Source organism: Heterodontus francisci, unplaced genomic scaffold (assembly GCF_036365525.1).
Source record: "Heterodontus francisci isolate sHetFra1 unplaced genomic scaffold, sHetFra1.hap1 HAP1_SCAFFOLD_743, whole genome shotgun sequence".
NCBI lineage: Eukaryota > Metazoa > Chordata > Chondrichthyes > Heterodontiformes > Heterodontidae > Heterodontus > Heterodontus francisci.
Window position 1 is genome coordinate 179316 of NW_027141819.1, and position 144179 is coordinate 323494.

General features: G+C 50.6%; 1 long non-coding RNA gene across 1 annotated transcript; it reads right to left on the minus strand.

The window, feature by feature from the left end:
* Positions 1 to 45870: 45870 nt before the first annotated feature.
* Positions 45871 to 115753, minus strand: LOC137364734 (uncharacterized). Its single transcript, XR_010973190.1, has 3 exons — positions 115590 to 115753; positions 46154 to 46280; positions 45871 to 45995 (listed from the first exon to the last, which is right to left on the minus strand). It is a non-coding gene; the product is annotated as an uncharacterized lncRNA (long non-coding RNA).
* Between the last annotated feature and the right edge of the window lie 28426 nt (positions 115754 to 144179).

A 144179-nucleotide genomic window follows, 5' to 3' on the forward strand; every position in this document is an offset into this window, starting at 1 on the left:
TATCCAATTATTAAAGGACTGACCGTAAATCACCTACAGAACAATCACTGTCCAATTATTAAAGGACTGACCGTAAATCACCTACAGAACAATCACTGTCCAATTATTAAAGGACTGACCGCAAATCACCTACAGAACAATCACTGTCCAATTATTAAAGGACTGACCGTAAATCACCTACAGAACAATCACTGTCCAATTATTAAAGGACTGACCGTAAATCACCTACAGAACAATCACTGTCCAATTATTAAAGGACTGACCGCAAATCACCTACAGAACAATCACTATCCAATTATTAAAGGACTGACCGTAAATCACCTACAGAACAATCACTGTCCAATTATTAAAGGACTGACTGTAAATCACCTACAGAACAATCACTGTCCAATTATTAAAGGACTGACCGTAAATCACCTACAGAACAATCACTGTCCAATTATTAAAGGACCTACCGTAAATCACCTACAGAACAATCACTGTCCAATTATTAAAGGACTGACTGTAAATCACCAACAGAACAATCACTGTCCAATTATTAAAGGACTGACCGTAAATCACCTACAGAACAATCACTATCCAATTATTAAAGGACTGACCGTAAATCACCTACAGAACAATCACTGTCCAATTATTAAAGGACTGACTGTAAATCACCAACAGAACAATCACTGTCCAATTATTAAAGGACTGACCGTAAATCACCTACAGAACAATCACTGTCCAATTATTAAAGGACTGACTGTAAATCACCAACAGAACAATCACTGTCCAATTATTAAAGGACTGACCGTAAATCACCTACAGAACAATCACTATCCAATTATTAAAGGACTGACCGTAAATCACCTACAGAACAATCACTGTCCAATTATTAAAGGACTGACCATAAATCACCTACAGAACAATCACTGTCCAATTATTAAAGGACTGACCATAAATCACCTACAGAACAAACACTGTCCAATTATTAAAGGACTGACCGTAAATCACCGACAGAACAATCACTGTCCAATTATTAAAGGACTGACCGTAAATCACCGACAGAACAATCACTATCCAATTATTAAAGGACTGACCGTAAATCACCTACAGAACAATCACTGTCCAATTATTAAAGGACTGACCGTAAATCACCTACAGAACAATCACTATCCAATTATTAAAGGACTGACCGTAAATCACCTCCAGAACAATCACTGTCCAATTATTAAAGGACTGACCGTAAATCACCTACAGAACAATCACTGTCCAATTATTAAAGGACTGACCGTAAATCACCTACAGAACAATCACTGTCCAATTATTAAAGGACTGACCGTAAATCACCTACAGAACAATCACTATCCAATTATTAAAGGACTGACCGTAAATCACCGACAGAACAATCACTATCCAATTATTAAAGGACTGACCATAAATCACCTACAGAACAATCACTGTCCAATTATTAAAGGACTGACCGTAAATCACCTACAGAACAATCACTGTCCAATTATTAAAGGACTGACCGTAAATCACCTACAGAACAATCACTGTCCAATTATTAAAGGACTGACCGTAAATCACCTACAGAACAGTCACTATCCAATTATTAAAGGACTGACCGTAAATCACCTACAGAACAATCACTGTCCAATTATTAAAGGACTGACCGTAAATCACCTACAGAACAATCACTGTCCAATTATTAAAGGACTGACCGCAAATCACCTACAGAACAATCACTGTCCAATTATTAAAGGACTGACCGTAAATCACCTACAGAACAATCACTGTCCAATTATTAAAGGACTGACCGTAAATCACCTACAGAACAATCACTGTCCAATTATTAAAGGACTGACCGCAAATCACCTACAGAACAATCACTATCCAATTATTAAAGGACTGACCGTAAATCACCTACAGAACAATCACTGTCCAATTATTAAAGGACTGACTGTAAATCACCTACAGAACAATCACTGTCCAATTATTAAAGGACTGACCGTAAATCACCTACAGAACAATCACTGTCCAATTATTAAAGGACCTACCGTAAATCACCTACAGAACAATCACTGTCCAATTATTAAAGGACTGACTGTAAATCACCAACAGAACAATCACTGTCCAATTATTAAAGGACTGACCGTAAATCACCTACAGAACAATCACTGTCCAATTATTAAAGGACTGACTGTAAATCACCAACAGAACAATCACTGTCCAATTATTAAAGGACTGACCGTAAATCACCTACAGAACAATCACTGTCCAATTATTAAAGGACTGACTGTAAATCACCAACAGAACAATCACTGTCCAATTATTAAAGGACTGACCGTAAATCACCTACAGAACAATCACTATCCAATTATTAAAGGACTGACCGTAAATCACCTACAGAACAATCACTGTCCAATTATTAAAGGACTGACCATAAATCACCTACAGAACAATCACTGTCCAATTATTAAAGGACTGACCATAAATCACCTACAGAACAAACACTGTCCAATTATTAAAGGACTGACCGTAAATCACCGACAGAACAATCACTGTCCAATTATTAAAGGACTGACCGTAAATCACCGACAGAACAATCACTATCCAATTATTAAAGGACTGACCGTAAATCACCTACAGAACAATCACTGTCCAATTATTAAAGGACTGACCGTAAATCACCTACAGAACAATCACTATCCAATTATTAAAGGACTGACCGTAAATCACCTCCAGAACAATCACTGTCCAATTATTAAAGGACTGACCGTAAATCACCTACAGAACAATCACTGTCCAATTATTAAAGGACTGACCGTAAATCACCTACAGAACAATCACTGTCCAATTATTAAAGGACTGACCGTAAATCACCTACAGAACAATCACTGTCCAATTATTAAAGGACTGACCGTAAATCACCTACAGAACAATCACTGTCCAATTATTAAAGGACTGACCGTAAATCACCAACAGAACAATCACTATCCAATTATTAAAGGACTGACCGTAAATCACCTACAGAACAATCACTGTCCAATTATTAAAGGACTGACCGTAAATCACCTACAGAACAATCACTGTGCAATTATTAAAGGACTGACCGTAAATCACCTAGAGAACAATCACTATCCAATTATTAAAGGACTGACTGTAAATCACCAACAGAACAATCACTGTCCAATTATTAAAGGACTGACCGTAAATCACCTACAGAACAATCACTATCCAATTATTAAAGGACTGACCGTAAATCACCTACAGAACAATCACTGTCCAATTATTAAAGGACTGACCGTAAATCACCTAGAGAACAATCACTATCCAATTATTAAAGGACTGACTGTAAATCACCAACAGAACAATCACTGTCCAATTATTAAAGGACTGACCGTAAATCACCTACAGAACAATCACTATCCAATTATTAAAGGACTGACCGTAAATCACCTACAGAACAATCACTGTCCAATTATTAAAGGACTGACCGTAAATCACCTACAGAACAATCACTGTCCAATTATTAAAGGTCTGACCGTAAATCACCTACAGAACAATCACTGTCCAATTATTAAAGGACTGACCGTAAATCACCTACAGAACAATCACTGTCCAATTATTAAAGGACTGACCGTAAATCACCTACAGAACACTGTCCAATTATTAAAGGACTGACTGTAAATCAGCAACAGAACAATCACTGTCCAATTATTAAAGGACTGTCCGTAAATCACCTACAGAACAATCACTGTCCAATTATTAAAGGACTGACCGTAAATCACCTACAGAACAATCACTATCCAATTATTAAAGTTCTGACCATAAATCACCTACAGAACAATCACTGTCCTATTATTAAAGGACTGACCATAAATCACCTACAGAACAATCACTGTCCAATTATTAAAGGACTGACCGTAAATCACCTACAGAACAATCACTGTCCAATTATTAAAGGACTGACCGTAAATCACCTACAGAACAATCACTGTCCAATTATTAAAGGACTGACTGTAAATCACCAACAGAACAATCACTGTCCAATTATTAAAGGACTGACCGTAAATCACCTACAGAACAATCACTGTCCAATTATTAAAGGACTGACCGTAAATCACCGACAGAACAATCACTGTCCAATTATTAAAGGACTGACCGTAAATCACCTACAGAACAATCACAGTCCAATTATTAAAGGACTGACCGTAAATCACCTACAGAACAATCACTGTCAAATTATTAAAGGACTGACCGTAAATCACCTCCAGAACAATCACTGTCCAATTATTAAAGGACTGACCGTAAATCACCTACAGAACAATCACTGTCCAATTATTAAAGGACTGACCGTAAATCACCTACAGAACAAACACTATCCAATTATTAAAGGACTGACCGTAAATCACCTACAGAACAATCACTATCCAATTATTAAAGGACTGACCGTAAATCACCTACAGAACAATCACTATCCAATTATTAAAGGACTGACCGTAAATCACCTACAGAACAATCACTGTCCAATTATTAAAGGACTGACCGTAAATCACCTACAGAACAATCACTATCCAATTATTAAAGGACTGACCGTAAATCACCTACAGAACAATCACTATCCAATTATTAAAGGACTGACCGTAAATCACCTACAGAACAATCACTGTCCAATTATTAAAGGACTGACCGTAAATCACCTACAGAACAATCACTGTCCAATTATTAAAGGACTGACCGTAAATCACCTACAGAACAATCACTGTCCAATTATTAAAGGACTGACCGTAAATCACCTACAGAACAATCACTATCCAATTATTAAAGGACTGACCGTAAATCACCTACAGAACAATCACTATCCAATTATTAAAGGACTGACCGTAAATCACCTACAGAACAATCACTGTCCAATTATTAAAGGACTGACCGTAAATCAACTACAGAACAATCACTGTCCAATTATTAAAGGACTGACCGTAAATCACCTACAGAACAATCACTGTCAATTATTAAAGGACTGACCGTAAATCACCTACAGAACAATCACTGTCCAATTATTAAAGGACTGACCGTAAATCACCTACAGAACAATCACTGTCCAATTATTAAAGGACTGACCGTAAATCACCTACAGAACAATCACTATCCAATTATTAAAGGACTGACCGTAAATCACCTACAGAACAATCACTGTCCAATTATTAAAGGACTGACCGGAAATCACCTACAGAACAATCACTGTCCAATTATTAAAGGACTGACCGTAAATCACCTACATAACAATCACTGTCCAATTATTAAAGGACTGACCGTAAATCACCTACAGAACAATCACTGTCCAATTATTAAAGGACTGACTGTAAATCACCAACAGAACAATCACTGTCCAATTATTAAAGGACTGACCGTAAATCACCTACAGAACAATCACTATCCAATTATTAAAGGACTGAACGTAAATCACCGACAGAACAATCACTGTCCAATTATTAAAGGACTGACCGTAAATCACCTACAGAACAATCACTATCCAATTATTAAAGGACTGACCGTAAATCACCTACAGAACAATCACTGTCCAATTATTAAAGGACTGACCGTAAATCTCCTACAGAACAATCACTGTCCAATTATTAAAGGACTGACCGTAAATCACCTACAGAACAATCACTGTCCAATTATTAAAGGACTGACCGTAAATCACCTACAGAACAATCACTGTCCAATTATTAAAGGACTGACTGTAAATCACCTACAGAACAATCACTGTCCAATTATTAAAGGACTGACCGTAAATCACCTACAGAACAATCACTGTCCAATTATTAAAGGACTGACCGTAAATCACCTACAGAACAATCACTGTCCAATTATTAAAGGACTGACCGTAAATCACCTACAGAACAATCACTGTCCAATTATTAAAGGACTGACCGTAAATCACCTACAGAACAATCACTGTCCAATTATTAAAGGACTGACCGTAAATCACCTACAGAACAATCACTATCCAATTATTAAAGGACTGACCGTAAATCACCTACAGAACAATCACTGCCCAATTATTAAAGGACTGACCGTAAATCACCTACAGAACAATCACTGTCCAATTATTAAAGGACTGACCGTAAATCACCTGCAGAACAATCACTGTCCAATTATTAAAGGACTGACCGTAAATCACCTGCAGAACAATCACTGTCCAATTATTAAAGGAATGACCGTAAATCACCTACAGAACAATCACTGTCCTATTATTAAAGGACTGAACGTAAATCACCTACAGAACAATCACTGTCCAATTATTAAAGGACTGACCGTAAATCACCTGCAGAACAATCACTGTCCAATTATTAAAGGACTGACCGTAAATCACCGACAGAACAATCACTGTCCTATTATTAAAGGACTGACCGTAAATCACCTACAGAACAATCACTGTCCAATTATTAAAGGACTGACCGTAAATCACCTACAGAACAATCACTGTCCAATTATTAAAGGACTGACCGTAAATCACCTACAGAACAATCACTGTCCTATTATTAAAGGACTGAACGTAAATCACCTACAGAACAATCACTGTCCAATTATTAAAGGACTGACCGTAAATCACCTGCAGAACAATCACTGTCCAATTATTAAAGGACTGACCGTAAATCACCGACAGAACAATCACTGTCCTATTATTAAAGGACTGACCGTAAATCACCTACAGAACAATCACTGTCCAATTATTAAAGGACTGACCGTAAATCACCTACAGAACAATCACTGTCCAATTATTAAAGGACTGACCGTAAATCACCTACAGAACAATCACTGTCCAATTATTAAAGGACTGACCGTAAATCACCTACAGAACAATCACTGTCCAATTATTAAAGGACTGACCGTAAATCACCGACAGAACAATCACTGTCCAATTATTAAAGGACTGACCGTGAATCACCTACAGAACAATCACTGTCCAATTATTAAAGGACTGACCGTAAATCACCTACAGAACAATCACTGTCCAATTATTAAAGGACTGACCGTAAATCACCTACAGAACAATCACTATACAATTATTAAAGGACTGACCGTAAATCACCTACAGAACAATCACTATCCAATTATTAAAGGACTGACCGTAAATCACCTACAGAACAATCACTGTCCAATTATTAAAGGACTGACCGTAAATCACCTACAGAACAATCACTGTCCAATTATTAAAGGACTGACCGTAAATCACCTACAGAACAATCACTGTCCAATTATTAAAGGACTGACCGTAAATCACCTACAGAACAATCACTATACAATTATTAAAGGACTGACCGTAAATCACCTACAGAACAATCACTATCCAATTATTAAAGGACTGACCGTAAATCACCTACAGAACAATCACTGTTCAATTATTAAAGGACTGACCGTAAATTACCAACAGAACAATCACTATCCAATTATTAAAGGACTGACCGTAAATCACCTACAGAACAATCACTGTCCAATTATTAAAGGACTGACCGTAAATCACCTACAGAACAATCACTGTCCAATTATTAAAGGACTGACCGTAAATCACCTACAGAACAATCACTATCCAATTATTAAAGGACTGACCGTAAATCACCTACAGAACAATCACTGTCCAATTATTAAAGGACTGACCGTAAATCACCCACAGAACAATCACTGTCAATTATTAAAGGACTGACCGTAAATCACCTACAGAACAATCACTATCCAATTATTAAAGGACTGACCGTAAATCACCTACAGAACAATCACTGTCCAATTATTAAAGGACTGACCGTAAATCACCTACAGAACAATCACTGTCCAATTATTAAAGGACTGACCGTAAATCACCTACAGAACAATCACTGTCCAATTATTAAAGGACTGACCGTAAATCACCTACAGAACAATCACTGTCCAATTATTAAAGGACTGACCGTAAATCACCTACAGAACAATCACTGTCCAATTATTAAAGGACTGACTGTAAATCACCTACAGAACAATCACTGTCCAATTATTAAATGACTGACCGTAAATCACCTACAGAACAATCACTGTCCAATTATTAAAGGACTGACTGTAAATCACCTACAGAACAATCACTGTCCAATTATTAAAGGAATGACCGTAAATCACCTACAGAACAATCACTGTCCAATTATTAAAGGACTGACCGTAAATCACCTACAGAACAATCACTGTCCTATTATTAAAGGAATGACCGTAAATCACCTACAGAACAATCACTATCCAATTATTAAAGGACTGACCGTAAATCACCTACAGAACAATCACTGTCCTATTATTAAAGGAATGACCGTAAATCACCTACAGAACAATCACTATCCAATTATTAAAGGACTGACCGTAAATCACCGACAGAACAATCACTGTCCAATTATTAAAGGTCTGACCGTAAATCACCTACAGAACAATCACTATCCAATTATTAAAGGACTGACCGTAAATCACCTACAGAACAATCACTGTCCAATTATTAAAGGACTGACCGTAAATCACCTACAGAACAATCACTGTCCAATTATTAAAGGACTGACCGTAAATCACCGACAGAACAATCACTGTCCAATTATTTAAGGACTGACCGTAAATCTCCTACAGAACAATCACTGTCCTATTATTAAAGGACTGACCGTAAATCACCTACAGAACAATCACTATCCAATTATTAAAGGACTGACCGTAAATCACCTACAGAACAATCACTGTCCAATTATTAAAGGACTGACCGTAAATCACCGACAGAACAATCACTGTCCAATTATTAAAGGACTGACCGTAAATCACCTACAGAACAATCACTGTCCAATTATTAAAGGACTGACCGTAAATCACCTACAGAACAATCACTATCCTATTATTAAAGGACTGACCGTAAATCTCCGACAGAACAATCACTGTCCAATTATTAAAGGACTGACCGTAAATCACCTACAGAACAATCACTATCCAATTATTAAAGGACTGACCGTAAATCACCTACAGAACAATCACTATCCTATTATTAAATGACTGACCGTAAATCACCTACAGAACAATCACTATCCAATTATTAAAGGACTGACCGTAAATCACCTACAGAACAATCACTATCCAATTATTAAAGGTCTGACCGTAAATCACCTACAGAACAATCACTGTCCAATTATTAAAGGACTGACAGTAAATCACCTACAGAACAATCACTGTCCAATTATTAAAGGACTGACCGTAAATCACCTACAGAACAATCACTGTCCAATTATTAAAGGACTGACCATAAATCACCTACAGAACAATCACTATCCAATTATTAAAGGACTGACCGTAAATCACCTACAGAACAATCACTGTCCAATTATTAAAGGACTGACCATAAATCACCAACAGAACAATCACTATCCAATTATTAAAGGACTGACCGTAAATCACCTACAGAACAATCACTGTCCAATTATTAAAGGACTGACCATAAATCACCTACAGAACAATCACTATCCAATTATTAAAGGACTGACTGTAAATCACCTACAGAACAATCACTGTCCAATTATTAAAGGACTGACTGTAAATCACCTACAGAACAATCACTGTCCAATTATTAAAGGACTGACCATAAATCACCAACAGAACAATCACTATCCAATTATTAAAGGACTGACCGTAAATCACCTACAGAACAATCACTGTCCAATTATTAAAGGACTGACCATAAATCACCTACAGAACAATCACTGTCCAATTATTTAAGGACTGACCGTAAATCACCTACAGAACAATCACTGTCCAATTATTAAAGGACTGACCGTAAATCACCTACAGAACAATCACTGTCCAATTATTAAAGGACTGACCGTAAATCACCTACAGAACAATCACTGTCCAATTATTAAAGGACTGACCGTAAATCACCTACAGAAAAATCACTGTCCAATTATTAAAGGACTGACCGTAAATCACCTACAGAACAATCACTGTCCAATTATTAATGGACTGACCGTAAATCTCCTACAGAACAATCACTATCCAATTATTAAAGGACTGACCGTAAATCACCTACAGAACAATCACTGTCCAATTATTAAAGGACTGACCGTAAATCACCGACAGAACAATCACTGTCCAATTATTAAAGGAATGACCGTAAATCACCTACAGAACAATCACTATCCAATTATTAAAGGACTGACCGTAAATCACCTACAGAACAATCACTGTCCAATTATTAAAGGACTCACCGTAAATCACCTACAGAACAATCACTGTCCAATTATTAAAGGAATGACCGTAAATCACCTACAGAACAATCACTATCCAATTATTAAAGGACTGACCGTAAATCACCTACAGAACAATCACTGTCCAATTATTAAAGGACTGACCCTAAATCACCGACAGAACAATCACTATCCAATTATTAAAGGACTGACCGTAAATCACCTACAGAACAATCACTGTCCAATTATTAAAGGACTGACCGTAAATCACCTACAGAACAATCACTGTCCAATTATTAAAGTACTGACCGTAAATCACCTGCAGAACAATCACTGTCCAATTATTAAAGGACTGACAGTAAATCACCTACAGAACAATCACTGTCCTATTATTAAAGGACTGACCGTAAATCACCTACAGAACAATCACTGTCCAATTATTAAAGGAATGACGGTAAATCACCGACAGAACAATCACTGTCCAATTATTAAAGGACTGACTGTAAATCACCGACAGAACAATCACTATCCAATTATTAAAGGACTGACCGTAAATCACCGACAGAACAATCACTGTCCAATTATTAAAGGACTGACCGTAAATCACCTACAGAACAATCACTGTCCAATTATTAAAGGACTGACCGTAAATCACCTGCAGAACAATCACTGTCCAATTATTAAAGGACTGACCGTAAATCACCTACAGAACAAACACTGTCCTATTATTAAAGGACTGACCGTAAATCACCTACAGAACAATCACTGTCCAATTATTAAAGGACTGACCGTAAATCACCTGCAGAACAATCACTATCCAATTACTAAAGGACTGACTGTAAATCACCTACAGAACAATCACTATCCAATTATTAATGGACTGACCGTAAATCACCGACAGAACAATCACTGTCCAATTATTAAAGGACTGACTGTAAATCACCTACAGAACAATCACTATCCAATTATTAAAGGACTGACCGTAAATCACCGACAGAACAATCACTGTCCAATTATTAAAGGACTGACCGTAAATCACCGACAGAACAATCACTATCCAATTATTAAAGGACTGACCGTAAATCACCTACAGAACAATCACTGTCCTATTATTAAAGGACTGACCGTAAATCACCTACAGAACAATCACTGTCCAATTATTAAAGGACTGACCGTAAATCACCTACAGAACAATCACTATCCAATTATTAAAGGACTGACCGTAAATCACCTACAGAACAATCACTGTCCAATTATTAAAGGACTGACCGTAAATCACCTACAGAACAATCACTGTCCAATTATTAAAGGACTGACCGTAAATCACCGACAGAACAATCACTATCCAATTATTAAAGGACTGACCGTAAATCACCTACAGAACAATCACTGTCCTATTATTAAAGGACTGACCGTAAATCACCTACAGAACAATCACTGTCCAATTATTAAAGGACTGACCGTAAATCACCTACAGAACAATCACTATCCAATTATTAAAGGACTGACCGTAAATCACCTACAGAACAATCACTGTCCAATTATTAAAGGACTGACCGTAAATCACCTACAGAACAATCACTGTCCAATTATTAAAGGACTGACCGTAAATCACCGACAGAACAATCACTATCCAATTATTAAAGGACTGACCGTAAATCACCTACAGAACAATCACTGTCCTATTATTAAAGGACTGACCGTAAATCACCTACAGAACAATCACTGTCCAATTATTAAAGGACTGACCGTAAATCACCTACAGAACAATCACTATCCAATTATTAAAGGACTGACCGTAAATCACCTACAGAACAATCACTGTCCTATTATTTAAGGACTGACCGTAAATCACCTACAGAACAATCACTGTCCAATTATTAAAGGACTGACCGTAAATCACCTGCAGAACAATCACTGTCAATTAATAAAGGACTGACCGTAAATCACCTACAGAACAATCACTGTCCTATTATTTAAGGACTGACCGTAAATCACCTACAGAACAATCACTGTCCAATTATTAAAGGACTGACCGTAAATCACCTGCAGAACAATCACTATCCAATTATTAAAGGACTGACCGTAAATCACCTACAGAACAATCACTATCCAATTATTAAAGGACTGACCGTAAATCACCTACAGAACAATCACTGTCCTATTATTTAAGGACTGACCGTAAATCACCTACAGAACAATCACTGTCCAATTATTAAAGGACTGACCGTAAATCACCTGCAGAACAATCACTATCCAATTATTAAAGGACTGACCGTAAATCACCTACAGAACAATCACTGTCCAATTATTAAAGGACTGACCGTAAATCACCTACAGAACAATCACTGTCCAATTATTAAAGGACTGACCGTAAATCACCTACAGAACAATCACTATCCAATTATTAAAGGACTGACCGTAAATCACCTACAGAACAATCACTGTCCTATTATTTAAGGACTGACCGTAAATCACCTGCAGAACAATCACTGTCCAATTATTAAAGGACTGACCGTAAATCACCTACAGAACAATCACTATCCAATTATTAAAGGACTGACCGTAAATCACCGACAGAACAATCACTGTCCAATTATTAAAGGACTGACCGTAAATCACCTACAGAACAATCACTGTCCAATTATTAAAGGACAGACCGTAAATCACCTACAGAACAATCACTATCCAATTATTAAAGGACTGACCGTAAATCACCGACAGAACAATCACCGTCCAATTATTAAAGGACTGACCGTAAATCACCTACAGAACAATCACTATCCAATTATTAAAGGACTGACCGTAAATCACCTACAGAACAATCACTATCCAATTATTAAAGGACTGACTGTAAATCACCTACAGAACAATCACTATCCAATTATTAAAGGACTGACCGTAAATCACCGACAGAACAATCACCGTCCAATTATTAAAGGACTGACCGTAAATCACCTACAGAACAATCACTATCCAATTATTAAAGGACAGACCGTAAATCACCTACAGAACAATCACTGTCCAATTATTAAAGGACTGACCGTAAATCACCGACAGAACAATCACTATCCAATTATTAAAGGACTGACCGTAAATCACCTACAGAACAATCACTGTCCAATTATTAAAGGACTGACCATAAATCACCTACAGAACAATCACTGTCCAATTATTAAGGACTGACCGTAAATCACCTACAGAACAATCACTGTCCAATTATTAAAGGACTGACCGTAAATCACCTACAGAACAATCACTGTCCAATTATTAAAGGACAGACCATAAATCACCTACAGAACAATCACTGTCCAATTATTAAAGGACTGACCGTAAATCACCGACAGAACAATCACTATCCAATTATTAAAGGACTGACCATAAATCACCTACAGAACAATCACCGTCCAATTATTAAAGGACTGACCGTAAATCACCTACAGAACAATCACTGTCCAATTATTAAAGGACTGACCGTAAATCACCTACAGAACAATCACTGTCCAATTATTAAAGGACTGACCGTAAATCACCTACAGAACAATCACGGTCCAATTATTAAAGGTCTGACCGTAAATCACCTACAGAACAATCACTATCCAATTATTAAAGGACTGACCGTAAATCACCTACAGAACAATCACTATCCAATTATTAAAGGACTGACCGTTAATCACCGACAGAACAATCACTGTCCAATTATTAAAGGACTGACCGTAAATCACCTACAGAACAATCACCGTCCAATTATTAAAGGACTGAACGTAAATCACCTACAGAACAATCACTGTCCAATTATTAAAGGACTGACCGTAAATCACCTACAGAACAATCACTATCCAATTATTAAAGGACTGAACGTAAATCACCTACAGAACAATCACTGTCCAATTATTCAAGGACTGACCGTAAATCACCTACAGAACAATCACTATCCAAATATTAAAGGACTGACCGAAAATCACCTACAGAACAATCAATATCCAATTATTAAAGGACTGACTGTAAATCACCTACAGAACAATCACTATCCAATTATTAAAGGACTGACCGTAAATCACCTACAGAACAATCACTGTCCAATTATTAAAGGACTGACCGTAAATCACCTACAGAACAATCACTGTCCAATTATTGAAGGACTGACCGTAAATCACCTACAGAACAATCACTGTCCAATTATTAAAGGACTGACCGTAAATCACTGACAGAACAATCACTGTCCAATTATTAAAGGACTGACCGTAAATCACTGACAGAACAATCACTGTCCAATTATTAAAGGACTGACCGTAAATCACTGACAGAACAATCACTGTCCAATTATTAAAGGACTGACCGTAAAACACCTACAGAACAATCACTGTCCAATTATTAAAGGACTGACCGTAAATCACCTACAGAACAATCACTGTCCAATTATTAAAGGACTGACCGTAAATCACCTACAGAACAATCACTGTCCAATTATTAAAGGACTGACCGTAAATCACCTACAGAACAATCACTATCCAATTATTAAAGGACTGACCGTAAATCACTGACAGAACAATCACTGTCCAATTATTAAAGGACTGACCATAAATCACCTACTGAACAATCACTGTCCAATTATTAAAGGACTGACCGTAAATCACCTACAGAACAATCACTGTCCAATTATTAAAGGACTGACCGTAAATCACTGACAGAACAATCACTGTCCAATTATTAAAGGACTGACCGTAAATCACTGACAGAACAATCACTGTCCAATTATTAAAGGACTGACCGTAAATCACTGACAGAACAATCACTGTCCAATTATTAAAGGACTGACCATAAATCACCTACTGAACAATCACTGTCCAATTATTAAAGGACTGACCGTAAATCACCTACAGAACAATCACTGTCCAATTATTAAAGGACTGACCGTAAATCACCTACAGAACAATCACTGTCCAATTATTAAAGGACTGACCGTAAATCACCTACAGAACAATCACTGTCCAATTATTAAAGGACTGACCGTAAATCACCTACAGAACAATCACTGTCCAATTATTAAAGGACTGACCGTAAATCACCTACAGAACAATCACTGTCCAATTATTAAAGGACTGACCGTAAATCACCTACAGAACAATCACTGTCCAATTATTAAAGGACTGACCGTAAATCACCTACAGAACAATCACTATCCAATTATTAAAGGACTGACCGTAAATCACCTACAGAACAATCACTGTCCAATTATTAAAGGACTGACCGTAAATCACCTACAGAACAATCACTGTCCTATTATTAAAGGACTGACCGTAAATCACCTACAGAACAATCACTGTCCAATTATTAAAGGACTGACCGTAAATCACCTACAGAACAATCACTATCCAATTATTAAAGGACTGACCGTAAATCACCTACAGAACAATCACTGTCCAATTATTAAAGGACTGACCGTAAATCACCGACAGAACAATCACTATCCAATTATTAAAGGACTGACCGTAAATCACCTACAGAACAATCACTGTCCAATTATTAAAGGACTGACCGTAAATCACCTACAGAACAATCACTGTCCAATTATTAAAGGACTGACCGTAAATCACCTACAGAACAATCACGATCCAATTATTAAAGGACTGACCGTAAATCACCTACAGAACAATCACTGTCCAATTATTAAAGGACTGACCGTAAATCACCTACAGAACAATCACTGTCCAATTATTAAAGGACTGACCGTAAATCACCGACAGAACAATCACTATCCAATTATTAAAGGACTGACCGTAAATCACCTACAGAACAATCACTGTCCAATTATTAAAGGACTGACCGTAAATCACCGACAGAACAATCACTATCCAATTATTAAAGGACTGACCGTAAATCACCTACAGAACAATCACTGTCCAATTATTAAAGGACTGACCGTAAATCACCTACAGAACAATCACTGTCCAATTATTGAAGGACTGACCGTAAATCACCTACAGAACAATCACTGTCCAATTATTCAAGGTCTGACCGTAAATCACCGACAGAACAATCACTATCCAATTATTAAAGGACTGACCGTAAATCACCGACAGAACAATCACTGTCCAATTATTGAAGGACTGACCGTAAATCACCTACAGAACAATCACTGTCCAATTATTAAAGGACTGACCGTAAATCACCTACAGAACAATCATTGTCCAATTATTAAAGGACTGACCGTAAATCACCTACAGAACTATCACTGTCCAATTATTAAAGGACTGACCGTAAATCACCTACAGAACAATCACTGTCCAATTATTAAAGGACTGACCGTAAATCACCTACAGAACAATCATTGTCCAATTATTAAAGGACTGACCGTAAATCACCTACAGAACTATCACTGTACAATTATTAAAGGACTGACCGTAAATCACCTACAGATCAATCTCTATCCAATTATTAAAGGACTGACCGTAAATCACCTACAGAACAATCACTGTCCAATTATTGAAGGACTGACCGTAAATCACCGACAGAACAATCACTGTCCAATTATTAAAGGACTGAACGTAAATCACCTACAGAACAATCACTGTCCAATTATTAAAGGATTGACCGTAAATCACCTACAGAACAATCACTGTCCAATTATTAAAGGACTGACCGTAAATCACCGACAGAACAATCACTATCCAATTATTAAAGGACTGACCGTAAATCACCTACAGAACAATCACTGTCCAATTATTAAAGGATTGACCGTAAATCACCTACAGAACAATCACTGTCCAATTATTAAAGGACTGACCGTAAATCACCGACAGAACAATCACTATCCAATTATTAAAGGACTGACCGTAAATCACCTACAGAACAATCACTGTCCAATTATTAAAGGACTGACCGTAAATCACCGACAGAACAATCACTGTACAATTATTAAAGGCCTGACCGTAAATCACCTACAGAACAATCACTGTCCAATTATTAAAGGACTGACCGTAAATCACCGACAGAACAATCACTATCCAATTATTAAAGGACTGACCGTAAATCACCTACAGAACAATCACTGTCCAATTATTAAAGGACTGACCGTAAATCACCGACAGAACAATCACTGTCCAATTATTAAAGGACTGACCGTAAATCACCGACAGAACAATCAATATCCAATTATTAAAGGACTGACCGTAAATCACCTACAGAACAATCACTGTCCAATTATTAAAGGACTGACCGTAAATCACCGACAGAACAATCACTATCCAATTATTAAAGGACTGACCGTAAATCACCTACAGAACAATCACTGTCCAATTATTAAAGGACTGACCGTAAATCACCTACAGAACAATCACTGTCCAATTATTGAAGGACTGACCGTAAATCACCTACAGAACAATCACTGTCCAATTATTCAAGGACTGACCGTAAATCACCGACAGAACAATCACTATCCAATTATTAAAGGACTGACCGTAAATCACCGACAGAACAATCACTGTCCAATTATTGAAGGACTGACCGTAAATCACCGACAGAACAATCACTATCCAATTATTAAAGGTCTGACCGTAAATAACCTACAGAACAATCACTGTCCAATTATTAAAGGACTGACCGTAAATCACCTACAGAACAATCACTGTCCAATTATTGAAGGACTGACCGTAAATCACCGACAGAACAATCACTATCCAATTATTAAAGGACTGACCGTAAATCACCTACAGAACAATCACTGTCCAATTATTAAAGGACTGACCGTAAATCACCTACAGAACAATCACTATCCAATTATTAAAGGACTGACCGTAAATCACCTACAGAACAATCACTATCCAATTATTAAAGGACTGACCGTAAATCACCGACAGAACAATCACTATCCAATTATTAAAGGTCTGACCGTAAATAACCTACAGAACAATCACTGTCCAATTATTAAAGGACTGACCGTAAATCACCTACAGAACAATCACTGTCCAATTATTAAAGGACTGACCGTAAATCACCGACAGAACAATCACTATCCAATTATTAAAGGTCTGACCGTAAATAACCTACAGAACAATCACTGTCCAATTATTAAAGGACTGACCGTAAATCACCTACAGAACAATCACTGTCCAATTATTGAAGGACTGACCGTAAATCACCGACAGAACAATCACTATCCAATTATTAAAGGACTGACCGTAAATCACCTACAGAACAATCACTGTCCAATTATTAAAGGACTGACCGTAAATCACCGACAGAACAATCACTGTACAATTATTAAAGGCCTGACCGTAAATCACCTACAGAACAATCACTTTCCAATTATTAAAGGACTGACCGTAAATCACCTACAGAACAATCAATGTCCAATTATTAAAGGACTGACTGTAAATCACCTACAGAACAATCACTGTCCAATTATTAAAGGACTGACCGTAAATCACCTACAGAACAATCACTGTCCAATTATTAAAGGACTGACCGTAAATCACCTACAGAACAATCACTGTCAATTATTAAAGGACTGACTGTAAATCACCTACAGAACAATCACTGTCCAATTATTAAAGGACTGACCGTAAATCACCTACAGAACAATCACTGTCCAATTATTAAAGGACTGACCGTAAATCACCTACAGAACAATCACTGTCAATTATTAAAGGACTGACCGTAAATCACCTACAGAACAATCACTTTCCAATTATTAAAGGACTGACCGTAAATCACCTACAGAACAATCAATGTCCAATTATTAAAGGCCTGACCGTAAATCACCTACAGAACAATCACTTTACAATTATTAAAGGACTGACCGTAAATCACCTACAGAACAATCACTGTCCAATTATTAAAGGACTGACCGTAAATCACCTACAGAACAATCACTGTCCAATTATTAAAGGAATGACCGTAAATCACCGACAGAACAATCACTGTCCAATTATTAAAGGACTGACTGTAAATCACCTACAGAACAATCACTGTCCAATTATTAAAGGACTGACCGTAAATCACCTACAGAACAATCACGATCCAATTATTAAAGGACTGACCGTAAATCACCTACAGAACAATCACTGTCCAATTATTGAAGGACTGACCGTAAATCACCTACAGAACAATCACTGTCCAATTATTAAAGGACTGACCGTAAATCACCTACAGAACAATCAATGTCCAATTATTAAAGGACTGACCGTAAATCACCTACAGAACAATCACTGTCCAATTATTAAAGGACTGACCGTAAATCACCGACAGAACAATCACTATCCAATTATTAAAGGACTGACCGTAAATCACCTACAGAACAATCACTGTCCAATTATTAAAGGACTGACCGTAAATCACCGACAGAACAATCACTGTCCAATTATTAAAGGAATGACCGTAAATCACCTACAGAACAATCACTGTCCAATTATTAAAGGACTGACCGTAAATCACCTACAGAACAATCACTGTCCAATTATTAAAGGACTGACCGTAAATCACCTACAGAACAATCACTGTCCAATTATTAAAGGAATGACCGTAAATCACCTACAGAACAATCACTGTCCAATTATTAAAGGACTGACCGTAAATCACCTACAGAACAATCACTGTCCTATTATTAAAGGAATGACTGTAAATCACCTACAGAACAATCACTGTCCAATTATTAAAGGACTGACCGTAAATCACCGACAGAACAATCACTGTCCAATTATTAAAGGTCTGACCGTAAATCTCCTACAGAACAATCACTGTCCTATTATTAAAGGAATGACCGTAAATCACCTACAGAACAATCACTATCCAATTATTAAAGGACTGACCGTAAATCACCGACAGAACAATCACTGTCCAATTATTAAAGGACTGACCGTAAATCACCTACAGAACAATCACTGTCCAATTATTGAAGTACTGACCGTAAATCACCGACAGAACAATCACTGTCCAATTATTAAAGGACTGACCGTAACTCACCTACAGAACAATCACTGTCCAATTATTAAAGGACTGACCGTAAATCACCTACAGAACAATCACTGTCCAATTATTAAAGGACTGACCGTAAATCACCTACAGAACAATCACTGTCCAATTATTGAAGGACTGACCGTAAATCACCTACAGAACAATCACTGTCCAATTATTCAAGGACTGACCGTAAATCACCGACAGAACAATCACTATCCAATTATTAAAGGACTGACCATAAATCACCGACAGAACAATCACTGTCCAATTATTGAAGGACTGACCGTAAATCACCGACAGAACAATCACTATCCAATTATTAAAGGACTGACCGTAAATCACCTACAGAACAATCACTGTCCAATTATTAAAGGACTGACCGTAAATCACCGACAGAACAATCACTGTCCAATTATTAAAGGACTGACTGTAAATCACCGACAGAACAATCACTGTACAATTATTAAAGGCCTGACCGTAAATCACCTACAGAACAATCACTGTCCAATTATTAAAGGACTGACCGTAAATCACCGACAGAACAATCACTGTCCAATTATTAAAGGACTGACCGTAAATCACCTACAGAACAATCACTGTCCAATTATTAAAGGACTGACCGTAAATCACCTACAGAACAATCACTATCCAATTATTAAAGGACTGACCGTAAATCACCGACAGAACAATCACTGTCCAATTATTGAAGGACTGACCGTAAATCACCTACAGAACAATCACTATCCAATTATTAAAGGACTGACCGTAAATCACCTACAGAACAATCACTATCCAATTATTAAAGGACTGATCGTAAATCACCTGCAGAACAATCACTGTCCAATTATTAAAGGACTGACCGTAAATCACCTACAGAACAATCACTGTCCAATTATTAAAGGACTGACCGTAAATCACCTACAGAACAATCAATGTCCAATTATTAAAGGACTGACCGTAAATCACCTACAGAACAATCACTGTCCAATTATTAAAGGAATGACCGTAAATCACCGACAGAACAATCACTGTCCAATTATTAAAGGACTGACTGTAAATCACCGACAGAACAATCACTGTACAATTATTAAAGGCCTGACCGTAAATCACCTACAGAACAATCACTGTCCAATTATTAAAGGACTGACCGTAAATCACCTACAGAACAATCACTATCCAATTATTAAAGGACTGATCGTAAATCACCTGCAGAACAATCACTGTCCAATTATTAAAGGACTGACCGTAAATCACCTACAGAACAATCACTGTCCAATTATTAAAGGACTGACCGTAAATCACCTACAGAACAATCAATGTCCAATTATTAAAGGACTGACCGTAAATCACCTACAGAACAATCACTGTCCAATTATTAAAGGAATGACCGTAAATCACCGACAGAACAATCACTGTCCAATTATTAAAGGACTGACTGTAAATCACCGACAGAACAATCACTGTACAATTATTAAAGGCCTGACCGTAAATCACCTACAGAACAATCACTGTCCAATTATTAAAGGACTGACCGTAAATCACCTACAGAACAATCACTGTCCAATTATTAAAGGACTGACCGTAAATCACCTACAGAACAATCACTGTCCAATTATTAAAGGACTGACCGTAAATCACCTACAGAACAATCACTATCCAATTATTAAAGGACTGACCGTAAATCACCGACAGAACAATCACTGTCCAATTATTGAAGGACTGACCGTAAATCACCTACAGAACAATCACTATCCAATTATTAAAGGACTGACCGTAAATCACCTACAGAACAATCACTATCCAATTATTAAAGGACTGATCGTAAATCACCTGCAGAACAATCACTGTCCAATTATTAAAGGACTGACCGTAAATCACCTACAGAACAATCACTGTCCAATTATTAAAGGACTGACCGTAAATCACCTACAGAACAATCAATGTCCAATTATTAAAGGACTGACCGTAAATCACCTACAGAACAATCACTGTCCAATTATTAAAGGACTGATCGTAAATCACCTACAGAACAATCAATGTCCAATTATTAAAGGACTGATCGTAAATCACCTGCAGAACAATCACTGTCCAATTATTAAAGGACTGACCGTAAATCACCTACAGAACAATCACTGTCCAATTATTAAAGGACTGACCGTAAATCACCTACAGAACAATCAATGTCCAATTATTAATGGACTGACCGTAAATCACCTACAGAACAATCACTGTCCAATTATTAAAGGAATGACCGTAAATCACCGACAGAACAATCACTGTCCAATTATTAAAGGACTGACTGTAAATCACCGACAGAACAATCACTGTACAATTATTAAAGGCCTGACCGTAAATCACCTACAGAACAATCACTGTCCAATTATTAAAGGACTGACCGTAAATCACCTACAGAACAATCACTGTCCAATTATTAAAGGACTGACCGTAAATCACCTACAGAACAATCACTGTCCAATTATTAAAGGACTGACCGTAAATCACCTACAGAACAATCACTATCCAATTATTAAAGGACTGACCGTAAATCACCGACAGAACAATCACTGTCCAATTATTGAAGGACTGACCGTAAATCACCTACAGAACAATCACTATCCAATTATTAAAGGACTGACCGTAAATCACCTACAGAACAATCACTATCCAATTATTAAAGGACTGACCGTAAATCACCTACAGAACAACCACTATCCAATTATTAAAGGACTGACCGTAAATCACCTACAGAACAATCACTATCCAATTATTAAAGGACTGACCGTAAATCACCTACAGAACAATCACTGTCCAATTATTAAAGGACTGACCGTAAATCACCTACAGAACAATCACTGTCCAATTATTAAAGGACTGACTGTAAATCACCTACAGAACAATCACTGTCCAATTATTAAAGGACTGACCGTAAATCACCTACAGAACAATCACTGTCCAATTATTAAAGGACTGACCGTAAATCACCTACAGAACAATCACTGTCCAATTATTAAAGGACTGACCGTAAATCACCTGCAGAACAATCACTGTCCAATTATTAAAGGACTGACCGTAAATCACCTACAGAACAATCACTGTCCAATTATTAAAGGACTGACCGTAAATCACCTACAGAACAATCACTATCCAATTATTAAAGGACTGACCGTAAATCACCTACAGAACAATCACTGTCCAATTATTAAAGGACTGACCGTAAATCACCTACAGAACAATCACTGTCCAATTATTAAAGGACTGACCGTAAATCACCTACAGAACAATCACTGTCCAATTATTAAAGGACTGACCTTAAATCACCTACAGAACAATCACTATCCAATTATTAAAGGACTGACCGTAAATCACCTACAGAACAATCACTGTCCAATTATTAAAGGACTGACCGTAAATCACCTACAGAACAATCACTATCCAATTATTAAAGGACTGACCGTAAATCACCTACAGAACAATCACTATCCAATTATTAAAGGACTGATCGTAAATCACCTGCAGAACAATCACTGTCCAATTATTAAAGGACTGACCGTAAATCACCTACAGAACAATCACTGTCCAATTATTAAAGGACTGACCGTAAATCACCTACAGAACAATCACTATCCAATTATTAAAGGACTGACCGTAAATCACCTACAGAACAATCACTGTCCAATTATTAAAGGACTGACCTTAAATCACCTACAGAACAATCACTGTCCAATTATTAAAGGACTGACCGTAAATCACCTACAGAACAATCACTGTCCAATTATTAAAGGACTGACCGTAAATCACCTACAGAACAATCACTGTCCAATTATTAAAGGACTGACCGTAAATCACCTACAGAACAATCACTGTCCAATTATTAAAGGACTGACCGTAAATCACCTACAGAACAATCACTGTCCAATTATTAAAGGACTGACCGTAAATCACCTACAGAACAATCACTGTCCAATTATTAAAGGATTGACCGTAAATCACCTACAGAACAATCACTGTCCAATTATTAAAGGACTGACCGTAAATCACCTACAGAACAATCACTGTCCAATTATTAAAGGACTGACCGTAAATCACCTACAGAACAATCACTGTCCAATTATTAAAGGACTGACCGTAAATCACCAACAGAACAATCACTGTCCAATTATTAAAGGACTGACCGTAAATCACCTACAGAACAATCACTGTCCAATTATTAAAGGACTGACTGTAAATCACCTACAGAACAATCACTGTCCAATTATTAAAGGCCTGACCGTAAATCACCTACAGAACAATCACTGTCCAATTATTAAAGGATTGACCGTAAATCACCTACAGAACAATCACTGTACAATTATTAAAGGCCTGACCGTAAATCACCTACAGAACAATCACTGTCCAATTATTAAAGGATTGACCGTAAATCACCTACAGAACAATCACTGTCCAATTATTAAAGGACTGACCGTAAATCACCTACAGAACAATCACTATCAAATTATTAAAGACCTGACCGTAAATCACCTACAGAACAATCACTGTCCAATTATTAAAGGATTGACCGTAAATCACCGACAGAACAATCACTATCCAATTATTAAAGGACTGACCGTAAATCACCTACAGAACAATCACTGTCCAATTATTAAAGGACTGACCGTCAATCACCTACAGAAAAATCACTGTCCAATTATTAAAGGACTGACCGTAAATCACCGACAGAACAATCACTGTCCAATTATTAAAGGACTGACCGTAAATCACCTACAGAACAATCACTGTCCAATTATTAAAGGACTGACCGTAAATCACCTACAGAACAATCACTATCCAATTATTAAAGGACTGACCGTAAATCACCTACAGAACAATCACTGTCCAATTATTAAAGGACTGACCGTAAATCACCTACAGAACAATCACTGTCCTATTATTAAAGGACTGACCGTAAATCACCTACAGAACAATCACTATCCAATTATTAAAGGACTGACCGTAAATCACCTACAGAACAATCACTGTCCAATTATTAAAGGACTGACCGTAAATCACCTACAGAACAATCACTGTCCAATTATTAAAGGACTGACTGTAAATCATCTACAGAACAATCACTGTCCAATTATTAAAGGACTGACCGTAAATCACCTGCAGAACAATCACTGTCCAATTATTAAAGGTCTGACCGTAAATCACCTACAGAACAATCACTGTTCAATTATTAAAGGACTGACCGTAAATCACCTACAGAACAATCACTATCCAATTATTAAAGGACTGACCGTAAATCACCTACAGAACAATCACTGTCCAATTATTAAAGGTCTGACCGTAAATCACCTACAGAACAATCACTGTCCAATTATTAAAGGACTGACCGTAAATCACCTACAGAACAATCACTATCCAATTATTAAAGGACTGACCGTAAATCACTGACAGAACAATCACTATCCAGTTATTAAAGGACTGACTGTAAATCACCTACAGAACAATCACTGTTCAATTATTAAAGGACTGACCGTAAATCACCTACAGAACAATCACTATCCAATTATTAAAGGACTGACCGTAAATCACCTACAGAACAATCACTGTCCAATTATTAAAGGACTGACCGTAAATCACCTACAGAACAATCACTATCCAATTATTAAAGGACTGACCGTAAATCTCCTACAGAACAATCACTATCCAATTATTAAAGGACTGACCGTAAATCACCTACAGAACAATCACTGTCCAATTATTAAAGGACTGACCGTAAATCACCTACAGAACAATCACTGTCCAATTATTAAAGGACTGACTGTAAATCATCTACAGAACAATCACTGTCCAATTATTAAAGGACTGACCGTAAATCACCTACAGAACAATCACTGTCCAATTATTAAAGGACTGACCGTAAATCACCTACAGAACAATCACTGTCCAATTATTAAAGGACTGACCGTAAATCACCGACAGAACAATCACTGTGCAATTATTAAAGGACTGACCGTGAATCACCTACAGAACAATCACTGTCCAATTATTAAAGGTCTGACCGTAAATCACCGACAGAACAATCACTGTCCAATTATTAAAGGACTGACCGTAAATCACCTACAGAACAATCACTGTCCAATTATTAAAGGTCTGACCGTAAATCACCTACAGAACAATCACTGTTCAATTATTAAAGGACTGACCGTAAATCACCTACAGAACAATCACTATCCAATTATTAAAGGACTGACCGTAAATCACTGACAGAACAATCACTATCCAGTTATTAAAGGACTGACTGTAAATCACCTACAGAACAATCACTGTTCAATTATTAAAGGACTGACCGTAAATCACCTACAGAACAATCACTATCCAATTATTAAAGGACTGACCGTAAATCACCTACAGAACAATCACTGTCCAATTATTAAAGGACTGACCGTAAATCACCTACAGAACAATCACTGTCCAATTATTAAAGGACTGACTGTAAATCACCTACAGAACAATCACTATCCAATTATTAAAGGACTGACCGTAAATCACTGACAGAACAATCACTATCCAATTATTAAAGGACTGACCGTAAATCACCTACAGAACAATCACTGTCTAATTATTAAAGGACTGACCGTAAATCACCTACAGAACAATCACTGTCCAATTATTAAAGGACTGACCGTAAATCACCTACAGAACAATCACTGTCCAATTATTAAAGGACTGACCGTAAATCACCTACAGAACAATCACTGTCCAATTATTAAAGGACTGACCGTAAATCACCTACAGAACAATCACTGTCCAATGATTAAAGGACTGACCGTAAATCACCTACAGAACAATCACTGTCCAATTATTAAAGGACTGACCGTAAATCACCTACAGAACAATCACTATCCAATTATTAAAGGACTGACCGTAAATCACCGACAGAACAATCACTGTCCAATTATTGAAGGACTGACCGTAAATCACCTACAGAACAATCACTATCCAATTATTAAAGGACTGACCGTAAATCACCTACAGAACAATCACTGTCCAATTATTAAAGGACTGACCGTAAATCACCTACAGAACAATCACTGTCCATTTATTAAAGGACTGACCGTAAATCACCTACAGAACAATCACTATCCAATTATTAAAGGACTGACCGTAAATCACCTACAGAACAATCACTATCCAATTATTAAAGGACTGACCGTAAATCACCTACAGAACAATCACTGTTCAATTATTAAAGGACTGACCGTAAATCACCTACAGAACAATCACTATCCAATTATTAAAGGACTGACCGTAAATCACCTACAGAACAATCACTGTCCAATTATTAAAGGACTGACCGTAAATCACCTACAGAACAATCACTGTCCATTTATTAAAGGACTGACCGTAAATCACCTACAGAACAATCACTATCCAATTATTAAAGGACTGACCGTAAATCACCTACAGAACAATCACTGTCCAATTATTAAAGGACTGACCGTAAATCACCTACAGAACAATCACTGTTCAATTATTAAAGGACTGACCGTAAATCACCTACAGAACAATCACTATCCAATTATTAAAGGACTGACCGTAAATCACCTACAGAACAATCACTGTCCAATTATTAAAGGAATGACCGTAAATCACCTACAGAACAATCACTGTCCAATTATTAAAGGACTGACCGTAAATCACCTACAGAACAATCACTATCCAATTATTAAAGGACTCACTGTAAATCACCTACAGAACAATCACTATCCAATTATTAAAGGACTGACCGTAAATCACCTACAGAACAATCACTGTCCAATTATTAAAGGACTGACTGTAAAACACCAACAGAACAATCACTATCCAATTATTAAAGGACTGACCGTAAATCACCTACAGAACAATCACTGTCCAATTATTAAAGGACTGACCGTAAATCACCTACAGAACAATCACTGTCAATTATTAAAGGACTGACCGTAAATCACCTACAGAACAATCACTATCCAATTATTAAAGGACTGACCGTAAATCACCTACAGAACAATCACTATCCAATTATTAAAGGACTGACCGTAAATCACCTACAGAACAATCACTGTCCAATTATTAAAGGATTGACCGTAAATCACCTACAGAACAATCACTGTCCAATTATTAAAGGACTGACCATAAATCACCGACAGAACAATCACTGTCCAATTATTAAAGGACTGACCGTAAATCACCTACAGAACAATCACTGTCCAATTATTAAAGGACTGACCGTAAATCACCTACAGAACAATCACTATCCAATTATTAAAGGACTGACCGTAAATCACCTACAGAACAATCACTGTCCAATTATTAAAGGACTGACCGTAAATCACCGACAGAACAATCACTGTCCAATTATTAAAGGACTGACCGTAAATCACCTACAGAACAATCACTGTCCAATTATTAAAGGACTGACTGTAAATCACCTGCAGAACAATCACTGTCCAATTATTGAAGGACTGACCGTAAATCACCTACAGAACAATCACTGTCCAATTATTAAAGGACTGACTGTAAATCACCGACAGAACAATCACTGTCCAATTATTAAAGGACTGACTGTAAATCACCTACAGAACAATCACTGTCCAATTATTCAAGGACTGACCATAAATCACCTACAGAACAATCACTGTCCAATTATTAAAGGACTGACCGTAAATCACCTACAGAACAATCACTGTCCAATTATTAAAGGACTGACTGTAAATCACCTACAGAACAATCACTATCCAATTATTAAAGGACTGACTGTAAATCACCTACAGAACAATCACTGTCCAATTATTCAAGGACTGACCATAAATCACCTACAGAACAATCACTGTCCAATTATTAAAGGACAGACCGTAAATCACCTACAGAACAATCACTGTCCAATTATTAAAGGACTGACTGTAAATCACCTACAGAACAATCACTGTCCAATTATTAAAGGACTGACCGTAAATCACCTACAGAACAATCACTGTCCAATTATTAAAGGACTGACCGTAAATCACCTACAGAACAATCACTGTCCAATTATTAAAGGACTGACCGTAAATCACCTACAGAACAATCACTGTCCAATTATTAAAGGACTGACCGTAAATCACCTACAGAACAATCACTATCCAATTATTAAAGGACTGACTGTAAATCACCTACAGAACAATCACTGTCCTATTATTAAAGGACTGACCGTAAATCACCTACAGAACAATCACTATCCAATTATTAAAGGACTGACCGTAAATCACCTACAGAACAATCACTATACAATTATAAAAGGACTGACCGTAAATCACCTACAGAACAATCACTGTCCAATTATTGAAGGACTGACCGTAAATCACCTACAGAACAATCACTGTCCAATTATTAAAGGACTGACCGTAAATCACTGACAGAACAATCACTGTCCAATTATTAAAGGACTGACTGTAAATCACCTACAGAACAATCACTGTCCAATTATTGAAGGACTGACCGTAAATCACCTACAGAACAATCACTGTCCAATTATTAAAGGACTGACCGTAAATCACCTACAGAACAATCACTATACAATTATTAAAGGACTGACCGTAAATCACCTACAGAACAATCACTATCCAATTATTAAAGGACTGACTGTAAATCACCTACAGAACAATCACTGTCCAATTATTGAAGGACTGACCGTAAATCACCTACAGAACAATCACTGTCCAATTATTAAAGGACTGACCGTAAATCACTGACAGAACAATCACTGTCCAATTATTAAAGGACTGACCGTAAATCACCTACAGAACAATCACTGTCCAATTATTAAAGGACTGACCGTAAATCACTGACAGAACAATCACTGTCCAATTATTAAAGGACTGACCGTAAATCACTGACAGAACAATCACTGTCCAATTATTAAAGGACTGACCGTAAATCACCTACAGAACAATCACTGTCCAATTATTGAAGGACTGACCGTAAATCACCTACAGAACAATCACTATCCAATTATTAAAGGACTGACCGTAAATCACCTACAGAACAATCACTGTCCAATTATTAAAGGACTGACTGTAAATCACCTACAGAACAATCACTGTCCAATTATTAAAGGACTGACCGTAAATCACCTACAGAACAATCACTGTCCAATTATTGAAGGACTGACCGTAAATCACCTACAGAACAATCACTGTCCAATTATTAAAGGACTGACCGTAAATCACCAACAGAACAATCACTATCCAATTATTAAAGGACTGACCGTAAATCACCTACAGAACAATCACTGTCCAATTATTAAAGGACTGACCGTAAATCACCTACAGAACAATCACTATCCAATTATTAAAGGACTGACCGTAAATCACCTACAGAACAATCACTATACAATTATTAAAGGACTGACCGTAAATCACCTACAGAACAATCACTGTCCAATTATTGAAGGACTGACCGTAAATCACCTACAGAACAATCACTGTCCAATTATTAAAGGACTGACCGTAAATCACTGACAGAACAATCACTGTCCAATTATTAAAGGACTGACTGTAAATCACCTACAGAACAATCACTGTCCAATTATTGAAGGACTGACCGTAAATCACCTACAGAACAATCACTATCCAATTATTAAAGGACTGACTGTAAATCACCTACAGAACAATCACTGTCCAATTATTGAAGGACTGACCGTAAATCACCTACAGAACAATCACTATCCAATTATTAAAGGACTGACCGTAAATCACCGACAGAACAATCACTGTCCAATTATTAAAGGACTGACCATAAATCACCTACAGAACAATCACTGTCCAATTATTGAAGGACTGACCGTAAATCACCTACAGAACAATCACTATCCAATTATTAAAGGACTGACCGTAAATCACCGACAGAACAATCACTGTCCAATTATTGAAGGACTGACCGTAAATCACCTACAGAACAATCACTATCCAATTATTAAAGGACTGACCGTAAATCACCTACAGAACAATCACTATCCAATTATTAAAGGACTGACCGTAAATCACCTACAGAACAATCACTGTCCAATTATTAAAGGACTGACCGTAAATCACCTACAGAACAATCACTATCCAATTATTAAAGGACTGACCGTAAATCACCTACAGAACAATCACTGTCCAATTATTAAAGGACTGACTGTAAATCACCTACAGAACAATCACTGTCCAATTATTAAAGGACTGACCGTAAATCACCTACAGAACAATCACTATCCAATTATTAAAGGACTGACCGTAAATCACCTACAGAACAATCACTGTCCAATTATTAAAGGACTGACCGTAAATCACCTACAGAACAATCACTATCCAATTATTAAAGGACTGACCGTAAATCACCTACAGAACAATCACTGTCCAATTATTGAAGGACTGACCGTAAATCACCTACAGAACAATCACTATCCAATTATTAAAGGACTGACCGTAAATCACCTACAGAACAATCACTGTCCAATTATTAAAGGACTGACCGTAAATCACCTACAGAACAATCACTATCCAATTATTAAAGGACTGACCGTAAATCACCTACAGAACAATCACTGTCCAATTATTAAAGGACTGACTGTAAATCACCTACAGAACAATCACTGTCCAATTATTAAAGGACTGACCGTAAATCACCTACAGAACAATCACTGTCCAATTATTGAAGGACTGACCGTAAATCACCTACAGAACAATCACTGTCCTATTATTAAAGGACTGACCGTAAATCACCGACAGAACAATCACTGTCCAATTATTAAAGGACTGACTGTAAATCACCTACAGAACAATCACTGTCCAATTATTAAAGGACTGACTGTAAATCACCTACAGAACAATCACTGTCCAATTATTAAAGGACTGACCGTAAATCACCTACAGAACAATCACTGTCCAATTATTAAAGGACTGACCGTAAATCACCGACAGAACAATCACTGTCCAATTATTAAAGGACTGACCGTAAATCACCTACAGAACAATCACTATCCAATTATTAAAGGACTGACCGTAAATCACCTACAGAACAATCACTGTCCAATTATTAAAGGACTGACCGTAAATCACCGACAGAACAATCACTGTCCAATTATTAAAGGACTGACTGTAAATCACCTACAGAACAATCACTGTCCAATTATTAAAGGACTGACCGTAAATCACCTACAGAACAATCACTGTCCAATTATTAAAGGACTGACCGTAAATCACCTACAGAACAATCACTGTCCAATTATTAAAGGACTGACCGTAAATCACCGACAGAACAATCACTGTCCAATTATTAAAGGACTGACCGTAAATCACCGACAGAACAATCACTGTCCAATTATTAAAGGACTGACCGTAAATCACCGACAGAACAATCACTGTCCAATTATTAAAGGACTGACCGTAAATCACCTACAGAACAATCACTGTCCAATTATTAAAGGACTGACTGTAAATCACCTACAGAACAATCACTATCCAATTATTAAAGGACTGACCGTAAATCACCGACAGAACAATCACTGTCCAATTATTAAAGGACTGACCGTAAATCACCTACAGAACAATGACTGTCCAATTATTAAAGGACTGACCATAAATCACTACAGAACAATCACTATCCAATTATTAAAGGACTGACCGTAAATCACCTACAGAACAATCACTGTCCAATTATTAAAGGACTGACCGTAAATCACCTACAGAACAATCACTGTCCAATTATTAAAGGACTGACCGTAAATCACCGACAGAACAATCACTATCCAATTATTAAAGGACTGACCGTAAATCACCTACAGAACAATCACTGTCCAATTATTAAAGGACTGACCGTAAATCACCTACAGAACAATCACTGTCCAATTATTAAAGGACTGACCGTAAATCACCTACAGAACAATCACTGTCCAATTATTAAAGGACTGACCGTAAATCACCTACAGAACAATCACTGTCCAATTATTAAAGGACTGACCGTAAATCACCTACAGAACAATCACTGTCCAATTATTAAAGGACTGACCGTAAATCACCTACAGAACAATCACTGTCCAATTATTAAAGGACTGACCGTAAATCACCTACAGAACAATCACTATCCAATTATTAAAGTACTGACCGTAAATCACCTACAGAACAATCACTGTCCAATTATTAAAGGACTGACCGTAAATCACCTACAGAACAATCACTGTCCAATTATTAAAGGACTGACAGTAAATCACCGACAGAACAATCACTGTCCAATTATTAAAGGACTGACCGTAAATCACCTACAGAACAATCACTGTCCAATTATTAAAGGACTGACCGTAAATCACCTACAGAACAATCACTGTCCAATTATTAAAGGACTGACCGTAAATCACCTACAGAACAATCACTGTCCAATTATTAAAGGACTGACCGTAAATCACCTACAGAACAATCACTGTCCAATTATTGAAGGACTGACCGTAAATCACCTACAGAACAATCACTGTCCAATTATTAAAGGACTGACCGTAAATCACCTACAGAACAATCACTATCCAATTATTAAAGGACTGACCGTAAATCACCTACAGAACAATCACTGTCCAATTATTAAAGGACTGACCGTAAATCACCTACAGAACAATCACTGTCCAATTATTAAAGGACTGACAGTAAATCACCTACAGAAAAATAACTATCCAATTATTAAAGGACTGACCGTAAATCACCTACAGAACAATCACTGTCCAATTATTAAAGGACTGACCGTAAATCACCGACAGAACAATCACTGTCCAATTATTAAAGGATTACCGTAAATCACCTACAGAACAATCACTGTCCAATTATTAAAGGACTGACCGTAAATCACCTACAGAACAATCACTGTCCTATTATTAAAGGACTGACCGTAAATCACCTACAGAACAATCACTGTCCAATTATTAAAGGACTGACCGTAAATCACCTACAGAACAATCACTGTCCAATTATTAAAGGACTGACCGTAAATCACCTACAGAACAATCACTATCCAATTATTAAAGGACTGACCGTAAATCACCTACAGAACAATCACTGTCCAATTATTAAAGGACTGACCGTAAATCACCTACAGAACAATCACTGTCCAATTATTAAAGGACTGACCGTAAATCACCTACAGAACAATCACTGTCCAATTATTAAAGGACTGACCGTAAATCACCTACAGAACAATCACTGTCCAATTATTGAAGGACTGACCGTAAATCACCTACAGAACAATCACTGTCCTATTATTAAAGGACTGACCGTAAATCACCTACAGAACAATCACTATCCAATTATTAAAGGACTGACCGTAAATCACCTACAGAACAATCACTGTCCAATTATTAAAGGACTGACCGTAAATCACCTACAGAACAATCACTGTCCAATTATTAAAGGACTGACCGTAAATCACCTACAGAACAATCACTGTCCAATTATTAAAGGACTGACCGTAAATCACCTACAGAACAATCACTGTCAATTAATAAAGGACTGACCGTAAATCACCTACAGAACAATCACTATCCAATTATTAAAGGACTGACCGTAAATCACCTACAGAACAATCACTGTCCAATTATTAAAGGACTGACCGTAAATCACCTACAGAACAATCACTATCCAATTATTAAAGGAATGACCATAAATCACCTACAGAACAATCACTGTCCAATTATTAAAGGACTGACCGTAAATCACCTACAGAACAATCACTATCCAATTATTAAAGGACTGACCATAAATCACCTACAGAACAATCACTGTCCAATTATTAAAGGCCTGACCGTAAATCACCTACAGAACAATCACTGTCCAATTATTAAAGGAATGACCATAAATCACCTACAGAACAATCACTGTCCAATTATTAAAGGACTGACCGTAAATCACCTACAGAACAATCACTGTCCAATTATTAAAGGACTGACCGTAAATCACCGACAGAACAATCACTGTCCAATTATTAAAGGACTGACCGTAAATCACCGACAGAACAATCACTGTCCAATTATTAAAGGACTGACCGTAAATCACCTACAGAACAATCACTGTCCAATTATTAAAGGACTGACCGTAAATCACCTACAGAACAATCACTGTCCAATTATTAAAGGACTGACCGTAAATCACCTACAGAACAATCACTATCCAATTATTAAAGGACTGACCGTAAATCACCGACAGAACAATCACTGTCCAATTATTAAAGGACTGACCGTAAATCACCTACAGAACAATCACTGTCCAATTATTAAAGGACTGACCGTAAATCACCTACAGAACAATCACTTTCCAATTATTAAAGGACTGACCGTAAATCACCGACAGAACAATCACTGTCCAATTATTAAAGGACTGACCGTAAATCACCGACAGAACAATCACTGTCCAATTATTAAAGGACTGACCGTAAATCACCTACAGAACAATCACTGTCCAATTATTAAAGGACTGACCGTAAATCACCTACAGAACAATCACTGTCCAATTATTAAAGGACTGACCGTAAATCACCGACAGAACAATCACTATCCAATTATTAAAGGACTGACCGTAAATCACCTACAGAACAATCACTGTCCAATTATTAAAGGACTGACCGTAAATCACCTACAGAACAATCACTGTCCAATTATTAAAGGACTGACCGTAAATCACCTACAGAACAATCACTGTCCAATTATTAAAGGACTGACCGTAAATCACCTACAGAACAATCACTGTCCAATTATTAAAGGACTGACTGTAAATCACCTACAGAACAATCACTGTCCAATTATTAAAGGACTGACCGTAAATCACCTACAGAACAATCACTGTCCAATTATTAAAGGACTGACCGTAAATCACCTACAGAACAATCACTGTCCAATTATTAAAGGACTGACCGTAAATCACCAACAGAACAATCACTGTCCAATTATTAAAGGACTGACCGTAAATCACCTACAGAACAATCACTATCCAATTATTAAAGGACTGACTGTAAATCACCTACAGAACAATCACTGTCCAATTATTAAAGGAATGACCGTAAATCACCTACAGAACAATCACTATCCAATTATTAAAGGACTGACTGTAAATCACCTACAGAACAATCACTGTCCAATTATTAAAGGACTGACCGTAAATCACCTACAGAACAATCACTGTCCAATTATTAAAGGACTGACCGTAAATCACCTACAGAACAATCACTGTCCAATTATTAAAGGACTGACCGTAAATCACCTACAGAACAATCACTGTCCAATTATTAAAGGACTGACCGTAAATCACCTACAGAACAATCACTGTCCAATTATTAAAGGACTGACTGTAAATCACCTACAGAACAATCACTGTCCAATTATTAAAGGACTGACTGTAAATCACCTACAGAACAATCACTGTCCAATTATTAAAGGACTGACCGTAAATCACCTACAGAACAATCACTGTCCAATTATTAAAGGACTGACCGTAAATCACCTACAGAACAATCACTGTCCAATTATTAAAGGACTGACCGTAAATCACCTACAGAACTATCACTGTCCAATTATTAAAGGACTGACCGCAAATCACCTACAGAACAATCACTGTCCAATTATTAAAGCACTGACCGTAAATCACCTACAGAACAATCACTGTCCAATTATTAAAGCACTGACTGTAAATCACCTACAGAACAATCACTGTCCAATTATTAAAGGACTGACCGTAAATCACCTGCAGAACAATCACTATCCAATTATTAAAGGACTGACCGTAAATCACCTACAGAACAATCACTGTCCAATTATTAAAGGACTGACCGTAAATCACCTACAGAACAATCACTCTCCAATTATTAAAGGACTGACCGTAAATCACCTACAGAACAATCACTATCCAATTATTAAAGGACTGACCGTAAATCACCTACAGAACAATCACTATCCAATTATTAAAGGACTGACCGTAAATCACCTACAGAACAATCACTATCCAATTATTAAAGGACTGACCGTAAATCACCTACAGAACAATCACTGTCCAATTATTAAAGGACTGACCGTAAATCACCTACAGAACAATCACTGTCCAATTATTAAAGGACAGACCGTAAATCACCTACAGAACAATCACTGTCCAATTATTAAAGGACTGACCGTAAATCACCTACAGAACAATCACTGTCCAATTATTAAAGGACTGACCGTAAATCACCTACAGAACAATCACTGTCCAATTATTAAAGGACTGACCGTAAATCACCTACAGAACAATCACTGTCCAATTATTAAAGGACTGACCGTAAATCACCTACAGAACAATCACTGTCCAATTATTAAAGGACTGACCGTAAATCACCTACAGAACAATCACGGTCCAATTATTAAAGGACTGACCGTAAATCACCCACAGAACAATCACGGTCCAATTATTAAAGGACTGACCGTAAATCACCTACAGAACAATCACTGTCCAATTATTAAAGGACTGACCGTAAATCACCTGCAGAACAATCACTATCCAATTATTAAAGGACTGACCGTAAATCACCTACAGAACAATCACTGTCCAATTATTAAAGGACTGACCGTAAATCACCTACAGAACAATCACTCTCCAATTATTAAAGGACTGACCGTAAATCACCTACAGAACAATCACTATCCAATTATTAAAGGACTGACCGTAAATCACCTACAGAACAATCACTATCCAATTATTAAAGGACTGACCGTAAATCACCTACAGAACAATCACAGTCCAATTCTTAAAGGACTGACCGTAAATCACCTACAGAACAATCACTGTCCAATTATTAAAGGACTGACCGTAAATCACCTACAGAACAATCACAGTCCAATTATTAAAGGACTGACCGTAAATCACCTACAGAACAATCACTGTCCAATTATTAAAGGACTGACCGTAAATCACCTACAGAACAATCACGGTCCAATTATTAAAGGACTGACCGTAAATCACCTACAGAACAATCACAGTCCAATTATTAAAGGACTGACCGTAAATCACCTACAGAACAATCACTGTCCAATTATTAAAGGACTGACCGTAAATCACCTACAGAACAATCACTATCCAATTATTAAAGGACTGACCGTAAATCACCTGCAGAACAATCACTATCCAATTATTAAAGGACTGACCGTAAATCACCTACAGAACAATCACTATCCAATTATTAAAGGACTGACCGTAAATCACCTACAGAACAATCACTGTCCAATTATTAAAGGACTGACCGTAAATCACCTACAGAACAATCACTATCCAATTATTAAAGGACTGACCGTAAATCACCTGCAGAACAATCACTATCCAATTATTAAAGGACTGACCGTAAATCACCTACAGAACAATCACTATCCAATTATTAAAGGACTGACCGTAAATCACCTACAGAACAATCACTGTCCAATTATTAAAGGACTGACCGTAAATCACCTACAGAACAATCACTATCCAATTATTAAAGGACTGACCGTAAATCACCTGCAGAACAATCACTATCCAATTATTAAAGGACTGACCGTAAATCACCTACAGAACAATCACAGTCCAATTATTAAAGGACTGACCGTAAATCACCTACAGAACAATCACTGTCCAATTATTAAAGGACTGACCGTAAATCACCTACAGAACAATCACTATCCAATTATTAAAGGACTGACCGTAAATCACCTGCAGAACAATCACTATCCAATTATTAAAGGACTGACCGTAAATCACCTACAGAACAATCACTATCCAATTATTAAAGGACTGACCGTAAATCACCTACAGAACAATCACTGTCCAATTATTAAAGGACTGACCGTAAATCACCTACAGAACAATCACTATCCAATTATTAAAGGACTGACCGTAAATCACCTGCAGAACAATCACTATCCAATTATTAAAGGACTGACCGTAAATCACCTACAGAACAATCACTGTCCAATTATTAAAGGACTGACCGTAAATCACCTACAGAACAATCACTGTCCAATTATTAAAGGACTGACCGTAAATCACCTACAGAACAATCACTATCCAATTATTAAAGGACTGACCGTAAATCACCTGCAGAACAATCACTATCCAATTATTAAAGGACTGACCGTAAATCACCTACAGAACAATCACTATCCAATTATTAAAGGACTGACCGTAAATCACCGACAGAACAATCACAGTCCAATTCTTAAAGGACTGACCGTAAATCACCTACAGAACAATCACTGTCCAATTATTAAAGGACTGACCGTAAATCACCTACAGAACAATCACAGTCCAATTCTTAAAGGACTGACCGTAAATCACCTACAGAACAATCACTGTCCAATTATTAAAGGACTGACCGTAAATCACCTACAGAACAATCACTATCCAATTATTAAAGGACTGACCGTAAATCACCTACAGAACAATCACTGTCCAATTATTAAAGGACTGACCGTAAATCACCTACAGAACAATCACTGTCCAATTATTAAAGGACTGACCGTAAATCACCTACAGAACAATCACTGTCCAATTATTAAAGGACTGACCGTAAATCACCTGCAGAACAATCACTATCCAATTATTAAAGGACTGACCGTAAATCACCTACAGAACAATCACTGTCCAATTATTAAAGGACTGACCGTAAATCACCTACAGAACAATCACTGTCCAATTATTAAAGGACTGACCGTAAATCACCGACAGAACAATCACTGTCCAATTATTAAAGGACTGACCGTAAATCACCTACAGAACAATCACTATCCAATTATTAAAGTACTGACCGTAAATCACCTACAGAACAATCACTGTCCAATTATTAAAGGACTGACCGTAAATCACCTACAGAACAATCACTGTCCAATTATTAAAGGACTGACAGTAAATCACCGACAGAACAATCACTGTCCAATTATTAAAGGACTGACCGTAAATCACCTACAGAACAATCACTGTCCAATTATTAAAGGACTGACCGTAAATCACCTACAGAACAATCACTATCCAATTATTAAAGGACTGACCGTAAATCACCTACAGAACAATCACAGTCCAATTCTTAAAGGACTGACCGTAAATCACCTACAGAACAATCACTGTCCAATTATTAAAGGACTGACCGTAAATCACCTACAGAACAATCACAGTCCAATTATTAAAGGACTGACCGTAAATCACCTACAGAACAATCACTGTCCAATTATTAAAGGACTGACCGTAAATCACCTACAGAACAATCACGGTCCAATTATTAAAGGACTGACCGTAAATCACCTACAGAACAATCACAGTCCAATTATTAAAGGACTGACCGTAAATCACCTACAGAACAATCACTGTCCAATTATTAAAGGACTGACCGTAAATCACCTACAGAACAATCACTATCCAATTATTAAAGGACTGACCGTAAATCACCTGCAGAACAATCACTATCCAATTATTAAAGGACTGACCGTAAATCACCTACAGAACAATCACTATCCAATTATTAAAGGACTGACCGTAAATCACCTACAGAACAATCACTGTCCAATTATTAAAGGACTGACCGTAAATCACCTACAGAACAATCACTATCCAATTATTAAAGGACTGACCGTAAATCACCTGCAGAACAATCACTATCCAATTATTAAAGGACTGACCGTAAATCACCTACAGAACAATCACTATCCAATTATTAAAGGACTGACCGTAAATCACCTACAGAACAATCACTGTCCAATTATTAAAGGACTGACCGTAAATCACCTACAGAACAATCACTATCCAATTATTAAAGGACTGACCGTAAATCACCTGCAGAACAATCACTATCCAATTATTAAAGGACTGACCGTAAATCACCTACAGAACAATCACAGTCCAATTATTAAAGGACTGACCGTAAATCACCTACAGAACAATCACTGTCCAATTATTAAAGGACTGACCGTAAATCACCTACAGAACAATCACTATCCAATTATTAAAGGACTGACCGTAAATCACCTGCAGAACAATCACTATCCAATTATTAAAGGACTGACCGTAAATCACCTACAGAACAATCACTATCCAATTATTAAAGGACTGACCGTAAATCACCTACAGAACAATCACTGTCCAATTATTAAAGGACTGACCGTAAATCACCTACAGAACAATCACTATCCAATTATTAAAGGACTGACCGTAAATCACCTGCAGAACAATCACTATCCAATTATTAAAGGACTGACCGTAAATCACCTACAGAACAATCACTGTCCAATTATTAAAGGACTGACCGTAAATCACCTACAGAACAATCACTGTCCAATTATTAAAGGACTGACCGTAAATCACCTACAGAACAATCACTATCCAATTATTAAAGGACTGACCGTAAATCACCTGCAGAACAATCACTATCCAATTATTAAAGGACTGACCGTAAATCACCTACAGAACAATCACTATCCAATTATTAAAGGACTGACCGTAAATCACCGACAGAACAATCACAGTCCAATTCTTAAAGGACTGACCGTAAATCACCTACAGAACAATCACTGTCCAATTATTAAAGGACTGACCGTAAATCACCTACAGAACAATCACAGTCCAATTCTTAAAGGACTGACCGTAAATCACCTACAGAACAATCACTGTCCAATTATTAAAGGACTGACCGTAAATCACCTACAGAACAATCACTATCCAATTATTAAAGGACTGACCGTAAATCACCTACAGAACAATCACTGTCCAATTATTAAAGGACTGACCGTAAATCACCTACAGAACAATCACTGTCCAATTATTAAAGGACTGACCGTAAATCACCTACAGAACAATCACTGTCCAATTATTAAAGGACTGACCGTAAATCACCTGCAGAACAATCACTATCCAATTATTAAAGGACTGACCGTAAATCACCTACAGAACAATCACTGTCCAATTATTAAAGGACTGACCGTAAATCACCTACAGAACAATCACTGTCCAATTATTAAAGGACTGACCGTAAATCACCGACAGAACAATCACTGTCCAATTATTAAAGGACTGACCGTAAATCACCTACAGAACAATCACTGTCCAATTATTAAAGGTCTGACCGTGAATCACCTGCTGAACAATCACGGTCCAATTATTAAAGGACTGACCGTAAATCACCTACAGAACAATCACTGTCCAATTATTAAAGGACTGACCGTAAATCACCTACAGAACAATCACTGTCCAATTATTAAAGGACTGACCGTAAATCACCTACAGAACAATCACTGTCCAATTATTAAAGGTCTGACCGTGAATCACCTGCTGAACAATCACGGTCCAATTATTAAAGGACTGACCGTAAATCACCTACTGAACAATCACTGTCCAATTATTAAAGGACTGACCGTAAATCACCTACAGAACAATCACTGTCCTATTATTAAAGGACTGACCGTAAATCACCTACTGAACAATAACTATCCAAATGATAAATGTTCCAAGTTTTAGAAGCTTCAGGCGGGATGGAGGGAGATGTAAAAGGTGTGGGGGAGTTGCATTAATGGTTAAGGAGAATATCACAACTGTAATGCAGGAGGACACCTCAGAGGGGTCGTGCAGCAATGCAATATGGGTGGACCTCAGGAATAGGAAGGGTGCAGTCACGATGTTTGGGGTTTGCGACAGGCCTCCCAACAGCCAGCGGGAGGTAGTGGAGCAGATATGCAGACAGAGTTTGGAAAGACGTAAAGATAACAGGGTTGTAGTGGTGGGTGATTTTAACTTCCCCAATATTGACTGGGACTCACTTAGTGCTAGGGGCTTGTATGGGGAGAATTTGTGAGCAGCATCCAGGAGGGCTTCTTGAAACAGTATGTAGATAGTCCAACTAGGGATGGGCCCATTCTGGACCTGGTATTGGGGAAAGAGTCCGGCCAGGTGGTCTAAGTTTCAATGGGGGAGCATTCCAGGAGTAGTGACCATAAGTAGTGATCAGTGATCATAATTCCATAAGTATTAAGGTACTTGTGAATAAGGATAAGAGTAGTCCTCGGGTGAAGGTGCTAAATTAGGGGAAGGCTAATTACAACAATATTAGGCAGGAACTGAAGAATTTAGATTGGGGGTGGTTGTTTAAGGGTAAATCAACATCTGACATGTGGGAGTCTTTCAAACGTCAGTTGATTAGAATCCAGGGGATATTGTGAGCCTAGTCAAAAAGAAAAAGGAAGCATTTGTAAGGGCTGGAAGGCTCGGAACAGATGAAGCACTTGAGGAATATAAAGACAGTAGGAAGGAACTGAAGCAAGAAGTTAGGAGGGCTAAAAGGGGACATGAAAACTCATTGGCAAACAGGATTAAGGAAAATCCCAAGGGTTTTTATACATATATAAAGAGCAAGAGGGTAACCAGGGAAAGGGTTGGCCCACACAAGGACAGAGATGGGAATCTATGTGTGGAGCCAGAGGACATTGGCGAGGTGCTAAATGAGTACTTTGCATCAGTTCTCACCAAGGAGAAGGACTTGGTGGATGATGAGTCTAGGGAAGGGAGTGCAGATAGCCACAGTCATCTCATTATCAAAACGGAGGAGGTGTTGGGTGTCTTGCAAAGCATTAAGGTAGATAAGTCCCCAGGGCCTGATGGGATCTACCCTAGAATACTGAAGGAGGCAAGGGAAGAAATTGCTGGGGCTTTGACAGAAATCTTTGCATCCTCATTTGCTACAGGTGAGGTCCCAGAGGACTGGAGAATAGCCAATGTTGTTCCTTTGTTTAAGAAGGGTGGCAAGGATAATCCAGGAAAAAGTAAGCCGGTGAGCCTTACGTCAGTGGGAGGGAAACTATTAGAGAGGATTCTTCGGGACAGGATTTACTCCCATTTGGAAACAAATGAACTTATTAGCGAGAGGCAGCATGGTTTTGTGAAGGGGAGGTCGTGTCTTACTAATCTGATTGAGTTTTTTGAGGATGTGACGAAGATGATTGATGAGGGAAGGGTGGTGGATGTTGTCTATATGGACTTTAGTAAAGCCTTTGACAAGGTCCCGCATGGCAGACTGCTGCAAAAGGTGAAGTCACACGGGATCAGAGGTGAGCTGGCAAGATGGATACAGAACTGGCTTGGTCACAGAAGTCAGAGGGTAACAGTGGATGGGTGTTTTTCTGAATGGAGGGATGTGACTAGTGGTGTTCCACAAGATTCACTGCTGAGACCTTTGCTGTTTGTAGTATATATAAATGATTTGGAGGAAAATTTAGCTGGTCTGATTAGTAAGTTTGCGGACGACACAAAGGTTGGCTGAGTTGCGGATAATGATGAGGATTTTCAGAGGATACAGCAGGATATAGATTCAGTTGGAGACTTGGGCGGAGAAATGGCAGATGGAGTTTAATCTGGACAAATGTGAGGTAATACATTTTGGAAGGTCTAATGCAGGTGGGAGGTATGCAGTAAATGACAGAACCCTTAGGAGTATTGACAGGCACAGAGATCTGCGCGTACAGGTCCACATGTCACTGAAAGTGGCAACGCAGGTGGATAAGGTAGTCAAAGCGACATACGGCATGCTTGCCTTCATCGGCCGGGGCATAGAGTATAAAAATTGGCAAGTCATGTTGCAGCTGTACAGAACCTTATTGCGTGCAATTCTGGTCGCCACACTACCAGAAGGACGTGGAGGCTTTGGAGAGGGGACAGAGGAAGTTTACCTGGATGTTGCCTGCTCTGGAGGGCATTAGCTATGAGGAGAGGGTGGAAAACTCGGATTGTTTTCACTGGAACGATGGAGGTGGAGTGGCGACATGATAGAGGTTTACAAAGTTATGAGCGGCATGGACAGAGTGGATAGTCAGAAGCGTTTTCCCAGAGTGGAAGAATCAGTTACTCGGGGACATAGGTTTAAGGTGCAAGGGGCAATGTTTATAGCGGATGTGCGAGGCAAGTTTGTTTACACAGAGGGTGCTGAGTGCCTGGGACTTGCTGCCAGGGGAGGTGGTGGAAGCAGATACGACAGCTACATTTAAGAGACATCTTGACAAATATATGAATAGAAGGGAATAGAGGGATATGGGCCCCAGAAGTGCAGAAGGTGTTAGTTTCGGTAGGCATCAAGACCGGCGCAGGCGTAGAGGGCCGAATGGCCTGTTCCTTTGCTGTCCTGTTCTTTGTTCTTTGTTCAATTAAGAAAGGACTGACTGTAAATCATCAACAGAACAATCACCATCTGAAGAACAGGGAACAGTCTATAAAACTCCTGTGAAACCATTTTGAGTTATATATTAAGAGAATGATCATTAATCTACATTGGAGCAGTCTCTGCACCTGTGATGACTGAGCGGTTCTCACCTGGTATGGTACTGAGACCCACATCGTGATCAGGAAGATCGCAGGCTCAATTCCCAGCCTGTGCTGTGTGAGCTGCTTTTATCTGTTGTGATACTGAGGCCCACATAGTGAACAGGAAGGTCCAGGCTCCAGCTCCAGCCTGTTCTGTGTGAGCTGATTTTTTCTATTGTGATACTGAGGCCCACATAGTGAACAGGAAGGTCCCAGGCTCCATCTCCCTCCTGTGTTGTGTAGTACTGAGCTCTATTCTTTATGTGCTTACAAGCTCCATGACCCACCCCTGACCGATGCTGAGTTGACCCGCTGCTCTATTGTATGTTATCAGGGGGTGATCCTACCTCACTGCAGAGTGTATCAAAGGCTGGACTCCTCAATCTCCTGCATCAAAACAGCTGCTCATCCAACTTGCTGATGCTTCATGTGGGGACAGGAACAGGACATTCTGCTCAGTCAGGAATTTCCAAACTAACTGCAAGACAGAGAGGCAGCAATTAGACCCACACAATGAGAGGTACATAACCAGTGTGATACTGGGTCACACACAGAGCAGGAAGATCCCAGGATCCATCCCCAGCCTGTGCTGTACTACCCCACACTCGACCCTCTGTTCACTGTGGGTGATTTTACCTCACTGTGGTGTATATGAAGACTCGATTTATCCACCTCCTGTATCACTGTCAGTGTGTCGGCCATCTTCAATGTGGGCGATGGAATGGGGCAGAACAATCTGTTCACTCAGGTACACACAGACTGACTGCAAGAGAGAGAGGTGGGAATTAGACAGATATAATTAAAGGTATGTACCCAGTCTGGTACTGAGCTCCAAACAGAGCACAGGAAGATCCCAGGCTCCATCCCCAGCCTGTGCTGTACTACCCCCCACTCGACCCTCTGTTCACGGTGGGTGATTTTACCTCACTGTGGTGTGTATAAATACTCGATTTATCCATCTCCTGTATCACTGTCAGTGTGTCGTCAATGTCATAGAGTCAGAGTTATACAGCACAGAAACAGGCCCTTCGGCCCATCGTGTCTATGTCGGCCATTAGGCACCTATCTATTCTCATCCCATTTTCCAGCATTTGGTCGTAGCCTTGTATTCTATGGCGTTTCAAGTGGTCACCTAAATACTTAAATGTGAGTGTTTCTTCCTGTACCACCTTCTGGCAGTTCGTTGCAGATTCCAACCACCCTCTGGGTGTAAAAATGTTTTCCTCAAATCCCCTTTAAACCTCCTGCCCCTTACCTTAAATCTATGCCACCTGGTTATTGGCCCCTCTAATAAAGGAAAATATTTCTTCCTGTCTAACCTGTCAGTGACTTTCAGAATTTTGTATACCTCAATCATGTTGCCACTCTGTCTTCTGCACACTAAGGTAAACAACCCAAGCCTTTTCAGTCGCTCTTCATAGCTGAAATGCTCCAGCCCAGGCAACCTCCTGGTGAATCTCCTCTGCACCCTCTCCAGTGCCATCACATCCTTCCTGCAGTATAGATTGCATTAGGGAAGGTGCAGATGAGATTCACCACGATGTTGCCTGGCCTGGAGCATTTCAGCGATGTTGACAGACGGGATAAGCTCGGGTTGTTTTCCTTCCAGCAGAGAAGTCTGAGTGGGGATATGATTGAGGTATATGAGGGGCATTGATAGGATAGATAGGAAGAAACATTTTCCCATAGCGGAGGTGTCAATAACCAGGGGATATCGATTTAAGGTTAGGGGCAGGAGATACAGAGGAGATTTGAGGCAAAGTGTTTTCACCCAGAGGGTGGTTGGAATCTGGAACACACTGTGGTCGAGGCCAGAACACTCAACATTTAAGAAGTATTTAGATGAGCACTTGAAATGCCATAGTATACAAGGCTACAGGCCAAGTGCTGGAAAATGGGATTAGAATAGATAGGTGCTTGATGGCCGACACAGACACAATGGGCCGAAAGTCCTGCTTCTGAGCTGAATAACTCCATCACTCTCTGACATTAATAAGGTAGAATTCATTTTCAACCCATATAACTACAAAATCTGACCACATTTTCTGTGAGAAATGATAATTTTAGGTTGTCGTGGAGCAGTCACTGATCGGTTCATTGGACACCTGATTTACAAACAAAGGATTCCTGCTCTGAGACTCTCACCTTACAACATCATATTACTGACAGTCAGATAAACACAACAGTATCAATAGAACACGGTATATTAAAATAGAAATATGAAGGAGGGACAGACAGAACAAACAAATAATGCAATCCCTGTCACTTCAAACATCAAACTGTCTGATTGGACAACCCTGAGACATTGGTGACAATGAGACAGGTAAACTGACCTGTTTAACTGCATGGGTCAGGGTCAATAATGAAAATTCAATTCACTGCAGTGGGAAACAAGTTCCTGCTTCTCAGAAAAACCTGCTTTTTAAAGATAATGTCTCAGAAAATAGAACTTAATCCAACCTCATTCTTTATTATGCTGAATAGTGGATAATAATTTATATCTGAGTTAGTGACTGCAGGGAGAGCCCTTTTTACTGGAACAGTGTCAGCTCAGTGTCAGGTACACACAGATACAGAAATAGATTCTCATCGGTGTACCTGTGGCTCAAAGAGATTCCACAAATCACAGAAATTGAAATCACAACACCACAAATAAGACACTGTCCTCAGAGTAACTCGAGAGAATTCTCCATCATCGGTATCACCTCACATTTCTCTGTATGAAATGTCATCTGTCACGTGTCTGTTCCTCCCACCAGCCTGTCTATATCCTCCTGAAGACTCTCACTATCCTCTTCACAGTTCACAATATTTCCAAGCTTTGTGTCATGTGTGAATATTAACAATATGTCCTGCCTGGATTATTAATAACTGATCCTAACATCAGTACCTGGGGAACTGCACTATATATCTTCCTCCAGTCTAAATAGTAACAGTTCATCACAACACTCTGTTTCCTCTCACTCAGCCCATTTCCTATCCTTTCTGTATCTCTCCTTTTTATTCCATGGGCTGCAGTTTTGCTGGTAATTCTATTACATGTCACTGAACCAAACACCTTTTGGGAATCCAGATACACCACATCAAACACATTCCCCTCAATAACCCTTCCTGAAACGTACAGCTCGAGCTTATCCAGCTGACCACACTTCATGTAAATGTGTTCAAAGACACAAGATGTACGGGAAATCTATACAGAGCGCAGGAAGATCCCAGCATCCATCCGCAGCCTCTGCTGAGTGAGCACAGGAAGATCCCAGGCTCCATCTCCAGCCTGTGCTGTGAACTATTCTGAGAAAGTGTGGCACTGAATACCAGACACAGAACACAGGAAGATCCCGGGCTCCATCCCCAGCCTGACCTAAGTGAGCTGCTCTCACATAATGTGGTACTGATCCCCATTCTTAGAGCACAGAAAGATCCCAGGCCCCATTCCTGGCCTCTGCTGAGCTAACACCTTGTTGTAACAGTTGTTATCAGTGTATGATCGTCCCTCACTGTGGAGTGGATGGAAGTCTGGAGTTCTCCATCTCCTGCATCACCACCAGCAGCTCATCCAACTTGAGTGTGTGTGATGTGGGGAAAGGATCAGGACATTGTGATCAGTCAGGAACTCCCAGACCCACTGCAAGAGAGAGAGTGGCAGCAATTAGAATCACACAATGAGGGTTAACCACATGGTATGGTACTGAGCCCAATACAGAGTACAGGGAGATCCCAGACTCCATCCACAGCCTCTGATGAGTGAGCTGTTCTCAACCAGTCTGGCACTGAGCCCCACCCAACGAGCACAGGAAGATCCCAAGCTCCATCCCCAGCCTGTGCTGTGTTTCTCCCTACTCTACCCTCTGTTCACGGTGGGTGATTTTACCTCACTGTGGTGTGGAGGAAGACTCAATTTATCCTTCTCAAGTATCAACGTCAGTGTGTCTTCAATGTCATAGAGTGAGAGTTATACAGCACAGAAACAGGCCCTTCGGCCCATCATGTCTGTGCTGCCCAACAGCACCTTTCTATTCCAATCCCATTTTTCCAGCACATGGCCTGTAGCCTTGTATACTATGGCGTTTCAAGTGCTCATCTAAATATTTAATTGTTGTCAGGGTTCCTGCCTCTCCTACCCCTTCAGGCAGTGTATACCAGATTCCAACCACCCTCTGGGAGAAAAATATATTCCTCAAACCCCCTTTAAACCTCTGGCCCCTTACCTTAAATCTATGACCCCTGGTTATTGACCCCTCGGAGAAGGGAAAAAGTTTCTGTCTATCTAACCTATCAAAGCCCCTCCTAATTTGGTTTTCCTCAATCATGTCCACTCTCAGAGTTTTCTGCTTCACGGAAAACATCCCAGCCTTTTCAGTCTCTCTTCATCGCTGAAATGTTCCAGCGACGCAAAATCCTGGTGAATCTCCTCTGACCTTCTGCACTTTCTAGGGTCCTACCATCCATTGTATATTCTCTTGCCTTGTTAGTCCTCCCAAAATGCATTACCTCACACTTCTCAAGATTAAATTACATTTCCCACTGCTCCGCCCATCTTACCAGCCCATCTACATAGTCCTTTAATCTAAGGCTTTCCTCCTCACTATTGATGACACCACTAATTTTCGTGTCATCTGCGAACTTACTGATGATACCTCATACAATCACGTCCAAAATATTAATGTGCACTACAAACAGCAAGGGTCCCAGCACCGATCCATGTGGTACACCACTGGTAACAGGCTTCCAATCGCACAAACAACCCTCGCCCATTACCCTCTGCCTCCTGCCACAAAGCCATTTTTGGATTCAATTTGCCAAATTGCCCTGGATCCCATGGGCTCTTACCTTCTTAACCAACCTCCCATGCGGGACCTTATCAAAAGCCTTACTGAAGTCCATGTAGATTACATCAACTGCTTTAACCTCATCTGCACATCTAGTCACCTCCTCGAAAAATTCATATCAAGTTAGTCAGACACGATCTCCCCCTGACAAATCCATAGTGACTATCCCTGATTAATCCCTGCCTCTCCTCGTGGAGATTAATCCTGTCCCTCAGATTCTTTTCCAATCGTTCCCCAACCACTGATGTTAGACTCACTAACCTGTATTTACCTAGTTTATCCCTGCCACCCTTCTTAAATAATGGTACCACATTCGCTGCCCTCTAGTCGTCTGGTACCTCTCCTGTGGCCAAAGAGGGTTTGCAAATTTGTGTCCGAGGCCCTGCAATCTCCTCCCTTGCCTCCGATAATGGCCTGGGATACATTTCATCTGAGCCTGGGGATTTATCCACTTTTAAGCCCGCTAAAACAGCGAATACTTACTTCCTTTCAATGCTAATATGTTCAAGTATATCACAATACCACTCCCTAATCTCTACACCGACATCATTCTTCTCCAAAGTGAACACAGATGAAAAGTAATAATTTAAAACCTCACCCATGTCCTCCGGTTCCACAAACAGATTGCCACTTTGGTTCCCTCATGGGATCTAATATTTTCCTGGTTATCTTCTTGCCCTTGACATACTGATAAAACATCTTAGGATTTTCCTTTATCTTGCCTGCTAGTGTTTTTTCATGTCCCTTCCCCACTCTCCGAATTACTTTTTTGAAGTACCCTCCAGCACTTTCTATACTCCTCTACTGCCTCTGCTGTTATCAGCGCTCTGAATCTGCCTTAAGCCTCCTATTTTTTCCTGATCTAATCCTCTATATCCCTTAACATTCAGGGTTCCCTGGGCCTGTTAGTCCTACCCTTCACCTTAACAGGTACATGTTGACTCTAAACTCTCACTATTTCCTCTTTGAAAGACTCCCACTGATCTGATGTCAACTTTCATAGAACAGTACAGCACAGTACAGGCCCTTTGGCCCACAATGTTGTGGCAAACCTTTAACCTACACTAAGATCAAACTAACTACCGACCCTTCATTCTACTATCATCCATGCACAGATCCAAGAGTCGCTTAAATGTCCCTAATGTATCTGCTTCTACTACCACCGCTGGCAGCACATTCCACACACCCACCAATCTCTGTGTAAAGAACCGACCTCTGACATCTCCCCGAAACCTTCCTCCAATCATCTTAAAATTATGCCCCCTGGTGATAGCCTTTTCCACCCTGGGAAAAAGTCTCTGGCTATCCACTCTATCTATGCCTCTCATCATCTTGTACCCCTCTATCAAGTCACCTCTCATCCTTCTTCGCTCCAATGAGAAAAGCCCTAGCTCCCTCAATCTTTCTTCATAAGACATGCCCTCCAGTCCAGGCAGCATCCTGGTAAATCTCCTCTTCACCCTCTCTAAAGCTTCCATATCCTTCAGATAATGAGGCGACCAGAACTGAACACAATATTCCAAGTGTGGTCGAACCAGGGCCTTATAGAGCTGCAGCATAACCTCCCAGCTCTTAAACTCAATCCCCCTGTTAATGAAAGCCAACACACCATACGCCTTCTTAACAACCCTATCAACTTGGGTGGCAAATTTGAGCGATCTATGGACATGGACCCCAAGATCCCTCTGTTCCTCCACACTACCAAGAATCCTGTCTTTAAGTCTGTATTCCGCATTCAAATTCGACCTTCCAAAATGAATCACTTCACACTTTTCCAGGTTGAACTCCATCTGCCACTTCTCAGCCCAGCTCTGCATCCTGCCAATGTCCCGTTGCAACCTACAACAGCCTTCCACACTATCCACAACTCCAGCAACCTTCGTGTCATCGGCAAACCTGCTAACCCAGCCTTCCACTTCCTCATCCAAGTCATTTATAAAAATCACAAAGAGCAGAGGTCCCAGAACAGATCCTTGTGGAACACCACTGGTCACTGAGCTCCATGCTGAATACTTTCCATCTACTACCACCCTCTGACTTCTATGGGCCAGCCAATTCTGTATCCAGAAAGCCAACCTTCCCTGTATCCCATGCCTCCTCACTTTCTGAATGAGCCTACCATGGGGAACCTTATCAAACACCTTGCTAAAATCCATATACACCACATCCACTGCTCTTCCTTCATCAATGTGTTTTGTCACATCTTCAAAGAATTCAATAAGGCTTGTGAGGCATGACCTGCCCCTCAAAAAGCCATGCTGACTGTCTCTAATCAAACCATGCTTTTCCAAATAATCATAAATCCTGTCTCTCAGAATCCTCTCCAATAATTTGCCCACTACCGATGTAAGACTGACAGGTCTATAATTCCCAGGGTTATCCCTATTCCCTTTCTTGAACAAGGGAACAACATTTGCCACCCTCCAATCATCCAGTACGACTCCAGTGGACAGTGAAGACGCAAAGATCATCGCCAAAGGAGCAGCAATCTCTTCCCTCGCTTCCCGTAATAACCTTGGGTATATCCCGTCTGGCCCCGGGGACTTATCTGTCCTCATATCATTCAAAATTTCCAGCACATCCTCCCTCTTAACCTCAACCTGTTGGAGCATATCAGCCTGTTCCACACTGTCCTCACAAACGACCAGGTCCCTCTCACTAGTGAATACTGAAGCAAAGTATTCATTTAGGACCTCCCCTACATCCTCCGACTCCAGGCACAAGTTCCCTCCACAATCCCTGATCGGCCCTACCCTCACTCTGGCCATCCTCTTGTTCCTCACATAAGTGTAGAACGCCTTGGGATTTTCCTTAATCCTACCCGCCAAGAGTTTTTCATGTCCCCTTCTAGCTCTCCTAAGTCCATTCTTCAGTTCCTTCCTGGCTACCTTGTAACCCTCTAGAGCCCTGTCTGATCCTTGCTTCCTCAACCTTAAGTAAGCTTCCTTCTTCCTCTTGACTAGCTGTTCCACTTCTCTTATCATCCAAGGTTCCTTCACCCTACCATCCCTTCCCTGCCTCATCGGGACAAACCTATCCAGCAGTCGCAGCAAGTGCTCCCTAAACAACCTCCACATTTCTGTCGTGCATTTCCCTGAGAACATCTGTTCCCAGTTTAAGCTCCCCAGTTCCTGCCTAATAGCATTGTAATTCCCCCTCCCCCAATTAAATATTTTCCCATCTCGTCTGCTCCTCTCCCTCTCCAAGACTATTGTAAAGGTCAGGGAGTTGTGATCACTATCACCGAAATGCTCTCCCACCGAGAGATCTGCCACCTGGCCTGGTTCGTTGCCAAGCACCAAATCCAACATAGTCTCCCCTCTAGTCGGCCTATCTACATATTGAGTCAGGAAACCTTCCTGGACACACCTGACAAAATCTGCTCCATCCAAACTATTTGCACTAAGGAGGTTCCAATCAATATTAGGGAAGTTGAAGTCACCCATGACAACAACCCTGTTACTTCTGCACCTTTCCAAAATCTGCCTCCCAATCTGTTCCTCCGTGTCTCTGTTGCTATTGGGGGCTCTATAGAAAACTCCCAATAAAGTGACTGCTCCTTTCCTGTTTCTGACTTCCACCCATAATGACTCAGTAGACAAACCCTCCTCGACGACCTCCCTTTCTGCAGCTGTGATACTATCCCTGACTAACAATGCCACTCCCCCACCTCTTTTACCTCCCTCCCTATTCCTTTTGAAACATCTAATCCCCGGAACATCCAACATCCATTCCTGCCCCTGTGATATCCAAGTCTCCGTAATGGCCACAACATCATAGCTCCAAGTACTGATCCTTTCTCTAAGTTCATCACCCTTATTCCTGACACTTTCTGCGTTAAAATAGACACACTTCAACCCATCATACTGGCTGCAACTTTGCCCTGTCAACTGTCTAACCTTGCTCACAGACACTCTGCACTCGGTCTCTGCCTGTTCAAACAGCTACCCCATCCACTGATCCGTAGCTCCGGTTCCCATCCCCCTGCAAGACAAGTTCAAACCCTTCCGAACAGCTCTCGCAAACCTCCTGCCCAGGATATTGGTGCTCCTCCAGTTCAGATGCAACCCGTTCTTTTTGTACAGGTCCCACCCTCCCCAGAAGATATCCCAATGTCCTACATATCTGAATCCCTCCCTCCTGCAACAGTTCTGTAGCCACGTGCTCAGCTGCCAATTGAATCCAAGCCTCTATTAATACCAGCTGGAGTGGTACTGAGTCCCACTCACACACCAGGAAAGAGCCAATTCAATCCAGGCCTCTATTAATACCAGCTGGAGTGGTACTGAGTCCCACTCACACACCAGGAAAGAGCCAATTCAATCCAGGCCTCTATTAATACCAGCTGGAGTGGTACTGAGCCCCACTCACACACCAGAAAGAGCCAATTCAATCCAGGCCTCTATTAATACCAGCTGGAGTGGTACTGAGTCCCACTCACACACCAGAAAGAGCCAATTCAATCCAGGCCTCCATTAATACCAGCTGGAGTGGTACTGAGCCCCACTCACACACCAGGAGAGTGTCAATTCAATCTAGGCCTCTATTAACACCAGCTGGAGTGGTACTGAGCCCCACTCACACTCCAGGAAAGAGCCAATTCAATCCAGGCCTCTATTCATACCAGCTGGAGTGGTACGGAGTCCCACTCACACACCAGAAAGAGCCAATTCAATCCAGGCCTCTATCAATACCAGCTGGAGTGGCACTGAGCCCCACCCACACACCAGGAAAGTGTCAATTTAAACCAAATTTCTATTAATATCAGCTGGAGTGGTACTGATCCCCACTCACACACCAGGAAAGTGCCAATTCAATCCAGGCCTCTATTAATACCAGCTGGAGTCAGACTGAGCCCCACGCACACACCAGGAAAGAGGCAATTCAAACTAGGCCTCTATTAATACCAGCTGGAGTGGTACTGAGTCCCACTCACGCTCCAGGAAAAGGGTAATTCAATCCTGGTCTCTATTAATACCAGCTGGAGTGGTACTGAGTCCCACTCACACACCTGGAAAGAGCAAAATCAATCCAGGCCAATTTAATTCCAGCTGGAGTGGTACTGAGTCCCACTCACACACCAGGAAAGACCCAATTCAATCAAGACCTCTATTCATACCAGCTGGAGTGGCACTGAGCCCCACTCGCACACCAGGAAAGAGCCAATTCAATCCAGTCCTCTATTAATACCAGCTGGAGTGGTACTGAGCCCCACTCTCACACCAGGAAAGAGCCAATTCAATCCAGGCCTCTATTAATACCAGCTGGAGTGGTACTGAGCCCCACTCGCACACCAGGAAAGAGCCAATTAAATCCAGGCCTCTATTAATACCAGCTGGAGTGGTTGTAAGTCCCACTCACACACCAGGAAAGAGGCAATTCAATCCAGGCCTCTATTAATACCAGCTGGAGTGGTTCTGAGACCCACTCAAACACCAGGAAAGAGGCAATTCAATCCAGGCCTCTATTAATACCAGCTGGAGTGGTACTGAGCCCCACTCACACACCAGGAAAGAGCCAATTCAATCAAGACCTCTATTAATACCAGCTGGAGTGATACTGAGTCCCACTCACACACCAGGAAAGAGGCAATTCAATCCAGGCCTCTATTAATACCAGCTGGAGTGATACTGAGTCCCATACAGACACCAGGAAAGAGGCAATTCAATCCAGGCCTCTATTAATACCAGCTGGAGTGATACTGAGTGCCACTCACACACTGGAAGAGAGGCAATTCAATCCAGGTTTCTATTAATACCAGCTGGAGTGGTACTGAGTCCCACTCACACACCAGGAAAGTTTAAATTCTATCGAGGCCTCTCTTAATACCTGCAGAAGTGGTACTGAGCCCCACTCACACACCAGGAAAGAGCCAATTCAATCAAGACCTCTATTAACACCAGCTGGAGTGGTTCTGAGTCCCACTCACACAGCAGGAAAGAGACAAATCAATACAGACCTCTATCAATACCAGCTGGAGTGGTACTGAGTCCCACTCACACACCAGGAAAGAGCCAATTCAATCCAGGTCTCTATTAATACCAGCAGGAGTGGTACTGAGCCCTACTCACACACCAGGAAAGAGCCAATTCAATCAAGACCTCTATTAATACCAGCTGGAGTGGTACTGAGCCCCACTCACACACCAGGAAAGAGTCAATTCAATCCAGGCCTCTATCAATACCAGCTGGAGTGGTACTAAGACTCACTCACACACCAGGGAAGAGCCAATTCAAACCAGGCCTCTATTAATACCAGCTGGAGTGGTACCGAGTCCCACTCACACACCAGGAAAGAGGCAATACAATCCAGGTCTCTATTAATACCAGCTGGAGTGATACTGAGCCCCACTCACACACCAGGAAAGAGTCAATTCAATCCAGACCTCTATTAATACCAGCTGGAGTGGTACTGAGCCCCACTCACACACCAGGAAAGAGCCAATTCAAACCAGGCCTCTATTAATACCAGCTGGAGTGGTACCGAGTCCCACTCACACACCAGGAAAGAGGCAATTCAATCCAGGCCTCTATTAATACCAGCTGGAGTGGTACTGAGCCCCACTCACACACCAGGAAAGAGCCAATTCAATCCAGGCCTCTATCAATACCAGCTGGAGTGGTACTAAGACTCACTCACACACCAGGAAAGAGCCAATTCAAACCAGGCCTCTATTAATACCAGCTGGAGTGGTACTGAGCCCCACTCACACATCAGGAAAGGGTCAATTTAAACCAGGCCTCTATTAATACCAGCTGGAGTGGTACTGAGCCCCACTCACACACCCGGAAAGAGGCAATTCAATCCAGGCCTCTATTAATACCTGCTGGAGTGGTACTGAGTCCCACTCACACACCATGAAAGAGCCAATTCAATCCAGGCCTCTATTAATACCAGCTGGAGTTGTACAGATCCCCACTCACACACCAGGAAAGAGGCAATTCAATCCAGGTCTCTATTAATACCAGCTGGAGTGCTACTGAGCCCCACTCAAACACCAGGAAAGAGGCAATTCAATCCAGGCCTCTATTAATACCAGCTGGAGTGGTACTGAGCCCCACTCACACACCAGGAAAGAGGCAATTCAATCCAAGCCTCTATTAATACCAGCTGGAGTGGTTCTGAGTCCCACTCAAACACCAGGAAAGAGGCAATTCAATCCAGGCCTCTATTAATACCAGCTGGAGTGGTACTGAGCCCCACTCACACACCAGGAAAGAGGCAATTCAATCCAAGCCTCTATTAATACCAGCTGGAGTGGTACTGAGCCCCACTCACACACCAGGAAAGAGCCAATTCAATCCAGGCCTCTATTAATACCAGCTGGAGTGGTTCTGAGTCCCACTCAAACACCAGGAAAGAGGCAATTCAATCCAGGCCTCTATTAATACCAGCTGGAGTGGTACTGAGTCCCACACTCACACCAGAGAGAACCAATTCAATCCAGGCCTCTATTAATACCAGCTGGAGTGGTTCTGAGTCCCACACTCACACCAGTCAGAACCAATTCAATCCAGGCCTCTATTAATACCAGCTGGATTGGGTCTGAGTCAAACTGAAACACCAGGAAAGAGGCAATTCAATCCAGGCCTCTATTAATACCTGCAGAAGTGGTCCTGAGTCCCTTTGACACAGGAGGAAAGAGACAATTTATTTCTGAACACTATCAATACCAGTTGGAGTTGCACTGAGTCCCACTCACACATCTGGAAAGAGTCAATTTAAACCAGACCTCTATTAATACCAGTTGGAGTGGTTCTGAGTCCCACTCACACAGCAGGAAAGAGCCGATTCAATCCAGGCCTCTATTAATACCAGCTGGAGTCAGACTGAGCCCCATGCACACACCAGGAAAGAGGCAATTCAAACTAGGCCTCTATTAATACCAGCTGGAGTGGTGCTGAGCCCCACTCACACACCAGGAAAGACCCAATTCAATCAAGACCTCTATTCATACCAGCTGGAGTGGCACTGAGCCCCACTCGCACACCAGGAAAGAGCCAATTCAATCCAGTCCTCTATTAATACCAGCTGGAGTGGTACTGAGCCCCACTCTCACACCAGGAAAGAGCCAATTCAATACAGATCTCTATTAATACCATCTGGAGTGGTACTGAGCCCCACTCGCACACCAGGAAAGAGCCAATTAAATCCAGGCCTCTATTAATACCAGCTGGAGTGGTTGTGAGTCCCACTCACACACCAGGAAAGAGGCAATTCAATCCAGGCCTTTATTAATACCAGCTGGAGTGGTACTGAGCCCCACGCACACACCAGGAAAGAGGCAATTCAATCCAGGCCTCTATTAATACCAGCTGGAGTGGTTCTGAGTCCCACTCACAAACCAGGAAAGAGTCAATTCAATCCAGGCCTATATTAATACCAGCTGGAGTGGTACTGAGCCCCACTCACACACCAGGAAAGAGTCAATTCAATCCAGGCCTCTATCAATACCAGCTGGAGTGGTACTGAGACTCACTCACACACCAGGGAAGAGCCAATTCATACCAGGCCTCTATTAATACCAGCTGGAGTGGTTCTGAGTCCCACTCACAAACCAGGAAAGAGTCAATTCAATCCAGGTCTCTATTAATACCAGCTGGAGTGTTACTGAGCCCCACTCACACACCAGGAAAGAGGCAATTCAATCCAGGCCTCTATTAATACCAGCTGGAGTGCTACTGAGCCCCACTCACACACCAGGAAAGAGGCAATTCAATCCAGGTCTCTATTAATACCAGCTGGAGTGGTACTGAGCCCCACTCACACACCCAGAAATAGGCACTTCAATCAAGACCTCTATTAACACCAGCTGGAGTGGTTCTGAGTCCCACTCACACAGCAGGAAAGAGACAAATCAATACAGACCTCTATCAATACCAGCTGGAGTGGTACTGAGTCCCACTCACACACCAGGAAAGAGCCAATTCAATCCAGGTCTCTATTAATACCAGCTGGAGTGCTACTGAGCCCCACTCACACACCATGAAAGAGCCAATTCAATCCAGGCCTCTATTAATACCAGCTGGAGTGGTACTGAGCCCCATTCGCACACCAGGAAAGAGCCAATTGAATCCAGGCCTCTATTAATACCAGCTGGAGTGGCACTGAGCCCCATTCGCACACCAGGAAAGAGCCAATTCAATCCAGGCCTCTATTAATACCAGCTGGAGTGGCACTGAGACCCACTCGCACACCAGGAAAGAGGCAATTCAATCCAGGTCTCTATCTATAGCGACTGGAGTGGGACTGAGAGCCACTCACACACCAGGAAAGAGGCAATTCAATCCAGGCCTCTATGAATACCAGCTGGAGTGGTACTGAGCCCCACTCACACACCAGGAAAGAGCCAATTCAATCCAGACCTCTATTAATACCAGCTGGAGTGGTTCTGAGTCCCACTCAAACACCAGGAAAGAGGCAATTCAATCCAGGCCTCTATTAATACCAGCTGGAGTGGTACTGAGCCCCACTCACACACCAGGAAAGAGCCAATTCAATCCAGACCTCTATTAATACCAGCTGGAGTGGTTCTGAGTCCCACTCAAACACCAGGAAAGAGGCAATTCAATCCAGGCCTCTATTAATACCAGCTGGAGTGGTACTGAGTCCCACACTCACACCAGAAGAACCAATTCAATCCAGGCCTCTATTAATACCAGCTGGATTGGGTCTGAGTCAAACTGAAACACCAGGAAAGAGGCAATTCAATCCAGGCCTCTATTAATACCTGCAGAAGTGGTCCTGAGTCCCTTTGACACAGGAGGAAAGAGACAATTTATTTCTGAACACTATCAATACCAGTTGGAGTTGCACTGAGTCCCACTCACACATCAGGAAAGAGTCAATTTAAACCAGACCTCTATTAATACCAGTAGGAGTGGTTCTGAGTCCCACTCACACATCAGGAAAGAGTCAATTTAAACCAGACCTCTATCAATACCAGCTGGAGTGGTACTGAGTCCCACTCACACAGCAGGAAAGAGTCAATTTAAACCAGACCTCTATTAATACCAGCTGGAGTGGTACTGAGTCCCACTCACACAGCAGGAAAGAGTCAATTTAAACCAGACCTCTATTAATACCAGCTGGAGTGGTGCTGAGTCCCACTCACAGACCAGGAAAGAGTCAATTCAATCCAGGCGTCTATTAATACATGCTGGAGTGGTGCTGAGTCCCACTCACACACCAGGAAGGAGCCAAATCAATCCGGACCTCTATTAATACCAGCTGGATTGGGTCTGAGTCAAACTGAAACAGCAGGAAGGAGCCAATTCTATCCAGGCCTCTAATAATACCAGCTGGAGTGGTACTGAGTCCCACTCACACACCAGGAAAGAGCCAATTCAATCCAGGCCTCAATTAATACCAGCTGGAGTGACACTGAGCCCCACTCACACACCAGGAAAGGGCCAATTCAATCCAGGCCTCAATTAATACCAGCTGGAGTGACACTGAGCCCCACTCACACACCAGGAAAGAGCCAAATCAATCCAGACCTCTATTAATACCAGCTGGAGTGGTACTGAGCCCCTCTCACACACCCATAAAGAGCCAATTCAATCCAGGCCTCTATTAATACCAGCTGGAGAGGTACTGAGTCTCACTCACACACCAGGAAAGAGCCAATTCAATCCAGGCCTCAATTAATACCAGCTGGAGTGACACTGAGCCCCACTCACACACCAGGAAAGGGCCAATTCAATCCAGGCCTCAATTAATACCAGCTGGAGTGACACTGAGCCCCACTCACACACCAGGAAAGGGCCAATTCAATCCAGGCCTCAATTAATACCAGCTGGAGTGACACTGAGCCCCACTCACACACCAGGAAAGAGCCAAATCAATCCAGACCTCTATTAATACCAGCTGGAGTGGTACTGAGCCCCTCTCACACACCCATAAAGAGCCAATTCAATCAAGGCCTCTATTAATACCTGCTGGAGTGGAATTAATTCCCACTCACACACCATGAAAGATGGTGAGGGAGGGTCTGGTAGAGGGGAATGAAGAAGGAGGGAGGGTGTGGTGGAGGGGAATGAAGAGTGGGGGGGAGGGGGTGGTGGAGGGGAATGAAGAGGGTTGAGGGAGTGGGAGGTGGAGGGGAATGAAGAGGGGGAGGTGGATGGGAATGAAGAGGGGAGGGAGGGGTAGGTGGAGGTGAATGAAGAGGGGGATGGAGGAGACGGGGGACGTGAATGAAGAGGGGGAGGGAGGAGACGGGGAGGGGAATGAAGTGGGGGAAGGAGGGGGAGGTGGTGAAGAATGAAGTGGGGGAGGGAGGGGTAGGTGGAGGGCAATGAAGAGGGGGCGGGAGGGGTAGGTGGAGGTGATTGAAGAGGGGTAGGGAGGAATAGGGGGAGTGAGGGGGAGGGAGGGGAAGGGAGGGGGTGGTGGTGAAGAATGAAGTGGCGGATGGAGGGGATGGTGGAGGGGAATGAAGAGGGGGAGGGAGGGGTTGGTGGAGGGCAATGACGAGGGGGAGGGAGGGGAGGTGGAGGGGAATGAAGAGGGGGAGGAAGGGGGAGGTGGATGGGAAATAAGAGGGGATGGAGGGGGAGGTGGTGGGGAATGAAGTGGGTGAGGGAGGGGGAGGTGGATGGGAATGAAGAGGGGGAGGGAGGGGGTGGTGGAGTGGAATAAAGAGGGGGAAAGAGGGGGAGGTGGAGTGGAATGAACAGTGGGAGGGCAGAGGAGGGGAATGAAGAGGGGGAGGGAGGTGGTGGTGGCTGGGAATGAAGAGGGGGCGGGAGGGGGATTGAAGAGGGGGAGGAAGGGGGAGGGGAGGGGAATGAAGAGAGGGAGGGATGGGGAGGGGGAGGCGAATGAGGAGGGGGAAGGAAAGGATGGTGGATGGGCATGAAGAGGGGGAGGGAGGCGTTGGTGGAGTGGAATGAAGAGGGGAGGGAGGGGTTGGTGGAGGGGAATGAAGAGGGGGAGGGAGGGGTAGGTGGAGGTGAATGAAGAGGGGGAGGGAGGAGGAGGGGGAGGGGAATGAAAAGGGGGAGGGAGGGGGAAAGGAATGAAGAGGGGGATGGTGGGGGAGGGGAATGAAGAGGGCGAGGGAGGGGGAGGTGGATGGCAATGAAAAGGGTGAGGGTGGGGGTGTTGGAGGGGAATGAAGAGGTGGAGGGAGGGGGAGGTGGAGTGGAATAAAGAGGGGAAGGGAGGAGGAGGGGGAGGGGAGTGAAGAGGGGAGGGAGGAGGAGGGGAATGAAGAGGGGGAGGGAGGGGGTGGTGGATGGGAATGAAGAGGGGGAGGGAGGGGGTCGGAGGGGTAGGTGGTGAAGTATGAAGTGACGGATGGAGGGGATGGTGGAGGGGAATGAAGAGGGGGAGGGAGGGGTTGGTGGAGGGCAATGACGAGGGGGAGGGTGGGGGTGGTCGAGGGGGAGGGAGGGGGAGGTGGTTGGGAATGAAAAGGGGGAGGGTGGGGGTGTTGGAGGGGAATGAAGAGGGGGAGGCAGGGGGAGGTGGATGGGAATAGAAGGGGAGGGAGGGGGAGGGAGGGGGAGGTCTAGTGGAATGAAGAGTGTGAGGGAAGGGGAGGGGAATGAAGAGGGGGAGGGAGGGAGGGGGATGGGGAGGGGAATGAAGAGTGGGAGGGAGGGGCGGGGAATGAAGAGGGGGAGGGAGGGGGAGGCAAATGAAGAGGGGGAGGAAGCGGGATGGGGAGGGGAATGAAGAGTGGGAGGGAGGGGCGGGGGAGGGAGGGGCGGGGAATGAAGAGGGGGAGGGAGGGGGAGGCGAATGAAGAGGGGGAGGGAAAGGGTGGTGGTTGGGAATTAAGAGGGGGAGGGAGGGGGTGTTGGAGTAGAATGAAGAGGAGGAGGGAGGGGTTGGTGGAGGGGAATGAAGAGGCGGAGGGATGGGGTGGTGGAGTGGAATGAAGAGGAGGAGGGAGGGGTTGGTGGAGGGGAATGAAGAGGCGGAGGGAGGGGGTGGTGGAGTGGAATGAAGAGGGGGAGGGAGGGGTAGGTGGAGGTGAATGAAGAGGGGTGGGAGGAGGAGGGGGAGAGGAATGAAAAGGGGGAGAGAGGCGGAGGGGAATAAAGAGGGGGAGGGAGGGGGATGTAGTGAAGAATGAAGTGGGGGAGGGAGGGGATGGTGGAGGGGAATGAGGAGTGGGAGGGAGGGGGTGGTGGAGTGGAATCAAGAGGGGGAGGGTGCGGTAGGTGGAGGTGAATGAAGAGGGGGAGGGAGGAGGAAGGGGAGGGGAATGAAGTGGGGGAGGCGAATGAAGAGGGGGAGGGAAAGGGTGGTGGATGGGAATGAAGAGGGGGAGGGAGGGGGTGTTGGAGTGGAATGAAGAGGGGGAGGGAGGGGTTGGTGGAGGGGAATGAAGAGGCGGATGGAGGGGGTGGTGGAGTGGAATGAAGAGGGGGAGGGAGGTGTAGGTGGAGGTGAATGAAGAGGGGTGGGAGGTGGAGGGGGAGGGGAATGAAGAGGGGGAGGGAGGGGGAGGTGGTGAAGAATGAAGTGGGGGAGGGAGGGGATGATGGAGGGGAATGAAGAGGGGGAGGGAGGGAGGGGTTGGTGGAGGGCAATGAAGAGGGGGTGGTTCGGGGAGGGGGAGGGGGTGGTGGAGTGGAATGAAGAGGGGGAGGGAGCGGTAGGTGGAGGTGAATGAAGAGGGGGAGGGTGGAGGAGGGGGAGGGGAATGAAGAGGGGGAGGGGAATGAAGAGGGGGAGGGGAATGAAGAGGGGGAGGGGAATGAAGAGGGGGAGGGGAATGAAGAGGGGGAGGGGAATGAAGAGGGGGAGGGTGGGGGTGGTGGATGGGAATGAAGAGGGGGAGGTGGAGGGGAATGAAAAGGGGTAGGGAGGGGTGGTGGAGGAGAATGAAGATGCGGAGGGAGGGGTGGTGGAGTGGAATGAAGAGGGGGAGGGAGGGGGAGGGAGGGGGAGGTGGATGGGAATGAAGAGGGGTGGGAGGGGTAGGTGGAGGTGAATGAAGAGGGGTAGGGAGGAGGCGGGGGAGGGGAATGAAGAGGGGGAGGGAGCGGGTGGTGGAGTGGAATGAAGAGGGGGACGGAGGGGTAGGTGGTGAAGAATGAAGTGGGGGAGGGAGGGGATGGTGGAGGAGAATGAAGAGGGGTAGGGAGGGGAAGGTGGAGGGCAATGAAGCGGGTGGGCTCTGGGGAGGGTGAGGGAGGGGTGGTGGAGTGGAATGAAGAGGGGGAGGGAGGGGTAGGTGGAGGTGAATGAAGAGTGGGAGGGAGGAGGAGGGGGAGGGGAATGAAGATGGGGCGGGAGGTGTAGGTGGAGGTGAATGAAGAGGGGGAGGGAGGGGTAGGTGGAAGTGAATGAAGAGTGGGAGGGAGGAGGAGGGGGAGGGGGATGAAGATGGGGAGGGAGGGGTAGGTGGAGGTGAATGAAGAAGGGGAGGGAGGGGGTGGTGGATGGGAATGAAGAGGGGGAGGGAGGGGGTGTTGGAGTGGAATGAAGAGGGGGAGGGAGCTGTAGGTGGAGGTGAATGAGGAGGGGGAAGGAAAGGATGGTGGATGGGCATGATAAGGGGGAGGGAGGCGTTGGTGGAGTGGAATGAAGAGGGGAGGGAGGGGTTGGTGGAGGGGAATGAAGAGGGGGAGGGAGGGGTAGGTGGAGGTGAGTGAAGAGGGGGAGGAAGGGGGAGGGGGAGGGGAATGAAGAGAGGGAGGGATGGGGAGGGGGAGGCGAATGAGGAGGGGGAAGGAAAGGATGGTGGATGGGCATGAAGAGGGGGAGGGAGGCGTTGGTGGAGTGGAATGAAGAGGGGAGGGAGGGGTTGGTGGAGGGGAATGAAGAGGGGGAGGGAGGGGTAGGTGGAGGTGAATGAAGAGGGGGAGGGAGGAGGAGGGGGAGGGGAATGAAAAGGGGGAGGGAGGGGGAGGGGAATGAAGAGGGGGATGGTGGGGGAGGGGAATGAAGAGGGCGAGGGAGGGGGAGGTGGATGGCAATGAAAAGGGTGAGGGTGGGGGTGTTGGAGGGGAATGAAGAGGTGGAGGGAGGGGGAGGTGGAGTGGAATAAAGAGGGGAAGGGAGGAGGAGAGGGAGGGGAATGAAGAGGGGAGGGAGGAGGAGGGGAATGAAGAGGGGGAGGGAGGGGGTGGTGGATGGGAATGAAGAGGGGGAGGGAGGGGGTCGGAGGGGTAGGTGGTGAAGTATGAAGTGACGGATGGAGGGGATGGTGGAGGGGAATGAAGAGGGGGAGGGAGGGGTTGGTGGAGGGCAATGACGAGGGGGAGGGTGGGGGTGGTCGAGGGGGAGGGAGGGGGAGGTGGTTGGGAATGAAGAGGGGGAGGGAGCGGGATGGGGAGGGGAATGAAGAGGGGGAGGAAGCAGGATGGGGAGGGGAATGAAGAGTGGGAGGGAGGGGCGGGGGAGGGAGGGGAGGGGAATGAAGAGGGGGAGGCAGGGGGAGGTGGATGGGAATAGAGGGGGAGGGAGGGGGAGGTCTAGTGGAATGAAGAGTGTGAGGGAGGGGGAGGGGAATGAAGAGGGGGAGGGAGGGGGTGGTGGATGGGAATGAAGAGGGGGAGGGAGCGGGATGGGGAGGGGAATGAAGAGGGGGAGGAAGCAGGATGGGGAGGGGAATGAAGAGTGGGAGGGAGGGGAGGGGAATGAAGAGGGGGAGGGAGGCGGAGGCGAATGAAGAGGGGGAGGGAAAGGGTGGTGGTTGGGAATTAAGAGGGGGAGGGAGGGGGTGTTGGAGTGGAATGAAGAGGAGGAGGGAGGGGTTGGTGGAGGGGAATGAAGAGGCGGAGGGAGGGGGTGGTGGAGTGGAATGAAGAGGGGGAGGGAGGGGTAGGTGGAGGTGAATGAAGAGGGGTGGGAGGAGGAGGGGGAGAGGAATGAAGAGGGGGAGAGAGGCGGAGGGGAATAAAGAGGGGGAGGGAGGAGGATGTAGTGAAGAATGAAGTGGGGGAGGGAGGGGATGGTGGAGGGGAATGAAGAGGGGGAGGGAGGGGTTGGTGGAGGGCAATGAAGAAGGTGTGGTACGGGGAGGGGGAGGGGAATGAGGAGTGGGAGGGAGGGGGTGGTGGAGTGGAATCAAGAGGGGCAGGGTGCGGTAGGTGGAGGTGAATGAAGAGGGGGAGGGAGGAGGAGGGGGTGGGGAATGAAGTGGGGGAGGCGAATGAAGAGGGGGAGGGAAAGGGTGGTGGATGGGAATGAAGAGGGGGAGGGAGGGGTTGGTGGAGGGGAATGAAGAGGCGGATGGAGGGGGTGGTGGAGTGGAATGAAGAGGGGGAGGGAGGTGTAGGTGGAGGTGAATGAAGAGGGGTGGGAGGTGGAGGGGGAGGGGAATGAAGAGGGGTGAGAGGGGGAGGTGGTGAAGAATGAAGTGGGGGAGGGAGGGGATGATGGAGGGGAATGAAGAGGGGGAGGGAGGGGGAGGTGGTGAAGAATGAAGTGGGGGAGGGAGGGGATGATGGAGGGGAATGAAGAGGGGGAGGGAGGGGGAGGTGATGAAGAATGAAGTGGGGGAGGGAGGGAATGATGGAGGGGAATGAATAGGGGGAGGGAGGGGTTGGTGGAGGGCAATAAAGAGGGGGTGGTTCGGGGAGGGGGAGGGGGAGGGGGTGGTGGAGTGGAATGAAGAGGGGGAGGGAGCGGTAGGTGGAGGTGAATGAAGAGGGGGACGGTGGAGGAGGGGGAGGGGAATGGAGGGGGAGGGGAATGAAGAGGGGGAGGGAGGGGGTTGTGGTTGGGAATTAAGAGGGGGAGGGTGGGGGTGGTGGATGGGAATGAAGAGGGGGAGGGGGAGGTGGAGGGGAATGAAAAGGGGTAGGGAGGGGGTGGTGGAGGAGAATAAAGAGGCGGAGGGAGGGGTGGTGCAGTGGAATGAAGAGGGTTGAGGGAGTGTGAGGTGGAGGGGAATGAAGAGGGGGAGGGAGAGGGAGGGAGGGGGAGGTGGATGGGAATGAAGAGGGGAGGGAGGTGTAGGTGGAGGTGAATGAAGAGGGGTAGGGAGGAGGCGGGGGAGGGGAATGAAGAGGGGGAGGGAGCGGGTGGTGGAGTGGAATGAAGAGGGGGAGGGAGGGGTAGGTGGTGAAGAATGAAGTGGGGGAGGGAGGGGATGGTGGAGGAGAATGAAGAGGGGTAGGGAGGGGAAGGTGGAGGGCAATGAAGCGGGTGGGCTCTGGGGGGGGAGGGAGGAGGAGGGGGAGGGGAATGAAGATGGGGCGGGAGGTGTAGGTGGAGGTGAATGAAGAGGGGGAGGGAGGGGTAGGTGGAGGTGAATGAAGAGTGGGAGGGAGGAGGAGGGGGAGGGGAATGAAGATGGGGAGGGAGGGGTAGGTGGAGGTGAATGAAGAAGGGGAGGGAGGGGGTGGTGGATGGGAATGAAGAGGGGGAGGGAGGGGGTGTTGGAGAGGAATGAAGAGGGGGAGGGAGGTGTAGGTGGAGGTGAATGAAGAGGGGTGGGAGGAGGAGGGGGAGGGGAATGAAGAGGGGGAGAGAGGGGGAGGGGAATGAAGAGGGGGAGGGAGGGGGAGGTGGTGAAGAATGAAGTGGGGGAGGGAGGGGATGGTGGAGGGGAATGAAGAGGGGGAGGGAGGGGTTGGTGGAGGGCAATGAAGAGGGCGAGGGAGAAGGAGGTGGAGGGGAATGAAGAGGGGGAGGGAGAGGATGTGGATGGGAATGAAGAGGGGGAGGGAGGGGTTGGTGGAGTGAAATGAAGAGGGCGAGGGAGAGGGAGGTGGAGGGGAATGAAGAGGGGGAGGGAGAGGAAGTGGATGGGAATGAAGATGGGGAGGGAGGGAGGGGCTGGTAGAGGGGAATGAAGAAGGAGGGAGGGGGTGGTGGAGGGGAATGAAGAGGGGGAGGTGGATGGGAATGAAGAGTGGGGGGGAGGGGGTGGTGGAGGGGAATGAAGAGGGTTGAGGGAGTGGGAGGTGGAGGGGAGTGGGAGGTGGAGGGGAATGAAGAGGGGGAGGGAGGGGGAGGGGGAGGTGGATGGGAATGAAGAGGGGAGGGAGGGGTAGGTGGAGGTGAATGAAGAGGGGGAGGGAGGAGGCGGGGGAGGGGAATGAAGAGGGGGAGGGAGGGGGTGGTGGAGGGGAATGAAGAGGGGTAGGGAGGGGAAGGTGGATGGCAATGAACAGGGTGGGCTCCGGGGAGGGGGAGGGAGGGGTTAGTGGAGTGGAATGAAGAGGGGGAGGGAGGGGTAGGTGGAGGTGAATGAAGAGTGGGAGGGAGCGGGTGGTGGAGTGGAATGAAGAGGGGGAGGGAGGGGTAGGTGGTGAAGAATGAAGTGGGGGAGGGAGGGGATGGTGGAGGAGAATGAAGAGGGGTAGGGAGGGGAAGGTGGAGGGCAATGAAGCGGGTGGGCTCTGGGGGGGGAGGGAGGAGGAGGGGGAGGGGAATGAAGATGGGGCGGGAGGTGTAGGTGGAGGTGAATGAAGAGGGGGAGGGAGGGGTAGGTGGAGGTGAATGAAGAGTGGGAGGGAGGAGGAGGGGGAGGGGAATGAAGATGGGGAGGGAGGGGTAGGTGGAGGTGAATGAAGAAGGGGAGGGAGGGGGTGGTGGATGGGAATGAAGAGGGGGAGGGAGGGGGTGTTGGAGAGGAATGAAGAGGGGGAGGGAGGTGTAGGTGGAGGTGAATGAAGAGGGGTGGGAGGAGGAGGGGGAGGGGAATGAAGAGGGGGAGAGAGGGGGAGGGGAATGAAGAGGGGGAGGGAGGGGGAGGTGGTGAAGAATGAAGTGGGGGAGGGAGGGGATGGTGGAGGGGAATGAAGAGGGGGAGGGAGGGGTTGGTGGAGGGCAATGAAGAGGGCGAGGGAGAAGGAGGTGGAGGGGAATGAAGAGGGGGAGGGAGAGGATGTGGATGGGAATGAAGAGGGGGAGGGAGGGGTTGGTGGAGTGAAATGAAGAGGGCGAGGGAGAGGGAGGTGGAGGGGAATGAAGAGAGGGAGGGAGAGGAGGTGGATGGGAATGAAGATGGGGAGGGAGGGAGGGGCTGGTAGAGGGGAATGAAGAAGGAGGGAGGGGGTGGTGGAGGGGAATGAAGAGGGGGAGGTGGATGGGAATGAAGAGTGGGGGGGAGGGGGTGGTGGAGGGGAATGAAGAGGGTTGAGGGAGTGGGAGGTGGAGGGGAGTGGGAGGTGGAGGGGAATGAAGAGGGGGAGGGAGGGGGAGGGGGAGGTGGATGGGAATGAAGAGGGGAGGGAGGGGTAGGTGGAGGTGAATGAAGAGGGGGAGGGAGGAGGCGGGGGAGGGGAATGAAGAGGGGGAGGGAGGGGGTGGTGGAGGGGAATGAAGAGGGGTAGGGAGGGGAAGGTGGATGGCAATGAACAGGGTGGGCTCCGGGGAGGGGGAGGGAGGGGTTAGTGGAGTGGAATGAAGAGGGGGAGGGAGGGGTAGGTGGAGGTGAATGAAGAGTGGGAGGGAGGAGGGGGAGGGGAATGAAGATGGGGAGGGAGGGGTAGGTGGAGGTGAATGAAGAGGGGGTATGAAGAGGGGGAGGGAGGGGAGGGGAATGAAGAGGGGCAGGGAGGGGGAGGTGGTGAAGAATGAATTGGGGAGGGAGGGGAATGATGAGGGGGAGGGAGGGGTTGGTGGAGGGCAATGAAGAGGGCAAGGTACGGGGAGAGGGAGGGAGGGGGTGGTGGAGTGTAATGAAGAGGGGGAGGGAGGGGTAGGTGGAGGTGAATGAAGAGGGGGAGTGTGGAGGAGGGGGAGGGGAATGAAGAGTGGGAGGGTGGGGGAGGGGAATGAAGAGGGGGAGGGAGGGGGTGGTTGAGTGGAATAAAGAGGGGGAGGGAGGGGGAGGTGTAGTGGAATGAAGAGTGGGAGGGAGGGGGACGGGAATGAAGAGGGGGAGGGAGGGGTTGGTGGAGGGCAACGAAGAGGGGGTGGTTCGGGGAGGGGGAGGGGGTGGTGGAGTGGAATGAAGAGGGGGAGGGAGCGGTAGGTGGAGGTGAATGAAGAGGGGGTGGGAGGAGGAGGGGGTGGGAGGAGGAGGGGGAGGGGAATGAAGAGGGGGAGGGGAATGAAGAGGGGGAGGGGAATGAAGAGGGGGAGGGAGGGGGTTGTGGTTGGGAATTAAGAGGGGGAGGGTGGGGGTGGTGGATGGGAATGAAGAGGGGGAGGGGGAGGGGAAGGAAGAGGGGTGAAGAGGGGGAGGGGGAGGGGAAGGAAGAGGGGTAGGGAGGGGGAGGTGGAGAAGAATGAAAAGGGGTAGGGAGGGGGTGGTGGAGGAGAATGAAGAGGCGGAGGGAGGGGTGGTGGAGTGGAATGAGGAGGGTTGAGGGAGTGTGCGGTGGAGGGGAATGAAGAGGGGGAGGGAGGGGGAGGTGGATGGGAATGAAGAGGGGAGGGAGGGGTAGGTGGAGGTGAATGAAGAGGGGTAGGGAGGAGGCAGGGGAGGGGAATGAAGAGGGGGAGGGAGCGGGTGGTGGAGTGGAATGAAGAGGGGGAGGGAGGGGTAGGTGGTGAAGAATGAAGTGGGGGAGGGAGGGGATGGTGGAGGGCAATGAAGCGGGTGGGCTCCGGGTAGGGGGAGGGAGGGGGTGGTGGAGGTGAATGAAGAGTGGGAGGGAGGAGGAGGGGGAGGGGAATGAAGATGGGGAGGGAGGTGGAGGTGGAGATGAATGAAGAGGGGGAAGGAGGGGTAGGTGGAGGTGAATGAAGAGTGGGAGGGAGGAGGAGGGGGAGGGGAATGAAGATGGGGAGGGAGGGGTAGGTGGGTGGGAATGAAGAGGGGCGGGAGGGGGTGTTGGAGTGGAATGAAGAGGGGGAGGGAGGTGTAGGTGGAGGTGAATGAAGAGGGGTGGGAGGAGGAGGGGGAGGGAGGGGGAGGTGGTGAAGAATGAAGTGGGGGAGGGAGGGGATGGTGGAGGGGAATGAAGAGGGGGAGGGAGGGGTTGGTGGAGGGCAATGAAGAGGGCGAGGGAGAAGGAGGTGGAGGGGAATGAAGAGGGGGAGGGAGAGGAGGTGGATGGGAATGAAGAGGGGGTGGTACGGGGAGGGAGGGGGAATGAGGAGGGGGAGGTAGGGGTTGGTGGAGTGGAATGAAGAGGGGGAGGGAGGGGTAGGTGGAGGTGAATGAAGAGGGGGAGGGCGGACGAGGGGGAGGGAGCGGGAGGGAGGGGGAGGGGGTGAAAAATGAAGTGACGGATGGAGGGGATGGTGGAGGGGAATGAAGAGGGGGAGGGTGGGGTTGGTGGAGGGCAATGACGAGGGGGAGGGAGGGGGTGGTGGAGTGGAATGAAGAGGGGAGGGAGGGGAGGTGGAGGTGAAAGAAGAGGGGAAGGGAGGGGGAGGTGGAGGAGAATGAAGATGGGGTGCGAGGGGGAGGTGGAGGGGAATGAAAAGGGGAGGGAGGGGGAGGTGGAGGGGAATGAAAAGGGGAGGGAGGGGGTGGTTGAGGGGAATGAAGAGGGGGAGGGATGGGGAGGTGGAGGAGAATGAAGAGGGGAAGGGAGGGGGAGGTGGATTGGAATGAAGAGGGGGAGGGAGAGTGAGGTGGATGGGAATGAAGATGGGGAGGAAGGGGCAGGTAGAGGGGAATGATGAGGGGGAGGGAGGGGGTGGTGGAGGGGAATGAAGAGGGGGAGGGAGGGGGTGGTGGAGTGGAATGAAGAGGGGGAGGGAGTGGTAGGTGGAGGTCATTGAAGAGGGGGAGAGAGTGGGCGGGAAATGAATAAGGGGAGGGAGGGGGTGGTGGTGAAGAATGAAGTGGGGGAGGGAGGGGATGGTGGAGGGGAATGAAGAGGGGGAGGGGGGAGGAGGGGGAGGGAGGAGGAGGGGGAGGGAGGGGGAGGGATGGGGAGGTGGTGAAGTATGAAGTGGCGTACGGAGGGGATGGTGGAGGGGAATGACGAGGGGGAGGGAGGGGTTGGTGGAGGGCAATGCTGAGGAGGAGGGAGGGGGTGGTGGAGTGGAATAAATAGGGGAGGGAGGGGTTGGTAGAGGGGAATGAAGAGGGGGAGGGAGGGGGAGGTGGTGAAGAATGAAGAGGGGAGGGAGGGGGTGTTAGAGGGGAATGAGGAGGGGGAGGGAGGGGGATGTGGAGGGGAATGAAGAGGTGGATGGAGGGGTTGGTGGAGGGGAATGAAGAGGGGGAAGGTGGAGGACGGGGAGGGAATGAAGAGGGGGAGGGAGGGGAGGGGAATGAAGAGGGGCAGGGAGGGGGAGGGAAGGGGAGGTGGTGAAGAATGAATTGGGGAGGGAGGGGATGATGGAGGGGAATGATGAGGGGGAGGGAGGGCTTGGTGGAGGGCAATGAAGAGGGCGAGGTACGGGGAGGGGAAGGGAGGGGGTGGTGGAGTGGAATGAAGAGGGAGAGGGAGGGGTAGGTGGAGGTGAATGAAGAGGGGGTGGGAGGAGGAGGGGGAGGGGAATGAAGAGTGGGAGGGTGGGCGAGGGGAATGAAGAGGGGGAGGGAGGGGGTGGTTGAGTGGAATAAAGAGGGGGAGGGAGGGGGAGGTGTAGTGGAATGAAGAGTGGGAGGGAGGGAGGGGGACGGGAATGAAGAGTGGGAGGGAGGGGGATGGGAATAAAGAGTGGGAGGGATGCGGTGGTGGATGGGAATGAAGAGGGGCAGGGAGCGGGATGGGGAGGGGAATGAAGAGGGGGAAGGAGTGGGAGGGGGAGGGAAGGGGTGTTGGCGTGGAATGACGAGGGGGATGGAGGGGTTGGTGGAGGGGAATGAAGAGGGGGTGGGCGGGGGTGGAATGAAGAGGGGGAGGGTGGGGTAGGTGGAGGTGAATGAAGATGGGGAGGGAGGAGGTGGTCTTTGGGAATGAAGAGGGGAGGGAGCGGGATGGGGAGGGGAATGAAGAGGGGGAGGGAGGGGGCGGGCTAGGGAGGGAGAGGGGTGGCAAATGACGAGGGGGAGGGAAAGGGTAGTGGATGGGAATGAAGAGGGGGAGGGAGTGGGTGTTGGAGTGGAATGAAGAGGGGGAGGAAGGGGTAGGTGCAGGAGAATGAAGAGGGGGAGGGAGGAGGAAGGGTCAGGGAATGAAGAGGGGGAGAGAGGGGGAAGGGAATAAAGAGGGGGAGGGAGTGGGAGGTGGTGAAGAATGAAGAGGGGGAGGGTGGGGTTGGTGGAAGGGCAATGAAGACGGGGTGGTACGGGGAGGGGGAGGGAGGGGGTGGTGGAGGTGGTGAAGAATGAAGTGGCGGATGGAGGGGATGGTGGAGGGGAATGAAGAGGGTGAGGGAGGGGTTGGTGGAGGGCAATGACGAGGGGGAGGGAGGGGGTGGGGGAGTGGAATGAAGAGGGGTGGGAGGGGGTGGTAGAGGGAAATGAAGAGGGGGAGGGAGGGGGAGATGGAGAAGAATGAAGAGGGGAGGGAGGGGGTTTTGGAGTGGAATGAGGAGGGGGATGGAGGGGTTGGTGGAGGGGAATGAAGAGGGGGAGGGAGGGGGAGGTGGAGTGGAATGAAGAGGGGTAGGGAGGGGGAGGTGGAGGTGAATGAATAGGGGGAGAGAGGGGGTGGGGAATGAAGAGGGGGAGGGAGGCGGAGGGAGGGGGAGGTGGTGACGTATGAAGGGGCGGATGGTGGGGATGGTGGAGGGGAAACAAGAGGGGGATGGAGGGGGTGGTGGAGCGGAATGAAGAGGGGGAGGGAGGGGGAGGTGGTTAAGAATGAAGAGGGGGAGGGAGGGGATGTTAGAGGGGAAAGAAGAGGGAGAGGGAGGGGGTTGTGGAGGGGGTGGTGGAGTGGAATAAAGTGGGGGAGGGAGGGGGAGGTGCAGTGGAATAAAGAGGGGGAGTGAGGGGGAGGTGGAGGTGAATTAAGAGTGGGAGGGAGGAGGAGGGGGAGGGGAATGAAGATGGGGAGGGAGTGGTAGGAGGAGGTGAATGAAGAGGGGGAGGGAGGGGAGGGGAATGAAGAGGGGCAGGGAGGGGGAGGGAAGGGGAGGTGGTGAAGAATGAATTGGGGAGGGAGGGGAATGATGAGGGGGAGGGAGGGGGTGGTGGATGGGAATGAAGAGGGGGAGGGAGGGGGTGTTGGAGTGGAATGAAGAGGGGGAGGGAGGTGTAGGTGGAGGTGAATGAAGAGGGGTGGGAGGAGGAGGGGGAGGGGAATGAAGAGGGGGAGGGAGGGGTTGGAGGAGGGCAATGAAGAGGGCGAGGGAGAGGGAGGTGGAGGGGAATGAAGAGGGGGAGGGAGGGGTTGGTGGATGGCAATGAAGAGGGCGAGGGAGAGGGAGGTGGAGGGGAATGAAGTGGGGGAGGGAGAGGAGGTGGATGGGAATGAAGATGGGGAGGGAGGGGCTGGTAGAGGGGAATGAAGAAGGAGGGAGGGGGTGGTGGAGGGGAATGAAGAGGGGGAGGTGGAAGGGAATGAAGAGTGGGGGGGAGAGGGTGGTGGAGGGGAATGAAGAGGGGAGGGAGGGGTAGGTGGAGGTGAATGAAGAGGGGGAGGGAGGAGGCGGGGGAGGGGAATGAAGAGGGGGAGGGAGGGGGTGGTGGAGGGGAATGAAGAGGGGTAGGGAGGGGAAAGGGGAGGTGGAGGGGAATGAAGAGGGGAGGGAGGGGTAGGTGGAGGTGAATGAAGAGGGGGAGGGAGGAGGCGGGGGAGGGGAATGAAGAGGGGGAGGGAGGGGGTGATGGAGGGGAATGAAGAGGGGTAGGGAGGGGAAGGTGGAGGGCAATTAAGAGGGTGGGCTCCGGGGAGGGGGAGGGAGGGGGTGGTGGAGTGGAATGAAGAGGGGGAGGGAGGGGTAGGTGGATGTGAATGAAGAGTGGGAGGGAGGAGGAGGGGGAGGGGAATGAAGATGGGGAGGGAGGGGTAGGTGGAGGTGAATGAAGAGGGGGAATGAAGAGGGGGAGGGAGGGGAGGGGAATGAAGAGGGTCAGGGAGGGGGAGGGAAGGGGAGGTGGTGAAGAATGAATTGGGGAGGGAGGGGAATGATGAGGGGGAGGGAGGGGTTGGTGGAGGGCAATGAAGAGGGCAAGGTACGGGGAGGGGGAGGGAGTGGGTGGTGGAGTGGAATGAAGAGGGGGAGGGAGGGGTAGGTGGAGGTGAATGAAGAGGGGGAGGGAGGAGGAGGGGGAGGGGAATGAAGAGGGGGAGGGAAGGGGTGGTTGAGTGGAATAAAGAGGGGGAGGGAGGGGATGGTGGAGGGGAATGAAGAGGGGGAGGGAGGGGTTGGTGGAGGGCAATGAGGAGGGGGTGGTACGGGGAGGGAGGGGGAATGAAGAGGGGGAGGTAGGGGTTGGTGGAGTGGAATGAAGAGGGGGAGGTAGGGGTAGGTGGAGGTGAATGAAGAGGGGGAGGGAGGACGAGGGGGAGGGAGGGTGAGGGAGGGGGAGGGAGGGGGCGGAACGGTGAGGGAGGGGGAGGTGGTGAACAATGAAGATGGGGTGCGAGGGGGAGGTGGAGGGGAATGAAAAGGGGAGGGAGGGGGAGGTGGAGGGGAATGAGAAGGGGAGGGAGGGGGTGGTTGAGGGGAATGAAGAGGGGGCGGGAGAGTGAGGTGGATTGGAATGAAGATGGGGAGGAAGGGGCAGGTAGAGGGGAATGATGAGGGGGAGGGGGGGGTGGTGGAGGGGAATGAAGAGGGGGAGGGAGGGGAGGTGAAGGTGAAAGAAGAGGGGAAGGGAGGGGGAGGTGGAGGACAATTAAGATGGGGTGCGAGGGGGAGGTGGAGGGGAATGAAAAGGGGAGGGAGGGGGAGGTGGAGGGGAATGAGAAGGGGAGGGAGGGGGTGGTTGAGGGGAATGAAGAGGGGGCGGGAGAGTGAGGTGGATTGGAATGAAGATGGGGAGGAAGGGGCAGGTAGAGGGGAATGATGAGGGGGAGGGAGGGGGTGGTGGAGGGGAATGAAGAGGGGGAGGGGGGGTGGTGGAGTGGAATGAAGAGGGGGAGGGAGGGGTAGGTGGAGGTCATTGAAGAGGGGGAGCGAGGGGGCGGGAAATGAATAGGGGGAGGGAGGGGGTGGTGGTGAAGAATGAAGTGGGGGAGGGAGGGGATGGTGGAGGGGAATGAAGAGGGGGAGGGAGGGGTTGGGGGAGTGGAATGAAGAGGGGGAGGGAGGAGGAGGGGGAGGGAGGGGGAGGGATGGGGAGGTGGTGAAGTATGAAGTGGCGTACAGAGGGGATGGTGGAGGGGAATGACGAGGGGGAGGGAGGGGTTGGTGGAGGGCAATGACGAGGAGGAGGGAGGGGGTGGTGGAGTGGAATAAAGAGGGGAGGGAGGGGGTGGTAGAGGGGAATGAAGAGGGGGAGGGAGGGGGAGGTGGTGAAGAATGAAGAGGGGAGGGAGGGGTGTTAGAGGGGAATGAGGAGGGGGAGGGAGGGGGATGTGGAGGGGAATGAAGAGGGGGATGGAGGGGTTGGTGGAGGGGAATGAAGAGGGGGAAGGTGGAGGACGGGGAGGGGAATGAAGAGGGGGAGGGTGGGGAGGGGAATGAAGAGGGGCAGGGAGGGGGAGGGAAGGGGAAGTGGTGAAGAATGAATTGGGGAGGGAGGGGTTGGTGGAGGGCAATGAAGAGGGCGAGGTGCTGGGAGGGGGAGGGAGGGGGTGGTGGAGTGGAATGAAGAGGGGGAGGGAGGGGTAGGTGGAGGTGAATGAAGAGGGGGTGGGAGGAGGAGGGGGAGGGGAATGAAGAGTGGGAGGGTGGGGAAGGAGGGGGTGGTTGAGTGGAATAAAGAGGGGAGGGAGGGGGTGGTAGAGGGGAATGAAGAGGGGGAGGGATGGGGCGTGCTAGGGAGGGGGAGGGGTGGCAAATGACGAGGGGGTGGGAAAGGGTGGTGGATGGGAATGAAGAGGGGGGGCGAGTGGGTGTTGGAGTGGAATGAAGAGGGGGAGGAAGGGGTAGGTGCAGGTGAATGAAGAGGGGGAGGGAGGAGGAGGGGTCGGGGAATGAAGAAGGGGAGAGAGGGGGAAGGGATTGAAGAGGGGGAGGGAGTGGGAGGTGGAGGGGAATGAAGAGGGGTTGGAGGTGGTGGTGGAGTGGAATGAAGAGGGGAGGGAGATGGTGGTAGAGGGGAATGAAGAGGGAGAGGGAGGGGGTTGTGGAGGGGAATGAAGAGGGGGAGGGAAGGGGAGGTGGAGGTGAATGAAGAGGGGGAGGGAGTGGGTGGTGGAGTGGAATGAAGAGGGGGAGGGAGGGGTAGGTGGAGGTGAATGAAGAGTGGGAAGGTGGAGGACGGGGAGGGGAATGAAGAGGGGGAGGGAGGGGGAGGGAATGGGAGGGAAGGGGAGGTGGTGAAGAATGAAGTGGGGGATGGAGGGGATGGTGTAGGGGAATGATGAGGGGGTGGGAGGGGATGGTGTAGGGGAATGATGAGGGGGAGGGGAATGAAGAGGGGGAGGGAGGGGGAGGGGAATGAAGAGGAGGAGGGTGGGGGAGGGGAATGAAGATGGGGAGGGAGGGGGATGTGGATGCGAATGAAAAGGGGGAGGGTGGGGGTGTTGGAGGGGAATGAAGAGGGGGAGGGAGGGGGAGGTGGATGGGAATGAAGAGGGGGAGGGAGGGGGTGGTGGAGTGGAATAAAGAGGGGGAGGGAGGGGGAGGTGTAGTAGAATGAAGAGTGGGAGGGAGGGGGACGGGAAGGAAGAGGGGTAGGGAGGGGGTGGTGGATGGGAATGAAGAGGGGGAGGGAGGGGGTGGGGGAGTGGAATGAAGAGGGGAGGGAGGGGGTGGTAGAGGGGAATGAAGAGGGGGAGGGAGGGGGAGATGGAGAAGAATGAAGAGGGGGAGGGAGGGGGTTTTGGAGTGGAATGAGGAGGGGGATGGATGGGTTGGTGGAGGGGAATGAAGAGGGGGAGGGAGGGGGAGGTGGTGAAGAATGAAGTGGGGGAGGGAGGGGAATGAAGAGGGGGAGGGAGGGGTTGGTGGAGGGCAATGAAGTGGGGGTGGTACGGGGAGGGGGAGGGAGGGGGTGGTGGAGTGGAATGAAGAGGGGTAGGGAGGGGTAGGTGGAGTTGAATGAATAGGGGGAGAGAGGGTGTGGGGAATGAAGAGGGGGAGGGAGGGGGAGGTGGTTAAGAATGAAGAGGGGGAGGGAGGGGGTGTTAGAGGGGAAAGAAGAGGGAGAGGGAGGGGGTTGTGGAGGGGGTGGTGGAGTTGAATAAAGTGGGGGAGGGAGGGGGAGGTGCAGTGGAATAAAGAGGGGGAGCGAGGGGGAGGTGTAGTAGAATGAAGAGAGAGCGGGATGGGGAGGGGAATGAAGAGGGGGAGGGAGGGGCGGGCTTGGGAGGGGGAGGGGGAGGGTTGGGCAGGGGGAGGCAAATGACGAGGGGGAGGGAAGGGGTGGTGGATGGGAAAGAAGAGGGGGAGGGAGTGGGTGTTGGAGTGGAATGAAGAGGGGTAGGAAGGGGTAGGTGCAGGTGAATGAAGAGGGGGAGGGAGGAGGAGGGGTCGGGGAATGAAGAAGGGGAGAGAGGGGGAAGGGATTGAAGAGGGGGAGGGAGTGGGAGGTGGAGGGGAATGAAGAGGGGTTGGAGGGGGTGGTGGAGTGGAATGAAGAGGGGAGGGAGATGGTGGTAGAGGGGAATGAAGAGGGAGAGGGAGGGGGTTGTGGAGGGGAATGAAGAGGGGGAGGGAAGGGGAGGTGGAGGTAAATGAAGAGGGGGAGGGAGTGGGTGGTGGAGTGGAATGAAGAGGGGGAGGGAGGGGTAGGTGGAGGTGAATGAAGAGTGGGAAGGTGGAGGATGGGGAGGGGAATGAAGAGGGGGAGGGAGGGGGAGGGAATGGGAGGGAAGGGGAGGTGGTGAAGAATGAAGTGGGGGAGGGAGGGGATGGTGTAGGGGAATGATGAGGGGGAGGGAGGGGATGGTGTAGGGGAATGATGAGGGGGAGGGGAATGAAGAGGGGGAGGGAGGGGGAGGGGAATGAAGAGGAGGAGGGTGGGGGAGGGGAATGAAGAGGGGGAGGGAGGGGGATGTGGATGCGAACGAAAAGGGGGAGGGTGGGGGTGTTGGAGGGGAATGAAGAGGGGGAGGTGGATGGGAATGAAGAGGGGGAGGGAGGGGGTGGTGGAGTGGAATAAAGAGGGGGAGGGAGGGGGAGGTGTAGTAGAATGAAGAGTGGGAGGGAGGGGGACGGGAAGGAAGAGGGGTAGGGAGGGGGTGGTGGATGGGAATGAAGAGGGGGAGGGAGGGGGAGGGGAATGAAGATGGTGAGTTAGGGGGAGGGGGAGGGGAATGAAGAGGGGGAGGGATGGGGAGGTGTAGTAGAATGAAGAGTGGGAGGGAGGGGGACGGGAATGAAGAGGGGTAGGGAGGGGGTGGTGGATGGGAATGAAGAGCGGGAGGGAGGGGGAGGGGAATGAAGATGGTGAGTTAGGGGGAGGGGGAGGGGAATGAAGAGGGGGAGGGATGGGGAGGGGGAGGCGAATAAAGAGGGGAGTGAAAGGGTGGTGGATGGGAATGAAGAGGGGGAGTGAGGGGGTGTTGGAGTGGAATGAAGAGGGGGAGGGAGGGGCTGGTGGAGGGCAATGAAGAGGGGAGGGAGGAGGAGGGGGAGTGGAATGAAGAGGGGGAGGGAGGGGGTGAGGAATGAAGAGGGGGAGGGAGGGGGAGGGAGGGGGAGGTGGTGAAGAATGAAGTGGCGGATGGAGGGGATGGTGAAGGGGAATGAATAGGGGGAGGGAGGGGTTGGTGGAGGACAATGACGAGGGGGAGGGAGGGGGTGGTGGAGTGGAATGAAGAGGGGAGGGAGGGGGTGGTAGAGGGGAATGAAGAGGGGGAGGGAGGGGGAGGTGGTGAAGAATGAAGAGGGGGAGGGAAGGGGTGTTGGAGTGGAATGAAGAGGGCGAGGGAGGGGTTGGTGGAGGGGAATGAAGAGGGGAAAGGAGGGGGTGGTGGAGAGGAATGAAGAGGGGAAGAGAGGCGTAGGGGAATGAATAGGGGAAGAGAGGGGGAGGGGACTGAAGAGGGGGAGGGAGGGGGAGGTGGTGGAGAATGAAGTGGGGAGGGAGGCGATGGTGGAAGGGAATGAAGAGGGGGAGGGAGGGTTTGGTGGCGGGCAATGAAGAGGGGGTGGTACGGGGAGGGGGAGGGGAATGAAGAGGGGAGGGAGGGGGCAGTGGAGTGGAATGAAGAGGGGAAGGGAGGGGTAGGTGGAGGTGAATTTTAAGGGGGAGGGAGGAGGAGGGGGTGGGGAATGAAGAGGGGCAGGGAGGGGGAGGGAGTGGGAGGGAGGGGGAGGTGGTGAAGAATGAAGTGGCGGATGGAGGGGATGGTGGAGGGGATTGTGGAGGGGAATGAAGAGGGGAATGAAGAGGGCAATGAAGAGGGGGAGGGTGGGGTTGGTGGAGGGCAATGATGAGGGGGAGGGAGAGGGTGGTGGAGTGGAATGAAGAGGGGAGGGAAGGGGTGTTTGAGGGGAATGAAGTGGGGGAGGGAGGGGGAGGTGGTGAAGAATGAAGAGGGGGAGGGAAGGGGTGTTGGAGTGGAATGAAGAGGGGGAGGGAGGGGTTGGTGGAGGGGAATGAAGAGGGGAAAGGAGGGGGTGGTGGAGTGGAATGAAGAGGGGGAGGGAGGGGTAGGTGGAGGGGAATGAAGAGGGGGAGGGAGGAGGTGGGGGAGCGGAATGAGGAGGGGAAGAGAGGCGGAGGGGAATGAATAGGGGAAGAGAGGGGGAGGGGACTGAAGAGGGGGAGGGATTGGGAGGTGGTGGAGAATGAAGAGGGGGAGGGAGGCGATGGTGGAGGGGAATGAAGAGGGGGTGGTACGGGGAGGGGGAGGGGAATGAAGACGGGGAGGGAGGGAGCGGTGGAGTGGAATGAAGAGGGGAGGGGAGGGGTAGGTGGAGGTGAATGATAAGGGGGAGGGAGGAGGAGGGGGTGGGGAATGAAGAGGGGAAGGGAGGGGTTGGTGGAGGGCAATGACGAGGGGGAGGGAGAGGGTGGTGGAGTGGAATGAAGAGGGGAGGGCAGGGGTAGGTGGCGGTGAATGATAAGGGGAGGGAGGAGGAGGGGGTGGGGAATGAAGAGGGGAAGGGAGGGGTTGGTGGAGGGCAATGACGAGGGGGAGGGAGAGGGTGGTGGAGTGGAATGAAGAGGGGAGGGAGGGGGTGGTTGAGGGGAATGAAGTGGGGGTGGTACGGGGAGGGGGAGGGGAATGAAGACGGGGAGGGAGGGAGCGGTGGAGTGGAATGAAGAGGGGAGGGGAGGGGTAGGTGGAGGTGAATGATAAGGGGGAGGGAGGAGGAGGGGGTGGGGAATGAAGAGGGGAAGGGAGGGGTTGGTGGAGGGCAATGACGAGGGGGAGGGAGAGGGTGGTGGAGTGGAATGAAGAGGGGAGGGGAGGGGTAGGTGGAGGTGAATGATAAGGGGGAGGGAGGAGGGGGGGTGGAGAATGAAGAGGGGAAGGGAGGGGTTGGTGGAGGGCAATGACGAGGGGGAGGGAGAGGGTGGTGGAGTGGAATGAAGAGGGGAGGGAGGGGGTGGTTGAGGGGGATGAAGTGGGGGAGGGAGGAGGTTGTGGAGGGGAATGAAGAGGTGGAGGGAGGGGGAGGTGGAGTGGAATGAAGAGGGCAGGGAGGGGGTGGTGGATGGGAATGTAGAGGGGAAGTGAGGGGGTGGTGGAGCGGAATGAAAAGGGGGAGGGAGGGGGTGTTAGAGGGGAATGAAGAGGGGGAGGGAGGGGGTGTTAGAGGGAAATGAAGAGGGGGAGGGAGGGGGTGGTGGAGTGGAATGAAAAGGGGGAGGGAGGGGGTGTTAGAGGGGAATGAAGAGGGGGAGGGAGGGGGTGTTAGAGGGGAATGAAGAGGGGGAGGGAGGGGGTGTTAGAGGGGAATGAAGAGGGGGAGGGATGGGGTGGTGGAGTGGAATGAAGAGGGGAGGGAGGGGGTGGTAGAGGGGAATGAAGAGGGGGAGGGAGGGGGAGGTGGTGAAGAATGAAGAGGGGGAGGGAGGGGGTGTTGGAGTGGAATGAAGAGGGGAAGAGAGGCGGAGGGGACTGAAGAGGGGAAGAGAGGGGGAGGGGACTGAAGAGGGGGAGGGAGGGGAAGTGGTGGAGAATGAAGTGGGGGATGGAGGGGATGGTGGAGGGGATTGTGGGGGGGAATGAAGAGGGGGAGGGAGGGGTTGGTGGAGGGGAATGAAGAGGGGTGGGAGGGGGTGGTGGAGGGGAATGAAGAGGGGGAGGGAGGGGGAGGTGGAGGGGAATGAAGAGGGGGAGGGAGGGGTTGGTGGAGGGCAATGACGAGGGGGAGGGAGAGGGAGGTGGTGAAGAATGAAGAGGGGGAGGGAAGGGGTGTTGGAGTGGAATGAAGAGGGGGAGGGAGTGGTTGGTGGAGGGGAATGAAGAGGGGAAACGAGGGGGTGGTGGAGTGCAATGAAGAGGGGGAGGGAGGGGTAGGTGGAGGTGAATGAAGAGGGGGAGGGAGGAGGAGGGGGAGCGGAATGAAGAGGGGAAGAGAGGCGGAGGGGAATGAATAGGGGAAGAGAGGGGGAGGGGACTGAAGAGGGGGAGGGAGGGGGAGGTGGTGGAGAACTAAGTGGGGGAGGGAGGCGATGGTGGAGGGGAATGAAGAGGGGGTGGTACGGGGAGGGGGAGGGGAATGAAGACGGGGAGGGAGGGAGCGGTGGAGTGGAATGAAGAGGGGAAGGGAGGGGGAGGGAGTGGGAGGGAGGGGGAGGTGGTGAAGAATGAAGTGGCGGATGGAGGGGATGGTGGAGGGGATTGTGGAGGGGAATGAAGGGGTGGAGGGAGGGGGTTGTGGAGGGGAATGAAGAGGTGGAGGGAGGGGGTTGTGGAGGAGAATGAAGAGGTGGAGGGAGGGGGAGGTGGAGTGGAATGAAGAGGGGAGGGAGGGGGTTGTGGAATGGAATGTAGAGGGGAGGTGAGGGGGTGGTAGAGCGGAATTAAAAGGGGGAGGGAGGGGGTGTTAGAGGGGAATGAAGAGGGGGATGGAGGGGGTGTTAGAGGGGAATGAAGAGGGGGATGGAGGGGGTGTTAGAGGGGAATGAAGAGGGGGAGGGAGGGGGTTGTGGAGGGGAATGAAGAGGTGGAGGGAGGGGGAGATGGAGTGGAATGAAGAGGGGAGGGAGGGGGTGGTGGATGGGAATGTAGAGGGGAAGTGAGGGGGTGGTGGAGCGGAATGAAAAATGGGAGGGAGAGGATGTTAGAGGGGAATGAAGAGGGGGAGGGAGGGGGTGTTAGAGGGGAATGAAGAGGGGGATGGAGGGGGTGTTAGAGGGGAATGAAGAGGGGGAGGGCGCGGGTGGTGGAGAGGAAAGAACAGGGGGAGTGAGGGGAGGTGGAGGGGTATGAAAAGTGGAAGGGAGGGGGTGGTGGAGGAGAATGAAGAGGGGGAAGGAGGGGGTGGTTGAGGGAATGAAGAGGGGGAGGGTGGGGGAGGTGGTGAAGAATGAAGACGGGGAGGGAGGGAGCGGAGCAGTGGAATGAAGAGGGGAGGGGAGAGGTAGGTGGAGGTGAATGATAAGGGGGAGGGAGGAGGAGGGGGTGGGGAATGAAGAGGGGAAGGGAGGGGGAGGTGGTGAAGAATGAAGTGGCGGATGGAGGGGATGGTGGAGGGGATTGTGGGGGGGAATGTGGAGGGGATGGTGGAGGGGATTGTGGGGGGGAATGAAGAGGGGGAGGGAGGGGTTGGTGGAGGGCAATGACGAGGGGGAGGGAGAGGGGTGGTGGAGTGGAATGAAGAGGGGAGGGAGGTGGCGGTAGAGGGGAATGAAGTGGGGGAGGGAGGGGGAGGTGGTGAAGAATGAAGAGGGGGAGGGAGGGGGTGTTAGAGGGGAATGAAGAGGTGGAGGGAGGGGGAGGTGGAGTGGAATGAAGAGGGGAGGGAGGGGGTGTTGGATGGGAATGTAGAGGGGAAGTGAGGAGGTGGTGGAGCGGAATGAAAAAGGGGAGGGTGGGGGTGTTGGAGGGGAATGAAGAGGGGGAGGGAGGGGGAGGTGGATGGAATGAAGAGGGGGAGGGAGGGGTGGTGGAGTGGAATAAAGAGGGGGAGGGAGGGGGAGGTGTAGTAGAATGAAGAGTGGGAGGGAGGGGGACGGGAAGGAAGAGGGGTAGGTAGGGGGTGGTGGATGGGAATGAAGAGGGGGAGGGAGGTGGAGGGGTATGAAGATGGTGAGGTGGGGGGAGGGGGAGGGGAATGAAGAGGGGGAGGGATGGGGAGGGGGAGGCGAATGAAGAGGGGAGTGAAAGGGTGGTGGATGGGAATGAAGAGGGGGAGTGAGGGGGTGTTGGAGTGGAATGAAGAGGGGGAGGGAGGGGTTGGTGGAGGGCAATGAAGAGGGGGTGGTACGGGGAGGTGTAGTAGAATGAAGAGTGGGAGGGAGGGGGACGGGAATGAAGAGGGGTAGGGAGGGGGTGGTGGATGGAATGAAGAGCGGGAGGGAGGGGGAGGGGAATGAAGATGGTGAGTTAGGGGGAGGGGGAGGGGAATGAAGAGGGGGAGGGATGGGGAGGGGGAGGCGAATAAAGAGGGGAGTGAAAGGGTGGTGGATGGGAATGAAGAGGGGGAGTGAGGGGTGTTGGAGTGGAATGAAGAGGGGGAGGGAGGGGCTGGTGGAGGGCAATGAAGAGGGGAGGGAGGAGGAGGGGGAGGGGAATGAAGAGGGGGAGGGAGGGGGAGTGGAATGAAGAGGGGGAGGGAGGGGGTGAGGAATGAAGAGGGGGAGGGAGGGGGAGGGAGGGGGAGGTGGTGAAGAATGAAGTGGCGGATGGAGGGGATGGTGAAGGGGAATGAATAGGGGGAGGGAGGGGTTGGTGGAGGGCAATGACGAGGGGGAGGGAGGGGGTGGTGGAGTGGAATGAAGAGGGGAGGGAGGGGGTGGTAGAGGGGAATGAAGAGGGGGAGGGAGGGGGAGGTGGTGAAGAATGAAGAGGGGGAGGGAAGGGGTGTTGGAGTGGAATGAAGAGGGCGAGGGAGGGGTTGGTGGAGGGGAATGAAGAGGGGAAAGGAGGGGGTGGTGGAGTGGAATGAAGAGGGGAAGAGAGGCGGAGGGGAATGAATAGGGGAAGAGAGGGGGAGGGGACTGAAGAGGGGGAGGGAGGGGGAGGTGGTGGAGAATGAAGTGGGGAGGGAGGCGATGGTGGAAGGGAATGAAGAGGGGGAGGGAGGGTTTGGTGGCGGGCAATGAAGAGGGGGTGGTACGGGGAGGGGGAGGGGAATGAAGAGGGGGAGGGAGGGGGCAGTGGAGTGGAATGAAGAGGGGAAGGGAGGGGTAGGTGGAGGTGAATGATAAGGGGAGGGAGGAGGAGGGGGTGGGGAATGAAGAGGGGCAGGGAGGGGGAGGGAGTGGGAGGGAGGGGGAGTTGGTGAAGAATGAAGTGGCAGATGGAGGGGATGGTGGAGGGGATTGTGGAGGGGAATGAAGAGGGGAATGAAGAGGGGGAGGGTGGGGTTGGTGGAGGGCAATGATGAGGGGGAGGGAGAGGGTGGTGGAGTGGAATGAAGAGGGGAGGGAAGGGGTGGTTGAGGGGAATGAAGTGGGGGAGGGAGGGGGAGGTGGTGAAGAATGAAGAGGGGGAGGGAAGGGGTGTTGGAGTGGAATGAAGAGGGGGAGGGAGGGGTTGGTGGAGGGGAATGAAGAGGGGAAAGGAGGGGGTGGTGGAGTGGAATGAAGAGGGGGAGGGAGGGTAGGTGGAGGGGAATGAAGAGGGGGAGGGAGGAGGTGGGGGAGCGGAATGAAGAGGGGAAGAGAGGCGGAGGGGAATGAATAGGGGAAGAGAGGGGGAGGGGACTGAAGAGGGGAGGGATTGGGAGGTGGTGGAGAATGAAGAGGGGGAGGGAGGCGGTGGTGGAGGGGAATGAAGAGGGGGTGGTACGGGGAGGGGGAGGGGAATGAAGACGGGGAGGGAGGGAGCGGTGGAGTAGAATGAAGAGGGGAGGGGAGGGGTAGGTGGAGGTGAATGATAAGGGGGAGGGAGGAGGAGGGGGTGGGGAATGAAGAGGGGAAGGGAGGGGTTGGTGGAGGGCAATGACGAGGGGGAGGAGAGGGTGGTGGAGTGGAATGAAGAGGGGAGGGAGGGGGTGGTTGAGGGGAATGAAGTGGGGGTGGTACGGGGAGGGGGAGGGGAATGAAGACGGGGAGGGAGGGAGCGGTGGAGTGGAATGAAGAGGGGAGGGGAGGGGTAGGTGGAGGTGAATGATAAGGGGGAGGGAGGAGGAGGGGGTGGGGAATGAAGAGGGGAAGGGAGGGGTTGGTAACGAGGGGAGGGAGAGGGTGGTGGAGTGGAATGAAGAGGGGAGGGGAGGGGTAGGTGGAGGTGAATGATAAGGGGAGGGAGGAGGAGGGGGTGGGGAATGAAGAGGGGAAGGGAGGGGGTTGGTGGAGGGCAATGACGAGGGGGAGGGAGAGGGTGGGTGGAGTGGAATGAAGAGGGGAGGGAGGGGGTGGTTGAGGGGGATGAAGTGGGGAGGGAGGAGGTTGTGGAGGGGAATGAAGAGGTGGAGGGAGGTGGAGGGAGGGGGAGGTGGAGTGGAATGAAGAGGGCAGGGAGGGGGTGGTGGATGGGAATGTAGAGGGGAAGTGAGGGGGTGGTGGAGCGGAATGAAAAGGGGGAGGGAGGGGGTGTTAGAGGGGAATGAAGAGGGGGAGGGAGGGGGTGTTAGAGGGAAATGAAGAGGGGGAGGGAGGGGTGGTGGAGTGGAATGAAAAGGGGGAGGGAGGGGGTGTTAGAGGGGAATGAAGAGGGGGAGGGAGGGGGTGTTAGAGGGAATGAAGAGGGGGAGGGATGGGGTGGTGGAGTGGAATGAAGAGGGAAGGGAGGGGGTGGTAGAGGGGAATGAAGAGGGGGAGGGAGGGGGAGGTGGTGAAGAATGAAGAGGAGGAGGGAGGGGGTGTTGGAGTGGAATGAAGAGGGGAAGAGAGGCGGAGGGGACTGAAGAGGGGAAGAGAGGGGGAGGGGACTGAGAGGGGGAGGGAGGGGAAGTGGTGGAGAATGAAGTGGGGGAGGGAGGCGATGGTGGAGGGGAATGAAGAGGAGGTGGTACGGGGTGGTGGAGTGGAATGAAGAGGGGGAGGGAGGGGGCGGTGGAGTGGAATGAAGAGGGGAGGGGAGGGGTAGGTGGAGGTGAATGATAAGGGGGAGGGAAGAGGAGGGGTGAGGAATGAAGAGGGGAAGGGAGTGGTTGGTGGAGGGCAATGACGAGGGGGAGGGAGGCGAATGGTGGAGGGGAATGAAGAGGAGGTGGTACGGGGTGGTGGACTGGAATGAAGAGGGGGAGGGAGGGGGGCGGTGGAGTGGAATGAAGAGGGGAAAGGAGGGGTAGGTGGAGGTGAATGATAAGGGGGAGGGAGGAGGAGGGGGTGGGGAATGAAGAGGGCAGGGAGGGGGAGGGAGTGGGAGGGAGGGGGAGGTGGTGATGAATGAAGTGGTGGATGGAGGGGATGGTGGAGGGGATTGTGGGGGGGAATGAAGAGGGGGAGGAGGGGTTGGTGGAGGGGAATGAAGAGGGGTGGGAGGGGGTGGTGGAGGGGAATGAAGAGGGGGAGGGAGGGGGAGGTGGAGGGGAATGAAGAGGGGGAGGGAGGGGGAGGTGGAGGGGAATGAAGAGTGGGAGGGAGGGGTTGGTGGAGGGCAATGACGAGGGGGAGGGAGAGGGAGGTGGTGAAGAATGAAGAGGGGAGGGAAGGGGTGTTGGAGTGGAATGAAGAGGGGGAGGGAGTGGTTGGTGGAGGGGAATGAACGAGGGGAAACGAGGGGGTGGTGGAGTGCAATGAAGAGGGGAGGGAGGGGTAGGTGGAGGTGAGTGAAGAGGGGGAGGGAGGAGGAGGGGGAGCGGAATGAAGAGGGGAAGAGAGGCGGAGGGGAATGAATAGGGGAAGAGAGGGGGAGGGGACTGAAGAGGGGGAGGGAGGGGGAGGTGGTGGAGAACTAAGTGGGGGAGGGAGGCGATGGTGGAGGGGAATGAAGAGGGGGTGGTACAGGGAGGGGGAGGGGAATGAAGACGGGGAGGGAGGGAGCGGTGGAGTGGAATGAAGAGGGGAAGGGAGGGGGAGGGGGTGGGAGGGAGGGGGAGGTGGTGAAGAATGAAGTGGCGGATGGAGGGGATGGTGGAGGGGATTGTGGAGGGGAATGAAGGGGTGGAGGGAGGGGGTTGTGGAGGGAATGAAGAGGTGGAGGGAGGGGTTGTGGAGGAGAATGAAGAGGTGGAGGGAGGGGGAGGTGGAGTGGAATGAAGAGGGGAGGGAGGGGGTTGTGGAATGGAATGTAGAGGGGAAGTGAGGGGTGGTAGAGCGGAATTAAAAGGGGGAGGGAGGGGGTGTTAGAGGGGAATGAAGAGGGGGATGGAGGGGGTGTTAGAGGGGAATGAAGAGGGGGATGGAGGGGGTGTTAGAGGGGAATGAAGAGGGGGAGGGAGGGGGTTGTGGAGGGGAATGAAGAGGTGGAGGGAGGGGGAGATGGAGTGGAATGAAGAGGGGAGGGAGGGGGTGGTGGATGGGAATGTAGAGGGGAAGTGAGGGGGTGGTGGAGCGGAATGAAAAATGGGAGGGAGGGGATGTTAGAGGGGAATGAAGAGGGGGAGAGAGGGGATGTTAGAGGGAATGAAGAGGGGGATGGAGGGGTGTTAGAGGGGAATGAAGAGGGGGAGGGCGCGGGTGGTGGAGAGGAAAGAACAGGGGGAGTGAGGGGAGGTGGAGGGGTATGAAAAGTGGAAGGGAGGGGGTGGTGGAGGAGAATGAAGAGGGGGAAGGAGGAGGGGGTGGTTGAGGGGAATGAAGAGGGGGAGGGTGGGGGAGGTGGTGAAGAATGAAGACGGGGAGGGAGGGAGCGGAGCAGTGGAATGAAGAGGGGAGGGGAGGGGTAGGTGGAGGTGAATGATATGGGGGAGGGAGGAGGAGGGGGTGGGGAATGAAGAGGGGAAGGGAGGGGGAGGTGGTGAAGAATGAAGTGGCGGATGGAGGGGATGGTGGAGGGGATTGGGGGGGGAATGTGGAGGGGATGGTGGAGGGGATTGTGGGGGGGAATGAAGAGGGGGAGGGAGGGGTTGGTGGAGGGCAATGACGAGGGGGAGGGAGAGGGTGGTGGAGTGGAATGAAGAGGGAGGGAGGTGGCGGTAGAGGGAATGAAGTGGGGGAGGGAGGGGGAGGTGGTGAAGAATGAAGAGGGGGAGGGAGGGGGTGTTAGAGGGTAATGAAGAGGGGGAGGGAAGGGGTTGTGGAGGGGAATGAAGAGGTGGAGGGAGGGGGAGGTGGAGTGGAATGAAGAGGGGAGGGAGGGGGTGTTGGATGGGAATGTAGAGGGGAAGTGAGGAGGTGGTGGAGCGGAATGAAAAGGGGGAGGGAGGGGGTGTTAGAGGGGAATGAAGAGGGGGAGGGCGGGGGTGGTGGAGAGGAAAGAACAGGGGGAGGGAGGGGAGGTGGAGGGGTATGAAAAGTGGAAGGGAGGGGGTGGTGGAGGAGAATGAAGAGGGGGAAGGAGGGGGTGGTTGAGGGGAATGAAGAGGGGGAGGGACGGGGAGGTGGATGGGAATGAAGAGGGGGAGGGAGGGGTTTGTGGAGGGGAATGAAGAGGGGGAGGAGTGGGAGGTGGAGGGGAATGAAGAGGGGCAGGGAGGGGGAGGTGGATGGGATTGAAGATGGGGAGGGAGGGGTAGGTGGAGGGGAATGAAAAGGGGTAGGGAGGGGGTGTTGGAGGGGAAGGATGAGGGGGGAGGAGGGGGTGGTTGAGGGGAATGAAGAGGGGAAGGAGGGGGAGGTGGAGGAGAATGAAGAGGGAGAGGGAGGTGGATGGGAATGAAGATGGGGAGGGAGGGGTTGGTGGAGTGGAATGAAGAGGGGGAGGGATTGGGAGGTGGAGGGGAATGAAGAGGGGAAGGGAGGGCGTGATAGAGGGGAATGAAGAGGGGGAGGGAGCGGGAGGAGGTGAATAATGAAGTGGGGGAGGGAGGGAATGGTGGAGGGGAATGAAGAGGGGGAGGGAGGGGTTGGTGGAGGGCAATGAAGAGGGGGAGGGAGGGGGAGGGGGAGGGGAATGAAGGGGGGAGGGAGGGGGTGGTGGAGTGGAATGAAGAGGGGGAGGGACGGGTAGGCGGAGGTGAATGAAGAGGGGGTGGGAGGGGGAGGGGAATGAAGAGGGGAGGGAGGGAGGGGGAGGGGAATGAAGAGGGCGAGGGCGGCGGAGGTGGATGGGAATGAAAAAGGGGAGGGAGGGGAGGTGGGGTGGAAGAAAGAAGGGGAGGGAGGGGGTGGTGTAGTGGAATGAAGAGTGGGAGGGAGGGGGAGGCGAATGAAGAGGGGGAGGGAAAGGGTGGTGGAGGGGAATAAAGAGGGGGAGGGTGGGGGTGGTGTAGTGGAATGAAGAGGGGGAGGGAGGAGGAGGGGGAGGGGAATGAAGAGTGGGAGGGAGGGGGAGGGGAATGAAGAGGGGGAGGGAGGGGGAGGTGGTGAAGAATGAAGTGGGGGAGGTAGGGATGGTGGAGGGGAATGAAGAGGGGGAGGGAGGGGGTGGTGGAGTGGAAGGAATAGGGGGAGGGAGGGGGAAGGTGGAGGTGAATGAAGAGTGGTAGGGAGGAGGAGTGGGAGGGGAATGAAGAGGGGGAGGGAGAGGCAGGTGGTGAAGAATGAAGTGGGGGAGGGAGGGGATGGTGGAGGGGAATGAAGAGCGGTTGGTACGGGGAATGGGATGGGAATGAAGAGGGGGAGGGAGGGGGTGGTGGAGTGGAATGAAGAGGGTGAGGGAGGGTGAGTTGGAGGTGAATGAAGAGGGGGTGGTACGGGGAAGGGAGGGGAATGAAGAGGGGAGGAAGGGGGTGGTGGAGTGGAATGAAGAGGGGGAGGGAGGGGAATGAAGAGGGGGAGGGAGAGGGAGGGTGGGGGAGGTGGTGAAGAATGAAGTAGGGGAGGGAGTGGATGGTGGAGGGGTATGAAGAGGGGGAGGAGGGGGCTGGTGGAGGGCAATGAAGAGGGGGAGGGAGGGGTAGGTGCAGGTGAATGAAGAGGGGGATGGAGGAGGAGGGCGAGGGGAATGAAGAGGGGAAGGCAGGGGGAGGGGAATGAAGAGGGGAGGGAGGGGGAGGGGAATGATGAGGGCGTGGGAGGGGGAGGTGGATGGGAATGAAAAGGGGGAGGGTGGGGGGTGGTGGAGTGGAATGAAGAGTGGGAGGGAGGGGGAGGTGTAGTGGAATGAAGAGTGGGAGGGAGGGGGAGGGACGGGGTGGTGGATGGGAATGAAGAGGTGGAGGGAGCGGGATGGGGAGGGGAATGAAGAGGGGGAGCGAGGGGTTGGTGGAGGGCAATGACGAGGGGGAGGGAGAGGGAGGTGGTGAAGAATGAAGAGGGGGAGGGAAGGGGGTGTTGGAGTGGAATGAAGAGGGGGAGGGAGTGGTTGGTGGAGGGGAATGAAGAGGGGAAACGAGGGGGTGGTGGAGTGGAATGAAGAGGGGGAGGGAGGGGTAGGTGGAGGTGAATGAAGAGGGGAGGGAGGAGGAGGGGGAGCGGAATGAAGAGGGGAAGAGAGGCGGAGGGGAATGAATAGGGGAAGAGAGGGGGAGGGGACTGAAGAGGGGGAGGGAGGGGGAGGTGGTGGAGAATGAAGTGGGGGAGGGAGGCGATGGTGGAGGGGAATGAAGAGGGGGTGGTACGGGGAGGGGGGGGGAATGAAGACGGGGAGGGAGGGAGCGGTGGAGTGGAATGAAGAGGGGAAGGGAGGGGGAGGGAGTGGGAGGGAGGGGGAGGTGGTGAAGAATGAAGTGGCGGATGGAGGGGATGGTGGAGGGGATTGTGGAAGGGAATGAAGGGGTGGAGGGAGGGGGTTGTGGAGGGGAATGAAGAGGTGGAGGGAGGGGGTTGTGGAGGGGAATGAAGAGGTGGAGGGAGGGGGAGGTGGAGTGGAATGAAGAGGGGAGGGAGGGGGTTGTGGAATGGAATGTAGAGGGGAAGTGAGGGGGTGGTAGAGCGGAATTAAAAGGGGGAGGGAGGGGGTGTTAGAGTGGAATGAAGAGGGGGAGGGAGGGGGTGTTAGAGGGGAATGAAGAGGGGGATGGAGGGGGTGTTAGAGGGGAATGAAGAGGGGGAGGGAGGGGTTGGTGGAGGGCAATGACGAGGGGGAGGGAGAGGGTGGTGGAGTGGAATGAAGAGGGGAGGGAGGTGGCGGTAGAGGGGAGTGATGTGGGGGAGGGAGGGGGAGGTGGTGAAGAATGAAGAGGGGGAGGGAGGGGGTGTTAGAGGGTAATGAAGAGGGGGAGGGAGGGGGTTGTGGAGGGAATGAAGAGGTGGAGGGAGGGGGAGGTGGAGTGGAATGAAGAGGGGAGGGAGGGGGTGTTGGATGGGAATGTAGAGGGGAAGTGAGGAGGTGGTGGAGCGGAATGAAAAGGGGGAGGGAGGGGGTGTTAGAGGGGAATGAAGAGGGGGAGAGTGTGGGGTGGTGGAGAGGAAAGAACAGGGGGAGGGGAGGGGAGGGTGGAGGGGTATGAAAAGTGGAAGGGAGGGGGTGGTGGAGGAGAATGAAGAGGGGAAGGAGGGGGTGTTAGAGGGGAATGAAGAGGGGGATGGAGGGGGTGTTAGAGGGAATGAAGAGGGGGAGGGAGGGGGTTGTGGAGGGGAATGAAGAGGTGGAGGGAAGGGGGAGGTGGAGTGGAATGAAGAGGGGAGGGAGGGGGTGGTGGATGGGAATGTAGAGGGGAAGTGAAAGGGAGGTGGAGCGGAATGAAAAATTGGAGGGAGGGGGTGTTAGAGGGAATGAAGAGGGGGAGGGAGGGGGTGTTAGAGGGGAATGAAGAGGGGGATGGAGGGGGGTGTTAGAGGGGAATGAAGAGGGGGAGGGCGCGGGTGGTGGAGAGGAAAGAACAGGGGGAGGGAGGGGAGGTGGAGGGGTATGAAAAGTGAAGGGAGGGGGTGGTGGAGGAGAATGAAGAGGGGGAAGGAGGGGGGTGGTTGAGGGGAATGAAGAGGGGGAGGGTGGGGGAGGTGTTGAAGAATGAAGACGGGGAGGGAGGGAGCGGTGGAGTGGAATGAAGAGGGGAGGGGAGGGGTAGGTGGAGGTGAATGATAAGTGGGAGGGAGAGGAGGGGGTGGGGAATGAAGAGGGGAAGGGAGGGGGAGGGAGTGGGAGGGGAGGGGAGGTGGTGAAGAATGAAGTGGCGGTTGGAGGGGATGGTGGAGGGGATGGTGGAGGGGATTGTGGGGGGGAATGTGGAGGGATGGTGGAGGGGATTGTGGGGGGGAATGAAGAGGGGGAGGGAGGGGTTGGTGGAGGGCAATGACGAGGGGGAGGAGAGGGTGGTGGAGTGGAATGAAGAGGGGAGGGAGGTGGCGGTAGAGGGGAGTGAAGTGGGGGAGGGAGGGGGAGGTGGTGAAGAATGAAGAGGGGGAGGGAGGGGGTGTTAGAGGGTAATGAAGAGGGGGAGGGAGGGGGTTGTGGAGGGGAATGAAGAGTGGAGGGAGGGGGTGTTGGATGGGAATGTAGAGGGGAAGTGAGGAGGTGGTGGAGCGGAATGAAAAAGGGGGAGGGAGGGGGTGTTAGAGGGGAATGAAGAGGGGGAGAGCGGGGGTGGTGGAGAGGAAAGAACAGGGGGAGGGAGGGGAGGTGGAGGGGTATGAAAAGTGGAAGGGAGGGGGTGGTGGAGGAGAATGAAGAGGGGGAAGGAGGGGGTGGTTGAGGGGAATGAAGAGGGGGAGGGACGGGGAGGTGGATGGGAATGAAGAGGGGGAGGGAGGGGTTTGTGGAGGGGTATGAAAAGTGGAAGGGAGGGGTGGTGGAGGAGAATGAAGAGGGGAAGGGAGGGGGAGGTGGAGGAGAATGAAGAGGGAGAGGGAGGTGGATGGGAATGAAGAGGGGGAAGATGGAGGACCGGGAGGGGAATGAAGAGGGGGAGGGATTGGGAGGTGGAGGGGAATGAAGAGGGGAAGGGAGCGGGAGGTTTTTGGGAATGAAGAGGGGAAGGCTGGGGGTGGTGGAGGAGAATGAAGAGGGGAAGGGAGGGCGTGATAGAGGGGAATGAAGAGGGGGAGGGAGCGGGAGGAGGCGAAGTCTGAAGGGGGAGGGAGGGGATGGTTGAGGGGAATGAAGAGGGGAATGGAGGGGGTGGTGGAGGGGAATGAAGAGGGGAGAAATGTGGAGGTGGAGTGGTATGAAGAGGGGAGGGAGGGGGTGTTGAATGGGAATGAAGAGGGGGAGGGAGAGGGAGGTGGAGGGGAATGAAGAGGGGAAGGGAGGGGTGGTGGAGGGGAAAGAAGAGGGGAATGGAGGGGTGGTGGAGGCGAATGAAGAGGGGAGGGAGTGGGAGGTGGATGGAAAGAAGAGGGGAAGGCAGGGGGTGGTGGAGGAGAATGAAGAGGGGAAGGAAGGGCGTGATAGAGGGGAATGAAGAGGGGGAAGGGAGCGGGAGGAGGTGAAGTCTGAAGGGGGAGGGAGGGGATGGTTGAGGGGAATGAAGAGGGGAATGGAAGGGGTGGTGGAGGGGAATGAAGAGGGGAGAAATGTGGAGGTGGAGTGGTATGAAGAGGGGAGGGAGGGGGTGTTGGATGGGAATGAAGAGGGGGAGGGAGAGGGAGGTGGAGGGGAATGAAGAGGGGGAGGGAGGGGTGGTGGAGGGGAAAGAAGAGGGGAATGGAGGGGTGGTGGATGCGAATGAAGAGGGGAGGGAGTGGGAGGTGGATGGGAATGAAGAGGGGGAGGGAGGGGGAGTGGATGGGAATGACGATGGGGAGAAAAGGGGCATGTGGAGGGAATGAAGAGGGGGAGGGTGGATTGGTGGATGGGAATGAAGAGGGGGATGGAGGGGGAGGTGGAGGTGAATGAAGAGGGGGATTGAGGAGGAGGGGGAGGGGAATGAAGAGGGGAGAGAGGGGGAGGAGAATGAAGAGTGGGAAGGAGGGGGAGGGGAATGAAGAGGTGGAGGGAGGGGGAAGTGGTGAAGAATGAGGTGGGGGAGGAGGGAATGGTGGAGGGGAATGAAGAGGGGGAGGGAGGGGTTGGTGGAGGGCAATGAAGAGGGGAGGGAGGGGGAGGGGGAGGGAGGGGGTGGTGGAGTGGAATGAAGAGGGGGAGGGACGGGTAGGCGGAGGTGAATGAAGAGGGGGTGGGAGGGGGAGGGGAATGAAGAGGGGAGGGAGGGAGGGGGAGGGGAATGAAGAGGGCGAGGGCGGCGGAGGTGGATGGGAATGAAAAAGGGGAGGGAGGGGGAGGTGGGGTGGAAGAAAGAGGGGGAGGGAGGGGGTGGTGTAGTGGCATGAAGAGTGGGAGGCAGGGGGAGGGGGAGGCGAATGAAGAGGGGGAGGGAAAGGGTGGTGGAGGGGAATGAAGAGGGGGAGGGTGGGGGTGGTGTAGTGGAATGAAGAGGGGAGGGAGGAGGAGGGGGAGGGGAATGAAGAGGGGAGAGAGGGGGAGGTGGTGAAGAATGAAGTGGGGGAGGGAGGGGATGGTGGAGGGGAATGAAGAGTGGGAGGGAGGGGGAGGGGAATGAAGAGGGGGAGGGAGGGGGAGGTGGTGAAGAATGAAGTGGGGGAGGGAGGGGATGGTGGAGGGGAATGAAGAGGGGGAGGGAGGGGGTGGTGGAGTGGAATGAAGAGGGGGAGGGAGGGGGAAGGTGGAGGTGAATGAAGAGTGGTAGGGAGGAGGAGTGGGAGGGGAATGAAGAGGGGGGAGGGAGGGGCAGGTGGTGAAGAATGAAGTGGGGGAGGGAGGGGATGGTGGAGGGGAATGAAGAGCGGTTGGTACGGGGAATGGGATGGGAATGAAGAGGGGGAGGGAGGGGGTGGTGGAGTGGAATGAAGAGGGTGAGGGAGGGTGAAGTTGGAGGTGAATGAAGAGGGGGCGGTACGGGGAAGGGGAGGGGAATGAAGAGGGGAGGAAGGGGTGGTGGAGTGGAATGAAGAGGGGGAGGGAGGGGAATGAAGAGGGGGAGGGAGAGGGAGGGGAGGGAGAGGGAGGGTGGGGGAGGTGATGAAGAATGAAGTGGGGGAGGGAGTGGATGGTGGAGGGGTATGAAGAGGGGGAGGGAGGGGCTGGTGGAGGGCAATGAAGAGGGGGAGGGAGGGGTAGGTGCAGGTGAATGAAGAGGGGGATGGAGGAGGAGGGCGAGGGGAATGAAGAGGGGAAGGCAGGGGGAGGGGAATGAAGAGGGGAGGGAGGGGGAGGGGAATGATGAGGGCGTGGGAGGGGGAGGTGGATGGGAATGAAAAGGGGGAGGGTGGGGGGAGTTGGAGGGGAATGAAGAGGGGGAGGTAGGAGAGGTGGCTGGAATGAAGAGGGTGTGGGAGGGGGTGGTGGAGTGGAATGAAGAGTTGGGAGGGAGGGGGAGGTGTCGTGGAATGAAGAGTGGGAGGGAGGGGGAGGGACGGGGTGGTGGATGGGAATGAAGAGGTGGAGGGAGCGGGATGGGGAGGGGAATGAAGAGGGGGAGCGAGGGGGAGGGGAATGAAGAGGGGGAGGGATGGGGAGGGGGAGGCGAATGAAGCGGGGAAGGGAAAGGGTGGTGGATGGGAATGAAGAGGGGGAGGGAGGGGGTGGTGGAGTGGAATAAAGAGGGGGAGGGTGGGGGTGGTGTAGTGGAATGAAGAGGGGGAGGAGGGGGAGGTGGAGGTGAATGAAGAGGGGGAGGGAGGAGGAGGGGGAGGGGAATGAAGAGGGGAAGAGAGGGGGAGGAGAATGAAGAGTCGGAGGGAGGGGGAGGAGAATGAAGAGTGGGAGGGTGGGGGAGGGAATGAAGAGGGGGAGGGAGGGGTTGGTGGAGGGCAATGAAGAGGGGGAGGTACGGGGAGGGGGAGGGGAATGAAGAGGGGAGGGTGGGGGTGGTGGAGTGGAATGAAGAGGGGGAGGGAGGGGTAGGTGGAGGTGAATGAAGAGTGGGAGGGAGGGGGAGGGGAATGAAGAGGGGAAGGAGGGGGGAGGTGGTGAAGAATGAAGTGGGGAGGGAGGGGATGGTGGAGGGGAATGAAGAGGGGGTGGTACGAGGAAGGGGAGGGGAATGAAGAGGGGGAGGGAGGGGGTGGTGGAGTGGAATGAAGAGGGGGAGGGAGGGGGTAGGTGGAGGTGAAAGAAGGGTGGGAGGGAGGAGGAGGGGGAGGGAGGGTGTGGTGGAGGGGAATGAAGAGGGGTTGGGAGGAGGAGAGGAGGTGAATGAAGAGGGGGAGGGAGGGGATGGTGGAGGGGATTGAATAGTGGGAGGGGGGTGGAGTGGAATGAAGAGGGGAGGAGGGGGTGGTGGAGGGGAATGAAGAGGAGTGGGAGGGGGTGGTGGAGGGGATTGAATAGGGGAGGGGGTGGAGTGGAATGAAGAGGGGAGGGAGGGGGGTGGTGGAGGGGAATGAAGAGGGGTGGGAGGGGATGGTGGAGGGGAATGAAGAGGCAGAGGGGAGGGGGAGGTGTCGTGGAATGAAGAGTGGGAGGGAGGGGGAGGGACGGGGTGGTGGATGGGAATGAAGAGGTGGAGGGAGCGGGATGGGGAGGGGAATGAAGAGGGGGAGCGAGGGGGAGGGGAATGAAGAGGGGGAGGGATGGGGAGGGGGAGGCGAATGAAGCGGGGAAGGGAAAGGGTGGTGGATGGGAATGAAGAGGGGGAGGGAGGGGGTGGTGGAGTGGAATAAAGAGGGGGAGGGTGGGGGTGGTGTAGTGGAATGAAGAGGGGGAGGGAGGGGGAGGTGGAGGTGAATGAAGAGGGGGAGGGAGGAGGAGGGGGAGGGGAATGAAGAGGGGAAGAGAGGGGGAGGAGAATGAAGAGTCGGAGGGAGGGGGAGGAGAATGAAGAGTGGGAGGGTGGGGGAGGGGAATGAAGAGGGGGAGGGAGGGGTTGGTGGAGGGCAATGAAGAGGGGGAGGTACGGGGAGGGGGAGGGGAATGAAGAGGGGAGGGTGGGGGTGGTGGAGTGGAATGAAGAGGGGGAGGGAGGGGTAGGTGGAGGTGAATGAAGAGTGGGAGGGAGGGGGAGGGGAATGAAGAGGGGAAGGAGGGGGAGGTGGTGAAGAATGAAGTGGGGAGGGAGGGGATGGTGGAGGGGAATGAAGAGGGGGTGGTACGAGGATAGGGAGGGGAATGAAGAGGGGGAGGGAGGGGGTGGTGGAGTGGAATGAAGAGGGGGAGGGAGGGGGTAGGTGGAGGTGAAAGAAGGGTGGGAGGGAGGAGGAGGGGGAGGGAGGGGGAGGGAGGGGGTGGTGGAGGGGAATGAAGAGGGGTTGGGAGGAGGAGAGGAGGTGAATGAAGAGGGGGAGGGAGGGGATGGTGGAGGGGATTGAATAGTGGGAGGGGGGTGGAGTGGAATGAAGAGGGGGAGGGAGGGGGTGGTGGAGGGGAATGAAGAGGAGTGGGAGGGGGTGGTGGAGGGGATTGAATAGGGGAGGGGGTGGAGTGGAATGAAGAGGGGGAGGGAGGGGGTGGTGGAGGGGAATGAAGAGGGGTGGGAGGGGGTGGTGGAGGGGAATGAAGAGGCAGAGGGAGGGGATGGCGGACGGGAATGATGAGGGGGAGGGATGGGGACGTGGAGGGGAATGAAGTGGGGGAGGGAGGGGCTGGTGGATGGGAATGAAGAGGGGGAAGGATGGGGAGGTGGAGGGGAATTAAGAGGGGAAGGAGGGAGAGGTGGAGGGCACTGAAGAGGGGGAAGGAGGGGGAGGTGGAGGGGAATGAAGAGGGGGAGGTAGGGGATGGTGGAATGGAATGAAGTGGGGGAGGGAGGGGGTGGTGGAGGGGAATGAAGATTGGGAGGTGGATTGGAATGAAGAGTGGGATGGAGGGGGATGTGGAGGGGAATGAAGAGGGAGAGGGAGGGGAAGGGGGAAGCGAATGAAGAGGGGGAGGGAGGGGGTGGTGGCGGGGCTTGAAGAGGGGAAGGTAGGGGTTGGTGGAGTGGAATGCAGAGGGGGAGGGAGGGGGTTGTGGAGGGGAATGAAGAGGGGGAGGGAGGGGGTGGTGGAGTGGAATGAAGAGGGGGTGGGAGGGGGATGTGGAGTGGAATGAATTGTGTGAGGGAGGGAGAGGGAGGGGGTGGTGGATGGGAATGAAGAGGGGGAGGGAGGCGGATGTTTAGGGGAATGAAGAGGGGGAGGGAGGGGGTGGTGGAGTGTAATGAAAAGGGGGAGGGAGAGTTTGTTGGAGGGGAATGAAGAGGGGAGGGAGGGGTAGGTGGAGGGGAATGAAGAGGGGTTGGGAGGAGGAGGGGAGGTGAATGAAGAGGGGGAGGGAGGGGGAGGTGGTGACGAATGAAGAGGGGGAGGGAGGGGATGGTGGAGGGGATTGAATAGGGGGAGGGGGGTGGAGTGGAATGAAGAGGGAAGGGAGGGGGTGGTACAGCGGAATGAAGAGGGGGATGTAGGGGGAGGTGGAGGTGAATGAAGAGGGGGATTGAGGAGGAGGGGGAGGGGAATGAAGAGGGGGAGAGAGGGGGAGGAGAATGAAGAGTGGGAAGGAGGGGGAGGGGAATGAAGAGGTGGAGGGAGGGGGAAGTGGTGAAGAATGAAGTGGGGGAGGGAGGGAATGGTGGAGGGGAATGAAGAGGGGGAGGGAGGGGTTGGTGGAGGGCAATGAAGAGGGGGAGGGAGGGGGAGGGGGAGGGAGGGGGTGGTGGAGTGGAATGAAGAGGGGGAGGGACGGGTAGGCGGAGGTGAATGAAGAGGGGGTGGGAGGGGGAGGGGAATGAAGAGGGGAGGGAGGGAGGGGGAGGGGAATGAAGAGGGCGAGGGCGGCGGAGGTGGATGGGAATGAAAAAGGGGAGGGAGGGGGAGGTGGGGTGGAAGAAAGAGGGGGAGGGAGGGGGTGGTGTAGTGGCATGAAGAGTGGGAGGGAGGGGGAGGGGGAGGCGAATGAAGAGGGGGAGGGAAAGGGTGGTGGAGGGGAATGAAGAGGGGGAGGGTGGGGGTGGTGTAGTGGAATGAAGAGGGGGAGGGAGGAGGAGGGGGAGGGGAATGAAGAGGGGGAGAGAGGGGGAGGGGAATGAAGAGTGGGAGGGAGGGGGAGGGGAATGAAGAGGGGGAGGGAGGGGGAGGTGGTGAAGAATGAAGTGGGGGAGGGAGGGGATGGTGGAGGGGAATGAAGAGGGGGAGGGAGGGGGTGGTGGAGTGGAATGAAGAGGGGGAGGGAGGGGGAAGGTGGAGGTGAATGAAGAGTGGTAGGGAGGAGGAGTGGGAGGGGAATGAAGAGGGGGAGGGAGGGGCAGGTGGTGAAGAATGAAGTGGGGGAGGGAGGGGATGGTGGAGGGGAATGAAGAGCGGTTGGTACGGGGAATGGGATGGGAATGAAGAGGGGGAGGGAGGGGGTGGTGGAGTGGAATGAAGAGGGTGAGGGAGGGTGAAGTTGGAGGTGAATGAAGAGGGGGCGGTACGGGGAAGGGGAGGGGAATGAAGAGGGGAGGAAGGGGGTGGTGGAGTGGAATGAAGAGGGGGAGGGAGGGGAATGAAGAGGGGGAGGGAGAGGGAGGGTGGGGGAGGTGATGAAGAATGAAGTGGGGGAGGGAGTGGATGGTGGAGGGGTATGAAGAGGGGGAGGGAGTGGCTGGTGGAGGGCAATGAAGAGGGGGAGGGAGGGGTAGGTGCAGGTGAATGAAGAGGGGGATGGAGGAGGAGGGCGAGGGGAATGAAGAGGGGAAGGCAGGGGGAGGGGAATGAAGAGGGGAGGGAGGGGGAGGGGAGGGAGGGGGAGGGGAATGATGAGGGCGTGGGAGGGGGAGGTGGATGGGAATGAAAAGGGGGAGGGTGGGGGAGTTGGAGGGGAATGAAGAGGGGGAGGTAGGGAGAGGTGGCTGGGAATGAAGAGGGTGGGGGAGGGGCTGGTGGAGTGGAATGAAGAGTGGGAGGGAGGGGGAGGGACGGGGTGGTGGATGGGAATGAAGAGGTGGAGGGAGCGGGATGGGGAGGGTAATGAAGAGGGGGAGCGAGGGGGAGGGGAATGAAGAGGGGGAGGGATGGGGAGGGGGAGGCGAATGAAGCGGGGAAGGGAGGGGGTGGTGGAGTGGAATAAAGAGGGGGAGGGTGGGGGTGGTGTAGTGGAATGAAGAGGGGGAGGGAGGGGTAGGTGGAGGTGAATGAAGAGGGGGAGGGAGGAGGAGGGGGAGGGGAATGAAGAGGGGAAGAGAGGGGGAGGAGAATGAAGAGTCGGAGGGAGGGGGAGGAGAATGAAGAGTGGGAGGGTGGGGGAGGGGAAAGAAGAGGGGGAGGGAGGGGTTGGTGGAGGGCAATGAAGAGGGGGAGGTACGGGGAGGGGGAGGGGAATGAAGAGGGGAGGGTGGGGGTGGTGGAGTGGAATGAAGAGGGGGAGGGAGGGGTAGGTGGAGGTGAATGAAGAGTGGGAGGGAGGGGGAGGGGAATGAAGAGGGGAAGGAGGGGGAGGTGGTGAAGAATGAAGTGGGGAGGGAGGGGATGGTGGAGGGGAATGAAGAGGGGGTGGTACGAGGAAGGGGAGGGGAATGAAGAGGGGGAGGGAGGGGTGGTGGAGTGGAATGAAGAGGGGGAGGGAGGGGGTAGGTGGAGGTGAAAGAAGGGTGGGAGGGAGGAGGAGGGGGAGGGAGGGGGAGGGAGGGGGTGGTGGAGGGGAATGAAGAGGGGTTGGGAGGAGGAGGGGAGGTGAATGAAGAGGGGGAGGGAGGGGATGGTGGAGGGGATTGAATAGTGGGAGGGGGGTGTTGTGGAATGAAGAGGGGGAGGAAGGGGGTGGTGGAGGGGAATGAAGAGGAGTGGGAGGGGGTGGTGGAGGGGATTGAATAGGGGAGGGGGTGGAGTGGAATGAAGAGGGGGAGGGAGGGGGTGGTGGAGGGGAATGAAGAGGGGTGGGAGGGGGTGGTGGAAGGGAATGAAGAGGCAGAGGGAGGGGATGGCGGACGGGAATGATGAGGGGGAGGGATGGGGACGTGGAGGGGAATGAAGTGGGGGAGGGAGGGGCTGGTGGATGGGAATGAAGAGGGGGAAGGATGGGGAGGTGGAGGGGAATTAAGAGGGGAAGGAGGGAGAGGTGGAGGGCACTGAAGAGGGGGAAGGAGAGGGAGGTGGAGGGGAATGAAGAGGGGGAGGTAGGGGATGGTGGAATGGAATGAAGAGGGGGGGGGAGGGAGGGGGTGGTGGAGGGGAATGAAGATTGGGAGGTGGATTGGAATGAAGAGTGGGATGGAGGGGGATGTGGAGGGGAATGAAGAGGGAGAGGGAGGGGAAGGGGGAAGCGAATGAAGAGGGGGAGGGAGGGGGTGGTGGCGGGGCTTGAAGAGGGGAGGGTAGGGGTTGGTGGAGTGGAATGCAGAGGGGGAGGGAGGGGGTTGTGGAGGGGAATGAAGAGGGGGAGGGAGGGGGTGGTGGAGTGGAATGAAGAGGGGGTGGGAGGGGGATGTGGAGTGGAATGAATTGTGTGAGGGAGGGAGAGGGAGGGGGTGGTGGATGGGAATGAAGAGGGGGAGGGAGGCGGATGTTTAGGGGAATGAAGAGGGGGAGGGAGGGGGTGGTGGAGTGTAATGAAGAGGGGGAGGGAGAGTTTGTTGGAGGGGAATGAAGAGGGGAGGGAGGGGTAGGTGGAGGGGAATGAAGAGGGGTTGGGAGGAGGAGGGGAGGTGAATGAAGAGGGGGAGGGAGGGGGAGGTGGTGACGAATGAAGAGGGGGAGGGAGGGGATGGTGGAGGGGATTGAATAGGGGGAGGGGGGTGGAGTGGAATGAAGAGGGAAGGGAGGGGGTGGTACAGCGGAATGAAGAGGGGGTGGGAGGGGGAGGTGGTGAAGAATGAAGAGGGGGAGGGAGGGGATGGCGGATGGGAATGATGAGGGGGAGGGATGGGGACGTGGAGGGGAATGAAGAGGGGGAGGGAGGGGCTGGTGGAGGGGAATGAAGAGGAGGAGGGAGTGGGTGGTGGAGTGGAATGAAGAGGGGGAGGAAGGTGTTGGTGGAGTGTAATGAAGAGGGGGTGGGAGGGGGATGTGGAGGGGAATGAAGAGGGGGTGGGAGGGTGAGGTGGGGGGGAAATGAAGAGGGGGAGGGAGGGGGAGGTGGAGGGGAATTAAGAGGGGGAGGGAGTGGGATGAGTAGGGGAAAGAGGAGGGAAAATGAGGGGTGGTGGAGGTGCAAGATAATGTGGAGGGAAGGTGTGGTGGATGGGAATGAAGAGGGGGAGGGAGGGGGATGTGGATGGGAATGAAGAGGGGGAGTGAGTGGTTGGTGGAGGGGAATGATGAGGGGAGGGTGGGGTAGGTGGAGGGGAATGAAGAGGGGGAGGGAGGGGGAGGGAGGAGGAGGGGGAGGGTAATGAAGACGGGAGGACGGGGTGGGAGAGGGGAATGAAGAGGGGTGGGAGGGGGAGGTGGTGAAGAATGAAGAGGGGGAGGGAGGGGGTGGTGGAGGGGAATGTAGAGGGGTGGGAGGGGGTGGTGGAGGGGAATGAAGAGGGGGAGGGAGGGGGAGGTGGAGGGGAATGAAGAGGGGGAGGGAGGGGGAGGTGGAGGGGAATGAAGAGGGGGAGGGAGGGGGAGGTGGAGGGGAAAGAAGAGGGGGAGGGAGGGGGAGGTGGTGACGAATGAAGTGGGGGCGGGAGGGGGTGTCAGAGGGGAATGAAGAGGGCGCGGGATGGGGTGGTGGATGGGAATGAAGGGGGGGAGTGAGGGGGTGGTAGAGTGTAATGAAGAGGGGAGGGAGGGGGTGGTGGAGGGGAATGAAAAGGGGGAGGGAGGGGGACGTGGAGGGGAATGAAAAGGGGGAGGGAGGGGGACGTGGAGGGGAATGACGAGGGGGAGGGAGGGGTTGGTGGATGGGAATGAAGATGGGGAGGCAGGAGGTGGTGGATGGGAATGAAGAGGGGGGAGTGGGAGGTGGAGGGGTATGAAGAGGGGGAGGGAGTGGGAGGTGGAAGGGAATGAAGAGGGGGAGGGAGGTGGAGGGGAATGAAGAGGGGGAGGTGGAGGGGAATGAACAGGGGGAGGGTAGGGGAGGTGTATGGGAATGAAGATGTGGTGGGCGGGGGAGGTGGAGGGGAATGAAAAGGGGTAGGGAGTGGAGGTGGAGGAGAATGAAGAGGGGGAGGGTGGGGGTGGTTGAGGGGTATGAAGAGGGGGAGGGAGGGGGATGTGGTGACGAATGAAGAGGGGGAGGGAGGTGGTGTCAGAGGGGAATGAAGAGTGGGAGGTTGGGGCTGGTTGATGGGAATGAAGAGGGGGAGGGAGGGGGTTGTGGATGGGAATGAAGAGGGGGAGGGAGTGGGAGGTGGAGGGGAATGAAGAGGGGAGGGATGGAATGGTGGATGGGAATGAAGAGAGGGAGGGAGGGTGTGGTGGATGGGAATGATGAGGGGGAGGGAGTGGGAGGTGGAGGGGAATGAAGAGGGGGAGGGAGTGGGAGGTGGAGGGGAATGAAGAGGGGGAGGGAGTGGGAGGTGGAGGGGAATGAAGAGGGGGAGGGAGTGGGAGGTGGACGGGAATGAAGAGGGGGAGGGAGTGGGAGGTGGATGGGAATGAAGATGGGGAGGGTGGGGGAGGTGGACGGGAATTAAGAGGGGGACAGAGGGGGAGGTGGAGAGGAATGAAGAGGGGGAGGGAGGGGTTGGTGGAGGGGAATGATGAGGGGAGGGAGGGGTGGTGGAGTGGAATGAAGAGGGGAGGACGGGGTGGGAGAGGGGAATGAAGAGGGGTGGGAGGGGGTGGTGGAGGGAAATGAAGAGGAGGAGGGAGGGGAGGTGGTGAAGAATGAAGAGGGGGAAGGAGGGGGTTGTGGAGGGGAATGAAGAGGAGTGGGAGGGGGTGGTGGAGGGGAATGAAGAGGCGGAGGGATGGGGAGGTGGTGAAGAATGAAGAGGGGGATGGAGGGGGTGGTGGAGGGGAATGAAGAGTGGTGGGATGGGGTGGTGGAGGGGAATGAAGAGGCGGAGGGAGGGGATGGCGGATGGGAATGATGAGGGGGAGGGAGTGGGTGGTGGAGAGGAATGAAGAGGGTGTGGGAAGGGGTGGTGAAGGGGAATGAAGAGTGGGAGGGAGGGGGTGGTGGAGGGGAATGACGAGGGGGAGGGAGGGGTTGGTGGATGGGAATGAAGAGTGGGAGGGTGGGGTTGGTGGATGGGAATGAAGAGGGGGAGGGAGGGGGAGGTGGAGTGGAATGAAGTGGGGGAGGGAGGGGGTTGTGGATGGGAATGAAGAGGGGGAGGGATGGGGTGGTGGATGGGAATGAAGAGGGGGAGGGAGGGGGAGGTGGAGGGGAATGAAAAGGGGGAGGGAGGGGGTTGTGGATGGGAATGAAGAGGGGGAGGGATGGGGTGGTGGATGGGAATGAAGAGGGGGAGGGAGGGGGAGGTGGAGGGGAATGACGAGGGGGAGGGAGGGGTTGGTGGATGGGAATGAAGAGGGGGAGGGAGTGGGAGGTGGAGGGGAATGAAGAGGGGGAGGGAGTGGGAGGTGGAGGGGAATGAAGAGGGAGAGGGAAGGGGAGGTGGAGGGGAATGAAGAGGGGGAGGGAGCGGGAGGTGGAGGGGAATGAACAGGGGGAGGGAGGGGGAGGTGGATGGGAATGAAGATGGGGAGGGTGGGGAATTAAAAGGGGTAGGGAGAGGAGGTGGAGGAGAATGAAGAGGGGAGGGAGGGGGTGGTTGAGGGGAATGAAGAGAGGTAGGGAGCGGGAGGTGGAGGAGAATGAAGAGGGGGAGGGAGGGGGAGGTGGTGACTAATGAAGAGGTGGAGGGAGTGGTTGTCAGAGGGGAATGAAGAGTCGGAGGGTGGGGTTGGTTGATGGGAATGAAGAGGGGAGGAAGGGGAGGTGGAGTGGAATGAAGAGGGGGAGGGAGTGGGTTGTGGAGTGAGGTAGGGCAGTGTCTGAGGGGAGTGGATTGGGGGTGTGTGGTAGGGGAGGCCAGTGAGGAGGTGGAGGGAAGGGGAGTGACGTGGGGAGGGAGAGAGGCGGTGGCGTAGGGGATCTGGGTAGGGGAGGGCAGTGAGGAGCAGAAGGAAGGGGAGTAGGGGAAGGGAGTGGGGGAGGGGAGTGCACTGAGGAGGTGAAGAGAAGGGGAGTGGGGGAGGGTATTTGGTTCGGAGAGTTGGGGAGCAGTAGTTGGGTAGGGGAGTGTGTAATGGATGTGGTCTTGGGGAGTGGGGTAGGGGAGTGTAATAGCGGAGTGGGGTAGGGTAGTAGGGGGGCGAGTGGGGTAGGGGTGTGTGCGAGGCGAGTGGGGTAGGGGAGTGGGGTAGGGGAGTGGGGGAGGGGAGTGGGGGAGGGGAGTGGGGGAGGGGAGTGGGGGAGGGGAGTTGGGGAGGGGAGTTGGGGAGGGGAGTTGGGGAGGGGAGTGAGGGAATGGAGTTGGGGAGGGGAGTTGGGGTAGGGGAGTGAGGGAGGGGTGTTGTGGATGGGAGTTGCGGAGGGGAGTTGGGGAGTGTAGTGGGGTATGGGAGTTGGTGAGGTGAGTGGGTGAGGAAAGTTGGGAAGGGGAGTTGGGGAGGGGTGTGTATTAAGTGAGTGGGGTAGGGGAGTGGGGGAGGGGAGTGAGGTAGGGGAGTGGGTTTCGGGGAGTGGGTTTCGGGGAGTGGGTTTCGGGGAGTGGGTTTAGGGGAGTGGGTTTAGGGGAGTGGGTTTAGGGGAGTGGGGTAGGGGAGTGGGGTAGGGGAGTGGGGGATTGGAGTGAGTTATGGCAGTGGGGAAGGGGAGTGGGGTGGTGGAGGGCAATGATGAGGTGGAATGAAGGGGAGTGGGGTGGTGGAGGGCAATGATGAGGTGGAATGAAGGGGAGTGGCCTAGGGAGTGGGGGAGGGCAGTGCCGTAGGGGAGTTGGGGAGGGCAGTGCCGTAGGGGAGTTGGGGAGGGGAGGGCAGTGAGGAGGAGAAGGGGTGTAGGGGAGGTGAGTGGGGGAGGGAAGTGAGTTAGGGGAGTGGGGTAGGGGAGTGGGATGTAGAGTAGGATAGCGGTGTGGAGTCAGGGAGCGCAGTGAGGATGTGGAGGGAAGGGAAGAGGGGGAGTGGAGTGGTGGAGGTGTGTGATTTAGGGGAGTGGGGCAGGGGAGTGGGACAGGGGAGTTGGGTAGGGGAGTTGGGTAGGGGAGTTGGGTAGGGGACTGCAGTGAGGAGGTGGAGAGTATGTGAGTGGGGCAGGCGAGTGGGGGAGGGGAGTGGGGCAGGGGAGTGTGGTAGAGTAGGGCACTGAGGAGGTGGAGGTAAGCGGAGTGGTGTAGGGGTGTGGGGCAGGGGAGTGGGGCAGGGGAGTGGGGCAGGGGAGTGGGGCAGGGGAGTGGGGCAGTGGAGTGGGGCAGGGGAGTGGGGGAGTGGAGTGGGGCAGGGGAGTGAGGCAGGGGAGTGGGGGAGGGGAGTGGGGGAGGGGAGTGGGGGAGGGGAGTGGGGCAGGGGAGTGGGGCAGGGGAATGGGGCAGGGGAGTGGGGCAGGGGAGTGTGGTAGATTAGGGCACTGAGGAGGTGGAGGTAAGCGGAGTGGAGTAGGGGAGTGGGTCAGGGGAGTGGGTCAGGGGAGTGGGGCAGTGGAGTGGGGCAGGGGAGTGGGGACGCTGAGTGGGGCAGGGGAGTGGGGACGCTGAGTGGGGCAGGGGAGTGGGGCAGGGGAGTGGGGCAGGGGAGTGGGGACGCTGAGTGGGGCAGGGGAGTGGGGCAGGGGAGTGGGGCAGGGGAGTGGGGCAGGGGAGTGGGGCAGGGGAGTGGGGCAGGGGAGTGGGGCAGGGGAGTGGGGCAGGGGAGTGGGGCAGGGGAGTGGGGCAGGGGAGTGGGGCAGGGGAGTGGGGCAGGGGAGTGGGGCAGGGGAGTGGGGACGCTGAGTGGGGCAGGGGAGTGGGGACGCTGAGTGGGGCAGGGGAGTGGGGCAGGGGAGTGGGGCAGGGGAGTGGGGCAGGGGAGTGGGGCAGGGGAGTGGGGCAGGGGAGTGGGGACGCTGAGTGGGGCAGGGGAGTGGGGCAGGGGAGTGGGGCAGGGGAGTGGGGCAGGGGAGTGGGGACGCTGAGCGGGGACGCTGAGCGGGGACGCTGAGCGGGGACGCTGAGCGGGGACGCTGAGCGGGGACGCTGAGCGGGGACGGCGAGCGGGGACGGCGAGCGGGGACGGCGAGCGGGGACGGCGAGCGGGGACGGCGAGCGGGGACGGGGCGCGGGGACGGGGCGCGGGGACGGGGCGCGGGGACGGGGCGCGGTGACGGGGCGCGGGGACGGAGAGCTGGGACGGGGCGCGGGGACGGGGCGCGGGGACGGCGAGCGGGGACGGGGCGCGGGGACGGGGCGCGGGGACGGTGCGCGGGGTCGGCGGGTGGGGACGGGGGTTGGGGGCGGGGGGTGTGGACGGGGGGTGGGGACGGCGGGTGGGGACGGGGGGTGGGGACGGCGGGTGGGGACGGGGAGCGGGAGCGGGGGCGGGGAGCGGGGGCGGGGAGCGGGGGCGGGGAGCGGGGGCGGGGAGCGGGGGCGGGGGGCGGGGAGCGGGGGCGGTGGGCGGGGACGGGAAGCGGTGACAGGGAGCGGGGACGGTGGGCGGGGAGAGGGGACGGGGAGTGGGGGCGGTTAGTGGGGGCGGGGAGTGGGGACAGGGAGTGGGGGCGGTTAGTGGGGGCGGGGAGTGGGGACAGGGAGTGGGGGCGGTTAGTGGGGGCGGTTAGTGGGGGCGGTTAGTGGGGGCGGGGAGCGGGGGCGGGGAGCGGGGGCGGGGAGCGGGGGCGGGGAGCGGGGGCGGGGAGCGGGGGCGGGGGGCGGGGAGCGGGGGCGGGGGGCGGGGAGCGGGGGCGGGGAGCGGGGGCGGGGAGCGGGGGCGGGGAGCGGGGACGGGGAGCGGGGACGGGGAGCGGGGACGGGGAGCGGGGACGGGGAGCGGGGAGCGGGGACGGGGAGCGGGGGCGGGGTGCGGGGTCGCGGCGTGGGGACGGGGCGTGGTGGTGGTGTTGGAGTGGGGTGGTGGTGGTGTTGGAGTGGGGTGGTGGTGGTGTTGGAGTGGGGTGGTGGTGGTGTTGGAGTGGGGTGGTGGTGGTGTTGGAGTGGGGTGCTGGTGGTCTTGGAGTGGGGTGCTGGTGGTGTTGGAGTGGGGTGGTGGTGGTGTTGGAGTGGGGTGGTGGTGGTCTTGGAGTGGGGTGGTGGTGGTGTTGGAGTGGGGTGGTGGTGGTGTTGGAGTGGGGTGGTGGTGGTGTTGGTGTGTGGTGGTGGTGGTGTTGGAGTGGGGTGGTGGTGGTGTTGGAGTGGGGTGGTGGTGGTGTTGGAGTGGGGTGGTGGTGGTGGTGTTGGAGTGGGGTGGTGGTGTTGGAGTGGGGTGGTGGTGGTGTTGGAGTGGGGTGGTGGTGGTGTTGGAGTGGGGTGGTGGTGGAGTGGAGTGGGGTGGTGGTGGAGTGGAGTGGGGTGGTGGTGGAGTGGAGTGGGGTGGTGGTGGAGTGGAGTGGGGTGGTGGTGGAGTGGAGTGGGGTGGTGGTGGAGTGGAGTGGGGTGGTGGTGGAGTGGAGTGGGGTGGTGGTGGAGTGGAGTGGGGTGGTGGTGGAGTGGAGTGGGGTGGTGGTGGAGTGGAGTGGGGTGGTGGTGGAGTGGAGTGGGGTGGTGGTGGAGTGGAGTGGGGTGGTGGTGGAGTGGAGTGGGGTGGTGGTGGAGTGGAGTGGGGTGGTGGTGGAGTGGAGTGGGGTGGTGGTGGAGTGGAGTGGGGTGGTGGTGGAGTGGAGTGGGGTGGTGGTGGAGTGGAGTGGGGTGGTGGTGGAGTGGAGTGGGGTGGTGGTGGAGTGGAGTGTGGTGGTGGTGGAGTGGAGTGGGGTGGTGGTGGAGTGGAGTGGGGTGGTGGTGGTGTTGGAGTGGGGTGGTGGTGGTGTTGGAGTGGGGTGGTGGTGGTGTTGGAGTGGGGTGGTGGTGGTGTTGGAGTGGGGTGGTGGTGGTGTTGGAGTGGGGTGGTGGTGGTGTTGGAGTGGGGTGGTGGTGTTGGAGTGGGGTGGTGGTGTTGGAGTGGGGTGGTGGTGGTGTTGGAGTGGGGTGCTGGTGGTGTTGGAGTGGGGTGGTGGTGGTGTTGGAGTGGGGTGGTGGTGGTGTTGGAGTGGGGTGGTGGTGGTGTTGGAGTGGGGTGGTGGTGGTGTTGGAGTGGGGTGGTGGTGGTGTTGGAGTGGGGTGGTGGTGGTGTTGGTGTGGGGTGGTGGTGGTGTTGGAGTGGGGTGGTGGTGGTGTTGGAGTGGGGTGGTGGTGGTGTTGGAGTGGGGTGGTGGTGGTGTTGGAGTGGGGTGGTGGTGGTGTTGGAATGGGGTGGTGGTGTTGGAGTGGGGTGGTGGTGTTGGAGTTGGGTGGTGGTGTTGTTGGAGTGGGGTGGTGGTGTTGGAGTGGGGTGGTGGTGTTGGAGTGGGGTGGTGGTGTTGGAGTGGGGTGGTGGTGTTGGAGTGGGGTGGTGGTGTTGGAGTGGGGTGGTGGTGTTGGAGTGGGGTGGTGGTGTTGGAGTGGGGTGGTGGTGTTGGAGTGGGGTGGTGGTGTTGGAGTGGGGTGGTGGTGTTGGAGTGGGGTGGTGGTGTTGGAGTGGGGTGGTGGTGTTGGAGTGGGGTGGTGGTGTTGGAGTGGGGAGGTGGTGTTGGAGTGGGGTGGTGGTGTTGGAGTGGGGTGGTGGTGTTGGAGTGGGGTGGTGGTGTTGGAGTGGGGTGGTGGTGTTGGAGTGGGGTGGTGGTGTTGGAGTGGGGTGGTGGTGTTGGAGTGGGGTGGTGGTGTTGGAGTGGGGTGGTCCTGTTGGAGTGGGGTGGTGGTGTTGGAGTGGGGTGGTGGTGTTGGAGTGGGGTGGTGGTGGAGTGGGGTTTTGGTGGAGTGGGGTGGTGGTGGAGTGGGGTGGTGGTGGAGTGGGGTGGTGGTGGAGTGGGGTGGTGGTGGAGTGGGGTGGTGGTGGAGTGGGGTGGTGGTGGAGTGGGGTGGTGGTGGAGTGGGGTGGTGGTGGAATGGGGTGGTGGTGGAATGGGGTGGTGGTGGAATGGGGTGGTGGTGGAGTGGGGTGGTGGTGGAGTGGGGTGGTGGTGGAGTGGGGTGGTGGTGGAGTGGGGTGGTGGTGGAGTGGGGTGGTGGTGGAGTGGGGTGGTGGTGGAGTGGGGTGGTGGAGTGGGGTGGTGGAGTGGGGTGGTGGAGTGGGGTGGTGGAGTGGGGTGGTGGAGTGGAGTGGGGTGGTGGTGGAGTGGAGTGGGGTGGTGGTGGAGTGGAGTGGGGTGGTGGTGGAGTGGAGTGGGGTGGTTGTGGAGTGGAGTGGGGTGGTTGTGGAGTGGAGTGGAGTGGGGTGGTGGTGGAGTGGAGTGGGGTGGTGGTGGAGTGGAGTGGGGTGGTGGTGGAGTGGAGTGGGGTGGTGGTGGAGTGGAGTGGGGTGGTGGTGGAGTGGAGTGGGGTGGTGGTGGAGTGGAGTGGGGTGGTGGTGGAGTGGATTGGGGTGGTGGTGGAGTGGGGTGGTGGTGGTGTTGGAGTGGGGTGGTGGTGGTGTTGGAGTGGGGTGGTGGTGGTGTTGGAGTGGGGTGGTGGTGTTGGTGTGGGGTGGTGGTGGTGTTGGAGTGGGGTGGTGGTGGTGTTGGAGTGGGGTGGTGGTTGTGTTGGAGTGGGGTGGTGGTTGTGTTGGAGTGGGGTGGTGGTGGTGTTGGAGTGGGGTGGTGGTGGTGTTGGAGTGGGGTGGTGGTGGTGTTGGAGTGGGGTGGTGGTGGTGTTGGAGTGGGGTGGTGGTGGTGTTGGAGTGGGGTGGTGGTGGTGTTGGTGTGGGGAGGTGGTGGTGTTGGAGTGGGGTGGTGGTGGTGTTGGAGTGGGGTGGTGGTGGTGTTGGAGTGGGGTGCTGGTGGTGTTGGAGTGGGGTGCTGGTGGTGTTGGAGTGGGGTGCTGGTGGTGTTGGAGTGGGGTGCTGGTGGTGTTGGAGTGGGGTGGTGGTGGTGTTGGAGTGGGGTGGTGGTGGTGTTGGAGTGGGGTGGGGTGGTGTTGGAGTGGCATGGTGGTGGTGTTGGAGTGAGGTGGTGGTGGTGTTGGAGTGGGGTGGTGGTGGTGTTGGAGTGGGGTGGTGGTGGTGTTGGAGTGAGGTGGTGGTGGTGTTGGAGTGGGGTGGTGGTGGTGTTGGAGTGGGGTGGTGGTGGTGTTGGAGTGGGGTGGTGGTGGTGTTGGAGTGGGGTGGTGGTGGTGTTGGAGTGGGGTGGTGGTGGTGTTGGAGTGGGGTGGTTGTGGTGTTGGAGTGGGGTGGTGGTGGTGTTGGAGTGGGGTGGTGGTGGTGTTGGAGTGGGGTGGTGGTGTTGGAGTGGGGTGGTGGTGGTGTTGGAGTGGGGTGGTGGTGGTGTTGGAGTGGGGTGGTGGTGGTGTTGGAGTGGGGTGGTGGTGGTGTTGGAGTGGGGTGGTGGTGGTGTTGGAGTGGGGTGGGGTGGTGTTGGAGTGGGGTGGTGGTGGTGGTGGAGTGGAGTGGGGTGGTGGTGGAGTGGGGTGGTGGTGGTGTTGGAGTGGGGTGGTGGTGGTGTTGGAGTGGGGTGGTGGTGGTGGTGAAGTGGAGTGGGGTGGTGGTGGAGTGGAGTGGGGTGGTGGTGGAGTGGAGTGGGGTGGTGGTGTTGGAGTTGGGTGGTGGTGGTGTTGGAGTGGGGTGGTGGTGGTGTTGGAGTGGGGTGGTGGTGTTGGAGTGGGGTGGTGGTGTTGTTGGAGTGGGGTGGTGGTGTTGGAGTGGGGTGGTGGTGGTGTTGGAGTGGGGTGGTGATGGTGTTGGAGTGGGGTGGTGGTGGTGTTGGAGTGGGGTGGTGGTGGTGTTGGAGTGGGGTGGTGGTGGTGTTGGAGTGGGGGGGTGGTGGTGTTGGAGTGGGGTGGTGGTGGTGTTGGAGTGGGGTGGTGGTGGTGTTGGAGTGGGGTGGTGGTGGTGTTGGAGTGGGGTGGTGGTGGTGTTGGAGTGGGGTGGTGGTGGTGATGGAGTGGGGTGGTGGTGGTGTTGGAGTGGGGTGGTGGTGGTGTTGGAGTGGGGTGGTGGTGGTGTTGGAGTGGGGTGGTGGTGGTGTTGGAGTGGGGTGGTGGTGGTGTTGGAGTGGGGTGGTGGTGTTGGAGTGGGGTGGTGGTGTTGGAGTGGGGTGCTGGTGGTGTTGGAGTGGGGTGCTGGTGGTGTTGGAGTGGGGTGCTGGTGGTGTTGGAGTGGGGTGCTGGTGGTGTTGGAGTGGGGTGCTGGTGGTGTTGGAGTGGGGTGCTGGTGGTGTTGGAGTGGGGTGGTGGTGGTGTTGGAGTGGGGTGGTGGTGGTGTTGGAGTGGGGTGGTGGTGTTGGAGTGGGGTGGTGGTGGTGTTGGAGTGGGGTGGTGGTGGTGTTGGAGTGGGGTGGTGGTGGTGTTGGAGTGGGGTGGTGGTGGTGTTGGAGTGGGGTGGTGGTGGTGTTGGAGTGGGGTGGTGGTGGTGTTGGAGTGGGGTGGTGGTGGTGTTGGAGTGGGGTGGTGGTGGTGGAGTGGGGTGGTGGTGGTGTTGGAGTGGGGTGGTGGTGGTGTTGGAGTGGGGTGGTGGTGGTGTTGGAGTGGGGTGGTGGTGGTGTTGGAGTGGGGTGGTGGTGGTGTTGGAGTGGGGTGGTGGTGGTGTTGGAGTGGGGTGGTGGTGTTGGAGTGGGGTGGTGGTGGTGTTGGAGTGGGGTGGTGGTGGTGTTGGAGTGGGGTGGGGTGGTGTTGCAGTGGGGTGGTGGTGGTGTTGGAGTGGGGTGGTGGTGGTGTTGGAGTGGGGTGGTGGTGGTGTTGGTGTGGGGTGGTGGTGGTGTTGGAGTGGGGTGGTGGTGGTGTTGGAGTGGGGTGGTGGTGGTGTTGGAGTGGGGTGGTGGTGGTGTTGGAGTGGGGTGGTGGTGGTGTTGGAGTGGGGTGGTGGTGGTGTTGGAGTGGGGTGGTGGTGGTGTTGGAGTGGGGTGGTGGTGGTGTTGGAGTGGGGTGGTGGTGTTGGTGTGTGGTGGTGGTGGTGTTGGAGTGGGGTGGTGGTGGTGTTGGAGTGGGGTGGTGGTGGTGTTGGAGTGGGGTGGTGGTGGTGCTGGAGTGGGGTGGTGGTGGTGTTGGAGTGGGGTGGTGGTGGTGTTGGAGTGGGGTGGTGGTGGTGTTGGAGTGGGGTGGTGGTGGTGTTGGAGTGGGGTGGTGGTGGTGTTGGAGTGGGGTGGTGGTGGTGTTGGAGTGGGGTGGTGGTGGTGTTGGAGTGGGGTGGTGGTGGTGTTGGAGTGGGGTGGTGGTGGTGTTGGAGTGGGGTGGTGGTGGTGTTGGAGTGGTGTGGTGGTGGTGTTGGAGTGGGGTGGTGGTGGTGTTGGAGTGGGGTGGTGGTGGTGTTGGAGTGGGGTGGTGGTGGTGTTGGAGTGGGGTGGTGGTGGTGTTGGAGTGGGGTGGTGGTGGTGTTGGAGTGGGGTGGTGGTGGTGTTGGAGTGGGGTGGTGGTGGTGTTGGAGTGGGGTGGTGGTGGTGTTGGAGTGGGGTGGTGGTGGTGTTGGAGTGGGGTGGTGGTGGTGTTGGAGTGGGGTGGTGGTGGTGTTGGAGTGGGGTGGTGGTGGTGTTGAGTGGGGTGGTGGTGTTGGAGTGGGGTGGTGGTGGTGTTGGAGTGGGGTGGTGGTGTTGGTGTGTGGTGGTGGTGGTGTTGGAGTGGGGTGGTGGTGGTGTTGGAGTGGGGTGGTGGTGGTGTTGGAGTGGGGTGGTGGTGGTGTTGGAGTGGGGTGGTGGTGGTGTTGGAGTGGGGTTGTGGTGGTGTTGGAGTGGGGTGGTGGTGGTGTTGGAGTGGGGTGGTGGTGATGTTGGAGTGGGGTGGGGAGGTGGTGGTGGAGTGGGGTGGTGGTGGTGGAGTGGGGTGGTGGTGGTGTTGGAGTGGGGTGGTGGTGGTGTGGAGTGGGGTGGTGGTGGTGTTGGAGTGGGGTGGTGGTGGTGTTGGAGTGGGGTGGTGGTGGTGGTGGAGTGGGGTGGTGGTGGTGGTGGAGTGGGGTGGTGGTGGGTCAGGGAGTGCGGATAGTGAGGGGTCAGTGCGTGGGGTCAGTGAGTGCGGATAGTGACTGGGGTCAGTGAGTGCGGACAGTGAGTGGAGACACTGAGTGGGGACAGTGAGTGTGGACAGTGAGTGGGGACAGTGACTGGGGACAGTGAGTGGGGACAGTGAGTGCGGATAGTGACTGGGGTCAGTGAGTGGGGACACTGAGTGGGGACACTGAGTGGGGACACTGAGTGGGGACACTGAGTGGGGACAGTGAGTGGGGACAGTGAGTGGGGACAGTGAGTGGGGACAGTGAGTGCGGATAGTGACTGGGGTCAGTGAGTGGGGTCAGTGAGTGGGGTCAGTGAGTGGGGTCAGTGAGTGGGGACAGTGAGTGGGGTCAGTGAGTGGGGACACTGAGTGGGGACACTGAGTGGGGACACTGAGTGGGGACACTGAGTGGGGACACTGAGTGGGGTCAGTGCGTGGGGTCAGTGCGTGGGGTCAGTGAGTGAGGTCAGTGAGCACGGGGAGATCCCAGCCTCCATCCCCAGCCTGTGCTGATTTAGCTGTTCTCACATGATGTGTTACTGATTCCCATTCTCAGAGCACAGGAAGATCCCAGGCCCCATTCCCAGCTTCTGCTGTGTTCACACCCTGTTGTGCGAGTTATTATCAGTGTGTGATCTTACCTCACTGTGGAGTGGATGGAAGGCTGGAGTTCTCCATCTCCTGCATCACCACCAGCGGCTCATCCAACTTGAGTGTGTGTGATGTGTGGAAAGGATCAGGACATTGTGATCAGTCAGGAACTCCCAGACCCACTGCAAGAGAGAGAGAGAGAGAGGCAGCAATTAGAACAACACAATGAGGGTTAAACACACAGTACAGTACTGAGCCCAATACAGAGCACAGGTGGATCCCAGACTCCATTCCCAGTCACTGCTGAGTGAGCACAGGAAGATCCCAGCCTCCATCCCCAGCCTGTGCTGAGTGAGCACAGGAAGATCCCAGCCTCCATTCCCAGCCTGTGCTGATTGAGCAAAGGAAGATCCCAGCCTCCATCCCCAGACTGTGCTGAGTGAGCACAGGAAGATCCCAGCCTCCATCCCCAGCCAGTGCTGAGTGAGCACAGGAAGATCCCAGCCTCCATCCCCAGCCTGTGCTGAGTGAGCACAGGAAGATCCCAGCCTCCATCCCCAGCCAGTGCTGAGTGAGCACAGGAAGATCCCAGCCTCCATCCCCAGCCTGTGCTGAGTGAGCACAGGAAGATCCCAGCCTCCATCCCCAGCCTGTGCTGAGTGAGCACAGGAAGATCCCAGCCTCCATCCCCAGCCTGTGCTGAGTGAGCACAGGAAGATCCCAGCCTCCATCCCCAGCCTGTGCTGAGTGAGCACAGGAAGATCCCAGCCTCCATCCCCAGCCTGTGCTGAGTGAGCACAGGAAGATCCCAGCCTCCATCCCCAGCCTGTGCTGAGTGAGCACAGGAAGATCCCAGCCTCCATCCCCAGCCTGTGCTGAGTGAGCACAGGAAGATCCCAGCCTCCATCCCCAGCCTGTGCTGAGTGAGCACAGGAAGATCCCAGCCTCCATCCCCAGCCTGTGCTGAGTGAGCACAGGAAGATCCCAGCCTCCATCCACAGACTGTGCTGAGTGAGCACAGGAAGATCCCAGCCTCCATCCCCAGCCTGTGCTGAGTGAGCACAGGAAGATCCCAGCCTCCATCCCCAGCCTGTGCTGAGTGAGCACAGGAAGATCCCAGCCTCCATCCCCAGCCTGTGCTGAGTGAGCACAGGAAGATCCCAGCCTCCATCCCCAGCCTGTGCTGAGTGAGCACAGGAAGATCCCAGCCTCCATCCACAGCCTGTGCTGAGTGAGCACAGGAAGATCCCAGCCTCCATCCCCAGCCTGTGCTGAGTGAGCACAGGAAGATCCCAGCCTCCATCCACAGCCTGTGCTGAGTGAGCACAGGAAGATCCCAGCCTCCATCCCCAGCCTGTGCTGAATGAGCACAGGAAGATCCCAGCCTCCATCCACAGCCTGTGCTGAGTGAGCACAGGAAGATCCCAGCCTCCATCCCCAGCCTGTGCTGAGTGAGCACAGGAAGATCCCAGCCTCCATCCCCAGCCTGTGCTGAGTGAGCACAGGAAGATCCCAGCCTCCATCCACAGCCTGTGCTGAGTGAGCACAGGAAGATCCCAGCCTCCATCCCCAGCCTGTGCTGAGTGAGCACAGGAAGATCCCAGCCTCCATCCACAGCCTGTGCTGAGTGAGCACAGGAAGATCCCAGCCTCCATCCCCAGCCTGTGCTGAGTGAGCACAGGAAGATCCCAGCCTCCATCCACAGCCTGTGCTGAGTGAGCACAGGAAGATCCCAGCCTCCATCCCCAGCCTGTGCTGTTTCAGCTCCAACTCAACACAGAGGATTCCGAAGCCACGCCCACTCACTGACATCACCAGGATATTGCGCATGCGCTCTATTGCCCCAGCAGCAAAATGGCGGCGATCTGAATATTCCCGCCTCTTTTTCCTTCCCCGGATTCTCTTCGCAGGTGAAAGGAGCCTGAGTTACCAAAGCGGGACATTGACATTCTTATTCGCGTTTGCGGGCTGCACCAAGTCCTTCTGAAGCCTCCTCCCCGCTCGCCGGCTCCATTAGTCTCATGTGCGTCACCGACTTTCACCGCCTTCCACCGCAATGGCCGCCTGTCTCTGGAGCATGCGCAGTGTCTCTGTGCGGCTGGATTTGCGCCTGCGCGGTGGCCTCCTATTGAGTGTGTACGGCATATTCATTCCCGCTTGGAATGCTGGGTACCACGGCCGCCATTGAGGTTTCCTTCAAGAATTTGGAACTAATGTTCTCTGATGTGATTAAGTTTAAATTATTGAATAATTCATGCTGAACCCAGAGTGACTGCACCCTCTGTCATGGTTCAGTCCTGCATTTGATTAATTACAGTTAATTAATTACATTGTGTCGACATCGGCCCAAATTGATGGCAGTGATTAAACTTTATTCTGCACAATTAAGATATGATACCTCACAGTATCTGAACAGTTGTTTACAATGTGTCATTTATATGACCCGGTTTTTCCCTTGGGTAAAATTCATGGTAATAAATATCTGCAGCTGTGGGTGAAATCACTTGTCTTTGTGCCTTTTGAAATCTTCTACACCTTCTGTCTATTTGGACACTCTTTGTGTAACCCTTACAATAATACAAACACACTAAATTACACCAGACCAATCATTGAATAACTACTATCCTCTTATTACAATTGCAGGTATAGACATTCACAAGGCCCTGTTTTACTCAGGTTTCAGTCTAATAACCCCTGAGATCACACTTTTCCTCCCGCTGAAGTTATCAGTCTAGCTGTGACAATGCAAAGAGGCATCTTTTACACTGTAGACATGTAACATTCTTGATGGACCAATGATTCCAAATAGAGGTTCCTCCCAACACCATCCTCTGTCCTGTCTTGAACCAGAACACCAGTGCTCCTTTACTCATTATCACATTCCAAATAAGATGCATAGTCTACATTCCCATGGGAACAAGGCTGCCTCTGTTTGCTGTTCTGTTCTTTTATTTCTGATGTTCTTTTAGTTTAATTGAATGACCCATAATTAACCATTCCCACTATTGAAGTGTCTCACATATCCTGCTTTCAACCCTTTCCTATTGTTATAGCATCTAGAAGGCAGATCATTCCCTGACAGTAATACATACCAGCCACGCATACATATATATTTGACTGTATGATCTGGAGATTACATTGTAGCAGTATTGTAAATTATACGTTTTCCAGTTAAGTACATATACTGATTATGAATTGGAGAATATACTGGAGGACCGACCAAACACCTCAACTCTGGAACAGTTCCAGAAACTGACCAGGTGATCATCACCTAACCCAGGACATGTTCACTGACCCAGCACCTGGAAACTGACCAGGTGATCATCACCTAATCCAGGACATGTTCACTGACACAGCACCTGGAAACTGACCAGGTGATCATCACCTAACCCAGGACATGTTCACTGACCCAGCACCTGGAAACTGACCAGGTGATCATCACCTAACCAAGGACATGTTCACTGACCCAGCACCTGGAAACTCACCAGGTGATCATCACCTAACCCAGGACATGTTCACTGACCCAGCACCTGGAAACTGACGAGGTGATCATCACCTAACCCAGGACATGTTCACTGACCCAGCACCTGGAAACTAACCAGGTGATCATCACCTAACCCAGGACATGTTCACTGACCCAGCACCTGGAAACTAACCAGGTGATCACCACCTAACCCAGGACATGTTCACTGACCCAGCACCTGGAAACTAACCAGGTGATCATCACCTAACCCAGGACATGTTCACTGACCCAGTACCTGGAAACTGACCAGGTGATCATCACCTAACCCAGGACATGTTCACTAACCCAGCACCTGGAAAATCACCAGGTGATCATCACCTAACCCAGGACATGTTCACTGACCCAGCACCTGGAAACTCACCAGGTGATCATCAACTAACCCAGGACATGTTCACTGACCCAGTACCTGGAAACTCACCAGGTGATCATCACCTAACCCAGGACATGTTCACTGACCCAGTACCTGGAAACTGACCAGGTGATCATCACCTAACCCAGGACATGTTCACTGACCTAGCACCTGGAAACTAACCAGGTGATCATCACCTAACCCAGGACATGTTCACTGACCCAGCACCTGGAAACTCACCAGGTGATCATCAACTAACCCAGGACATGTTCACTGACCCAGTACCTGGAAACTCACCAGGTGATCATCACCTAACCCAGGACATGTTCACTGACCCAGCACCTGGAAACTGATCAGGTGATCATCACCTAACCCAGGACATGTTCACTGACCCAGTACCGGGAAACTGACCAGGTGAGCATCACCTAACCCAGGACTTGTTCACTGACACAGCACCTGGAAACTGACCAGGTGATCATCACCTAACCCAGGACATGTTCACTGACCCAGCACCTGGAAACTAACCAGGTGATCATCACCTAACCCAGGACATGTTCACTGACCCAGCACCTGGAAACTGACCAGGTGATCATCGCCTAATCCAGGACATGTTCACTGACCCAGTACCTGGAAACTGACCAGGTGAGTATCACCTAACCCAGGACATGTTCACTGACACAGCACCTGGAAACTGACCAGGTGATCATCACCTAACCCAGGACATGTTCACTGACCCAGCACCTGGAAACTGACCAGGTGAACATCACCTAACCCAGGACATGTTCACTGACCTAGCACCTGGAAACTGACCAGGTGATCATCACCTAACCCAGGACATGTTCACAGACCCAGCACCTGGAAACTGATCAGGTGATCATCACCTAACCCAGGACATGTTCACTGACCCAGTACCTGGAAACTGACCAGGTGAGCATCACCTAACCCAGGACATGTTCACTGACACAGCACCTGGAAACTGACCAGGTGATCATCACCTAACCCAGGACATGTTCACTGACCCAGCACCTGGAAACTCACCAGGTGATCATCACCTAACCCAGGACATGTTCACTGACCCAGCACCTGGAAACTGACCAGGTGATCATCGCCTAATCCAGGACATGTTCACTGACCCAGCACCTGGAAACTGACCAGGTGATCATCACCTAACCCAGGACATGTTCACTGACCTAGCACCTGGAAACTAACCAGGTGATCATCACCTAACCCAGGACATGTTCACTGACCCAGCACCTGGAAACTCACCAGGTGATCATCACCTAACCCAGGACATGTTCACTGACCCAGCACCTGGAAACTGACCAAGCGATCATCACCTAATCCAGGACATGTTCACTGACGCAGTACCTGGAAACTGACCAGGTGAGCATCACCTAACCCAGGACATGTTCACTGACCCAGTACCTGGAAACTGACCAGGTGATCATCGCCTAACCCAGGACATGTTCACTGACCCAGCACCTGGAAACTAACCAGGTGATCATCACCTAACCCAGGACATGTTCACTGACACAGCACCTGGAAGCTGTTCAGGTGATCATCAACTAACCCAGGACATGTTCACTGACCCAGTACCTGGAAACTGACCAGGTGAGCATCACCTAACCTAGGACATGTTCACTGACCCAGTACCTGGAAACTGACCAGGTGATCATCGCCTAATCCAGGACATGTTCACTGACCCAGCACCTGGAATCTAACCAGGTGATCCTCACCTAATCCAGGACATGTTCACTGACCCAGTACCTGGAAACTGACCAGGTGATCATCACCTAACCCAGGACATGTTCACTGACCCAGCACCTGGAAACGTACCAGGCGATCATCACCTAATCCAGGACATGTTCACTGACCCAGTACCTGGAAACTGACCAGGTGAGCATCACCTAACCCAGGACATGTTCACTGACCCAGTACCTGGAAACTGACCAGGTGATCATCGCCTAACCCAGGACATGTTCACTGACCCAGCACCTGGAAACTAACCAGGTGATCATCACCTAACCCAGGACATGTTCACTGACCCAGCACCTGGAAACTAACCAGGTGATCATCACCTAACCCAGGACATGTTCACTGACACAGCACCTGGAAACTGACCAGGTGATCATCACCTAACCCAGGACATGTTCACTGACCCAGCACCTGGAAACTAACCAGGTGATCATCACCTAACCCGGGACATGTTCACTGACCCAGCACCTGGAAACTGACCATGTGAGCATCACCTAACCCGGGACATGTTCACTGACACAGCACCTGGAATCTGACCAGGTGTGCCTCGCCTAATCCAAGACATGTTCACTCACCCAGCACCTGGAAACTGACCAAGTACCCATTTCTGATCTCAACACTCAAACTGTCCCAGCACCCAAAAATGATGTCAATGCACGGCCTGAGTGAAAGATTGTAACTTATGTTGCCGAGCCAAAGAATAATCTCGTCTGGATAAAACTTTCAAATGGATTAAATAGTAAATGTTTAGAGCACGACATTTCAGCACTGACATCACTAAACAGATGCCTGTTTAAGATACAACTCCACACAAAGGGGTTTAATGTTCAGACAGCTGGAGAGGAGCTGTGATACAAGAGGAGATATATTTATATAGTTATACATTGTCCAGAAACACTCACTGACCTGGCTGAAATCATTTTCAATCCACATATCCACAAAACCTCCTCGCATTTTCTGTGAGAAATGCTGTCTTTGTTCCAACTTTTAAAAACAAATAATCAGTTCCCTCCAAGCCGCTTTTACACAAAAGAAAATTGTGTCGAATATCTCAGGTTACATGATCCAATTAGTGCCGGTACGTTGAACTCCGGAGTTCCACCCATAATTACCACTCATTGTTAGAATTGAACAGAACATTTTAAATGGAGATTTGAAGGAGGGACACTCAGGACAATCTAATAATACAATCCCTGTTACTGTCACTTCAATCACCAAACTGCCTGATTGGACAATGAGATGCAGCTCACACAGAGACAGGTAAACTTACCTGTTTAACTGCACGGGTCTGGCTCAATAATGAAGATTCAATTTGCGGCAGTGGACAAGAAATTTTGCTTTTAAAAATATGTTTTTTTAGGAGTAATGTCTGAGGAAATGAGAACTTATTCCAAGCTCAGTCTTTACTGAACTGAACAATGGACAATGATTTATACCTAGGATTGCTGCAGCAGTACCACACACACAAAGAATACAGATTCTCACATGTTTCCCACAGCTTAAAGAGATCCCACAAATCACAGGAATGGAAATCACACCACAACATATAGAACAGAAAATATTGGATATTCTCATCAGGTCAGGCAGTATTTGTGGAGAGAGAAACAGAGTTAATGTTTCAGATCTGTGACCTTTCATCAGAACTGAGAAAAGATAGAAATGTAATAGGTTTTGAGCAAGTGAAAGGGGGGAGGATGGAAAGAAGAACAAAAGGGACAGTCTGTGATAGGGTGGAAGATGTGAAACATCACAATGAATGTGGGACTGTCGATAAACTGCCTCGGGAGAAGTCTCTGCTCTGAATTATGAGGGTATTTCCATAAAACACAGTTAGAAAAAATCACCATTGAACAAAAGGAGAACATCCTTTCAATAGAGAATTATTCATCCATTACAATAATCAGGGACTGTCCACAATTCTTCTTTGTAGAAATCTCCATCCAAATATAGAGTGCTGCCCATAAATCTCCTTTGGAGCAGTAATCATTAAAATAAGGGATAGTTTATAAAGTTCCTTCAGATTAATCTGCATCAAATAAAACAGAACAGTCTATAGAGAGTCTGAGGGAACTTAAATTCAAAGTACTAAGGTACGATCCTTAAACCACCTTCAGGAAATCAATATCCCGAATAATAAGAGACTGTGCATAATGAACCTACAAGGGTCCATTTACAAAATAAAAGACCATCTATAAATAACCTTCAGTGAATTCTCTGGAAATGTAATAAAGTACTATCTGGGAATCACCTTCAGGGAATTCAGCAAACCCCACTCTTACCTTTTAATGGTCTTTTAGCTTTGTCTCTTATTCTCAGACCTCCCATTACTCCCTGTATTTCAACCATCGACTGTGGGTATTCTTGTGGTTAAATATAAATAACATGGAATTTGTAAATTCTCTTAACATATTGTGTTGCATGCTATTAATATCAGAAAGTGAGATTATTTTAACGATCCGTGTGATTCATTTTGATTTTATGTATTTGTACAAATTGAACATCACAAAATCCACACAATAAGCGTTGCTGAGATTTAACACGGAGAACAGGGTCGGAGATTTGAGAAGTTAAACTGCTGGGCAATGCCTTTGTGCAGCTGTGATGACTGAGTGGTTACGGTGTTGGACTGGAAATCCTCCGGGGTTTCTCTGTACAAGTTTGAACCTGGATCAAAGCGGATTCGTCAAGTCTCAGGTTCAATGTTTGTAACAATTTTTATCATCTTCCTCCTCAGAAAGGATGTTAGTCATTTCAATAATGCTTTTAAAGATATTTGGCTCAGAAACCTGGATTACATCCCTACTAAAGTAGATGAGTCTGTTTTAAAGCATCAATTCAGCAAAGGACCTGTTAAACTGACAGTTCATTTTGGAATAAAAACAAGAAATGCTGGAATCACTCAGCAGGTCTGGCAGCATCTGTGGAAAGTGAAGCAGAGTTAACATTTCCGAAACGTTAACTCCGCTTCTCTTTCCACAGATGCTGCCAGACCTGCTGAGTGATTCCAGAATTTCTTGTTTTTATTTGAGATTTCCAGCATCCGCAGTATTTAGCTTTTAGTTCATTTTGGAAGCTTGGATTAATTATACAAGTGTTCTACAGCCTGTCTGGAAAGCTACAGATAATGAGGCCTCCAGAGACTGTGGAAACTGTTGTAAACACCAGCTGCTGTCGGGTAGAATCAGTCTGTATAACCACAGGGCAGAGACAATGGGAATTCACTGGAAGGCTTGTGTTTGGTAGCCATTGAAAACTGCATCAGAGAACACAGTCCACAAGACAGTCCAGGAGACAGAGGAATGGGAAGGGGGCCTCAAAGAGAGTCAAGGAAAATACTGAAGAGAAAATCCACAAATAATGAAATTCTCCATCTCCAGAAACAGAATAATTGACCATTCCGAGTTTCCAGTTACACCACAGACTGAATGTTTGTTTGAATCACCATCTGCATGCTGTAGGTCAGTTGGTAGGACACTCGCCTCTGAGTTAGAAGATTCAAACCCTCGGACAATGTTACTCATTTCAAAGAAATCAACTTTCATTCCACTAAACTCCAGAGAACATAAGCCCATTCTACTCTATGTTGTGGCCATTTCGGAGACATGGGTAGAGCAGGGACAGGAATGGATGTTGCAGGTTCCGGGATTTAGATGTTTCAGTAAGAACAGAGAAGATGGTAAAAGGGGGGGGGGGGGTGTGGCATTTTTAATCAAGGACGGTATTACGGCGGCAGAAAGGACGTTTGAGGACTCGTCTACTGAGGTAGTATGGGCCGAGGTTAGAAACAGGAGAGGAGAGGTCACCCTGTTGGGAGTTTTCTATAGACCTCCGAATAGTTCCAGAGATGTAGAGGAAAGGATAGCGAAGATGATTCTCGACAGGGGCGAGAGTAACAGGGTAGTTGTTATGGGGGACTTTAACTTTCCAAATATTGACTGGAAATACTATAGTTCGAGTACTTTAGATGGGTCAGTTTTTGTCCAGTGTGTGCAGGAGGGTTTTCTGACACAGTATGTAGACAGGCCAACCAGGGGCGATGCCACATTGGATTTGGTACTGGGTAATGAACCCGGCCAGGTGTTAGATTTAGATGTAGGTGAGCACTTTGGTGATAGTGATCACAATTCGGTTAGGTTTACCTTAGCGATGGGCAGGGGCAGGTATATACCGCAGGGCAAGAATTATAGTGGGGGAAAGGAAATTATGATGCGATTAGGCAAGATTTAGGATGCGTAGGATGGGGAAGGAAACTGCAGGGGATGGGAACAATCGAAATGTGGAGCTTATTCAAGGAGCAGCTACTGCGTGTCCTTGATAAGTATGTACCTGTCAGGCAGGGAGGAAGTTGTCGAGCGAGGGAGCCATGGTTTACTAAAGAAGTTGAAGCACTTGTCAAGAGGAAGAAGAAGGGTTATGTTAGGATGAGACGTGAAGGCTCAGTTAGGGCGCTTGAGAGTTACAAGCTAGCCAGGAAGGATCTAAAGGGAGAGCTAAGAAGAGTGAGGAGAGGACACGAGAAGCCATTGGTGGATAGGATCAAGGAAAACCCTAATGTTTTCTCTAGGTATATCAGGAATAAAAGAATGACTAGAGTTAGATTAGGGCCAATCAAGGATAGTAGTGGGAAGTTGTGTGTGGAATCAGAGGAGATAGGGGAAGCGTTAAATGAATATTTTTCGTCAGTGTTTACAGTAGAGAAAGAAAATGTTGTTGAGGGGAATACTGAGATACAGACTACTATGCTAGATGGGATTGAGGTTCACAAGGAGGAGGTATTAACAATTTTGGAAAGTAGGAAAATAGTTAAGTCCCCTGGGCCAGATGGGATTTATCCTAGGATTCTCTGGGAAGCCAGGGAGGAGATTGCAGAGGTTTTGTCCTTGATCTTTATGTCATCATTGTCGACAGGAATAGTACCGGAAGACTGGAGGATAGCAAATGTTGTCCCCTTGTTCAAGAAGAGGAGTAGAGACAGCCCTGGTAATTATAGACCCGTGAGCCTTACTTCGGTTGTGGGTAAAATGTTGGAAAAGGTTATAAGAGATAGGATTTACAATCATCTTGAAAAGAATAAGTTCATTAGCGATAGTCAGCACGGTTTTGTGAAGGGTAGGTCGTGCCTCACAAACCTTATTGAGTTTTTTGAGAAGGTGACCAAACAGGTGGATGAGGGTAAAGCCGTGGATGTGGTGTATATGGATTTCAGTAAGGCGTTTGATAAGGTTCCCCACTGTAGGCGATTGCAGAAAATATGGAAGTTTGGGATTGAAGGTGATTTAGTGCTTTGGATCAGAAATTGGCTAGCTGAAAGAAGACAGAGGGTGGTGGTTGATGGCAAATGTTCATCCTGGAGTTTAGTTACTAGTGGTGTACCGCAAGGATCTGTTTTGGGGCCACTGCTGTTTGTCATTTTTATAAATGACCTGGAAGAGGGTGTAGAAGGGTGGGTTAGTAAATTTGCGGATGAGACTAAGGTCGGTGGAGTTGTGGATAGTGCCGAAGGATGTTGTAGGTTACAGAGGGACATAGATAGGCTGCAGAACTGGGCTGAGAGATGGCAAATGGAGTTTAATGCGGAAAGGTGTGAGGTGATTCACTTTGGAAGGAGTAACAGGAATGCAGAGTACTGGGCTAATGGGAAGATTCTTGGTAGTGTAGATGAGCAGAGAGATCTTGGTGCCCAGGTGCATAAATCCCTGAAAGTTGCCACCCAGGTTAATAGGGCTGTTAAGAAGGCATATGGTGTGTTAGCTTTTATTCGTAGGGGGATCGAGTTTCGGAGCCACGAGGTCATGCTGCAGCTGTACAAAACTCTGGTGCGGCCGCACCTGGAGTATTGCGTGCAGTTCTGGTCACCACATTATAGGAAGGATGTGGAAGCTTTGGAAAGGGTGCAGAGGAGATTTACTAGGATGTTGCCTGGTATGGAGGGAAGGTCTTACGAGGAAAGGCTGAGGGACTTGAGGTTGTTTTCGTTAGAGAGAAGGAGGAGGAGAGGTGACTTAATAGAGACATATAAGATAATCAGAGGGTTAGATAGGGTGGATAGTGAAAGTCTTTTTCCTCAGATGGTGATGACAAACACGAGGGGACATAGCTTTAAGTTGAGGGGTGATAGATATAGGACAGATGTCAGAGGTAGTTTCTTTACTCAGAGAGTAGTAGGGGCGTGGAACGCCCTGCCTGCAACAGTAGTAGACTCGCCAACTTTACGGGCATTTAAGTGGTCATTGGATAGACATATGGATGAAAATGGAATAGTGTAGGTCAGATGGTTTCACAGGTCGGCGCAACATCGAGGGCCGAAGGGCCTGTACTGCGCTGTCATGTTCTATGTTCTATGTTCTATGTCTGCTCAGAGAACAGCCCTGCCATCCCAGGAATCAATCTAATGAACCTTGGTTTCTCTCCCTCGAAGGAAAGTACATCCTTCCATAGGTAAGGAGACCAACACTGTGCACAGTATTTCTGTTGTGGTTTCAGCAAAGGCCTGTACAATTGTAGCAAGACTGCCTCACTCCTATACACAAGTTCTTACAATAATGGTTAACATAACGTCTGTCTTCCTGATTTCTTGCAGTACCTGTCTATCGACATTCTGTGATTCTAATACAAACATCCTCAAATCCCTCTGAATATTAACATTTACAAGTCTCTTACTTTCTTAAAAACACTCTACTTTTCCATTCCTCCTATTAAATTGGATAAGTTCACATTTCCCGACAATATTCTCTATCTGCAAGCTTTTTTCCCCAATCATTTAAACTGTCTAAATCCAATTGCAGGCTCTTTACAACCATCTCACTATTTAAACTCACATCTCACTTTGTATCATCAGTAAACCTGGAGACATGACCCACTGTCCCTTCATTTGTGACATTGAAATAGATTGTTCATAGCTGAGGACCAAGAACTGATCCTTTCAGCTCTCTAGTAGATATACCCTACCATCCTGTTTATGTCTGTATCAATGGGAGTATTTGTTATGATCTTCACTTACTGAGTTCAATGTTGAGTCTGGAATGCTGGACACTTGCTCATTGGATAAATGAGGTGCTGTTCCTCGAGTTTCCATTGATCTTCAGTAGAACAGTGTAAGGTGGCCGAGGGCAGAGAGGAAAGAGTGGGAGTAAAGCAGAGAAATAATCTGACAGTAATTTGAATTCTCTGCTCTTCAGCCTCGCACTGTCATCCCTTCTGTCATTTCATCTCTTCTGCTTTCCACCTTATCACAAACCTTTCATTTTGTTTCTTCTCCTCCCTGTTTCCCCGCCTGTGTCCTGTTACATCTCTAACTTCTCCCAGATCTGATGAAAAGTCATCGACACGAAACATTAACTCTGTTTCTCTCTCCACTGATGCTTTCCGACCTGCTGATATTTCCAGCGGTTTCTGACTGATTTTCAGATTTGCAGCAATTGCAGTAATTCACATTAGCAGCAGTGTCTATGCAGTTTCCGTGGCCAAATGGGAAACGAGTTAAATTCAAAACTCACTTCCGTACATATGTTCGAACCCTGCTCACAGCGGATCAGCTTAGTGTTTCAAAGAACAAAGAACAGTACAGCACAGGAACAGTCCATTCGGCCCTCCAAGCCTGCGCAGATCTTGATGCATGCCTAAACTAACACCTTCTGCACATCCGGGGCCCATATCCCTCTATTCCCTTCCTATTCATATATTTGTCAAGATGTCTCTTAAACGTCGCTATCGTATCTGCTTCCACCATCTCCCCTGGCAGCAAGTTCCAGGCACTCACCACCCTCTGTGTAAAAAACTTGCCTCGCACATCCACTCTAAACTTTGCCCCTAGCACCTTAAACCGATGTCCCCTAGTAACTGACTCTTCCACCCTGGGATAAAGCTGCTGACGATCCACTCTGTCCATGCCGCTCATAACTTTGTAAACCTCTTTCATGTCGCCCCTCCACCTCCGTCGTTCCAGTGAAAACAATCTGCGTTTTTCCAACCTCGCCTCATAGCTAAGTTTCAAGCAGTTAACTTAGGAGATTCCTGTTAGTGTTTCAATTAGTTAACTTTGGAGATCCCTGTTAGTGTTTCAATTAGTTATCTTTGGAGATCCCTGTTAGTGCTTCAATTAGTTATCTTTGGAGATTCCTGTTAGTGTTTCAATTAGTTAACTTTGGAGATTCCTGTTAGTGTTTCAATTAGCTGACTTTGGAGATCCGTGTTAGTGTTTCAAATAGTTAACTTTGGAGATCCCTGTTAGTGTTTCAATTAGTTAATTATGGAGATCCCTGTTAGTGTTTCAATTAGTTAACTTTGGAGATCCCTGTTAGTGTTTCAATTAGTTAATTATGGAGATCCCTGTTAGTGTTTCAATTAGTTAATTATGGAGATCTCTGTTAGTGTTTCAATTAGTTAATTATGGAGATTCCTGTTAGTGTTTCAATTAGTTAACTTTGGAGATCCCTGTTAGTGTTTCAAATAGTTAACTTTGGAGATCCCTGTTAGTGTTTCAATTAGTTAATTATGGAGATTCCTGTTAGTGTTTCAATTAGTTAATTATGGAGATTCCTGTTAGTGTTTCAATTAGTTAATTATGGAGATTCCTGTTAGTGTTTCAATTAGTTAATTATGGAGATCCCTGTTAGTGTTTCAATTAGTTTTCTTTGGAGATCCCTGTTAGTGTTTCAATTAGTTAATTATGGAGATCCCTGTTAGTGTTTCAATTAGTTAATTATGGAGATTCCTGTTAGTGTTTCAATTAGTTAATTATGGAGATTCCTGTTAGTGTTTCAATTAGTTATCTTTGGAGATCCCTGTTAGTGCTTCAATTAGTTATCTTTGGAGATCCCTGTCAGTGCTTCAATTGTTATCTTTGGAGATTCCTGTTAGTGTTTCAATTAGTTAATTATGGAGATTCCTGTTAGTGTTTCAATTAGTTAATTATGGAGATTCCTGTTAGTGTTTCAATTAGTTAATTATGGAGATCCCTGTTAGTGTTTCAATTAGTTAATTATGGAGATCCCTGTTAGTGTTTCAATTAGTTAATTATGGAGATCCCTGTTAGTGTTTCAATTAGTTAATTATGGAGATCTCTGTTAGTGTTTCAATTAGTTAACTTAGGAGATCCCTGTTAGTTTTTCAATTAGTTATCTTTGGAGATCCCTGTTAGTGCTTCAATTAGTTATCTTTGGAGATCCCTGTTAGTGCTTCAATTGTTATCTTTAGAGATTCCTGTTAGTGTTTCAATTCGTTGACTTTGGAAATTCCTGTTAATGTTTCAATGAGTTAACTTTGGAGATTCCTGTTAGTGTTTCAATTAGTTAACTTTGGAGATTCCTGTTAGTGTTTCAATTAGCTGACTTTGGAGATCCCTGTTAGTGTTTCAAATAGTTAACTTTGGAGATCCCTGTTAGTGTTTCAATTAGTTAATTATGGAGATCCCTGTTAGTGTTTCAATTAGTTAACTTTGGAGATCCCTGTTAGTTTTTCAATTAGTTTTCTTTGGAGATCCCTGTTAGTGTTTCAATTAGTTAATTATGGAGATCTCTGTTAGTGTTTCAATTAGTTAATTATGGAGATTCCTGTTAGTGTTTCAATTAGTTAACTTTGGAGATCCCTGTTAGTGTTTCAAATAGTTAACTTTGGAGATCCCTGTTAGTGTTTCAATTAGTTAATTATGGAGATTCCTGTTAGTGTTTCAATTAGTTAATTATGGAGATTCCTGTTAGTGTTTCAATTAGTTAATTATGGAGATTCCTGTTAGTGTTTCAATTAGTTAATTATGGAGATTCCTGTTAGTGTTTCAATTAGTTAATTATGGAGATCCCTGTTAGTGTTTCAATTGGTTTTCTTTGGAGATCCCTGTTAGTGTTTCAATTAGTTAATTATGGAGATCTCTGTTAGTGTTTCAATTAGTTAATTATGGAGATTCCTGTTAGTGTTTCAATTAGTTAATTATGGAGATTCCTGTTAGTGTTTCAATTAGTTATCTTTGGAGATCCCTGTTAGTGCTTCAATTAGTTATCTTTGGAGATCCCTGTTAGTGCTTCAATTGTTATCTTTGGAGATTCCTGTTAGTGTTTCAATTAGTTAATTATGGAGATTCCTGTTAGTGTTTCAATTAGTTAATTATGGAGATTCCTGTTAGTGTTTCAATTAGTTAATTATGGAGATCCCTGTTAGTGTTTCAATTAGTTAATTATGGAGATCCCTGTTAGTGTTTCAATTAGTTAATTATGGAGATCCCTGTTAGTGTTTCAATTAGTTAATTATGGAGATCCCTGTTAGTGTTTCAATTAGTTAATTATGGAGATCTCTGTTAGTGTTTCAATTAGTTAACTTAGGAGATCCCTGTTAGTTTTTCAATTAGTTTTCTTTGGAGATCCCTGTTAGTGTTTCAATTAGTTATCTTTGCAGATCCCTGTTAGTGTTTCAATTAGTTAACTTAGGAGATCCCTGTTCGTGTTTCAATTAGTTGACTTTGGAGATTCTTGTTACTGTTTCAATTGGTTAAATTTGTAGATCCCTGTTAGTGTTTCAGTTAGTTAACTTTAGAGATCCATGTTAGTGTTTCAATTCGATAACTTTGGAGATCCCTGTTAGTGTTTCAATTAGTTAATTATGGAGATCCCTGTTGGTGTTTCAATTAGTTAACTTTGGAGATCCCTGTTAGTGTTTCAATTAGTTAACTTTGGAGATCCCTGTTACTGTTTCAATCAGTTAACTTTGGAGATTCTTGGAATCAAAACTGCTCATAATGCTCTCCACTACTTTGTATTGATTTGTTTCAACTGTGCCTTATAAATGGAGAAACAAATAATTGATCAGGATCAATTAATTAATTATATATTTTCAGTAACTAAACAAAGTATCAAACACAGCGAGAAATGAACCGACAAAACTGCATGAATGAAACATCTTAATCTGGAGCCTTGCAATGTTTGGAAGGACAAACATCATCTCCAGGGAATGAGTGAACACACAGTTTAATATTAATGAATTTGTGTATTTAACACTGTCTGTCACTGTGTGTGAAATAATCATAGGATTCCAAACTGAGGAAAGTAGCAGATTGGATAATAAACTGGTGATAAAACATTAATCAGGGTAAGGGGTAAAGCTGCTTACTCAGACTGGCGGGAGGTGGGTAGTGGTGTTCCACAGGGATTGGTTCTGGGACCACTGTTTATATCAACTATTTGGTTTCAGGAATCGCAAGGTAAAATTTCAAAAAAAAAAACAATGATAGCAAACTGAGAAGTGTAGTTAATACTGAGGAAAACTGTGATAAAATACAGGAAAACACTCATAAACGTGCAAAATGGATGTGTGAGCAGCAAATGATTTAGAATCTTGCTAAGTGTGAGGTGGTGAATTTTGGTGGGAGGAATATTCCTTGGAAAATCCGACTCTAAATTGAATGGAGGAGCAAAAGGATCTCGTGGTAGAAATATGCAAATCATTAAAAGTACCAAAACAGATTAACAAAGAGTAAAATACAAACAAAGTAGGAGGATGATACCAGAACGGAGAGGTTATAACTATGGTGAACATTTGAACAGGCTGGTGTGATTATCTCTATGAAAAGACAAGGCTGAGAGCTGATCTAATAGAAGGACTGAACATTGTGAAGTAATTTGATAAGATAAAGGTGTAGAAGATGTTTCCACTTCTGAGGTTGGGAGGTCTAAAACTAGGTGCAATAAATAAAAGAGGAACATGGATATATCCAATCAGGAATCCAGCAGAAACTTATTTCCCAATATAATAGTTAGAATGTGGAACTTGCTAGCATTCAGTTTAGTGATATTTAGACAACTTGCTATTCAATCTGCTACTTGCCCCTGTTTGGAATATGTGTTGAAGTGAATAACACAGATGGATTTAAAGGGAAGCTGAATAAACACATGATAGAGAAATGAATGCAAAGATATTATGATAGTCACAGAGTCATACAGCATAGAAACAGGCCCTTCGGCCCACCGCTTCCATGGCGACCGTAATGCCAATCTATACTAATCCCACCTGCCTGCATTAATTCCATATCTTACTATGCCTTGCTCATTCAAGTACCTGTCCAGATGCCTCTTAAATGTTGCTACTGTTCCTGCCTCCACCACCTCCTCAGGCAGCTCATTCCAGATACCCACTATTCTTTGTGTGAATAATTTGCCCCTTTGATCCCCTTTAAACCTCCTCTATCTCACCTTAATTCTATGCCCTCTAGTTTTAGTCACCCCTACCATGGGAAACAGACTCAGACTATCTACCCTATTTATGCCTCTCATAATTTTATATACCTCTATCACGTCGCCTCTCAGCCTCCTTCGATCCAGGGAAAACAGACCCAGCCTCTCCAATCTCTCTTTATAACTCAAGTCCTCCAAACCAGGCAACATCCTGGTGAATCTTTTCTGCACCCTCTCTATCTTAATCACATCTTTCCTGCAGTGCGGCGACCAGAACTGCACACAGTACTCCAAATGCAGCCGAACCAACGTTATGTACAACTGTAACATGACGTCCCAACTCTTGTACTCAATGCCTCAGCCGATGAAGGCAAGCATGCCATCCACCTTCTTCACCACCCTGTCTACCTGTGATAGTGCATGATGGAGTAGAGTGTGAGGAGGATCGTGTGCAGCATAAACACTGGCATGAAACACCTGGGCCGAACGGCCTGGTTCTGTACTGTAAATTCTATGCAACATTAAAGGTAGAGCTAGGTTGTTCAGGACTGATGTCAGGAAACACTTCTTCACATAGAGGTTAGTGGAATTGTGAACTTCACAACTCCTAATAAAATGCTGAGGTTATCAGGCAGAGATATTAACGGATATGGAACCAATGCGGGTAAATGAAGTTCAGATTTAGACCAGCCATGATGTAAATGAATGATGGAACAGGTTTGAGGGGCTGAATGGCCTCCTCCTGATCCTGTGTTAACTGAAATTTGCCTGGAGTTCTGTTAGAAATGCAGTAGATCTCCTCCCACTGTCAAATCCTCAAAATCTGTATCACAGATTTTCATCAACATGAGATCCTTTCTGTTTCAAAAGCAAACTACTTTGGATCTTGGAAATATGAAATGGAATCGGAAAATACTGGATACACTCAGCTGGTCAGACAGCATCTGTGGAAAGAGTTCTGATGAAGGGGTTGTGATGAAATGTTATTGACCTGAAGTGTTAACTCTGTTTCTCTCTCCACAGATACTCTCTGACCGACTGAGTGTTCCCAACATTTTCAGTTCCAACTCTTTAACTAGTTCTGGGCATCCACTGTGCTGATCCTTTACTCAACCACATGGTCTGTGGTGGTGAGGATTCACCGCTCTAATCTCCTCGGTACAGGTTCAGTGCTGGTCTGGGAAATATTAAATTAAATCTTAATAAATAAATTACACTAAACTAATCAAACTCTGTGAAAGGTGAATCATTGTAATCTCCATTGGTGTTGGATAACTTTCTGTTTCAGACTGACAGTAACACATGGTAACTGAGTAACACTGAAACTGGAATAAGATTCTGTGTTTTGTATGTGATGATCTTTCAGTCATTCTCATTTTACAGACTGGATTGTAAGTCTCTGATTAATAAATGTTCAGTGTTTATCACACCAGGAATCTGGTTCAGCCGTTGTTAAATTTAACAGGATAGACTGGTTGTTCCCTCCTTTAAACAATAGAGAAGAGATTCGCCCTGGATCCTCATCTGTAACAAGTTCCACAATAATGTTTCCGTCTGGGACTCTTTCATGTGTGAGGTGAATGTGATAACCATTAGACTGTGGAAACCTCTGCTTCCTTCATCGACCACGATTCAGAAGGATGTGTTGAGGGAAAAGCTGAATGGAGAGACTGTCCCCAAGTCCCAGTGAGCCGCAGTGAACCCGAGCTGCAGATTAAATCATATTAACCTCAATCTCTAACAGCGAGATGCTGCAGAGAGATAAGTGTCCCGAATCAGGGGGAGATTTTCTGATACTGCTGGTGAATTTCATTTATATCAAACACTCCTTGTTTCAGAGCTGGGAATCACCAGTCAGTTTGAGTCTATTGGAAAGTCCAGTGAATGTCTTTGTATTGCTGGCTTATCTCTCACTGCTCCAATCAACAAATAACTGATTGTAACACGGAGGTTTAGAGAGTGTCTCACAGTCAACTCTCTGTCCAAACCAATCTCCCACATCCCACATCCCAGCATTAGAATTGCTGCTTCCTGGAGGCGGAGGAATGCCGATTCCCATTGGATTGGATATTAACATTCAGCATCTTATCCTGATAAAGTCACCAGCACAGAAGGAGACCATTGTGTGTTTATTCTCAGGCTGCTGAGATGTCTCCTCTCCTTTTCCAGATCCTGACTGCAGAGATCTCTCCTGTTAAATATGAACAAAATGAAATGCGTGTTTGCAGCTGTTTCTGTTTCAGTTTTATCACAGTCATAGGAACATGAAAATAGCAGGAGGCCATTCTGCCCCTCGAATCTGTTCCACAGTTCAGTTAGACCCTGGTTCATGTCTACGTTAACTCGAGCTACCTGCCATGATTCTACAAACCATCATACCCTGGCTGAATAAAAATCTATCAATCTCAGGTCTGAATTTGTCAATTCACTCTCAGCTGGTGGAGGGCATTGGGGAGGAGGAAGGGAGGGGGAATAGAGTGGTGAAGGGGAGGGGGAAGGGCGGGGTGGGAAGGGCGGGGAGGGAGATGGGGGTGGGGTGGGGAGTGAGGGAGGGGGAGTTGGTGGGGTGGGAATGAGGGAGGGCAGTGGGGTGGGAAGCAGGGGATGGGGAGGGGAGTTAGGGGAGTGGGGGAGGGGAGAGGGAAAGGGATGGGGCGTGGGGGAGGGGAGTTAATGGATTGGGGGTGGGGAGTGCGGAGGGGAGTGGGGCAGGGGAGGGATTGGGGAAGGGGAGTGGAAGGGGAGTGGGGGAGGGGAGTGGAAGGGGCGTGGGGAGCGGTGTGGGAAGGGTGTGGGGGAGGGGAGAATGGGAGCGGAGTGGGGGAGGGGGTTGGGGAGGGGAGTGGGTGTGGAGATAGGGGAGGCGACTGGGGGATGGGAGTGGGAAGGGAACTGGGGGAGGGGAGTGGGGGAGCGGAGTGGGGAAGGGGGTGGGGGAGGGGAGTGGATGAGGCGACTGGAGGGGAGGGGAGTGGGAGAGGCAAAGGGAGAAGGGGAGGGGAGGGGAGTGGGGGAGGGGAGAGGAGGGGAGGGTAGAGTAGGAGAGTGGGGGATGGGAGTGGGAGGGGGACTGCAGGAGGGTAGTGGGGGAATGTAGGGGAATGGGGAGGGTTGTGGGGAGAGAGAGGGGATGTGAGGGGGAGAGGGTGGTGAGTGGAGGCTGTAGGCGAGGGGAGAGAGGAGTGGGGATCAGAGGAAGGGGAGGGGAGTGAGGGAGGCTAGTGGGGGATGGGAGTGGAAGGGAAGTGGGAGCAGCTGTTTGAAGATAAATCCACATTTGATATGTGGGAGGCTTTTAAAGAGAGGTTGATTAGTGTGCAGGAGAGACATGTTCCTGTGAAAATGAGGGATAGAAATGGCAAGATTAGGGAACCATGGATGACAGGTGAAATTGTGAGACTAGCTAAGAGGAAAAAGGAAGCATACATAAGGTCTAGGAGGCTGAAGAAAGACGAAGCTTTGAAAGATTATCGGGAATGTTGGACCAATCTGAAACGAGGAATTAAGAGGGCTAAAAAGGGTCATGAAATATCTTTAGCAAACAGGGTTAAGGAAAATCCCAAAGCCTTTTATTCATATATAATGAGCAAGAGGGTAACTAGAGAAAGGATTGGCCCACTCAAGGACAAAGGAGGAAAGTTATGCTTGGACTCAGAGAAAATGGGTGAGATTCTAAACGAGCACTTTGCTTCGGTATTCACCGAGGAGAGGGACATGACGGATGTTGAGGTTAGGGACAGATGTTTGATTACTCTCGGTCAAGTCGGCATAAGGAGGGAGGAAGTGTTGGGTATTCTCAAAGGCATTAAGGTGGACAAGTCCCCAGGTCCGGATGGGATCTATCCCAGGTTTCTGAGGGAAGTGATAGAGGAAATAGCTGGGGCCTTAACAGATATCTTTGCAACATCCTTAAACACGGGTGAGTTCCCGGAGGACTGGGGAATTGCTAATGCTGTCCCCTTGTTTAAGAAGGGTAGCAGGGATAATCCAGGTAATTATAGACCGGTGAGCCTGACGTCAGTGGTAGGGAAGCTGCTGGGGAAGATACTGAGGGATAGAATCTAATCCCATTTGGAAGCAAATGGGCTTATCAGTGATAGGCAACATGGTTTTGTGCAGGGAAGGTCATGTCTTACCAACTTATAGAATTCTTTGAGGAATTGACAAAGTTGATTGATGAGGGAAGGGCTGTCGATGTCATAAACAAGGACTTCAGTAAGGCGTTTGATAAGGTTCCCCATGGCAGGCTGATGAAGAAAGTGAAGGCGCATGGGGTCCAAGGTGTACTAGCTAGATGGATAAAGAACTGGCTGGGCAACAGGAGACAGAGAGTAGCAGTAGAAGGGAGTTTCTCAAAATGGAGACGTGTGACCAGTGGTGTTCCACAGGGATCCGTGCTGGGACCACTGTTGTTTGTGTTATACATTAATGATTTGGAGGAAAGTATAGGTAGTCTGATTAGCAAGTTTGCAGACGACACTAAGATTGGTTGAGTAGCAGATAGTGAAGGGGACTGTCAGAGAATACAGCAGAATATAGATAGATTGGAGAGTTGAGCAGAGAAATGGCAGATGGAGTGGGAAGGGGAGAGGAGGGGAGGGGAGTGGGAAGGGGAGAGGAGGGGAGGGGAGTGGGAAGGGGAGGGGAGTGGAGAGTGAAGTAGGGGAGGGGAGAGGAGGGGACTACGGGAGGGGAGAGGAGGGGAGTAGAGGAGGCGAGTCGGTTAGGGGAGTGGGAGAGGGTAGTGGGGGAGGGGAATGGGTAGGGGAGTGGGGGAGGGGATGGGAAGGGAGTGGGGTAGGGGAGTGTGGGGGGGGAGTGGGGGAGGGGGGTGCGGGAGGGGAGGTGAGGAGGGGGAGAGGAGGCGAGGAGGGGAGTGGGAGGTTAGTGGGGGAGGGGAGTGGGGAGCAGTGTGTTGGAGGTGAGTGGGAGGGGAGTAGGGGAGGTGACTGTGGGAGCGGAGTGGGGGAGGGGAGGTGAGGAGGGGCGCTTGAGGGGAGTGGGGGAGGGGAGAGGAGGAGGGGAGTTGGATGGGAGTGGGAGAAGGGAGTGGGTTAGGGGAGAGGGGGAGGGGAGTGGAATGGGACTGGGGGAGGGCAGTGGGATGGGGAGTGGGAGGGGAGTCGGAGGGGAGTGGGATGGGGAGTGGGAGGAGGTAGGGAGAGGAGAAGGGGTGGGAGGGGGGAAGGGGAGGGGTGAGGGTGAAGGGGAGGGGATTGCGATGGGAGGGGGAGGTGATCGGTGAGGGAAGTGGGAGAGGGGAGTGAGGGAGGGGAGTGGGGGAGGGGCAGGGGTAGGGGAGTGGGAGTGGGGGATGGGTGGCGGATGGGTGTGGGAAGTGGGTGGAGGCGGGGTTGGCAAGGTGAGTGGGGGATGGGAGTGGGGGAGGGGAGTGGGAAGGTAGTGTTGCAGGGGCTGGGAAGGTTTGTGGGGGAGGAGAGTGTGGAAGGGGGTGGGGGAGGTGAGTGGGGAAGGGAGTGGCGGAGGGGTTGGGAAGTTGATAGGGGAGGGGAGTGGGGGCGGGTTGTGCGGGAGGGGAGTGGGGGAGGGGAATGCAGGAGGGGAGTGGGAGAGGGGAGAGGGGGAGGGAAGTGGGAAGGGGGTGGGGGAGGGGAGTGGGAAGGGGGTGGGGGGAGGTGAGTGGGGGAGGGGAGTGCGGGTGGGGAGGGGGAGAGGAGTGTGGGAGGCAAGTGTGGAAGGGGAGTGGGGGAATTGATTGGGAAGGGGAGTGGGAGAGGGGAGAGGAGGGGAGTAGAGGCAGCAGTGGGAGACGGTCGTGGAAAGGGGAGTGGAGGAGGGGAGAGGACGGGAGGAGGGTAGAGTAGGGGAGGAGGGGAGAGGAGGGGAGTAAGGGAGGCTGTGGGAGAGGGGAGTGGGAAGGGGAGTGGGAAGGGGAGTGGAGGGGAGGAGGGTAGAGTAGGGGAGGAGGGGAGAGGACGGGAGTAGGAAGGGCTGTGGGGGAGGGGAGTGGAAGTGGAGTGGGGGAGGGGAGTGGGGGGAGTGGAGTGAAAGGGGAGTGGGGGGGAGGGGAGTGGAAGGGGAGAGGGGGAGGGGAGGGGTGGGGGAGGGGAAGGTGGAGGGGAGCGGAAGGAGGAGAGGGGTAGCGAGTGGGAGTGGCGGAGGGAAGTGAGTGAAGGGAGTGTGGGAGGGTTGAAGGGGAGCGGAATGGAGGAAGGATGTGGGGGACGGTCAGTGGGTGAGGGGAGTGGGAAAGGGGAGTGGAAAGGGAGTGGGGGAGGGGAGTGGAAGGGGAGTGGGGGGAGTGGAGTGGAAGGGGAGTGGGGGAGGGGAGTGGGGGAGGGGAGTGGAAGTGGAGTGGGCGAGCAAAGTTGGAAGGACTGTGGGAGGGGAGTTTGAGGGGAGTTGGAAGGGGAGTGGGGGAGGGGAGTGGGGGAGGGGAGTGGAAGGGGAGAGGGGGAAGGGAGGGGAGGGGGTGGGGAAGGTGGAGGGGAGCGGAAGGAGGAGAGGGGTAGCGAATGGGAGTGGCGAGGGGAAGTGGGTGAAGGGAGTGTGGGAGGGTTGAAGGGGGGCGGAGTGGAGGAGGGATGTGGGGGACAGTGAGTGGGTGAAAGGACTGGGACAGGGGAGTGGAAAGGGAGTGGGATAGGGTAGTGGGGAGGGGAGTGGAAGCGGAGTGGGGAGGGGAGTGGAAGGGGAGTGGGGGAGGTGAGTGGAAGGGGAGTGGGGGGAGTGGAGTGGGGGAGGGGAGTGGAAGCAGAGTGGGGAGGGGAGTCGAAGGGGAGTGGGGAGGGGAGTTGAAGGGGAGTGGGGGAGGTGAGTGGAAGGGGAGTGGGGGGAGTGGAGTGGGGGAGGGGAGTGGAAGGGGAGTGGGGAGGGGAGTGGAAGGGGAGTGGGGAGGGGAGTGGAAGGGGAGTGGGGGAGGTGAGTGGAAGGGGAGTGGGGGGAGTGGAGTGGAAGCAGAGTGGGGAGGGGAGTGGAAGGGGAGTGGGGAGAGGAGTGGAAGGGGAGTGGGGAGGGGAGTGGAAGGGGAGTGGGGGAGGTGAGTGGAAGGGGAGTGGGGGGAGTGGAGTGGAAGCGGAGTGGGGAGGGGAGTGGAAGGGTAGTGGGGGAGGGGAGTGGAGTGGAAGGGGAGTGGGGGGGAGTGGAGTGGAAGGGGAGTGGTGGAGTGGAGTGGGGGAGGGGAGTGGGGGAGGGGAGTGGAAGCGGAGTAGGGAGGGGAGTGGAAGGGGGAGGAAGAGTGGAGGAGGGGGCGAGGGCGAGGGGGCGGGGGAGTGGGGGAGTGGAGTGGTGGAGGGGAGTGGGGGAGTGGGGTAGGGGAGTGTGGGAGGGGCGTGGGGAGGGGACTGCGGGAGCGAAGTGGAAAGGAGAGTGGGTGATGGGAGTGGGACAGGGGAGTGGAAAGGGATTGGGAAAGGGTAGTGAGGGAGGGGAGTGGAAGCGGAGTGGGGAGGGGAGTGGAAGGGGATTGGGGAGGTGAGTGGAAGGGGAGTGGGGGGGAGGGGAGTGGAAGGGGAGTGGGGGAGGGAATTGGGGGAGGGGAGTGGAAGTGGAGTGGGCGAGCAAAGTGGGAAGGAGAGTGGGGGAGGGGAGTGGAGGTTGGATTTTGGGGATGGAAGTGGTGTTGAGGAGTGTGGGAGGGGAGTGATGTAGGGTAGTGCTGGAGGGGGGTTGGGGCAGGGGAGTTGGGGAGGGTCGTGTGTTCGGGGAATGGGGGAGGGGGTTTGGGGAGCGGAATGGAGGAGGGAAGTTTGGGAGGCGAGTGGGGGTGGGGAGTGGGGGAGGGGAGTGGGGAAGTGGGGGAGCGAAGTGGGAAGGAGAGTGGGGGAGGGGAGTGCGAAGGAGAGTGGGGGAGGGGAATGCGAAGGAGAGTGGGGGAGGGGAGTGCGTAGGGGTGAGAGAAGGGGAGTGAGGGAGGGGAATGGGAAAGAGAGTGGGGGAGGGGAGTGGAAGGGCAGTGGAGGCGGGGAGTGGAGAGGAGAGGGGTGGAGAGGAGGAGAGTGGGGTCGTGGAGTTGGGGAGGGGATTGGGAAGTGGAGTGGGGAGGAGAGGGGAGGGGGAGAGGAGAGGGGTAGAGAGTGGGAGTGGTGGAGGGAAGTGGGGGAGGAGAGTGAGGGAGGAGAGAAGGGAAGAGGACTGGGGTAGGGGAGTAGGAGTGGGGTGTGGAGGAGGGGAGTGGGTGTGGGGTGTGGTGCAGGGGGGTGTGTGTGTGGGGGGAGTGGGGTAGGGGAGTTGGTGAGGGGTGTGGAGGAAGGGAGTGGGTGTGTGGAGGGGAGTGGGGTTGGGGAGTGGGTGTGGGGTGTGGAGGAGGGGAGTGGGGGAGGAGATTGGAGAGAGGATTGGGGGAGGGGATTGGGGGAGGAGCGTGGAGTAGGGGAGTGAGGGAGGGGAGTGGGGTAGGGGAATGGGGGTGGGGGGTTGGGGAGCGGAGTGGAGGAAGGAAGTTTGGGAGGGGAGTGGGGAGGGGAGTGGGAGAGGGGAGTGATATAGGGGAGTGGTGGAGGGGTGTGGGGTAGGGGAATTGGGGCAGGGAGTGGGCAAGGGGAGCTGGGGAGCGCAGTGGGGTAGGGGAGTGGGGGAGTGAGTTTGGGGAGGGGAGTGGGGTAGGGATGTGGGGGTGGAGAGTGGGCTGAGCGGGGGAGGGGAGAGGGATAGGGGAGTGGGGGATGTGTGTGGGAGGGAGTTGGGCAGGGGAGTGGGGGATGGGAGTTAGGGAGGGGAGTGGGGGAGGTGAGTGAGAGGGAGTTGGTGGGGGGAGTTGGAAGGGTAGTGTGGAAGGGGAGTTGGAAGGGGAGTGGGGGAGGGGAGTGGGTGGGGTGTGGGGGAGGGGCGTAGAAGGAATGTGGGGGAGGGGAGTGGAAATGGTGTGGAGAAGGGGAGTGGGGGAGGGGAGTGCGGGAGGGGAGTGGGGGAGGGGAGTGCGGGTGGGGAGTGGAAGGGGAGTGGGGTAGGGGAGTGGGAAGGAGAGTGGGGGAGGGGAGTTGGAAGGGGAGAGGGATGGGGAGTGGAAATGGATTGGGGTAGGGGAGTGGGGAGGGGTGTGGAGGAGGAGATGTGGGGACGGGAGTGGGGTTGGGGAGTGGGGGAGGGGTGTGATGTAGGGTAGTGGTGGAGGGGGGTTGGGGAGGGGAGTTGGGGAGGGGAGTGGGGTAGGGGAATGGGGGAGGGGGGTTGGGGAGCGGAATGGAGGAGGGATGTTTGGGAGGCGAGTGGGGGAGGGGAGTGGAGCGGAGTGGAGAGGAGGGGAGAGGGGGAGGGGATTGGGAGAGGAGTGGGGAGGATAGATAATGGGGAGAGGAGAGGGGTAGAGAGTTGGCGTAGCGGAGATAAGTGGGGGAGGAGATTGTGGGAGGAGAGAAGGGGAGAGGACTGGGGTAGGGGAGTGGGTGTGGGACGTGGAGGAGGGGAGTGGAAGGGGAGAGGGGGAAGGGAGGGGAGGGGGAGGGGAAGGTGGAGGGGAGCGGAAGGAGGAGAGGGGTAGCGAGTGGGAGTGGCGGAGGGAAATGGTTGAAGGGAGTGTGGGAGGGTTGAAGGGGAGCGGAGTGGAGGAGGGATGTGGGGGACGGTGAGGGTGCGAGGGGAGTGGGATAGGGGAGTGGAAAGGGAGTGGGATAGGGTAGTGGGGGAGGGGTGTGGAAGCGGAGTGGGGAGGGGAGTGGAAGGGGAGTGGGGGAGGTGCGTGGAAGGGGAGTGGGGGGGAGTGGAGTGGAAGGGGAGTGGATGAGGGGAGTGGGGGAGAGGAGTGGAAGTGGAGTGGGCGAGCGAAGTTGGAAGGACTGAGGGAGGGCAGTTTGAGGGGAGTTGGAAGGGGAGTGGGGGAGAGGAGTGGGGAAGGGGAGTGGAAGGGGAGAGGGGGAAGGGAGGGGAGGGGGAGGGGAAGGTGGAGGGGAAGGAGGAGAGGGGTAGCGAGTGGGCGTGGCGGAGGGAAGTGACTGAAGGGAGTGTGGGAGGGTTGAAGGGCAGCGGAGTAGAGGAGGGATGTGTGGGACGGTGAGTGGGTGAGGGGAGTGGGACAGGGGAGTGGAAAGGGAGTGGGATAGGGTAGTGGGGGAGGGGAGTAGAAGCGGAGTGGGGAGGGGAGTGGAAGGGGAGTGGGGGAGGTGAGTGGAAGGGGAGTGGGGGGAGTGGAGTGGAAGCGGAGTGGGGAGGGGAGTGGAGTAGATGGGGAGTGTGGGAGGGGAGTGGGGGAGGGGAGTGGAAGCGGAATGGGGAGGGGAGTGGAAGGGGGAGGGGGAGTGGAGGAGGGGGCGAGGGGGAGGGGGAGTGGGGGTGTGGAGTGGTGAAGGGGAGTGGGGGAGTGGGGGAGGGGAGTGTGGGAGGGGCGTGGGTAGGGGACTGCGGGAGCGAAGTGGAAAGGAGAGTGGGTGAGGGGAGTGGGACAGGGGAGTGGAAAGGGAGTGGGAAAGGGTAGTGGGGGAGGGGAGTGGAAGCGGAGTGGGGAGTGGAGTGGAAGGGGATTGGGGAGGTGAGTGGAGTAGATGGGGAGTGTGGGAGGGGAGTGGGGGAGGGGAGTGGAAGCGGAATGGGGAGGGGAGTGGAAGGGGGAGGGGGAGTGGAGGAGGGGGCGAGGGGGAGGGGGAGTGGGGGTGTGGAGTGGTGAAGGGGAGTGGGGGAGTGGGGGAGGGGAGTGTGGGACGGGCGTGGGTAGGGGACTGCGGGAGCGAAGTGGAAAGGAGAGTGGGTGAGGGGAGTGGGACAGGGGAGTGGAAAGGGAGTGGGAAAGGGTAGTGGGGGAGGGGAGTGGAAGCGGAGTGGGGAGTGGAGTGGAAGGGGATTGGGGAGGTGAGTGGAAGGGGAGTGGAGGGGAGGGGAGTGGAAGGGGAGTGGGGGAGGGGAGTGGGGGAGGGGAGTGGAGGTGGGATTTTGGGGACGGGAGTGGGGTTGAGGAGTGTGGGAG